The sequence below is a fragment of the Ipomoea nil genome, unplaced genomic scaffold (assembly GCF_001879475.1).
Source record: "Ipomoea nil cultivar Tokyo-kokei standard unplaced genomic scaffold, Asagao_1.1 scaffold0317, whole genome shotgun sequence".
NCBI classification, from domain to species: domain Eukaryota; kingdom Viridiplantae; phylum Streptophyta; class Magnoliopsida; order Solanales; family Convolvulaceae; genus Ipomoea; species Ipomoea nil.
In genome coordinates this window covers 2,233,198-2,376,499 of record NW_017616745.1, presented here as the reverse complement: position 1 = coordinate 2,376,499, position 143,302 = coordinate 2,233,198, and the positions used below count along the sequence as shown (strand labels likewise).

Genomic DNA, 143,302 nt, shown 5'->3' with positions numbered 1-143,302 from the left:
CCTATAATGGGTAGAAAAAATGGCGGTCAAATTTTTTAATCAAATTAATGACTCAGATGGATCAGATTTTAATTTTTCCTTGAGATTTTCTTAATTTATCCTTAATGAATATGATTATTCGTTAACTTTTCCGTTAAATATTATCTTTTCCGTTAATTTTGTTAGTTCACCGTTAACTTATTCATTGATTTCAATAAGAAAGGTCTTAGGTTCGAACCATATCCCAATCAAAGGTGGCATAATTAGTACTCTATTTTAATCTTATTAAATTAAATAATAATTTAGTAGCTACAACAAAAAATAATACATATGCATTTCTTTAATTTAGAATTATGTGTCTACAATGTCTTTATTCAAAACAATTATTCATTATCAATAAATTAAATAAGAGAAATAATTTCATTAGTTATATTGTCTTTATTTTTCTCCAATATAAAAATTCTTTAATTTACATTAAAATTCATCAATTGATTATATTCGCTACACTGTCCCTACAATGTCTTTATTATAAAAAAAATTTATTCATTATCAATAAATTAATTAAGAGAAATAATTGTATTAGTTATATTGTCTTTATTTTTCTCCAATGTAAAAATTTTTTACATTCAAATTCATCAATTGATTATATTCACTACATTGTCTATTATTTTTTTTGTGCACTATTTTTTAATTAAATATCAAATCAAATTTATAATACAAAATAATGCTATATATTTATTTACCAAGTATTTTATTAATAACATGGAAAAATTAAAAAAATATATATATATATATATATATATATATATATATATATATATATATATATAAAATTAATAAAGCCAATAATATTAAGTACTTGAGGGATTTGTTGACAAAGAGAGTATTCAAATCACACAACAAATTGAAGTGAGAACTACCTCGCAATGTTATTGTTTGACAATCAGCAGTTAGCAGATTATATTAGCGGATTTGACCAGCGAATTATATCAACGGTTGGTAAAAAGATATTTGAAAAAATTAGTTGTTTAGATTAACATGTAAAATGACTTAAGGGTATACATATATTTAATAATAATAATAATAATAATAATAATAATAATAATAATAATAATAATAATAATAATAATAATAATTGTTTTAAAAAATAAAAAAAATAAAATATATAATTAAGACAATCATATTAACTGCTTGGGGGATTTATTGACAAAAAGAGTATTCAAATCACACAACAAATTGAAATGAAAAACTACCTCGCAATGTCCTTGTTTGGCAATCAGCAGTCAGCTCTTCAATATTAGTATATACGGAGTATTTAATATTGCATATCCTAATTTTTATTTGGTCTCCCTTATGTCCCATATTTGGTTTCGACCATACCTATACAATTATTTTATTTACAATTATAATCAATCTTGACTATATTATCTTGCATTTGTAAACTTAGAATTATCTATTTAAATACGTAAATTCAACATTCAATTATTTATGCATAAACAATTCCAATATAATCTTGTCTTGATATACTTTAAAGTACTTATTTTTTTTAAAAAAATATTGGGCATTATCCCCATCGCACAATGCTCGTAAACAAACTAGTATATTATATATATATATATATATATATATATATATATATATATATATATATATATATATATATATATACACTAATAAGAGCCCAAGAGAGTTAGGCCTATAATGGGTAGAAAAAATGGCGGTCAAATTTTTAAATCAAATGAATGGCTCAGATTGATCCAATTTTAATTTTTCCTTGAGATTTCCTAATTTATCCTTAATGAATATGATTTTCCGTTAACTTTTCCGTTAAATATTATTTTTTCCGTTAGTTTCTGTCAATTCACCGTTAACTTACTCATTGATTTTAATAAGAAAGGTCTCAGGTTCGAACCCCATCCCAATCAAATTAAAGTTAACATAATTAGTACTCTATTTTACTCTTATTAAATTAATTAATTAATAATTTAGTAGCTACAACAAAAAACAATGCATATGCATTTCTTTAATTTAGAATTATGTGTGTACAATGTCTTTATTCAAAAAAAAATTATTCATTATCAATGAATTAAATAAGAGAAATGATTTCATTAGTTATATTGTCTTTATTTTTCTCCAATGTAAAAATTCTTTACATTCAAATTAATCAATTAATTATATTCACTACATTGTCTATTATCTTTTTTATGCCCTATTTTTAAATTAAATATCAAAGTGATAATACAAAATAATGCTATATATTTATTTACCAAGTATTTTATTAATACCATGACAAAATTAAAAATTTAAAAAACATAATTAATAAAGCAAGTCATCATATCAACTATTTGAGGGATTTGTTGACAAAGAGAGTATTCAAATCACACAACAAATTGAAGTGAGAACTACATCGCAATGTTCTTGTTTGATAATAAGCAGTTAGCGGTTAGCGTTGGTGGATTTGACCAACGAATTATATCAACGGTTGGTAAAAAGATGTTTGACAAAATTAGCCGTTTAGATTAACATGTAAAATGACATAAGGGTATAGATAGATTTAATAATAATAATAATAATAATAATAATAATAATAATAATAATAATAATAATAATAATAATTGTTATAAAAAAATAAAAAATATATAATTAAGCCAATCATATTAACTACTTGGGGGATTTATTGACAAAAAGAGTATTCAAATCACACAACAAATTGAAGTGGGAAACTATCTCGCAATATCCTTGTTTGGCAATCAACAGTTAGCTCTTCAATATTAGTATATATTTAATATTTATGCCCTAATTTTTATTTGCTCTCCCTTATTTCCCGTATTTGGTTTCAATCATACCCATATAATTATTTTATTGACAATTATAATCAATCTTGACTATATTATCTTGCATTTGTAAACTTAGAATTGCCTATTTAAATACGCAAATTCAACATTCAATTATCTATGCATGAACAATTCCAATATAATCTTGCATTGATATATTTTATAGTACTTATTTAAAAAAAAACATTGGGCATTATCTCAATCGCGCAATGCGCGTAAAAAAAACTAGTATATTAATAATTACAAATCAAATCAACATAATTATGAAATTAAAAATTATATATATAAATGAATAAAGCTCATATCATATTTTTATATATATAATATAAAATTTAATATCAATCTATAATTTAATATTTTATTTTTTTAGTATGTATGTTAACAAATGTCGTACTTATATATATATATATATATATATATATATATATATATATATATATATATATATATATATATAGATTTTGGATCAGGTGAGGTACCTAATTAAAATGAGATCCGGTGAGGTTCGATCATGAGCATCCATTTCTATATTTGAAGGGTTTAGATTTCTAGGATATTTGTTTTGTAAATGGCTGTTATTCAATATAATTAGGGGTAACAAGGTAATTTTATAATTTCATTAATTGTTTCTCCGTGTCTAAATATGTTAGGTTTTCTTTTCCTTATTCATTATGTGTTATTGTATACGCAAAGGTCGCATCTTCTATCGGTTTTCACGGTGAATTCGCAGAGATACGAAGTCGTTGCCTAGTATACTGCAACACTTCCTCCTGTGGGCTGTCTAAGCGTTGAAGGAGTGCTGCTTCAAGTGTTGTTGAAGGTATTTTTCTGCTTTTTTGTTGCTGTTCGGGTCTTGGGGTTTGCATGATCGACGATGGGGTGGTTTCGCATGATCTCACGATGGGTTTAGTGTGGCGGGTAGGCTTGGTTTCCGGTGGGCACTCGCCGTTCGCCAGAGTTTTGTGGAGGCCGCCGGAGGTCGTTGTATGGCGTCAGCGGTGGGCGGCAGTGCTCCATTGTTTGAGAACCACGGTAGGGTTTGTCTCCAAGGTTCTTAGGTTTTTTTTTTTTTTTTTTTTTTTTTTTAATTTTAATATACTGGGTTTTATTAGGAGTCTGTTTTTATTAGGCGGGTGTGTGCGCGTTTTGTGATTAGTGTGTTTTGAATTATGGGTGTGCATATGAACACAGTTCTGTTGATTTTTGGTTTGTGCTAGGCATATTCATGTTTTCTTAAATTCGTAGCTCACTGCATTTTCATATTAATCATATTAGTATTGTAGGTTAATGTATCCTTTCACTACCATTCTTTATGTTGAAATTTGTTCTTCCATAACCATGTTTGAAATTCTTTGGTGATTTTGAATTTAGTACAATTTTAGTTTTTCACATTTTATATTATATCATTTCTATGTTCAGGCTAATTGCTTTTAAGGGAAATGATGATCTGCCATTCATTATTGTGGGTGATGTTCTTCAACCGTAACTAAAGGTCCATATTTTGAGGAAAAGAAATCCCCATCAAATTACAATTTTAGTATTGCACATTTTGTTGTCTATGTTCATTCTAATTGCTTTAAGTAGAAAATGCTCGCTGCATTTGTTTTTCTTTGCTTTAAGTAGAATATGTTATTAGTCAGTACTAGTAATTACATCCTTGTGAAATTCGTTCAATGGAAGGTTATCAATCCTTGATGTAATGGGCAACAGAATATCATAGATATTGGCGAATAATTCTCGGAAGCCCTATCTGTGGAGCATAAGCACATAGATAATTGAAAATGTAAAACGTAAAAGTATGAACTATAAGCAAAATCATTTTTCTATTTTAATTTTAAGTATATTATGTCAAATTTGGTTTAATTCGGGGTGTGCGACTGCGTGTAGCGGCGTGTGCGAGTCGCCCGACGGGGTTAGGGTTTCGTTCTTGTTTTTTTTTTTTTTTTTTTTTTTTTTGGGATTTCTGGGATTTCAAGCTTTGGTAATGTTGGAAGCTCTAGTTTTGGGATTTCAGGATTTGGGAATGTTGGTAACTCTGGTTTTGGAATTTCTGGCAGCTCAGGCTTTGGCAATGTCATCTCCAGAAGGTCTCTGGACTTTGGCAATGTCATCTCCAGAAGGTCTCTGGACTCGAGCGCCGGTGACAGAGAGATCAAGAAAAGCAAGAGAAAGGATGGGTTGAGATGATGAGCCATTCTTGGTGGTGAAGATGTTTTGTTTCTATTTCAGCTTGGATTATGGTCTGGGTTGTATCTGGGCAAGCTTATATAGAAGTGGGATGTGGAGAGCAGGAAGAAACATTGAGATTAGTTGGTAGGAAAAACAATGTGTTGGTTCCACTTCTCAACAACACTCATCTGAAATAGACAAATAGTCCAGGTAGCTTTGAAGCCAGTGGATTTTCTTGAATAGCTTTCAAGCTTCTTTATCAAAGACCACAAATATTTTTCAGTCATTTCCATTCTTGTTTTTGCTGTTAGGAAAACATATTATTTATTAATTACAACTAATACATCTCATACTTGATGAACATGGAGGATATTACACACTGAGATTCTGCATTACATGAAATGACAACACAGTTATTTGCAGAGTAATTATTGTCCAAACAAGAGTTATTATTCTCACGTTCAAGAATCCATTCCTCAAAGTCATAGTAGTCTTTCCAACATCCTATCAAGTATACATGGGTAACCAATAATTAAGGACCACACTACTATGAAGATGAACAGATTAAAAACCCAATTAAGGACCACACTACTTAGTTGTTGCACACACCTTATCTTACAAATGCACAAACTATGAAGATAAACAGATTAAAAACCCAATTAAGGACCACACTACTCAGTTGTTGCACACGCGCATAACTTACAAATGCACAAACTATGAAGATAAATAGATTAAAAACCCAAATAAGGACCACACTACTCAGTTGTTGCACACGCCATAACTTACAAATGCACAAACTATGAAGATAAATAGATTAAAAACCCAATTAAGGACCACACTACTCAGTTGTTGCACACGCCATAACTTACAAATGCACAAACTATGAAGATAAATAGATTAAAACCCCAAATAAGGACCACACTACTCAGTTGTTGCACACGCCATAACTTACAAATGCACAAACTATGAAGATAAACAGATTAAAAAACCAATTAAGGACCACATTACGCAGTTATTGCACACGCCATAACTTACATATGCACAAACTATGTAAATAAACAACTTAAAAACCCAATTAAGGACCACATACCCAATGTTGCACACGCAATGCACAAGCCACCACGCCGTCTTCTACACCCTTTCAGCTCGGCATGCACAGTCCCTCACCGGCGTTTCCTTCCCCGGTCACTACATTAATTGGAATTGCTGTAGCTATGTAATCACATGGCAGTAATAGTTATTACCATTCTTAGGTTGGCTATTACTATGCACAATAATTCATTAATATTCTACCCAAAAATAAATACACATTCAAAATTACGTGAAACTCCCTATCCTTATAATCTGACCAAAATTATTTCCTAAATCTCTTTTAATCTAAGCCATCAAATTTAAATGAGTGAATGCTAGTGATGGGATCTCATGATCTCATTTTAATTAGGTACCTCATGGGAACCAAAGCCTATATATATATATATATATATATATATATATATATATATATATATATATATATATATATATATATATAATTTATATTTATTGGTTAAGTTTTTTCTAAATTGAAAAATAATATGAATGAAATTAATATATTTTAATACTGTATTTAGTATTATTTTACAAACTTTCTTGAATTTAATGCATATAATATTTATACTATATTTAGCATTTTTCTATATCGCACGTGGGTTTACAAAGAAATTTTCAATAATGTGTAAAACACTTGCAATGTTCTTCATTTTTCAATAATTAATTCATATGTGAATGTTATGCAGGATTCTGTATCTCAAGTTGATCCTTTACAGAGTAACTTTGATTGGGGATTGTGAATGTTATGCAACCTTCAAAATTGAAATTGTGACAAATAACTAAAATTTAAATTCATGTGTTGATGTTGTACAGTACATTATGCAACTGTTAAAGACATACTCTTGGACCTGATAGATTAAAGAAGGCATGAAGCCCTTGGACCCTCAAGCTTCTGGAATTAAAAAGTTGGATTTTGTTAAATGGAAATTTGGAAATTTTGTTTTCATAGTGTTGTTTTTTTGTTTGTTAAATGAATACTTACAGCTACAAAAGCAATACCAATTTTCCTACACAAATACCTCATTTTTTTTGAACTAAAGTATTGAACTGGAAAGGAGTAATGACCTAAAAAAGTTTCTATACTTATATTTCCAGTTCAGTATGAATGATTAAAAAACATGTATATTGAGCATTGAAATGCGCCAGTCTAATTTGGGAAATAGTTTGGGGAATAAACACTTATCTTACATACTATCAGGGAGTACTTGTATTACATCAAAAATAGCAAGTAGACAGTAGCTCAGGGTGAAGATCTTTTTATGTTAGTCTGTTATCCTTTCTGTTGTTCTGTTGTAATTAGTTAGCTAGATTAGTTAGTTAGCTAAGTCAATTGTCTTCCATATTTTCCTACTGTATATGTATTGTTGCATTGCCTTTTGGCTCAATTCAATACAAACACTTTACCTTCCTACAACACCTTAGATCCCCAGTTTCAGTTTTATTTCAGCTCCATAACATGGTATCAGAGCTTCACTAGAAGGAGCTCTCCAAAAATCTCATGGAGACGTGGCCAACGATTGGTTCAAGGACGTTTCCGGTAGTCAATATGGCAACCGTTCCGGCAAGAAGTCCGGCGTCTGCTTCACTTGCGCATTCTATTCCGGTGACTGAATCAGCCACCATAGAGGTAACCTTCGATCCTGATTCACATTCAAATCCCTACTTTCTACATCCGAATGAAAGCCCAGCCCTAATGTTTGTCTCGACACCATTGGATGGATCCAACTACCACCCATGGGCGAGAGCTATGACAATGGCACTTTCGTGCAAAAACAAACTCAAATTCGTCGACGGATCCATTCTCAAGCCCCCCAAAGACGATCGGAAATTCGAAACTTGGGGACGATGCAATGATATGGTCGTTACGTGGATTGTACGATCGCTATCTCCTACGATTGGGCGTAGCGTTCTCTAGATCGATACTGCATACGGAATATGGAGAGACCTGAAACGCAGGTTCAGTCAACAGGATCTATTTCGAATTACAGAAATTAAATGCGAAATCTACCAAGCAAAGCAGGGTGATAGCACTCTGAACGAGTACTTTACTCAACAGAAGCTCCTGTGGGATGAACTTCAAATACTTAGGCCCTCTATAGCATGTGAATGCACCAAGAAGTGTGATTGTGGCAAGAAGATTGATGAGTTTAATGAGCAAGTCGAGAAGGACAAACTCTCTATTTTTTTAATTGGCCTAAGATTTTCGGTCATCTTACCAATTTTAAGATCTCAAAACATTACCGACTACCTATCAATACCAAATACTTTTATCCGTGGTCATGAGAAGCCCGACTTAAACTTACTTCCAGTGGTAGGCACGTAGGTAGGGTAGGGTTTAAGTTTTGGGTTGAACTCTTTGTGCACAGAAGCGTACAATCTAATATTGAATCTCAAATTTCGAAATTATATTGACTCGATTTACCTTCTCATGGGTGTGAAGGACAAGTCCGGTGAAGTTAGGAAAACCTAAGTTATCTATCAAAGGTCGTAAAATGTGAAAGTTATGTCCGGTGAAGCCAGGAAAACCTGGGTTATCCATCGAAGGTTGTAAAATATGGTTGGTTATGTTGTCCACATGTTAAAATAATATCTGACCACTATTTTTAGGGATTGGAAATTAGGTTTTCTACGTGATGACAAATTTTCGTATCACCTTTATCTGATGGTCAGAATGTCCAACCACTTTCCAGGAACCACCGTCAGTGGTCAGAAAAGTTTTTAAAATCATAAATTTTCTCTTTCTCTTTTTGAATAATAAAAAATGTTGACAGAAAATTAAGATTCTTTTTTCTATTGCTGCTGTTACTGATATAGACACCAGTTGCATCCATGCCTTTGAAGATTTGTACATGTCTCTTCAAAAGATAGATGTTTAGGCAAGCAAATTTCTCAATGTTCTGAGCTTCTGGTGAACACAGAAATTTATGTATTTTTTTTCCTGCATGTGAACAGCTTGTTCTGGCAAATCCAAGGCCAACTGTGATGGCAAAACTCCATGCATCTAATCTTGCAAGCATAATCGGAGAAGATAGGATTTTCCTCAGAATTTCCGATGCCGTTTTAACATTTGAGCCCAAGATGGAGCCCTGAGAATGGCCAATCTTGAAATTTCAGTGGCAGGAAAAAAGTGAAAGAAGACAACACTATTATATATACTAGTATAGCACAGGTGCGATGCGCGAATACAAACATATATTCAATAATTATATTATTTATCAAATTTAAATAATGTAAAAAATAAAAAAATAAATACTCAAAATATTATATAATATTCAAACTATATCTTATTATAATAAAGTATGTATAGTACCTAATATCAAATTTCGCTTTATAATGACTTAGTGTTAAAATTAAATTTTTAAAAAAAGGATCATATACCCCTCACTTGTCAAACTACAAAAATACCATAGGCATATAAAGAGAACTACACCAAAAAAAAAAAAAAAAAAAAAAAAACACAAAAACAAAAACAAAAAAAAACAAACAAAAAAAAAAAACACAAAGACTGAACCTAATTTGTGGGTATCTATAAGCAAGCTAAGGTAAGAGAAAATTTCAATTTTGGTCCTATGACTATAGTGGCTTTGTTAATTTCAGCACCTGACTTTTAAAGGTGTTAATTTAGTATCTTGACTATGCAATTTTTATCAATTTTGGTTACTCCAGTCAAATTGTCGGTCAAATTTCGTTGAAAAATTTTAACAGTTAAAATAATGAAGGTATTTTAGTCATTTCACATCTCTTTCCTTCTTCTCCGACGAATCCGAGGATGAGGTGCGCTGCGATGCTTTCAACATTATCCAAAAAGAGAAGTATTTATTCAACACTATCAAAAAAGAGAAGTATTTATTCAACATCAGTTTTAGCATAATGTTGATATAGAGAAATTTTAGAATAAATAGGCACCAACATCAATTTTAGAATTTCGCTTTCTTCTTCGAGCAAGCTTTTTTTTGGCCGGAAAAGCTTTCAACCGGAATTTTGGCAGGAGGTGCGCTGGACGAGCACAAAGAGAAGTGCAGTTCAGAGATTTCTAGGTCCGCTGATATCTTAAGCTCCCCTTACACAAATGGCCATATGTTTTCAACCGGAATTTTGGTCATCTGAACCCTAATAAATCGCCGGCGGCAGCTTGGATGAATGAGTTTAAGTATGCTTTGGAAGGTGTGCTGCTGCGACGGATTCGTCGGAGAAGAAGGAAGAGATGTGAAATGACTAAATTAAAATACCCTCATTATTTTAACTGTTAAAATTTTCCAGCGAAATTTGGCCGGTAATTTGACCGGAGTGACCAAAATTGATAAAAATTGCATAGTCAAGGTACTAAATTGACACTTTTGAAAGTCAGGTGTTGAAATTAATAAAGCCCCTATAGTCATATGACCAAAATTGAAATTTTCTCGACATTTAAAAGTTAGAGTGCAAAGTGACTTTGCTAGACACAAATTTTGAATTTGAAAATTGTAATTAAATGTAGTCAGCACAACAAATAATGTATTTGGCTACCCAAAAGTATTAGAATTTGCATATACTAAACAACTATACTAAATATAATGTAATATTAGTAAGTGTAGGCTATGTGTATTGTTTAAGGTTTCGAAGATAATATATTTCTTTAGTAAATGCAGGTCATGCGTGTTGCTCCCCGTCTGTTATATCATGCACCGCGCGTCAGACACTACAGTGTGTCTAAAACGACACTGTCTCACGTATTATTTTTATATTATCAAATGAAACTACAGTTATATCAAAATGATACTATAGTTGTGGTGAAATGAAACTACAGTATCTATAAAATGAAACTGGATAACATTTCACATATTTGAGTGTATATTGTACAATGAAGCTGTAATTATGTTGAAATGATCATGCAGTTGTGTTTTAATGAAATTATAGTGTATATAAAATAAAATTAAATAACATTTCACATATTTGAGTGTATAAATATTGAATGAAACTGTAGTTATATCGAAATGAAATTGTAGTTGTGTTGAACTGAAACTGCAGTGTATACAAAATGCAACTGAAGAACAGAGTTATCTTTTGCGAAGATTATGTTTCTTTTCATTAAATAAAACGACGTCTTTTTGACAGTGTCGGTTTAGACACACTGTAGTGTCTGACGCGCGTTGCATGATTGATCATGCACAATGGTACAGCCTCCCATGGTGGACCAGGGTCACCTTCCATAGTGGATCCTGGTCCAGAAGTGCTGCAGTTACTTCGTTTGGAAGGAGCACTGCATGCATTTAGTCATTCCAAAATGAGCACTTTCAACAATAGTTGGTCGAAAATTGGGTGGCAGGACCAAATGTACGTGATACAAATTATATAGGCATGCACCTTATTAAACAAATTTAATAGTTAAGGACCAAATGTGATTCATGTATACTAGTCAGTGGACTAAAAGTGAAATTTATTCTAATACGTATTCTATATGTTTATAAACATAAGTTGTAATGTCCAAAAATCCTAAACTAAATGTACATCATATGTATTTCCATTCATTTTACCATAGGTTCATAATGTTATTTCTATATGTTAATAAAAACAAAGCTTAATGTATATAAATATTACACTAAAGTAATGACTTTATGTACCTATAAATTTATTTTTAAAAAATAAAAACAAATCAATATGTCATTCAAAAGATCTTAATCAGAGTTTTTTAATGATATATTTTTTATACATTAATTTTATTTTTACAAAAAGAAAAAGAGAAAAATAAAGAAAAATATAATTATTCATATCTCTATCTCTATCTCTATTTATCAAAAAAAAAATGAAAGGAAAATAAAATTACTATATGAAAAGAAAATCTCTATCTCTATCTATCAAAAAAATACGTTTACACTAAAATGCTAAGCTGTAATTGGCCAAAGCTCTATGACTTTATTATATAGAAAGATAGCTGCTGGCATGACATATGTATATCATATACCAATCAATTTATTTCTATATCTTCAAATCAATGCCTTAATTTGAAGTTGTTTAATAACCAACTTCATAAGAGTTTGGTTTTAATTTTGTTGATGTGAGAGATTCAGGCTACAATATATAAAAAAATATCTCTTTTACAAATAATTTCTCATGAATTTATTGGTGCTGCACTTTTTTTCTTGGCGGGAACGACTTATGATAGAATACGGCTTGTTTATCTTGACGAAATGGGGGAATAGCTATTCAAATGTCAAAAATATTCACGATGTTCAGTAGCTTTTCAATGGCTTCCCTTGCATTACCAGGTATGAGCGGTTTTGTTACCAAATTACTAGTATTTTTTAAAATAATTAGCGCCAAAAAAATCTTTTCATGTCCTAAATACTAATTTCTTTTGTAATAGCAATTGGAATTATATTAACTCCTATTTATTCATTATCTATTTATTCACTATCTATGTTACGCCAGATGTTTTATGGATACAAGCTAGTTAATGCCCCAACTCTTCTATTGAATTTCTGCAAAACTTGTGGACCATTCTGAGAAAAATCGCCCATTAAAACCTTTGTAAACAAATAGAAACAAGAAAAGTGAAGCTAGCAGACAAAGAAACTAAAACAAAGCTATGCAATGTGATTGGGATTAGGTATATCAGATGTTACTCAACTCAATTAAGCTAAACCCCAGTTTAGTAAGCTCGAGAAACATCTAAGAAATGATGAAAATTTTAACAGCGCACCGAAACATATTAACCTACAGTGAAGACACCAAGAAAAGCTCATTAGAGCTCTTCCACCACCATAAAACATGTGACTTCTAGGTTCTTGCATGAGTAAAGCGTGAAACGATATAACTGGTCATGACGTATGTGAATCTCATCCTGGATAACAAACATGCATGACAATGAAAAAGAGACTCCTATGAACTATGATATGCAGTTCAGCCCGATGGAGATATTGTCAATGGATAGAAGAATGGAAATAGATACTCAGGTGGTGTGCAAAACTATTTAACCACTACCAGTTTTGGGTACGTTTGACCAAATCATTAAAGATCCGTTAAATTCCACGGCTGGGAATTATGGAATTTTCGACCACCTGAAAATGATCTTAAATCAAGTCGAAAGTCTTGTTCGACCACTTTTGGTATCCGGAAAAACCTTTGTTGCTATTTCCGACCACTTTTAGCTTTCGACATGATATAAGATCACTTTCAGGTGGTCGGAAATTCCATAATTTTCAGTAGTGTTCTTCCAAAGAATCCAGCTTCAAATTTGTGAAACAGTCTGCCAATCAAGTTTTCTTTAGCATTGCTACTTCATTGCTACGGAAGTTGTTTCTATATTTGACTGTAAGGAATGTTTAACCATTCTAACGATTTTTATTGTAAACATTTCAACCTATAATTAATATAATGAATTAGCTTTTTTTTTTTTATTTTTTATTTTTTTTTTTTTAAGTAGTATATAAGTTGTTGGAAATTTATATAGTAATGAAGATTAATGTTTCAGATGGACTACACTGAAAACTTAAATAATATCTGGAGTTGTGGAGTTATAAATATTATTTTAGTTTGGTAGTAAGAATACAAAGTATGGAGAGATGTTATTTCGAAAGGTCGGAAAAAGTTCGAAAAGGAGAATTGCGGACGATAAACTTTCGAAAATTTTTAAAACATGTCTTCCGGAAGGATCGTAATTCACCGTTCTTCAATTTAGCTTCCGATTGGAATTTTACGGCTTATATGATGAGAGTGATGTTTGCCGAATTGGTTTTGGCTGATTATTGCCGAGTTGGTATCGACTAATTATCGGCGAATTGGTTTCGGCTAATTATTTGCCAAATTGATTTCTTCACTCTAATTCATAAGCTGTTAATTCCAAAGTCCCAAACATCCATGCAAATTTATGCTTAGCAAAATTAATATATATATATATATATATATATATATATATATATATATATATATATATATATATATATATATATATATATATATATTACTAAGTTATTTTGCATGCGTAATTACGTATATATTCATGTTGAACATAATTTACGTAATTAATTTTCTTTCAGGATAAATATATCATTTTAGATTGGTTATTTTCATCATGTGAGTCTCCACGACATGACAAATAAAGATTGGCTATTTTCATCTTGTGAGTCTCAGAGGGAATATGTTTACATCAAGAATTTGTGAAGAGAGTACAATTTGGGAATAAGAAATGAGAGTGCATGTAGTATTTTCCCTCTCAAAATAACTAAAACTTACAAATAAACAAGCACAACATAAAGTGAAAAGATAAAATGGGAGTGTTGGATACACATAGTAAAGATGGAATATATTTTGTCTGGGCAAAAGTCAAAAGAGCGAATTCATGCAGAAAAAAAAACTGAGAGAAAGAGCAGAGTGCAGTTTGGTGCTTCCCCCTTTGCATTTCATGTGTTTTGGATGCATGAGAGAGAGCAGGTAGGTCTTGTCTGTACACACATGTTTGGTGCGTCAGCTTTGATGCTTTCGTGCTTCTACGTACAACTCAGTTGATTCTTATGTGATCAATTGTGAGTAAAAATTTAAGACCGAGACCTAACAGTTACATTTAAGACCGAGACCTAACAGCTCCTTGTGGACACTCACATTTGTCATCTCATATAAGAAGTCACTGAATTACTCTGATTTATATTTCCACCATCACTCAGTCGAGTCGAGATGTGAAAACTCTTTAGGCTAGGCTAGGGAATTTTGCCTAGTTGCCTTTCTTTTTTTTGTTAGACCATGGGAGAGGCACCTTTAAGCCCTACCATACTCAGACTAATCTTCTTTTTTTTGTTAGACCATGGGAGAGGCACCTTTAAGCCCTACCATACTCAGACTAATCTTCATTCACACTGGGCCAGGCCGATCCAATTTTGTCTATTGTGATAGCCGTTGTAAGGTGTATTTTTTTTTTTCACATCTCCAATAGTTTTAGGGATCCAATTTTAAAAGACTTAACTTTTTTTTTTTTTTTTGAAAACTAGAAGATATCAGATTGCATTAGCCATATCAGGCTCAATAAAAGGAGGAGGAATATCACTCCAAACAGAACGTGCAAATGTCGCACTTACATGTTTAGCTAAAGTGTGAGCCGCCCAATTAGCGTCTCTGCTAACATAACCAATTATAGTACCAGGCATGGATGAAATTAACTACAAATATGAGACTAAAATAAAACCAACATACGAGCGAAAAGAATTAGCATAACTAAGACTTGAAATCAAAACCGAGCTATCCGTGTAAAGTCTGACCGCAGTTTAAAAGACTTAACTTAAACTGCACTAAAATCTATAACGCCAATACTAAACCAACAACTATAAAAGAACTAGAACCAGCTAACATCGTGGCATAACACAAATGTTTGAATCTCTCACATCAATAAAGGCATTGATTTCTTCTTCCGCCAAATGCCAGCTGCATAATAGTGTGTTGTCTTCTTTAACTTTTCTCCGGTGACCGGAATTTCAAGATTGGCCATTCTCAGGGCTCCATATTGGGCGCAAACGTTAAAACGGCGTCGGAAACTCTGAGGAAAATCCTGCCTTCTCCAATCATGCTTGCAAGATTAGATGCATGGAGTTTTGCCATCACAGCTGGGCCTGGATTTGCTAGAACAAGCTGTTCAAATGCAGAAAAAAAAAAACACATAAATTTCTCTATTCAGAATTGAAGCTCAGAGATTACTGAGAAAATTTGCTTGCCTGAACATCTCTCTTTTGAAGAGACTTGTACAGATCTTCAAAGGCATGGATGCCACTGGTGTCTATATCAGTAACAGCTGCAATAGAAAAAAGATTCTTAATTTCTGTCAAATTTTTTTATTATTCCAAAAAAAGAAGAGAAAATTTATGATTTTTTTAAAACTTTCCCGACCACCGGTGGTGGTTGACAAAGGTGATAGGAAAATTTGTCATCATGTAGAAAACCTAATTTCCAACTACTGAAATTAGTGGTCGGAAATTAGTTTAACATGTGGACAACTTAATTGATCATATTTTACGACCTTCGGTGGATAACCCAGGTTTTCATGACTTCACCAAACCTGCTCTTCACACCCATGAGAAGGTAAATCCAATCAATCTAATTTTAAAATTTGAGACTCAATATTAGAATGTACACTTCTGTGCACAAAGAACTCAACCCAAATTCAAACCCTAGCCTACCTACTAAAATTTGAGACTCAATATTAGAATGTACACTTCTGTGCACAAAGAACTCAACCCAAATTCAAACCCTAGCCTACCTACCTCCCTACCGCTGGAAGTAAGTTTAAGCCGGGCTTCACATGACCACCGAGAAAAGTGTTTGGTAATGACCGAAAATCATAAATTTCTGACTACTTTTGAATGGTCAAAGTAGGATCTATATTTTCTTCCTAGGAATCCTTCTGAGAACATTATCTTGGAAAAAAAAGAATCAAGTGGGTGCTACTTACGTGACATTTCAACTATCAAATATTGGACTCTTAATCCACTGTTGCTTTCTTTCAGCTTCTCTTCTTCATCAGACAACCATCTTAGTATCCTGCCAAAAAAAAAACCCAGAATTGAACTGCTAATCCTAATAGAAACAGTAGTTATAGTGCAACTCCAACTAAATAAATTAAACTGTTTGACTTGATAACACCAAGGTTACAAGTTCGACTTACAGTGAAAGCGGCCTATAGGCCTTCGGGGCAACCTAAGTTCGTTTACCTCGGTGTGGTCCTTTGCCAAATAGGGTCACAAAACGAAATTTACTCAATGCATACTCTCAGATGGTGGCTACAGGTTTCCCTTGTCACTAAAAGAAACAGTAGTCACTGATAATTTAGGTACCTGTCCCTTGTATAATTGGAATTGGAGAAGTATATTGCAGAATCTACTCTAACAATCAGAATCCCAGGAAACTTTGTTGCCTCAGGATACTGCTGTATGTTCCTGTAAACATTAGTCCTAGGAATCTTTCCAAGGACAGCAATTCGCGGCCTTGTAACTTGGAGAAGGATTTTCGCAAAGGAAATGACTACCTGTTGTGCAAATCACCATTCACAAGTCCAGTGGACAAAGAATAAGTCACAACAGAATGATTTGTTTCGTCACAGCTAAAAGTTTGAGCATAGTAAAACGGGAAATCCAGAAAAGGCGTCGTTTATTGTCCTTACTGCAATCAAGAGGCCTATTTCGACTGAGTGGAAGAGGACGCCCAGAAAGGCGCCCATACAAGCGACGAAATCAAACTTATCAATCTTCCATATGAGCAACATTGCGGGAATGTCAATAATCCCAACAACTGCAGATATGATGATGGACGCCAAGATGGCATTTGGGGTGTATTTGAACAGTGGGGTGATCAATACCAGTGTCAAGAGCACGACAAGCGACATCACAATGTTAGACACCGCGGTGTGGCATCCCGCCATATAGTTCACTGCAGACCGCGAAAATGATCCTAGAAAAGTTCCGAAACATTTCACAAACCATTGACGGGTTAATTCCATTTTTTGTTATGGATTTATAGGTATGTTTCATTCCACTTTTAGTCATTTTTTTTTTTTTTCAGAACATCCCATGTTGGTCCTATTATTTCACAATAATACTAGGACCGACAGGGGATGTTCTGAGGGAAAAAAAAAAGAGACTAAAAGTGGAATGAGACAGTAAAGTTTTGGTACCTGTGGCTATATAGCAAGATGTTAACGAGCCTACAACGTTCATCGTCCCTAACGCTACCATTTCTTTGTTCCCGTCTATCTGGTAATCCTTCATCGCTGCAAACGATCTTCCAATGGCTGTCGCTTCCTGGAAACCGAGAACTTGTTAGTGACAATGACTGGCCACAAATGCGAAATACGATTAAGATTACCAGACAAGATTTTAACTTACTGTTAATGCAATTATGCCAGCAATGGCTCCAATCCTGAACCCTTTGACGAGGTAATCACCGGATAAATACAATTTATTGACAGACAAGGGATTGATGCCCTTCTCAATATGATTAACCTTTTTTTTTTAAGGTTAAAAAACACAAAATGGTTAACACAAAAAAACAACATTGTTGTATCGAACTTATGTTGATGGGCACTTACAATCTTGACACCATGCTTTTCAGCATGTGTTATGTAGACGCAGAACGTTGAGATGATAACCGAGATTAATGGAGCAATCGCAGGCACCCAGAAACACTTCTTGCTCTTCTTCCCCTGCAACGGGTAAGAAAAATATTTGCAGAATTTGTTTTTTAAAAGTTATAAATAAGAAGCGCTATAATCTACAAATTCTTACAATGTACTTGGCAACGAGAAGGAAAGCCAAGAAAGTGACTCCTATTAGTATAGTCTGCCAGTTCCACTGCATTTTTTCAAGAGAAAAACGTAAATTACCCATGGATTCATTCAAGAAAAAAAAAAGAGGAACTTTTCTCACCCCGTCGTGATGAACTGAACTCCACACTGATTCCATCACAGATATAAGATCGGTTTTCTTGGTAAACTTCTTTAAGCCAAGAAGGCCTTTGAGCTGATGAATGGCTATGGTTATGGCCGCACCCGCCATGAAGCCAACGATAGCAGCATGAGACAGAAAATCGATCAAGAAACCCAATCTGCAACAAGTTATGAAGGTAAAAAAAATAGTTAAATTAACTTGATCATATATATGCATCGTGTCAATTTATGTATTATCTAGGAGGACGTTAAACAACCTGAAGAAACCGAGCACGAATTGAGTAATCCCAGCAAAGAATGTAGCAGTGAAGGCGAGGCGTTGATACTCCAATTTATGTTTAATTGGATCAATTTCGTCTTGTAACATGGTTCCAAGCAACAGAGACACCACCGCTACTGGCCCGATGGCAATATCTCTTGAACTACCCATGAACGCATATATCAATGGCGGAACGAAGCTACTATCTGTAACACGAAAAAAAGAAGAAAATAAATCAACACAATTATAGAAAGGAAGACTAAAAATACGAGATTCAGAACAGGTTTAGCATACAAAGCCCGAACTGAGGATCCAAATTCGCGAGTTTCGCATACCCAATGTCCTGCACATATGACAAAGTTAACAAAACCATGGCAAAAACAATCCTAGTAAAACCTACATTGTTGCATCCTCCACTACTGGAAATTTCAATTTCCGACCACCTGAAAGTGATCTTAAATGTGGAAAGCCTTGTTCCGACCACTTTTGGTATCCGGAAAAACCTTTATTGCTATTTCCGACCACTTTTTGGTATCAACTTGATTTAAGATCACTTTCAGGTGGTCGGAAATTCCATAATTTCCAGTAGTGCTCGACTAACCTGCGGAATGCACATGCTAGCAATGGTGAGTCCGGCAATGAGATCGCCTTTTAACTTCGAAAGATTGTAGCATCTCCCCCATTCAAAAATGGGAAAAACCGCTTGGATTCCTAGGAACAACTTCTTCAGACAGGACTTATCCTTAAATTTTCGCAGAGGATCGTCATGGAAGAAGGTCTCCTTAATAGTCGCTTTGAATTCATGGAACCAGCTCTGCTTAGGAGGCACTCCCACCTTGTGAACATATGTCAAGCTATCCGAATGCCTGCCCGAATTAACACTAATGTCTGTACTATGAGCTGAACTCACACCGGCCCCCTCGTCATCATCTATCTTAGTCATTGTAAAAAGACACAACAAAACAACCTTGTACCAGGAACACAAAACAACAGATTGTCACAAAGGAAATCAAGTAGTAATTACAAGAAACAAGAACACAAATACAGTCATACATGGCAGGGAGTGAACAAGAAGCTATTGCTTATATAAAGTGAGAAAAATTGAAGACAACTAACACTGTCTAGATGTAGAAATCCCATACAGCCACTAGGGCTGTAAACGAACCAAACACGAACAAACAGAGCTTGTTCATGTTCATTTGTTATGGTTTTTGAAAATTATGTTTATGTTTATGTTCATGTTTGTTTGTTAATCATTCGTAGTGTCCATTGAACATTAAACAAACAAACACATGTACATGTTCATGATTATAATTTGTAAGTGAACAAGAAGCAATTTATGATCATAAACAAACAGACTATAAAAATAATACAAATAAGTCCAAAAGTAACATCTGATATCAAAGTAAAAAAAAAATAAAAAATGAACATGTTTGTAAACATTAGTAAACGAACACTAAACGAACATAAATACTTACAGAACGCGAACACAAGTAATTTACGAAAAGTTCTGTTTGCCACACACCAAAACAATCTAATCCGGCCCATAGGTACGTGGAGTGGTATAGGGATGAATGCGAATGAATATAGTGTCAAAATACATACAGAACTTGGGAATCAGAAACATGTAAAACACAGTAATGGTGAAAATTCCCCAGAAAATTGATTCAACAAAAGTCAAACCCTCCCCCTACTTCTACTAGTCAACCCAGAGATTTCCATGCAAAACATCCAGAGTGGCTAATAAGATAAAATCATCATCATCATCATCATTATAGCTAACCTACCCACTTAAATCACTGCTGGAAATCAATTAAGTAAGAATTTTGAAGCATTCATATGACTCTTCGCGGCGGAAAACTTCTGGGTAACATTCAGAAACCAAAAAAAAGGTGGGAAAAAATGCTTACTTGCTTACTTTGACGGACGGCTTAGATGAACTAAGGTCTTCCGAAACTGAAATGGAATATGGCCACCATGAACAAGGTTAATATTGTTGATCTTCCCGTCCAGGTTCAATGCATCCAAAACCAAACAGTTTTCTAGTTTTAAGGTTTCTTGTTAATATCCTTCTCCCAGTTTTAAGGTTTCTTGTTAATATCCTTCTCCCAGTTTTAAGGTTTCTTGTTAATATACTGTATGTATATGTGCGTATATATATAACTGTACATAAGTTATTGGATAACGGCATAACAACTGGTTTCCCAATTACATTATTGTTATAATAATAATAATTATTATTAATATCTTTTGATAACCCAGGTTTCGGAATATAACCTGATACAATGTTATCATTTATTATTAAATTATTAAATTCAAAAAAAAATTATTAAATTAAATGGCAGCAATATGAAATGGCTAGAATTAATGATATTGTTTCGAATCCCGGCAACGTTGGGAACTCCATTGCTATTCCTACCGATTGTGTTGCGGTGTTCGTGAATGTCGCTGTCTTCCCCGATACTCAGCAAGCAAGTTTTGGGGTGGTCATTCAAGATAGCACGGGGAGCTACATGGCAGCAAAAAATGGTCCTCTACGATGCCTCAATGATGCACACTTAGCGGAGGCCCTCGCTATCAAGGAAGCACTATTGTGGGTTATGGCGTGTGGCTATCATAAAGTGTCCATATATACAGACTGTTAGGTGGTGTGTAATTTGCTAAACCATTCTTCTACAAATTTTTCATTTGCGGGATGTGTTATTAAAGATTGCTGCAATCTCAAACGACACTTCGATTCAGTGCATATTCTCTTGGTTCCAAGATCAGTGAATAAGTTTGCTCATGTTAGGGCTATAAGCTTGCTCATGTTATGGCTAGGGCAGCTCGTTCTAGTACTGGTTCTTCTATTTGGTTGCATAGTGTTCCTTCTTGTATTGCTTCTATGATTTAATAATTTATTGAATTTTATTTTCAAAAAAAAAAATCAATAGAAGTGTGTTTGGTTTACACATGGAATTATAATCGGAATAAGAATTAAATACTTGGTGATAGAGTGTATGGAGTCAGGCGAATATATTTAAAAAAAAAAAAATAAGTACTTTAAAGTATATTAAGGCAAGATTATATTGGAATTGTGTATTTAAATAGGGTATTTAAATAGGTCTAAGTTTACAAATGCAAGATAATATAGTCAAGATTGATTATAATTATCAATAAAATAATTGTATAGGTATGGTTGAAACCAAATATGGGACATAAAGGAGAACAAATAAAAATTAGGGCATAAAATATTAAATATATACTAATATTGAAGAGCTAACTGCTGATTGCAAAACAAGGACATTGCGAGGTAGTTTTCCACTTCAATTTTGTTGTGTGTATTCACCTTTATATTAATATATAAATCTCCTAAGTAGTTAATATGATTGGCTTAATTTTATTTTATTTATTTTTTTTAAACAATTATTATTATTATTATTATTATTATTATTATTATTATTATTATTATTATTATTATTATTATTATTATTAAATATATGTACACCCTTAGGTTATTTTACATGTTAATCTAAACAACTAATTTTTTTCAAATATCTTTTTACCAACCATTGATATAATTCACTGGTCAAATCCGCTAACTGCTGATTGTCAAATAAGGACATCGCGAGGTAGTTCTCACTTCAATTTGTTGTGTGATTTGAATACTCTCTTTGTCAACAAATTAAATCCCTCAAGTAGTTAATATGATTGGCTTTATTAATTATATTTTTTTTAATTTTTTCGTGGTATTAATAAAATACTTGATAAATAAATGTATAGCATTATTTTGTATTATAACTTTGATATTTAATTAAAAAATAGTGCACAAAAGGGATAATAGACAATGTAGTGAATATAATCAATTGATGAATTTGAATGTAAAGAATTTTTACATGGGAGAAAAATAAAGACAATATAACTAATAAAATTATTTCTCTTAATTAATTTATTGATAATGAATTTTTTTTTTTAATAAAGACATTGTAGGAACAATGTAGCGAATATAATCAATTGATGAATTTGAATATAAAGAATTTTTATATTGGAAAAAAATAAAGACAATATAACTAATAAATTATTTCTCTTATTTAATTTATTGATAATGAATAATTATTTTTGAATAAAGACATTGTAGACACATAATTCTAAATTAAAGAAATGCATATGTATTATTTTTTGTTGTAGCTACTAAATTATTATTTAATTCAATAAGAGTAAAATAGAGTACTAATTATGCCAATTTTAATTGGGATGAGGTTCGAACTTAAGACATTTCTTATTGAAATCAATGAGTAAGTTAACGGTGAACTAACAGAAATTAACGGAAAAGATAATATTTAACGGAAAAGTTAACGGATAATCATATTCATTAAGAAAAAATTAGAAAATCTGATCAATCTGAGCCATTCATTTGATTAAAAAATTTGACCGCCATTTTTTCTACCCATTATAGACCTATGTCTCTTGGGCTCTTATTAGTATATACTAGTTTTTTACGCGCATTGCGCGATTGGGATAATGCCCAATGCTTTTTTTAAAATAAGTACTTTAAAATATATTAAGACAAGATTATATTGAAATTGTTCATGCATAGATAATTGAAGGTTGAATTTGCGTATTTAAATAGGTAATTCTTCTCCCAAAGGTTGAGTCCCCAACCCCAAGGGCCCCCTCACACTCCGACCCGACAGGGCATTGTGGGAAGTTGTAAATCACGGTGGCTCAATGATTCAGCAGACAGGGCCAAATGCTGATACGCACAAGGAATCTGCCCACTTTGGACATAATTCCCGCATTGCCGCCGCCAAGGTTCAAACCTTAGTCTCTTCTCCCAAATACTACCCATTAAACCATTAAGCTAAGCCCGTGCGGGTTAAATAAGTAATTCTAAGTTTACAAATGCAAGATAATATAGTCAATATTGATTATAATTGTCAATAAAATAATTGTATAGGTATAATTGAAACCAAATAGGGACATAAGGGAGAACAAATAAAAATTAGGGCATAAAATATTAAATATATACTAATATTGTTTGAGGAGATTTTGACATTAGGATTTGTGGTTAAGTTCTATTAAGACTTTAATATTAGAATTAGATTAATGGTGTAGTTATAATTCTATATTAGACTTTAATATTAGAATTATACTAACGGTGAATTAACGGAAAAGTTAAATGGATAATCATATAATTAAGGATAAATTAGAAAATCTTAAAAGAAAAAAATTAAAACCTGAACAATATGAACCATTCATTTGATTTAATAATTTGGCGGTCATTTTTTCTACCCAATGTTAATAATTAAATAAATTCGCTGGTCAAATCCGCTAACGCTAACCGCTAACTGCTGATTGTCAAACAAGGACATTGCGAGGTAGTTCTCACTTTAATTTGTTGTGTGATTTGAATACTCTCTTTGTCACAAAATCTCTCAAGTAGTTAATATGGTTGGCATTATTAATTATATTTTTTTAATTTTGTCATGGTATTAATAAAATACTTGGTAAATAAATACATAGCATTATTTTATGTTATAACTTTGATATTTAATTAGAAAAATAGTGCACAAAAAAGATAATAGATAATGTAGTGAATATAATCAATTGATGAATTTGAATGTAAAAGTTTTTACATTTGAGAAAAATAAAGACAATATAACTAATGAAAATATTTCTTTTAATTAATTTATTGATAATTAATAATTTGTTTTTCACGGAATAAAGACATTGTAAGGACAATGTAGCGAATATAATCAATTAATAAATTTGAATATAAAGAATTTTTATATTGAAAAAAAATAAAAATAATATAACTAATAAAATTATTTATCTTATTTAATTTATTGATAATGAATATTTTTTTTTTTGAATAAAGACATTGTGGACACGTAATTCTAAATTAAAGAAATGCATATGTATTATTTTTTGTTGTAATTACTAAATTATTATTTCTATAATTTAATAAGAGTAAAATAAAGTACTAATTATGCCAACTTTAATTGGGATGAGGTACGAACCTAAGACCTTTTTTTTATAACGGTGAACTAACGGCAATTCTCACGTCAATTTGTTGTGTGATTTGAATACTCTATTTGTCACAAAATCTCTCAAGTAGTTAATATGGTTGGCTTTATTAATTATATTTTTTTTAAATATTTTCATGGTATTAATAAAATACTTGGTAAATAAATACATAGCATTATTTTATGTTATAACTTTGATATTTAATTAGAAAAATAGTGCACAAAAAAGATAATAGATAATGTAGTGAATATAATCAATTGATGAATTTGAATGTAAAAATTTTTAAATTTGAGAAAAATAAAGACAATATAACTAATGAAAATATTTCTTTTAATTAATTTATTGATAATTAATAATTTATTTTTCACTGAATAAAGACATTGTAAGGACAATGTAGCGAATATAATCAATTAATAAATTTGAATATAAAGAATTTTTATATTGAAAAAATAAAGACAATATAACTAATAAAATTATTTATCTTATTTAATTTATTGATAATGAATAATTTTTTTTTGGAATAAAGACATTGTGGACACATAATTCTAAATTAAAGAAATGCATATGTATTATTTTTTGTTGTAACTACTAAATTATTATTTATATAATTTAATAAGAGTAAAATAGAGTACTAATTATGCCAACTTTGATTGGGATGAGGTTCGAACCTAAGACATTTTTTTATTGAAATCAATGAGTAAGTTAACGGTGAACTAACGGCAATTCTTAAAATTTTAACGGAATTAGTAACGGTGTGTGGGTATTTTAGGAAATTTTAGTGTAAAATTCAAATCTGATCAATCTTTTAATCAATCTAAGCCATTCATTTGATTAAAATCTGTGACCGCCATTTTTTCTACCCATTATAGGCCTAACTCTCTTGGAATCTTATTAGTATAGTAAATAGTAAATATATATATATATATATATATATATATATATATATATATATATATATATATATATATATATATATATATTAGATAGATAGATAAAAGTGTGTTTGGTTTACACATGAAATTATAATTAGAATAAGAATTAAATACTGGGTGATAGAGTGTATGGAGTTAGGCGAATATATTAAAATATTTATCAATAAAATTTTATTTTCATAGAATAAAGGATTAGAAAGGTAAGGTTTAGCTGGTATTGCTCACACTTTAGTCAAAGAATTGAATTATTGTTGTATACTTAATAGATAATTAAATTTGGGGTGGGGGTGGGGGTGGGGGTGGGGGGTGTGTTGAATACATATATAGGCCGTGTTTGGTAAATAACTTTTAACTGATAGCTGTTAGTTTTTAGCTGTTAGCTGATTGAGTTAATTAAAGGGATAAGGGTCAAATAAGCCCTTAAACTATACTCATTTGTGCAATTAGGCCCTTCAACTCCAAAAAGCTCCAATTAGAACCTTGAACTTACTAAAAAAGTGCAATTAGCATTATTTGCAGGTTACTTTCAAGTTAAAAGGTCAACTCTTGATGATTGGATTTTCAAGTTGATTTGGCGAGCTGACGAGGCTTTCACATTTTTTTAAAAATAATATATTATATTAAATTTAATTTTTAATAAATATTAATAATCATATATTAAAAATTTAAAAAAAAAAAAAAAGAAGTTATGCTAGCCCAAACCGTCGGAGGCCACAGCCATCCTACTGACATCATCACTTCACCATCGTCGTCGTCGCTGCCGTCACGCACCATCGCCAACTTTCAGTCCATACCCTCCATATCTATTACATCCCCTGATGCTGGGTAGTCTCGTCCCTTGGACTTCATCTTTGTGCCTCTGCCATCAAGAACGGAGCTCGAAAAAGACATATCCGATCTCCAGTGGTAATATTATTATAGCTTTAAATCAATTGAAATTTTGTCGGATTTCAATACATCAAAGTAAGCTCTTTGTAATACCACGCGGTGTCTGTTTGCTTAATTCAGTTGCTGTAAATGAAGTATATAAACCAAATTGGATCGAATCCTAAGTTGCAGAAACCTCAAACTAATCTGTTAATTTCAATTCCATGGTTGGGTTCCTTCTGATTTTCATTTTTAATTTATTATTATTATTATTAATTAAAAATTAAAAATTTAATTTAATATATATTTTTTTGGAAATAAAATTACATTTAATATAATATATTATTTTTTTTAAAAAAAAAAGTGAAAGCCACGTCAGCTCGCCAAATCAGCTTGAAAAATCCAATCATCAAGAGTTGACCTTTTAACTTGAAAGTAACCTGCAAATAATGTTAATTGCACTTTTTTGGTAAGTTTGAGGTTCTAATTGGAGCTTTTTGGAGTTGAAGGGCCTAATTGCACAAATAAGTATAGTTTAAGGGCTTATTTGACCCTTATCCCTTAATTAAATGGTATAATTAGTTGATAATATTAGCTGATTGTAAAAAGGTGTTTGGTAAATTAGTTGTTAGCTGATAGCTGTTTGGTATAATTTCTTTTCTCAAAAAGCTAATTAAAAAAGTTGCTTTGATTAACTTTTTGAATTTTAGCATTTTTCCTTATCTTTCTTAGTGGTGGTGGCGGCAGCTTCATGAACGAATGAAGAAACGATCGCCGGAAACTGGAGAATAGAGATGGATCTGTGGGAGAAGAAAGAAAAAATGAGTAAAATGACTAAAATACCCTCATTATTTCATCTATTAATATTTTTCGGTCACATTTGGCCAGCGTGACCAAAGTTTATAAAAACTGCATAGTTAAGATACTAAATTAACACTTTTGAAAGTCGTGACCGGGGTTACAATTAACAAGACTTCAATAGCATCTTAGTAGCGGGAGCTAGTAATATCTGTTTCCAATAGGTCGAAGATCCTTCATTGACTCAGGGTTGATTTTCTTCGGGATTAAAACAATGAGGATATTGTTCGCTTTACCTGGTAGCCTATTACACTCTAAGAAACGGCGACAGAACAAGTAATGTCCCCTCTAAGCATGCTCCAAAAAGGCTGAAAAAACCATGGACCAAAACCATCCGAACCTGGTGATTTGTCAAGATGTATTTGGAAAAGGGCAATCGGAACTTCTTCCAAACCGACAGGCCTTGTTAGCATGTTGTTATCTTCTGGAGTAATATGAGAGTCAATACATGCAATCTCGTCCTACATATCCCCATCCTCAGAGGTGAACAAATTCTGAAAATAATCAACCATGACTCCCCCAATTTGCTCATCTCCCTCGACCCATATTCCATGAAATCTGACTTAATAGTTTGTGAATCACACATGAGATGTACTCCATAAATTGTATTAGAAAGGCTGTGCGACAAGTTCGATTGGGTCTTGGCAATAATTAATTAAACTCGTGACTTTTAGATATGAGAGTTATGCTACACCCAATAATATCATGTATTATTTTTTGTTAAATATGTGTATATATTTAATTTAATATGATTTTGTTATGTTTTATGTAGTAGCTCATGTGCCAAGCACCTTGTGCTCAAATGGCACTCTGTTCCTCCCCTTGAGGGAAGGTCACAAGAGCAAACCCCAGTGGTGGGGTCTTGATTCTTTGGGCTGCAATAGATTGAGAAAGTTTAGAACAGATACTACCTTGTAATAAAGTCAATAGTATTAAGGGTTGCAATAGATTGAGAAAGTTTAGAACAGATACTACCTTGTAATAGAGTCAATAGTATTTAAAAAATGAAAAAAAAAATGGAAACAGATACTACCAGCTCCCATTAATAAGATCACTATTGAAGTCTTGTTAATTGCAACCCCGGCCACGACTTTCAAAAGTATTAATTTAGTATCTTAACTATGCAATTTTTATCAACTTTGGTCACGCTGGCCAAATGTAACCGAAAAATATTAATAGATGAAATAATAGGGTATTTTAGTCATTTTACTCTTTTTTTCTTTCTTCACCCACGGATCCATCTCTTCTCTCCAGTTTCCGGCGATCGCTTCTTCCTTCGTTCATGAAGCTGCCACCACCACCAGTAAGAAAGATAAAGGAAAAAGTGAATAAATATTTAAGTCATTTTCATAATTCAGTAAGAAAGATAAGGAAAAATGCTAAAATTCAAAAAGTTAGTCAAAGTAACTTTTTTAATTAGCTTTTTGAGAAAAAGAAAAGAAAAAAAAGAAATTATACTAAACAGCTATCAACTAACATCTAATTTAGCAAACACTTTTCTACAATCAGCTAATGTTATCAACTAATTATACCTTTTAATTAACTCAATCAGTTAACAGCTAACAACTATCAGTTAAAAGTCATTTACCAAACAAGGCTTATCTGTATTAAACACACCCCGACCCCAAATTTAATTATCTATAATTATACAACAATAATTCAATTCTTTGACTAAAGTGTGAGCAATACAGCTAAAACTTACCTTTCTAATCCTTTATTCTATGAAAATAAAATTTGATTAGAAATGTATTAATGGATGGGATGAGATCTCATGATCTCATTTAAGATGGGGGTCTCATGGAATCCGCACCCTAGGGTGTGGATCCCATGAGACCCCCATATTAAATGAGATCATGAGATCACATCCCATCCCTTAATACATTTCTAATGGAAGGATGAGATTGAATGAGAAATATAGTGTAAATAAGGTCATATTTTAATTAGAAGGGTTAAAAAACAATTCTATTATTGTGTTAATTTTGGTTAGAATTAGATTGTAATCTTTGACATAATAACAGACAACAAAATTAATGAAAATAAGTAGTAATTCATTATTGTTAGTAGTTGTACCACTCAAACCGTGAACACAGTGTAGTAATTCATTCTTGTTGGATTTCTTTTATTTTTTATACACGCTGGTGTGTGCGTGTATGTGTGAAGGTGTGTGCAACGTGTCTACTCCATAAGGTATGAGAAAGTTTTTTTTTTTTTTTTTTTTTTTTTTTTTTTTTTTTTTTTTTTTTTGCTTGGGCGGTGTTTTCTTGTAGAAAATTATTATTAGATGTGTGCGTAATGTATTGTGTTTTCCGTTGTTTTTTTTTTTTTTTTAAATAGAAAAGAAGGTAAGAGGTGTATACCGTTTATTTTTTGTTGAACATATTTGAATAGTTAAGGTGGTGTGTTCGTACATGTAATTCAATGTGATCATGATACTAGGTTCGAGATCGGCATGGGGGGGGGGGGGGGGGGGGTGAATATAGATGTTTTTTATGTTGGTATGTCTTTTATAACATTTGAATTGTGTGCGTTAACGTGGTATGGTGAGTGCAAATAGTGGGGTAAAGGGGTTTGCAACTTCCGATAATTCATTCTTGTACACAGATTTATTATTAGGGGTGTGCGTGGAATGAAATTTTTAGTTTGTTTTGAATGACGTAGATGGAGAGGGTATTATTCGGATGTGTTGATATGACTCTTTTTTTTTTTTTTTTTTTTTTGGCGCTGGTGTGTGCGTGTATGTGTGCAGTGTGTGCATTTGTGTGCGCGAATTGGTGGTGGCGTGTGCGTTAGCCTGGCAATTGAATTTTTGCTTAATTTTTTTTGTTTTATTTTTATTTTTTACGGTGGTGTGTGCATTTGTGTGGTATGGCGTATGCAAATGTTTGACAATTGAACTTTTGCATCATGTCGTTTTTTTATTACGATGGTGTGTGCACGAATTGGTGGTGGTGGCGTGTGCGTTAGCCTGGCAATGGAATTTTGTATATTTTTTTACGGTGGTGTGTGCATTTGTGTGGTATGGCGTGTGATCTCTTTAAAACTTTTTAAATTTAAGGATTCAATTTTATTTTACTAACAAGTTTGAAAGCTTATATGACCCGTATTTCATAATTAAAACTGATTGTGATTTTATAGGCTCACTTATGAATACTTCACTACTTCATTTGTTCATGTTGGGCGTCAGCCGAGTTCAATCCCTGCTCTATTTGATACGTGGTCTTGTGACTTACCATTGAAGAATGTGGTTATATGGTTAATGTCCACTTAATTACGTATCATCAATTCATTTTAAATAGTATATGACAACCAGATAACCAAAGAACTTGCGTGTAAAAGCTTAATTGTATTCCCAATGGGCTAATTAAATAGCCGCCACCCATTGCATTAACCAAGGGCGGTGAGGTGCACCTTTCCGGGCCACCGTATTCTGTTTCATGACGCCGGCAACAAGACGATCGCACCACCCAAGACGCCGGGGATGGTAAGCAGAGTACACCGGAAGGCTTGGAACACCAACTAGCTTAGCTTAGCTTGTACACTCGCTGGGAAAGTTAGAACACCATATTATATTAGAGCATAATATAATGCATCCACATCGGAAATGGAGAGACCTCAGCCGGAGTAGCTTTTAATTTGTTTAAAAAGATGGCCAAATAGCAGAAAAGATCAGAGTAACTTCAATTCTCGTGAACTTTAATTTGTTCGGACACGCATTACGCATGTATAAAACGGACACTCTCATCACACTCTTAAACCCTTCAACTCTTTTTTTTTTTTTTTTTTTTTTTTTTTTTTTTTTTTTTTTTTTTTTTCAAATAACTTCAGCTCTCTTTCTTAAATTCTCAATTTCTCCAAACTTTAAACACTCAGCTCTCATTATTTCTTTCCACACTCCATCTACGGCTCTCAAACTCTCTAGTCTTTGAACTTATCAAATGCCACTAAAAATTGGTAAGATTTTACCTTATATCTTCTCCATCTCTAGATTTTCTCTTGCCGTTAGTTTTTCTTCATTTTCATCTTTTTTTTTTGTGGATATCTAAAATTTGGGGTGGTTTGCATTTTGATTTGGGTTTTGCTTTTCTTGTTCGTATTTTTAATGTTTGGTTTTCTTTGAATTCAGGTTCTTGTAAATATTTCTTCAATTTTAAGGATGTGGTTAAGCTTAAAAATTTTGGAAACTACGAATCAATATTCACAATCGCGATTTCTCCGTATAATTTAAGGTAATTTATATATTTATATAATTTATATTTGGTTTTTATGAGTTATATGTAAACATACCAATAATTTTTTTTCTTAAGCTCATTACGTTATAAAAATATTTTTGTGCATCAGTGTTATTTAGTGCAAAAACACTTTACCACAATAATTATGATCTTGGACACTCTTGTGAAACTATGAGAAATTGATTGAAATGGAATACTTTGCATATTGTAGATAAAAACGTGTAACTGTTCAAACTCTAACATTCATAGGAAAAATATATTTCCCAAATGTATTTGATGTGTTAACTAAATTAAAAACACATTTGGTATATGTGATACGTCATTGATGGGCATTGATCTTGTAGCAAGAATAATATATATTACCTTATATATGTAATTAGGAAAATAATTAGCATTTATGTTTAATTGGTAATTAGGAGAATAGTTAGTCATTCCATTATTATAATTACATTATTTTAGGAAGTGAGATAGTATATATAGAGTATTCTATGTAATGTTAAAGGTATGCACAAATGAATTATACTGAAGAGTTCTTCATCATTTTCTTCCATTATATTGTTTTTCTTTTGGAGTTACCGTAACTCGAATACGGATTGGAGCCAGAAGCCTGCTCGAAAGGTTTCTTCCGTTACGTACTAAATTTCTGTATGTAACATTGGTGTTTTCATTGAGAGTATTGCTTTCATTGAGTCTATTGGTGAGAGTATTCTCTATCTTTTTATTTTTATTTTATTTTTGTTCTTGTTTTCAGTTTTTGGCAGCATCCCTTAGAAAATTCAAAAAAAAAAAAAAGTTCTCAACCAAATCAGGAAAAAAAAAATACCACAAATTTTTTCCCTATTCGTATTTTTTCTTTATCATTATCTTTTTTTTTTTTCATCACAATTCTTGAAATCAACTTATTGATTTTTTACATACCGTCATGACAAATCGGTTAGTAACAAATCTCTCGATTTTCGTCCATAATCAAATTATCCACACCAATAATTTGAATCTCCAACTCCAAACCATTAATCAAACATTGCAAAGTTTGATTGTATCAATTGAGGAGATTAACCATGTCACTAGCAATTATTCGTCTCACAACAGTCTTCATAAATTGAAAAAAGATCAAAGTCAACTAGATGGTCCAAGAAAGCATGTAGATATCCTCAAGGAAACAATGCCAAAAGATCAACTACAATTTGAGGTGTCAATGAATGTGGTTGAAAATGAAAGTGTTCATGATCTCAAGGAGAAAAATTTACACATATTAGACAAGCCACCACCACCCCTTCCTAATATCCCATTGACATTTGAAGAACCAATGCCGATTATGAAGAATTGTACAAGTTTGAGTTCTACTAAGGAGGATGAAAGTGCGCCAGAAAAGATTTATGTAGTACTAGTTTCTCCTACAAAAGAAATCTACCTCATGAAAAACCCAGTTTATATCCAAGAGAACACACTGCAAGAGAAAATGAATTTTGTTACCGGGTTACACAAGGAGGAATTCTCATTTGTCTCTATATTGCAATGGTATTGGTTCGGTCGAGCCTTGTACCTGATGTACAATCTTCATAACATTTTTCAACCAAAAATTTGAGTTGAATATTTGTGTTGGGTAGAACTCAAGAGACGAACCACTTATACTTCCACCTTGAGGACAAGGTGATTTTCGAAGAGGCAAGGAGTGATACGCCATTGATGGGCATTGATCTTGTAGCAAGAATAATATATATTACCTTATATATGTAATTAGGAAAATAATTAGCATTTATGTTTAATTGGTAATTAGGAGAATAGTTAGTCATTCCATTATTATAATTACATTATTTTAGGAAGTGAGATAGTATATATAGAGTATTCTATGTAATGTTAAAGGTATGCACAAATGAATTATACTGAAGAGTTCTTCATCATTTTCTTCCATTATATTATTTTTCTTTTGGAGTTACCGTAACTCGAATACGGATTGGAGCCAGAAGCCTGCTCGAAAGATTTCTTCCGTTACGTACTAAATTTCTGTACGTAACAATATGCTTTTCATATTTTTTTCTAATTAAACTTATTTATGAAATTGGAAAATATCATCAAACTCATGTGATTGATAAAAATTTTCCCATCTCAAAAATTTCGGTACAATTGGTCACGTATGACGGGACAGTACGGATATATGTGTTTGTAGAGGTGGTCACGAGCTGGTTTAATATATTCGCCTGACTCCATACACTCTATCGCCAAGTATTTAATTCTTCTTCCAAGTATTTAATTCTTATTCCGATTATAATTCCATGTGTAAACCAAGCACACTTTTATTGAATTTTATTTTTTTTGAAAGGAAAATTCTGTAAGACTTTCCCGTATAATATATATTATATATTATGGGTCTTACTTATGTGGTGCAAGTAGACTAGGCCCATTAAGTAATTGGTTGGGTTGGACCTTTAGGTTTAAGTCTATATTCCACCAATGTGCCTATATAAAGCTTGTATTGATGGGATACAAGATATATGAATATTATATGGTACTCATACTACTTAGAAAATACCATTACACCATCTAGGTTCTGAGTTAAGTATGAGACAAAACAACCATTTCAAGAGGCAACACAATAAGATATCAACCATAGTTGGAGATCTACAGTGCTTCCGCTTTCGCTACTACGAGTTAAGTTTTAGTTAGATCATATTAGATCTCACATTTGGTATCAAAGCCTTTTATAATCTTTGCCTGGTTGATTGTTTTGCCTTAATCAACATTAATTTTTATATATACATGGAGTTTGTATATATTTGTATGCTGGATTCAAATCTAATCTTGTACAAAATTAGATTGAAATATATTATTGCATATGTCTACTCTGTCGTGTATATATATTTCCCTTTGAATCTTTAGCCTTAAGAATTATTTTGAAATTTGTTTGGATTATTTGGATGGCTAAGAATTCATTAATTACAAGCATTAAGAATAATTGCATGCCTACTGCCACAAGTCGTCGTTCACCATTTATTTTTTGGTAGCTTTTTGTTCGCCGGTTTCCATGGACAGAGCTGGTTGCCATGGAGAACGACGGGCTGCGGTGTTAGCCGTGGGGCACTCTGCGGTTGTGATCGGCGCTTCATCATGAACATGCGGGCTGGGACGGCAGATAACTTTCGAATTTTTGTTGCTGGATTCGGTGCTGGGGTGAGGAGAGAAGATCAGACGGAAGCAGGCTGGGTTTAGACGAAGGTGCTTCTCCTCCGTGCGGGTTGACTCCAGTGGTGTCGCTGCTGCCCTCTCTCTTCCTTCAGGCAGCGCCGACTAGATGGCTATCTCTCCATTTGTTATATGAAGGTGGTTACCGATTACAGTGAACGAAAAGACGCATGAAGCTAGTTGGAAGGACGGTGATCTCATTTCCTTATTTGCCTTTATTAAAAATGCAATTTTCATTTATTTACCATATTTTAGTTGCCTTATTAATTATTATACATATTAATTTTGGTAAATGGTGATTCATTAGTTTAAAATTACCATATTAATATTACATTAATTAATATTATAATTAAATTGTTTTGGTAAATGGTAAATATATAGTAATTGCTTAATTTGGAAATTAATGTCCTTTAGTTTTCTCTTATTTTTGGCATTAAATTCATAATTAAATTATTATTCAACTTTAAGCAAATATTAAGTTTTAAATTTGCTATTTGAATTTTAATTTTAATTTGCCTGAAGTATTGCAATTTATTTAGTATATATTGGTTAATATTATATTAATATGCATAATCCAAGCATGCTCTGTATATTCATAAATTATTTTATTAGAATTGTATATTCATAAAAGCATGCATTAAAGTTGGATTAACATATTATATATTAATTAACTCATAGAATCATTATTAAATGTCATTCAATTTTAGGATCCTTAGGCCAATATTTGACATTATGGTCTATTAAGACAACTTGTTTGGTTTCTCATTTAATTTTGAGCATATTTTAGTCCTATGTCTGACTTAGGACTTTAAAACTTTTTTTTTTTTGAACAAGTTATTTGGGACCTATCTTGAGTCAAGTTTGGATCCCACCATTATTGAGTGATATTTAATAATTATTATAGCTATTTTATTTGGACTTATAACATGTTTATTATGATAATAATATTGATTATTATGCATAACATGTTCACTAAGTCTTAATTATTACTCACTACCATATTTTGTTAATGGTATTCATGGTTGGTAATAATATTAAGTTTGGATATATTTCAGTACTAGACCATTTTATATCCATGTCATAAGTCACTTGGACCATTGAATTTATGTGTCTAATTTGATGAGTGATTAAATGCTATAATTATTATTTTGGGTCTATTTATGAGCCATTAAAAATTTAAGGATTATAATTGTTATTTTGGCCATTAAGAATTACAACTATTGTTTAAGTTGATTATATATATATATATATATATATATATATATATATATATATATATATATATATATATATATATATATTAATCTATCAATAGTTTTCAGGGCCTTAATAATAATATTAATACCTTTAATAATATAGTAAGCAATATAGTTGGTATATTGGCTTAACAATGGTAATTTGATTATTACCATAACTTCAGCCTCCCTAGAAGACATTATAGTCTTGATTAATTATTATGTGGTAATATGAGATTAATATTAGATGTCCCCTTAATTACAATTTTGTCATTTATTAAGTTAAAATTGGCAATATTAATAAATGTTATTAAGTTTAGGGGCTAATCTCGTTTATTACCTTTCATAATAATAATTATTTCTTGGTAATCTATTATGTTTGGAAAGATTACCTATTTGGTGGTTATTGTTACGTACAATTGGACGTTGCATTTAGGTTACTGACGGTGAAGATGGGAGAATTTTAGCACTATGGGAGATGCGGTTTGCATCATTAAGGTTAGTCATTAAGTTTTTTTATCATTATTTATTGGTAATTAGTGCTATAGTTATAGTTTGATTGCTATAATTTTGAAATTGCCACATTTTATTTCCTTAAGAAAAATGGAAATATTAAAGAAGGTATATTACCATAATTTGGTTGTTATTACCAAATATTAATGGTGATTATAAGGTTATTTATTACCATTAATATTTTAATGATAACATTATTATTATGGTTTATTTAGTAATCCTGAATTTGTTTCCAATTATGTTTATGTGGCAATGCTTCAGATAAGAATTTTTTTTTTTTAGGCAACTAACTATTGTCATTACTGTACATTTATTCCATAATTCATTCAGTCTTTGAATTATGATTAATGTTTTTGCCCATATTTGATTAAGTATGAATAAATTAATATTTGGTGTGATTTCATACTATTTATATTCTTTTATGCATTTGATCACATTAAGTGCATAATATTGAGTTTAATTATGCAATTACGTTTTGTGAGATTTTGATTTACAAATGACAACATATCATTTTGGTTTGATATTGTTATAATTTGTGAATTCAGTTATTTCTCATAAATTTGATCTTTATGCATTAAAACATAGTGTCATGGGCTTAGAGTTTAAAATTTCAAAATTATTGAAATCTCATATTGTAAATTGCTTTAGGTTATGCAATTTGTGTGGAATATATGAGTTTAATGTTTATTTTTATGCATTTTTATCCTAAGCATAATATTCTGTTTTAAATTATGCAATTTTGTCTTATTATGCCTTTAGAAATGCATAAATTTGGGATGAAATTATATTAGTTCCTATTTAAGTTGAACTAATGCATAAACTTTAGTTGCGATAGTGCCTGAATTTAAGCACGTTTAGTCCGTTAATTTAGTTCATCAATTTAAAGCCTTATCCGTAGGTAAATCTACAATCTCATAAATCTCCCAAACGATTTTACTTCAAATATGAGAACACATGACTTAGGGAAGTTTCTTGGGGAGGAATACTAGTTCTATGGCCTTGGCTTAAAAGCCTTGTTGCTACTAGTCCCCTTGCGACGCTACTCTGTCTAAGGAGTTGGTATTTAACCGAGCTTCGTCTCGACCAACTTTTCTAGGAGTATACCTAATAATTGTTTATCATGTGTTGGTTTAATTTGTTTGTTAGGCTTTAAATTCTCCTTTTGCCAAGTGATTACAATTTTAGATTAATTAAAGAGTAGTCACATCCAGCATCTTTAATTTACTTTAAATTCTCCTTTTGCCAAGTGATTACAATTTTAGATTAATTAAAGAGCAGCCACATCCAGCATCTTTAATTTACTAAAATTGTCTAAGGTTTAAATTACATAAAGATGGGCAATGATAATTGTCTAGTGATCTTATAATTTTAATGAGTTGGGGAGTAGCCCAGCATCCTTAATCAGTTAAAATTATATATTAAGCAGTTTATATTGATCACATACAGTTTTGGACATATCATTTGTGATTAATTGTATGTAATATGATGGAATTTAGCCCACAGACAATTTCGTTATATTTGTATAGTTAATCAGGATGAAATACTGGACTACGGTCATAATTTAGCCCACAGGCAATTATGTATCGGAATGAAGTTTAGTAGTTTTATCAGTGATGATAGAAATAAATCAATTTTATTTACTTTATAGTTATTTGCAAATAATTCTCATCTCTATCATAAAGTTTAATTTTATGATGTAAATTTTAAATCATATTTCTTAATTTACCCACAGGGATTAGGGAAAGGAACATGATTTCTTAAATTTTTATCATAATAGTTGTAATGAATCTTATTGAGTAAAACTTTAGCCTACAGACAAGTTTTATGTCACTTGATTCTTCAACTTATTTGATAATTGTTTCATCATAAAATTTCAGTTGGGTCTAATTGAGTAAAACTTTAGCCCACAAACAAGTTTTTTGTCACTAGATTCTTCTGTCTATTTAGTAATTGAGATAAAATATTATCATAAGGGTTTAGTTGGATTTAATAGAATTAAAACTTTAGCCCACAGGCAAGTTTTATGTCAATAAATCCCTCAACCCACTAGATAATAATTTTATTACAATTTCTTAGAATTTATAAATTTAGTCCAATTATAATTCTAAGTTTCATGATTTGCGTTGGCAAAACATGTATTTAGTTACTTCCCAACATTTAGCCACTTTTATTAATTGATCCACGATTTTTGCTCGGTTCTTCGGACTAACTGTAGTAAGTGATGTGATTTGATATAACTCTATTGGATTCCAACAATAAAATGTACCTTTTTTGAGCCAAATTCTAAATTGGTTTTGGAAAGTATATTTTATTATTTTAGAATGTCCAACTATGGTGGGGAGTCATGTCCTCATTAGTTATTCCTTTAGTTGAACTATAATTGGAATCATATATTGATTATTTAGTATGTCCAACTAATGGTGGGGAATTATATCCTCATTAATTAGTTGGTCAAATCAATTATGAGTACGTATATCATTAATTTTGCTAAAGAATATCTTAATCAGTGGGAGTGATCTTTAAAAAAAAAAAAGGATCATTAAGATACTCCATAATCAGTGGGAGTGATCATTTAGAAAAAGATCATTAAGATACTCCATTAAAGATTTTGGATTTAATAGGCTTTATACATCCTAAATTGGATTGTATGTCAAACAATAAGTTCAAAAGATTCCACAAGTATTAATATTGTATTTGTTTATATAAATTCATATTGGTTTAGCAACATATTTATGAAAATGTTGTAACAATATTGAGGAGTTTATTAGAACAAAACATATAACTTGTGGTGCACTGTTAAGTAATAAATTCTTTAGCAATTAATAGAGTCTTTAGTTTCTTCAAAATTGATCCTGGGCCATTTTGGTTTGTAAGGCTAAGACAATTTTGAGAAACATAAAAGTAAGACTCATAATGTCCAGTTCATTTTAAGGTGGACCTTGAGATTATTTGGGAGGTTATGGTGTATGTTTAACATTCCAAATTTATGGACTTAGAGTTTTAGTTTGTTGTCTAAGTTGTTGGAATGCTTCTATGACTAAACTATCTTTTGGCTATTTTGATGAGTGGGAGTGACAGACGTGTCAACTCCAAGCTCTTAGCCGTTAGAGGTAGTGCTTAAAGTTAACTTATAAAGAAGTCATGGAATATAGTTAGCATTATGCTAACATTAAGAGATCTCTACTTAAGGCACGCTTTTAAGAATCTTAGAGATCATATAGTGTACTCTTTTGTACAATTTGGATGATTTTCTCTCTTAAGTTGCGCATATATATTTTATTTTGAGAAACATCCCTTAAGGTACCAAGAATAAACATTGGGTTTGGGGAATAAAAATGCATGTCATCATAGGAGATATTACTCACTTATTCAGTAGAGGACATATTACTATGGTTAATGTGTTTTGTTCTTTGATGAGAGTTTGCTAGTACTCGCACCAAGTGGGAGACTGTAAGACTTTCCCGTATAATATATATTTATATTATGGGTCTTACTTATGTGGTGCAAGTAGACTAGTCCCATTAAGTAATTGGTTGGGTTGGACCTTTAGGTTTAAGTCTATATTCCACCAATGTGCCTATATAAAGCTTGTATTGATGGGATACAAGATATATGAATATTATATGGTACTCATACTACTCAGAAAATACCAGTACACCATCTAGGTTCTGAGTCAGAGACAAAACGGCCCTTTCAAGAGGCAACACAACAAGATATCAACCAGGAGATCTACTGTGCTTCCGCTTCCGCTACTACACAAGTTAAGTTTCTCGTAGATTATTCTCTATATAGTTAGATCATATTAGATCTCACAAATTCAATAAATTATTAAATCATAGAAGCAATACAAGAAAGAACACTATATATCCAACCAAATAGGAGAATCAGTACTAGAACGAGCTGCCCTAGCCATAACATGAACAAGCTTGTTCAATGATCTTGGAACAAAGAGAATAGACACTGAATCGAAGTGTCGTTTGAGATTGCAGCAATCCTTAATAACACATCCCGCAAATGAAAAATCCGTAGAAGAATGGTTTAGCAAATTACACACCACCGGACACTCTGTATATATGGACACTTTATGATAGCCACAGGCCATAGCCCACGATAGTGCTTCCTTGATAGCAAGGGCCTCCGCTAAGTGTGCATCATTGAGGCATCGTAGAGGACCATTTTTTGCTGCCATGTAGCTCCTTGTGCTATCTTGAATGACAACACCAAAACTTGCTTGCTGAGTATCAGGGAAGTCAGCGGCATCCACGAAGATATTAATAATAATAATTATTATTATAACAATAATGTAATTGGAAAACCAGTTGTTATGCCGTTATCCAATAACTTATGTACAGTTATATATATACGCACATATACATACAGTATATGTATGTATATTAACAAGAAACCTTAAAACTAGAAAACTGTTTGGTTTTGGATGCATTGAACCCGGACGGGAAGATCAACAATACTAACCTTCATGGCGGCGATATTCCATTTCAGTTTCTTGAAGACCTTAGTTCATCTCAGCCGTCCGTCAAAGTAAGCATTTTTTTCCTTTTTTTTTTTTGGTTTTTGAATGTTACCCAGAAGTTTTCCGCCGCGAAGAGTCATATGAATGGTTCAAAATTCTTACTTAATTGATTTCCAGCAGTGATTTAAGTGGGTAGGTTAGCTATAACTCCAAAAAATGACTTCACCTTTTTAAAAGTTGTAAAAAAAATTAGAATTTAACAATCAAAGCAGGCATCATATAATTTAACAAGTCAAAAAATTAACATAACTAACTATAGTATAATATATATCAGATTATGAATGAAGTTATGAAAAGAAAAATGTTTGCTCAGAAAAAAGCTTCTGTTACAAAGTTCTGTTACCAAACAATATCAGAAAAAAAAAAATGTTTAAGTCCAAAATAGCATTCAAAAACTTAGAGAATCATTTGTAAGGTTATAGCCACAATCAGTTCAAAATGGCATTCACTTTGGTTGGAAGAATTGCTCATATATGTAAAAGATGACTCAACTGATACTTCATTTACTTTAAAAAGTTACTTAAAGTCATGAAAGTTTATAAATATTGCATCAGATTATATTATAATCTGATGCATGCTTTGAACTTGAACTAAGAAATGGTTTTAAATTAATAAGAGGTGACAAGTGTTAAAGAGGAGTAAATTATAAAAAAAAAAATATAGAAAACCATTAACCTGATGGAATTAATTGAGTTTTTAGAAATTGTAAAACATAAATTAGACGGTGTATTAGCAGGACTTTTTTATAGACTTCGTTATAAGCACTATAAACTTATATTAGACTGTATTAGAAATTGTAAAATACCTCCTTTTTTTTTTGAACTAAAGTATTGAAGTAGAATGGAACTTAATGAACCAAAAAAGTTTCTATACTTATATGTCCAGTTCATCATGAATGTTTAAAAAGTTGGCTTTTGTTACATGGAAGTTTGGCGACATATATAAAAATGAGTTTTTAGAATTTGTAAAACTTAGAATTTGTGCTTTAATTTGTAGTGTTGGAATTTTTGTTTTCATAGTGTTATTAGGTGCTGTATTTTGTGAAATGAACACTTATAGCTGCAAAAGACATAGCAGGATGTTCTTTTACATGATTAATAAGAATTCTTTTTTGTTTTTGTTTGAATTAAACTATTCAACTATAATGGAACTTAATGAACCAAAAAAGTTTCTATACTTATATTTCCAGTTAAATATGAATGTTTAAAATTAATGTATATTGAGCATTGAAATGCGCCATTCTAATGGGGAAAAAGTTTGGGAAATAAACACCTTAAAGATGACTAAATTAGAATAAGATACTACAAAGTGCATCCAAACAGCATTTTTACAATGTAATAAGTCTATTAATATAATACACCAAATATGCTGTTGAACTTAAAAAGATGTACAAATAGAAATTAAAGAACTGAAAAAAAAATGGGCATCAGAATTCTTTTTCATCATGAGCCATCATGAGCCAGATACTGGGTAATTTGCTCAGAAATAATCAATAAAGAATCTACAGTTTTTGACAACTATAATTAATGAACATCTAATAAATAAGATATATATATATATATATATATATATATATATATATATATATATATATATAGGGTCCGGATCAGGTGAGGACCTAATCTTACGTGAGGACGTAAGGACTAATCTAGACTGTTAAATCAGAATGATGTATGGCTGAGATTAAAAGGAACAAATCACACGGATTAAGAAAATAAATCCCTTTAAAATATTAAAATATATAAATTTAGGGTAAATCAGTCTTATTAAAAGATGTGCATTCCTATACAAAATGTTGTGCATTCTTATACTGAGTGTTGTGCATCGATAACTTTATTGTTGTGCATTCAAACCCCGCCAAAAAATCATACAGTGGACATCCCAATGTCCTACGATGCACTGAACTATGTGCTATAATGCACAACTCTCTAGCCTATAGTGCACAACTTACAACACTAGGTTGCACAATCAACACACACGAATGCACAATCGTACTACCCAAGCATTTATACATATACATGACAATCCAAATATAGACAATATTATACTCAAAACAACGAGCGAAAAAAAATAAAGAAATACTGATTAGTTTGCATGGGCGAACATTCAATCAATGATGAAGAAATCGCGGCTCCAAATTGCAACGGTGATGATCCAAGAAAATATGAAACCAATTTGGTCAAGGATTACACATGCGTTCACACTTTAAAAAAATAGAAAAAGACACTACTACCCCACTTTAACAAAAAAGATCAATCCATGTCATCTCAAGAACTCAAATCTGGATCATCCAAATAAAAAAACAAACGCACAAGATTAGTCCTCACCTAAGATTAGGTCCTTACCTGATCCGGATCCTATATATATATATATATATATATATATATATATATATATATATATATATATATATATATATATATAGGTGATTTAAAATTCATATATCTCAGTTACATTGGGTTCAAATAATAAATTCATATATGATAACTTAACTTAATGAGTACTTTATGCTATAAACATATGCAGATTTATTGTTGAATGATTCTCAGAAGATGAACTTTGCTTTAGTTGAGATTGAAAAGATGTTATCAATCATGAGAAAGAGTTTGAGGAACTTTCTAGACATGCCAACTGCAAATTTTGAGACCTACAATGTAATATCAAATAGGTTGATACAAGAAGAATTGACATATGATTGTGTTGCTCAGGAGAAAGAGAATCAAGAATTGATAAGTCAATTAACATAAGAGCAAAATGTCATATACGATGAGGTGTTAACAGATATTGAAGGCAAAGCTGGAGGGTTATTATTCGTCTATGGTTATGGAGGTACTGGTAAGACGTTTTTGTGGAGAGCATTGTCGTCCGCTATAAGGTCTAAGGGTGATATAGTTTTAAATGTTGCATCTATCAGCATAGCTTCTCTTTTGTTACCAGGTGGAAGGACTACACATTCTTGGTTCGCCATACCTATATCTGTTAATGAAAATTCCACTTGCAACATAAGTCAAGGCACCCCATTGGCTGAGCTTATTAGGGTTGTGCAAACCCGATCCAACCCGACGCATCCGTCCGATCCGAAGTCCGAAACCAAGGCATCCGACCCGACCGCCATCCGAAATTCCATATCCGATCCGCAGCCCTATACGACGTCGGATAAAGGAGTTCGGATAGGGTTTGGTTTTTTCACATCCGACCCGTCCGATTATCCGAAGATTGCTAGGGTTAGGATTTATGTGTATGCTAGACGACATCGTATGAGGTTAGTATATATGTATGTTGAACCCTCTTGTGAGCCAGATGCGCAACTCTCTAGTCTCTTCTCTTCTCTGAGACTCTCAGCTCTCTTCTCTCGTTCTCTGTTCTCTGACTTCTCTCTACTCCTCTCAAATCTCATCCTCTGAGTCTCTCATAGTCTCACCTCTCTCTAGTTTATACTCTCTGAGAATCTGACTGTCTGAGACTCTGAGTCTCTACTCTCTACTTTCTCTATCTGAGACTCTGTGGAGTCTTCGATTGTCCGATTGTCCGGTGGTGGACTGGTGGAAGCCCTTCTCGAGTTGGTGGTGGACCGTGGACTGGTGATTAGAGGCCCTTGTTCTCCGGGGAATATTAAGGGGAAACCAAGTAAAGCACAAACCCTAGTCTTTGTTTTTGTGATCTGTTGATTATTTTCTCTCTACATGTTCAGATGTTCGTATATTTGTGTTAGTCTGTTAGATTATGCTATGTTTTGTTCTATTTTGTGATCTATTATGGTGGAAGCACAAACCCTAGTTTTTATTTTTGTGATCTGTTGATTCTTTTTTTCTCTGCATGTTCAGATGTTCGTATATTTGTGTTAGATTATGCTGTGTTTTGTTCTATTTTGTGATCTATTATGGTGGAAGCACAAACCCTAGTTTTTGTTTTTGTGATCTGTTGATTCTTTTCTCTCTGCATGTTCAGATGTTCGTATATTTGTGTTAGATTATGCTATGTTCTGTTCTATTTTGTGATTTATTATGGTGGAAGCACAAACCCTAGTTTTGTAATTGTGATTTGTGTGGACTGTGATATTGTAATCTGTTGAGAAGTTCCAGATTGCATGTCACTTGTCTCTAATTTGTGATACTTTTGATAGTTTGATTACGGTTTATGTGATTGTGATTTATGTGGACTATGATAAATTGGTAATGTGATATTGTGATCTGTTGAGAAGTTCCAGATTGCATGTCACTTGTGTATAATTTGTGATACTTTGATAGTTTGATTGTGTGGACTGAGATAATGTTTTATTGTTGATACTTGAGAAGTTCCAGATTGCATTTATTGAATTATTGGTGGAAGCCATTAAATATTTAAATGATAATATTTGCATAAAAGTAAAGGCTTGAATGTGAAATTATCAAGTTTCAAACTTGAAATTTCCATTTATTGGTGGAAGCCATTAACTGAAATCCAGATAATGATGAATTGGATACAATTCCTGAATCTGGATTTCTTTCATTCTTTGAGTATGTTTATGGATGTATTACCCTTAATTGAATGTAAATATGTAAATATGAAAATGTGAAATCTTGATACATGATGACACAAAAAGTGTTTGAATCTTGATTTCTTTGTATGTTTATGTGATTGTTGGCTTGTTGTCTTTGCTGAGTACTTGAAGTACTTGTATTTGTTGGACCTTTAATTGATGCCCATCATTTTAGATGGATAGCATCAATCTTCCTGACTCTGGACCTCAACCCTCAACTCAAGAGGGACATGGAGGACAAGCACAAGGCACTGAGAATCCTACTCAACAGCCTCAGGTTGCTCCTGCTGTTCCTGCAAAAAAAAAGAGGAAGGTGGTTGAGTCTAGATCTCCAGTTTGGGATCACTTTGAAAAGATCAAAAACACTGAAAATGTAGTGGTTAAAGGCAAGTGCCTTTACTGCCTGAAAGTGTTTGTCTGTGAGTCTAAGAAACATGGCACATCATCTTTGAGAAATCATATGGTGACATGCCTTAAAAATCTTCATGCAAAGGATACTAGGCAGTCCCTTCTCACTTTCAATACTGTTTCAACTTCTGCTACAGAGGCTCCTGTGGGGGCTTTGGGGACATGGGTCTTTAATCAAGAGGCCATTAGGAGGGCATTGTGTGAGATGATCATCATAGATGAACTCCCTTTTAGGTTTGTTGAGGGTCAGGGGTTCAAGAAGTTTATTCTTGTAGCTTGTCCTAGGTTTCAGATTCCTTCTAGGTGGACTATTTCTAAGGATATCTACCAAATTTTCCTAGATGAGAGGTTGAGTCTTAAGAAGTTGTTTAGGGTGGGCACCCAAAGGGTCAGTTTAACCACTGATACATGGACTTCTGTCCAAAGGATTAATTATATGTGCATTACTGCACATTTTATTGATGACCAGAGGAGGCTTCAGAAAAAAATAATTTCCTTTGTCCTTGTTTCTTCTCATAGGGGGGAGTATATTGCCAAGCCTTAGAGTTGTTTGTTGGAGTGGTGGATTAAAAATGTGTTCATTGTGACAATGGACAATGCTTCTTCTAATGATACAGCTATGGGATTTTTTTAAAAGCAAGCTGTTGCATGTCTTGGGGTTCTTCTTCTGTTAGGGTGCAGTATATGCACATGAGGTGTATAGCCCATACCTTAAACTTAGTGGTTCAAGATGGCTTGAGGTTTGCAGATGAGTCAGTTAAAAGGGTGAGGGATGCAGTGAGATGGGTTAGGAACTCACCTGCTAGGTTGAATAAGTTCAGAGAGCTTGCTGAACTCATTGGGGTGGAAGCCAAATCAGCTTTGCAGCTTGATGTCCCTAGAAGGTGGAACAGCACCTACATTATGCTCAACACTGCAATTCAATATCAAAGTGTCTTTGACTCATATCATCAAAATGATCCTTCTTTTTCTGCTGACTTGGGTTCTGCACCTTCTTTCCTTGATTGAGAGACTGTTGAAAGCTTAATGAAGCTTTTGAAAACTTTTTATGAAATGACAGTGAGAATATCTGGTTCTCTTTATGTCACTTCTAGCACATTCTTCTCTGAGATCTCTGATCTAAGTTGCATGCTGGAAGATATGACTAAAGCTGAGAATACTGAAAAGGTAAAACAGTTGTGTTTATTTGTGTAATTGTGTATAACTTGTAAGTTGTATGTGTTTTTAAATGTTTATGCTTTCTGAGTTTCTGTATTTATTAGGCAATGGGGACAAAAATGAAAGACAAGTTTGATAAGTACTGGGGAGATCCAGAAAAAATGAACCATCTCATTTTCTTTGCCAATATTCTGGACCCCAGAGATAAGGAGGAGTACATGCCTCACCAGTTTGTCCAGTTGTATGGAGATGTCAAAGGCAAAGAATGTTTTGCCAAGGTCCAAACTGCAATGGTTGCATTGTATAATGACTATGCAGCTACATACTCTGACAGTTCATCCTCTAACCAACCTGTCCAGTCTCAGCCTACTACTTGTACAATTGGTAGGCCTGTCTCAAGGATGAAGAGTGAACTTAAAAAAAAAAAAGATATTGGAGAGTGGTGATGGAAGCAGTAAGCAGACAGAGCTACAAATATACTTGAGTGAAAATCTGGTTGAGGATGATGAATCTGTGAGTTTTGATGTTCTAAAGTGGTGGAAGAGTCATAGTGAGAGATTTCCTATTCTCTCCAAAATGGCTAGAGATGTGCTTGCAGTTCCTATTTCCACAGTTGCATCTGAGAGTGCATTTAGTACAAGTGGAATGGTGCTTGATGCATTTAGGAGTTCCTTGACTCCTAAAATTGTGGAAGCCCTATTGTGTACCCAAGATTGGTTGAGGTTACATAATCAGCCAATCACACTTGAGGAAAATTTAGATGAGGTTGAAAGATTGGAGAAAGGTAAATATATTTTTTTAAATTATTTCTTTTTTTACTTTTGTAACTTGTAAGTCTAGAACTAATTACTTATACTTAACTGTTTTGCAGAGTTACCCACTGGAGCTGCAACTACTCTACCATCAATGCTGCCATCCATTCCTGTAATGTTTTCAATAATTATTATTTGTTTAACTAATTATTTATCTTTATATGTTATGGTGTTGTACTGTTGTTTGCTGTTGGCCTTCACAAGATGAAACTCCAAGAGTCTTAACAGTCTAAGTGGCTTGGCAACTTTCTATAATTATATTATAGAAATGTTGCCCCACTTAGAGTTGAGCAGTATTCACTATTCAGTACTGATGTCCCATTACATCCATTCTGGATCTCTAGTATTCCTCTCATCCTCTGAATTGATCTCTGTTCAGTTTTAATGCATTATTATTTATTACTTATTTTTTTGACAATGATGATGCTTCCACCACTGTCTGAACAAATGGTATAGTGTTGCTATGTTGCTCATGTGCTATTATAACACATTTGAGCAATTTGCCACTATCCTTACTTGAAATGGAAAATTGCAAACTGAGCCTATAAGGCTATTAGCCTAATGTCCCTACAGCATCATATTGTTACTTAGTTAGCTGTTTACTACATATGTTGTCTAATAATATAATATTGTGTTAAGTTTTCATATTAACAGGAAGAAGTGTAGAAATGGTGATTGATGTCAGCAGATTTGCTGAAAATGCCTAGACTGGAATGATTGCTGAAGTTTAAGTGATTAACTTCGAATTTTTGATGTTTTGGAAGTTAAACACTTAAACTTAGATTAATTTTGTATTTTTGGTTTACTTTTTGCAATTTTGTTTGTAAACTTAAATTATTTAGCTCTGCAAACTGTCCATTAAAAAGTTGTTGCATGTTTTATTTTGTTAACTTATTAGTTATTACTTATTTTGTTAATAGAGACTTGGTAGATTAGATATTATCATATTAAATTAATAATATTATGTTTTTTCAGTTTTTAATTTTCAATTATTAATGATCTTTTCCAAATCTGAATTAAGTCTGACATCCGATCCGTATAATCCGAAATCCGACATAGCATATCCGATAGGGTTTTAGTTACAAAAAAAAAAAAAAAAAAAAAAAAAAAAAAAAAAAAAAAAAAAAAAAAAAACGGATAGGAGTTCAAAATTGCAATCCGCAATCCGATCGGATGAACGGAATAGCCATCCGATCTGATTCGATCCGTCCGATGCACATGCCTAGAGCTTATTGTGCAAAGCAAGTTGATCATATGTGATAAAGCACCAATGATGCACAAATTTTGTTTTGAAGCCCTCGATCGAACAATGAGGGATTTGTTGTGCTCCAGAAATCCAAGTAGTTATGAAATGACATTTGGTGGTAATTAAAACAGTGGTTTTTGGTGGTGATTTCAGGCAAATTCTACCAGTAATCCCAAAGGGCACAAGACAAGATATTGTTGGGGCGAGCATAAATTTCTCATATCTTTGGAGATCCTGTAAAGTATTTAGGCTAACTAAGAATCTACGCCTAAGAAGTGTATAATCAGAGGTTGAGGCTAAAGGGATTGAAGAGTTTGCAAAATGGATAGCTAATATAAGTGACCGAACAGTTGATAATTCGAGTGATGGCGAAGCAGATATTACAATTCCAGATGAGTTATTGCTCAAGTGTGATGATGATCCTATTTCTACAATTGTTGATAGCACCTTCCCTCTGTTTAGAAGTGGTAATGAGGATTTCTCATATCTTAAGGATAGTGTTATTTTGGCTCCAACATTGGATGTTGTCAATAGCATTAACCAATACATGAATGATCATAATCTGGCTGAGGGTAGGACTTACTTGAGTTGTGATTTTGTTTGTAAGTCAGATTCAAATGTAGATATGTTATCAGATTTGCACACTCCAGAATTCTTGAATGGTCTACGATGCTCTGGATTACCCAATCATGCTTTGACTTTGAAAGTTGGGTCACCTGTAATGCTCTTGCGAAATATTGATCGCACACTTGGGTTATGTAACGGTACAAGGTTAGCTGATCACATGTTGGAAGTCCAGATCATGTGCGGTCCAAATGCAGGTACAAGAGTATTAATTCCCGGAATGTCACTGACACCGTCAGATCCAAGATTGTCTTTCAAATTCCAACGAAAGCAATTTCATTTGATGCCATCATATGCCATGACAATAAACAAAAGCCAAGGACAAACACTTTCAAAAGTGGGATTGTTTTTTAAAAGACCGGTCTTTAACCATGGCCAAATGTACGTAGCTACGCTGTTTCAAGAGTTAGTAATCCAAAGGGTTTAAAATTTTTGATTTGTGACGAAAATGTAACATGTGTAAGTACGACAAAAAATATTGTGTACAAAGAAGTCTTTAACAATGTGTAATAAAATTATAAACTTTATCATTTGAAATTTATAACATTTTCAATAACTATATTTTATATTGTATATTCCATATACTATAGCCGTAAGCCGTGCATCGCACGGGTGCAACTACTAGTTTGTGTTATGCCACGATATTATTAGCTGGTTCTGGTTCTTTTATAGTTGTTGGTTTAGGATTGGCGTTATAGATTTTAGTGCGATTTAAGTTAGCCTTTTAAAATTGGATTCGTAAAACTATTGGAGATGTGAGGGAAAAAAAAAACAAAACAAAAAACAAAAAAAAAAATCAAACAAACAAACAAACTTCATAACAGCTATCACAAAAGTCAAAATTCTCTAACTAGTTTGGTTGGTGTGATTGGTTGTACTGTGCACTTTCATCGCTTAAGAGAGGTTGGGAGTTCAAACCTGCTCTCATATGGAAAAATCAATCTGACCAGCATTTTGTCACTTAATTGGATCGGCCCGGTGTGAATGAAGATTAGTCTGAGTATGGTAGGGCTTAAAGGTGCCTCCCCCATGGTCTAACAAAAAAAAAAAAATTTAAGGCAAAATTAATTCCCTAGCCTAGCCTAAAGAGTTTTCACATCTCGACTCGACCGACTGATAGTGGAAATGTAAATCGCAGTAATTCAGTAACTTCTTATATGAGATGAAAAATGTGAGTGACAAATGTGAGTGTCCACAAGGAGCTAATCACATTAGGTGTAACTCTTACAATGCAACTGTTAGATCTCGATCTTAAATTTTTACTCACAATTTATCACATAAGAATCAACTGAGCTGTATGTAGAAGCACAAAAGCATCAAAGCTGACGCACCAAACATGTGTGTACAGACAAGACCTACCTGCTCTCTCTCATGCATCCAAAACACATGAAATGCAAAGGGGGAAGCACCAAACTGCACTCTGCTCTTTCTCTCAGGTTTTTTTCTGCATGAATTCCCTCTTTTGCCCAGACAAAATATATTCCATCTTTACTATGTGTATCCAACACCCATTTTATTTTTCACTTTATGTTGTGCTTGTTTATTTATAAGTTTTAGTTATTTTGACAGCGTATCAAAATTAAGCTTTTTTTTTTTTTTCCAATAAAGATTGATAGAATGGGGTTAAACACTCCGATCCTTACAGTCAAACATAGAAACAACTTCCGTAGCAATGCTAAGAAAATATGATTCGCAGACTGTTTCATAAATTTGAAGCTAGATGTTTTGGAAGAACTTAAAGCTTCTTTAATGATTTGGTCAAACGTACCAAAGACTGACAGTGATTGAATAGTCTTGCACACCACCTGAGTATCTATTTTCATTCTTCTATCCATTGACAATATCTCCATCGGGCTGAACTGCATATCATAGTTCATAGGAGTCTCTTTTTCATTGTCATGTTTGTCACCCAGGATGAAATTCACATATGTCATGACCAGTTATATCGTTTCACGCTTTATGAAAAAAGAACTCGCCAAGTAAACGAGAAAGTAACTCGTCAAAACAACGAGAGAGAGAAAAATACAGAAACGGCAAACAAAATTAAACCAATAAAACAAAGTAAAGGGAAATAACCGTGCGAAGACAGATAATGAAAGAAAAAATGGTGAAGGCAGAGAAGACAATGAAGGCGGTCGTTGGGTCTGCAGTGGAGATGGCGGCAGGGAAAAAACGATTAGTCGCCGCCTCCGATCCGCTTGCTTCACAAAGACGGAGACTGTGTAGGAAGTTGAGTAATCAAAAAGTAGAGACCAGAGAGAATTAGGGTTGGCCTAAAATGTCTCTTGGGGTACTTATATACTACTCCCTCTGTCCCATTTTGCATGTCTTACTTTCCTTTTTAGTTTGTCCCAAAATGTTGTCCTCTTTCTAAAATTGAACATCACCATCATTCTACTTTTTCCCAAATTACCCTTATGACTTTTGCTTTTATTCCCAAAAGTGAAAAAGTGAAGGGCATAATTGGAAAATACATAACATTTACTTTAATTCCTTAAAAAGCGTGCAAAAAGCAAATGAGACAACCAATTCGGGACGGAGGGAGTACTTGATTACATACATACTGAAAAAAAAAGGTATAATTATTATATCGCATGACGTGATTTAGTGACATAGTATTTGAGTATTTACATTTTACCTTAAAATTGTGATTCTCCTTCACTGAGGGTTTGAATATCTAGATATTTATTAGGTCAGTATACTTACACTCAACCTTTCGATCATTGAGGTATACCCTGGGGACATTATAGTGCATCTATATATGTATATATATGCGTGGGCTTCGTACGGACTGCATGCATGCATGCTTGCATCCACTGCACTGAATTATTTCTGATGAAATCTCAACGTCTTCTGCATTGTTTTTTCCATCAAAGTTGTAAAATGATTGATGATGGACCCCTGTGCAAAAGGTGGTCTCAATTTTTTTTTCCCTAAATATTGTTTCATTATTTTTGGGGAAAAAAATAGGTGGGGAGGGGGAAATTAGGAAAAAAGACTGAAATATGAAGGTAGAGGTATGTATTTTTCAAAATGTGAATGTCTATTTTTGTGGACAAAAATATGAAAAATAAATTTGGGATATGCGTTTGATGCCAAAAGTAGTCAAACCACAAACGCAAGTCCCACTTGCGTTTGTGGTTTGACTACTTTTGGCATCAAACGCATATCCCAAATTTATTTTTCATATTTTTGTCCACAAAAATAGACATTCACATTTTGAGAAATATATGTCTCTACCTTCACATTTCAGTCTTTAGTTCGGCAAATTATACCATGCATGGCCGACCGAATTGAATGGTGAAAGGGCAAATCACTGTGACTCGTCCTCTTGCGCAGAGTTAGCGATAGGGATTATATTGACTGAAAAACTACTTGAGTTACTCATGATTTACCTCCTCCCACTCTTGAGCTGTACCTAGGCTTAGAATAAATCTAACATAAATTGTGAAATCTAATGTATTAAAATATTCATGATAACTCAATAGCTTATTAAGTAAGAAGACTACTGCTTGGAGATGTGATCTCCCAAAAGCATCAAAGCTGACGCACTAAACATGTGTGTAGAGACAAGACCTACCTTCTCTCTCTCTCATCCAAAACACATGAAATGCAAAGGGGAAAGCACCATCATGCACTCTCAGCTCTCTCTGATCTCTCAGATCAGTTCTTTTCTGCCCTCTTTTGCCCAGACATTATACATTCCATCTTTACTATATGTACTCAACCCCCCCCCCCCCCCCCACTCTGTGTTGTGCTTTAATTTGTGTTATTAATTATTCTAAGTTTTAGTTACTCCTATATCCCAGAATTACATTGTTTCAATCTAAACTTAAAAGGACCCTTGCCCCTACCGTGGGGATTGTAAGAGGCAGGAGTAAAGCACGAAATGTGCCTCAATGAGACATGGTCTAATTACCTTTTTTTTTTTTTTTTTTTTTTTTTTTTTTTTCAGATTGAGATCTTTTTTTCACTGAAAATTTAAATTTGGATAATTGCTTAATACACCTAGAATAAATCTTTTGATCATACTACATCTATGATCTATATGTAGTAGGGGGAGCTACCGTAGGAGCAGCTGCCCCCACTCACCCTACCCCCACCTCATATATAACCCTTATATATATATATATATATATATATATATATATATATATATATATATATAGGGAAGGGATTAGGTGCGAGGAGGGCTTCCCATGCGGTTGTGTGCGCACATTAAGCATTAAACTGATGCACTTTAAGTACAAAACCCACGCATATTAAGCACACAAACAAAACACCTTAACAGCATAAACCTACGCACCTTAAAGCACAAAATTCATGCACCTTAAGCACAAAACTCACGCACCTTAAGTACAAAACTCACGCACCTTAAAACCGCACAACCGCACGGGAAACATTCACCCGCACTGGAACTTAATTTTATATATATATATATATATATATATATATATATATATATATATATATATATATATATATATATATATATATATATATATATATATATATATATATAAAATGTTTAATCCCTAATGGAATTTTGTTCTTCGAGTGGATTTAGGGATTAAGCAATTAAGTGAATCTGATGTCCGGAGTCGGGAACACAATGGAGAAATACGAATAATTATATATTAGGTAGATGAAATGACTACTTTACCCTTTCATTTAAAGTCTAATTTACCGTAATCTGACGAAAGGACCTCAATTGGAAAGAAATTGAAAGTCAAGGGACGTAAAGTGTCCAAATTAAAAGTCGATGACTTATTTTGAAAAATCAATATAGTCGGAGGACTATTGCTGGAATTAACTCTGTAATTTATAATGTGTTTTCTATTAGAATTATTTTATCAAATTAATTATATATGTTTCATATTTTGTTATAAATATTTTTATAAATTTTTAATGTGTTTTTTTTATGCTTATATCTAACAATATTTATGACTAACTTTTGAAGTGTTTTGTTCTTTTAAACTATTCATTTTGTTTTAATGCTTCGCCCCACTTAACAAAATTTCTGGATCCGTCTCTGTATATATGTGTTGTGTTCGTACCTATACGGACTTCATGCATCATGCATGATTGCATGCATTCACTGCACTGAATTATTTCTGATGAAATCTCAACATCTTTGCATTATTTTTTCCATCAAAGTTGTAAAATTATTGATGATGGAGCCCCGTGCAAAAGATGGCCCTCTGTTTTTATTTTTTTAAAAAAAATATTTTAATTTTTTATTTTGAATAATGCATTTAGAAAATGATGTAATGTTTTTTTCCTTTTATAGTTTAGCCATGAGTTGTCCACTGTATAAAAGAGAAGAGTATGGTTTGGAAGCATCTCAATTCTCAGAGGCATATATACATATCCATCAATTAGGTGTAACTACCAAATGTATGTGGTCCCCTATATATATTACTTTGATTAATGAAAAAAAATCTATTCTCATTATCTGGATGTATATTTTTTTTTATGAAACCTAGCTTAATAGTTTGAGAATCACATATGAGATGTGAATTATATTAGAAAGGCTATGCGACGAACTCGATTGAGGGGGTCTTGACAATAATTAAACTCGTGACTTTTAGATATGAGAGTTATACTCCACCCACTAATATCATGTATTATTTTTGTTAAATATATATATAGGTTTAATTTGATTTTGTTATGTTTCATGTAACAACTCCAATTAATAAGATCTTAGTCGAGACTTGAATAGTCTAAATGACTAAAAAGTGATCCAAGAATTTAATAACTCAACTCAAAATTGATCGATATCAATTTTTATTAGGTATATGTTTTATGTGATTTTGTTATTATTATGCATTGTTTTTTAATTTGAGTATTGCGAATGAAATAAAGTGTAATTTCTTGACTTTGGATTAATCCAAATCTATTATGAGTATTGAACACCAGGTCATTCTAAAATCAAATACATACAAAGAAAAGAAAATTACATTATTTTCATTTTAGAGTAGTCAGAAAACTCTATCTCCAATAATAGAAGACACACTTTTTTGAATACTTATGTAATCTCAACTTTGTCAGAGTAATGTTACGAGGGCCTCTACAGCTACTAGCATGGTTGCAGTAGACGCTAATCGAGTGTCTGGGCAGCGCCTAGCGCCTAGGCGGACTAGGTGGAATCTAGGCGGGCGCCAAAAAAATAGTGGGAGACTTACAGTTTGACAATTTTAATGAAGCTGTTTTCAACATTCAATCAAATAACACATCCAAATAAATGAAATAATGATAATTCATATGTCATAACATCAAAATAATATTAAAAAATAAAATACTCAAATACTTCAATCATCCAAAGATTCAAAGTATCAAACTAGTCTACGAACGGCTGGACCAGACGAAATCAGTCAAAATCAGAAGAAATTGACTGACTCGATCGAGTCGGACGACTAGGCCGATTTTGACCGATTTCGCCGCCTAGCTGGCCACCTAGGCACCCGACCGATTTTAGGGCGCCTAATAGTGAAAACGGAACGGCAAATCGTGAGTCGCTTAATCAGTCTAGTCTTAGAGATCAAATTTGCATCTTCCAAGATTTTTTTTTCCATTCATGTTTTCATGTGAAGTTTAAATTCACTCCTTCAATCATGACATCAAATCCTAAATGCTCTATTTAACTGAAAGATGAATAAGGCTAACCACATCCATGCAAAGAACCCATTGGCAAAGTGATGTGGTAAAATGAGGTGGAATAATATGCTATTTATATTTTATTTTTATTGCTTACTTGGATTGCCAATTTGCAAATAATGCAAATTGGCAAACCATTTGCATCGTACAAAGCTGCTGCCGTGGCGGCAGCAGCTTTATACCCTTTTTTTTAATTTTTTATTTTATATATGTACTTTTTGTTTGTTTTCTTTATTTATTTTATTGTTTGGGGTCCACTTTTCAAAATAGATTAGATTTACAGAGGTGTGGTGTGAATAATAGATGATTTGCAAATGAGATGATGTGAAAGTGGGACCCATTTTTGAGAGTGGGAGATATTTGCAGGGATAAGAACAGCCTAATCCTTGAGATTGGATATTCAACATTTTTCAAACAATGATCAAATCACAAATTTTCTTTCTTTTTTTTTTTTTTTTTTTTAAACCTAAAAAGACAGAATCGATTTGGAGATCTTTTATCGTGGTACTACAAAATTGAAGGATTTGCTTTCTGCTGTTACTGATCCATTCAACCAGATTCCATATTTACATGCCCTAGAGGCTAAAGCTACAACCCCTTTGGTCCCCCTAAACCAACCTCCCATTAACACTTAACAGGGACCTCTACCACTCTCACCATACTCTACACCTCCGATCTTTCTCTTTCTTTCTTTCTTTCTTTCTTTCTTTCTGTATCAGATGATGGGCGATAAAGAAATTCCCAAGAAATCATCACCTGGCAACGCCTCTAATAACAAGAAGAAGAAGAAGAAAAGAGGGGGCAGCAAGAGGAAGATGACCTCTGAGCAGTCCTTAGCTTACAATTCTGTGAGTGAATGGGTTTTCTTGGACCAGAGGTCTGGGAAGCTTCTTGATGATGATTTCCTGGTGCCATGGAATCAGCCCAAGGAGAAGTTGGTGTTTGAATTGCACTGCCATTCTCTTCACAGTGATGGGTTCTTGTCCGCTTCCAAAGTTGTCGAGAGAGCACATCAAAATGGGGTGAGTTTTCTTGGTTATTTGATAAAGTTTCAATCTTCTTTTCCTGTTGTGGAATTGGGGTTTCTTTTTCCTTGGATTGTTTAGCTGATATCCTTTGTGCAGAGTAATTTTCATTGGCAGTGCTATACTGCCTGTTATGTGTTCACTTATTTTCCTGAGAGAAAATAGAACCGAGTTAATCAAGCAGGGAACATAAACTAATTTGAATGTAAGGTAATTGTATGGAAATATGGAATACCATTGGTCAAACTATGTTCTACTAATTGAATCTTAATGGTTGTGTTCAATGTTCATGGATTAAATCTCTCTGGATAATATATACAGCTGAAATCTTGGTTAGTTGATTGACTACTTTGATGCCCAGTAACACTCTCATAGTCCCATGTTGAAAATTTAGAGCAGTGGTTTTTCATTTACTCATGCTAGAACCTAGAAGTTACATGTTTTAGTCGCCGCTATGGTGGTGGAAGAGCTCTAATGAGCTTTTCTTGGTGTCTTCACTGTAGGTTAATATGTTTCGGTGCACTGTGAAAATTTTCATCATTTCTTAGATTTTTCTCGGGAGTAGTTAGGGAAGATTGTAGGCACTGCAGCTTGTATAGAAAGTGGACTTCAATCTGGTCCCTTTTAGATGCAGGCTCGTGATTTTATTTTCCTCTTCTTGTTCTCTTCAGAGCTGCAAGGGGTTGGGACATAGGGAGCTAGGAACATAGTCAACCGGTATATACTATACATACTAACAAGTATATATATTATAGATGCTGGTTCGATGTTCTAATTTCTATGTTTGTTCCTATGCCATCCTTAACAAAACATGTTTTTTTTTTGTCTAGTGCACTGCTTACAAGAGAGTGCAAATGTGTGTGTTTGTGTGTGTGTTTTTGTTTTGTTTTGGGAGGAGGGTTATGTCACCTGAATTTGATGTCACATTCTCTTCATAATTGATTACCTGTTCTGCGGTTAATTAGTTCTAACACGTTCAGAGCAGGTGAAAGTTCTATCTTTGACTGATCATGATACCATGTCTGGAATACCTGAAGCCCTGGAAGCTGCCCGCAGATTTGGCATCAAAATCATTCCAGGCGTTGAAATTAGTACAATTTTCTCCCAGGGGTCTGTATTTTTTATTTTATTTTTTTAATTTTTTGATTAATTATGCTAACCGCTGAGATGGTGACTTGTTGTATTGTTCTCTCTTACTATTTCATATTACATATTGCAGTAAATGCTTCTTTCCTTAATCCATATAACCGAGCCTACTAAACTCAGGTTTAGCTTAATTGAGTTGAGTAACATCTGATATACCTAATCCCAATCACATTGCATAGCTTTGTTTTAGTTTCTTTGTCTGCTTCACTTTTCTTGTTTCTATCTGTTGACAAAGGTTTTAATGGGCGATTTTTCTCAGAATGGTCCATAAGTTTTGCAGAAATTCAATATCTTTTTGTATATATTGTAGCCCTGAAATTTGAATACTTTACAGAGGGGAGTCTGGATCAGAAGAACCAGTTCACATCCTCGCATATTACAGCAGTTGTGGGCCAACAAAGGTTGACAAACTGGAAAAGTTGTTGCATGATATAAGGGAAGGCCGTTTTCTACGTGCAAAAAGCATGGTTTCAAAACTCAACAAACTCAAACTGCCACTTAAGTGGGAACAGGTAATGAGAATTACGGGCAAAGATGTAGCTCCCGGGAGGTTGCATGTTGCTCGTGCCATGGTTGAAGCAGGATATGTTGAGAATCTAAGACAGGCTTTCGCCCGATACCTTTATGATGGTGGACCTGCATATGCTACGTAATCTTCACAACTTACATAGTTCTTGTATTCATGCTTATTCTTATATATATATATATATATATATATATATAGGGTTGCATTCACATGCAAACACCCTTAAAATACAAACATATGGACATATACCGTGCACACACCTAAATGTGGGTGTTGGACTAGTGTGCACACGTCCATGAACGACAGTGTACACGTCCATGAACGACAGTGCACACAAAAATATAAAAACTAATCACAACCATAGATATCCAAAATCCAACGATCCCGAAATGTCCACACGTTTGTATTTTAAGTCCTGTTTTTACATGAATGTAATTCTATATATATATATATATATATATATATATATATATATATGAACGAGATATTGACTGAGAGGTATATCCCGATTCTGTTGTTCAGCGGAAGCGAGCCAGTTGCAGAGGAAGCTGTGAAATTAATATGTGAAACAGGGGGAGTTGCGGTATTGGCTCATCCATGGGCGTTAAAAAATCCAGTCACCATCATAAGAAGATTGAAAGAAGCAGGCCTTCACGGGATAGAGGCATACAGAAGCGATGGAAAAGTGGCATGTATGGCCTGGTGACCTTTACTTGCAAACTCATCTTATGCATTTGCAATTTTGGCTTAATTCCTTCCTCCCCGTCAAAACTAAGATTGTATCGGAAACATCACCGTTTCCCCCAGGTCTTTTGCCAGAAAGCATTCGGGGATTGTCCCATTTTAGCAAATAAGTCCATGCTTTGTTGTATTACATTGTTTGTGTTTCCGATACTGATTGATTAACTTTTCTAAATAAACAGCGTACAGTGACTTGGCAGACACGCACGATCTACTGAAGCTCGGGGGGTCAGATTTCCATGGAAGAGCTGGGCAGCACGAGTCCGAGCTAGGGAGCGTGAGCCTCCCGATGTTGGCTGTGCATGAATTCCTGAAGGTGGCCCGCCCAATCTGGTGCAGAGCCATTGCAGATATCTTGGGAAATTACGTCGAACATCCTACCGAGTCGAACTTACAGCTTATAATGAACTTCGGGAAGCCCAGGCTTCCCAAGAGCGTTACGCCAATAACTTCTGCCTGTGATTTTATCAGCCATTGCTTGTCTTCCTGGCTGACAAATGAGGAACGACAGAACCCAGAGTTCGAGGCCATCAAGTCGAAGCTTTCTAGCTTGTCTATGGATCTACCAAGCTTAACGGTTAGCGCTGCAAACACATAACGCATAGTGAAATTATTTTAATTTTATGAGCTCATGAGAACATCCAATTTTCCATTGTTCTTAAACTGATCATCATAGGCTTCTCTAGCTTTCTTGTCCCTTTATTTTATTTCATCCCGAGCTGCCGATAGACCTTATAGGGAGAGGCTTTTCGACACTTGTTACTTCATTTACAAGACTCGAACTCGAAACCTTGTTTAAGGTGGAATTAAGCATTTACTTTGGTGATTTTGATCATGATGATCATACATTTGTTCACACAGGTTTATGAAACCAGTTTGTGCTTCTTTTTGATTGTTTAGAAGTTGTAGTTACAGTTGCACTCTGCAGATTATGTTATTTAGGATCATTGGAGCTCTTGAATATCAACTTGTCGTTTTTATTGCGTGTGCACAATTTGGTGAAAAATTAGTTAACTCACTTGATAAAATTCGGTTAACTGTTTTTTAACTCAAATATTTAGGTTGGGTTGATGGTTAAAGATTTTAACGAATTTCAGTTAACGGTTAATTCGGTTTAAAAAGGGTGGTATACCTTTGTCATTTCATCTAATTTTTCCTTTCTCACAACCATTGTCTACCAAACAACCCATTAGGGCATCCTCAATAGTGGAAATTTTGGTGTAGTTTTTTAGGTGCCAAGTAGGAGAGATGAGGAGGAAAGAGAAAAAGAAAAAAAGTAAAAAAATAAAATGAAAAGAGGTTTTTAATGCAAGAAAAAAAGAACAACCAATTGTTATCTTTATTTTGCATTGGGACTACAAAAATCTTATTCTTTGGAGGAGGACCTCTAGCATTCTCACTTGCTTCTCTTACATCCATGATGGCAATTTTTTATTAAAAACTGTGAACAATCCCCCTAATGGGGATGCTGAGTCTTTAAAATACAACCATCCATATAAATATGATGAGTATGTGTTCTTTTCTCAAATGCTACTTACTAGATCATTGAGCTAAACTCATTCGAGCAACCAATCTATGCAAGTGTTAGCTTCCTGTATTTGACGTACTCACAATAACGTAAAGCACGCATTGTCGTCTACATTTCTTTACTCTTCACAGTGAAATCTCACTTGACATGTCAAGCACCTTGTGTTCAGATGATATGTAGTGACTCTCCCATATGGGAGGTCATGAGATCGACCTCAGTGGAGGTGGTGTTGACTCTTTGTACTTCAAACAGGTTGAGAAAGTATAAATGAACAGATACTACAATGTAATATCAGTAGACAAACAAGTTTATCCTGTGTGATGTGGACCATGTGGTAAATTTCACCGAATATACGTATTCGTAGGTGTTATTATGCAATGAGTATTGGAGGATATAATGGCTCGGGTTATTACCCGTCGGGGGTTCCCGAGCAAGTCAGTATTCTAGAGAGAGACCCAAAAGTTCCTTCGACAAGCGTCTAGCGTGGTATTTATAGCAGATTGAAAGGGACACATGCCGAGAGCTCGGCATACATGCCAGATGTCCTACATGCACTCGGTTATCGGTATATACCTTTTAAAGGCTTATCTCACGTGCTCGGGGCCCAGCAGAACAGCTAGATCGAAACCAAGCATAAAGGTTAAGAGAAGAAGCTCATTAAACCAATCAGATACCTAACTCTCAGGTCGGGTCGGTGTCAAGTCGGATATGATGGGGAATAGACCCTTGCTTTGCGAGGAGTTGTAACCGACCAGGTGCCTGGTACAAAAGGGTTAGTAGCTCGAGACATATTCCCTATCACATTGCACACTCTCGAGTAGTGATTACGAGCTTTTTCCCATCTTAAAAAAAAAAAAAAAAAAAAAAAAAAAAAAAAAAAAGACTAAAGTTATGGCCTTATGAGCAATCGTTATGCCATGGAACCGTGTTCACCATCCATGGTGAACACGGTCCCAACGGTGTTAGTACACCGTTATCTTTTTCTTTTTCTTTTTTTTTTTTCCTTAATTAATCGCGTGACTTTTCTTCTTCATTTTCACATTTCGCAGTTTCACTTTAATTTGAGGTGAGCAATGATTTCGGACATTCATAAATTATGAATCCATGCCTGCACATTCTCTTTGGAACCATGCCTACACATTCCCGTCCGAAACCATGACTGCTCCTCTGTAGCGCAAGCTTCTTCAACATTCATAAATTATGAATTTTTTGTTATGAGATTATGAATTTACAGTAAATGCATAATCTCATAAGAGAAAATTCATAATTTAATAGATGTTTTTCTTTTATGCGATTATGAATTTTCTGTTATGAGATTATGAATTTACAGTAAATTGATAATCTTATAACAGAAAATTCATAATCTGACCAAATGCGCGCCGTTAACACCACATTAACAAAAAAATTTTTTTTACATAAAAACGACATCGTTTGAACCCGTGTTCACCATTCACGATGAACACGTTGCGCGGGCATAATTTGCCCCTTATGAGCCATCGGGCCCAGAATGGATTACAATTGGGCAGTGAAAAATCCCTAAGCTCAAAGTTGTCGGGTTGAAAATCGGAGCAGCTGAAATCGGATCTCCGTATACTGTGTCGGAATGAGCTTGACACTCTTGCAGGGCTACTCCTCCGCCGAGGAAGAAGAAGACGACGCCGGAGAAGGAGAAGAGCAGCTCGGCTACGACAAGCCGGAGGACGACGACGACGACGGCGCCGTTCCCCAGAATCGATACAAACCTCTTTTCAACCCTAACCCTTCTTCGTCTTCCTCCCTCCCCTCTGCTCTCGACGCCTTTTCCGAAGTAAGATTTGTGTTATTCTCTTGAAGCTGAAATATTATTATTATTTTTGTGGCCACTTGTGCTTAATCCAAATTAAGTTTTGATTTTGTGTTTGGAAACTATTTCAGGTTTTGGCACCGCCGGAGTTTCTAAACAACAGTGTTCAGGAAGCTGCTAATGACGCCGACAACCAGCGCTGGCGGCACGGCCGCCGTAAGAACAACAGAGATAAGAAAGATTTACCTTCTGGTAATTGCTTTTCTCTTAAATTACAACTTAGTTTTTAGCTATAATTTGAGTTTAAGCCAGTATAGTTTAATTTAGCTGTAATTTATACTTCTTCAAAAGTTACACTCTTTATAAGCTAATCATTCAAATGGAGAAACTAGCTCCTAATTTTTCAGTTTACTATGTTGCTTGTTGTTGGATTAGGAAATGAGTTCACACAAATATACTATGTTGCTTGTTGCTGATTTCTGGTTGTTCTTCACATACCCTAGCTAGATTCGGTTTAGCTAAACTTGCCATAAATGTGTTGTTTAAAGCTTGCACTTAAGTTTCATAATAGCTGCCTAACCTAGAAGAACTTAATCTGTTTAATTACTATCATCTGATAAGTGATAAGTTGCCTTTCTTTCCTATTAATATATTTTATTTGTCACTTCCGATTGTTTATGTTGTGCTTTATTCTCTCCGATTTGTTGCCTCACTTTTATGGACAGATATATATGCAATGCAAAACTGCTGTTTATATTTCTGTTTCGATTCTTAGGCAAAAAGTTTAGTAGTCATGTTCTGAAACTGCCACGCTTCTTACAGATGCTTGAATTCCAATTTGGGTTTTAATCTTTTGCAGTTGATTTAATGCCTTGTAGATGATGTTGTATTGTTGTCAATTTTTGTTGTTGTTCACTTATCTCTAGATTTCGAGTTTAAATGGTTGTTTTATTTTCTCTTCTCTGAAGGTGCTGTAGTTGAGGCTAAGCCTCAGTTAGTTGGGATCCATGAAAGAGTTAGAAGTGATGTAGAGGGTACCATGCCCAAGACATCCACAGGGCAAAGGAGTGTTTCTTTGGCGGGTTCGGCGACTTCGGCCACTGCACAAGGAGGCAAAAGTTCAGAAGATGCTGCAGATCTTATGAGGTATTTTTTCTTTGTGCTTTGATGCGACAAAAATGCATTATTTGTGCCCATCATGCCCGTTATTTCTATCTCTTAAGTTCTTATGTAATGGAAAGTGGAAATTCTCAAAATACACTTTCCTGCATAAACAGAACTGTGCAGGGCAATCAACAGTTAAAAAATATCAGTATTTTTTACTCAACTCTTACATTCTTGACCAAAATTTTCAAGGGGGTTTCCCGTATTTTGAACCCAACATCCAGAAACAGTAGTTCTCTTTCCAAATTGTTGCTCTTATCCAACAACATTTTCAAAAGGCTTCATGAATGACGGTTGAACATTCACTAGCCGTTGTGCTGCCCCTTAGTGTTTACATTTCTATTATTTGATCCAACACATTGTTTACACAGGATATGCTTGACTTGTGGGATTCCTAAGACATACTCACATTCGAGAGGAATAGTTTGCCCCATGTGCGGTGATCGCCCTGCTTCAGATGCAAATACAGAGGCGGGGAAGAAAAAAGGGTCAACCATAAAAGACAAGGAGAAGAGTAAGAGGATGAAGGGTCAGTCATCGCATGCTTCATGGAAGAGCGAGACAGAGATGGCCCTGCGCCAGCAGTTTGATTAGGCTTACGTTTTGCAGTTTGATGTAGATTCCCGAGGTGGCGCCTACAAGAACTTAGTTAAGCAATCAAGCCACATGTACAGATCAAATTTGATGATTTGGAACATTGTCTTATGATCCTATGGGGTACTATTTTTTTCATTTGTGAGTTAACATCCTCAGAACTGAACTGGGGTCTTGTGATCCTATGTGTAACATTGTCTTATGATCCTATGGCTCCATTGTTATATTTACCTTTTCTTTTTTTCTTTTTTTTTTTTTTTTTCTTTTTCAATTTATTACTTATTTTAGGATAGTATTGTGATTTTGGTAATGAGAATTGTTCTGACATTATTACAAGGACATATGTAGCCCTATGTTTAAATTTCACCAATACCGACTACTGAGAGTAAGAGTAGAAGTGGCAATTTGGATGAGGGCTATTAAGCACCTTTAAATTCCGAGTATGCTGGATAGAAACATTATTTAGTCAATTCGTAATTCTATTATGTTCTCGATAAATATGCTTTACTTGAATCTCCCACTGATGCACCAGTTTGCGTTTGGTTCAAACATTAGAAGTATGTCTCTACATAATAAAGTTCAATATGGATCATAATTGGATTCAAAAGGTATATTTAAATATAATAAAGTTCCATATTTTGAGTGACGAGGAAAATTTGATGTGCATTGGGTAAACTTCGGTTTGTGATCATAATTAACAAAAGATCACATTCACATGAAGAATGACATTTTGAACACACTTGAGTCAATAGCCCAACCAACTTAACTGGAATTGCCTCTATAAAGTTCCATATTGAACACATGGAGAATTGACATTTTACTTTATTTTTTTCTTTTCTCATTTTTTGTTCTCATGATTAGTTGATTACTAAGAGCATCACCATCAGCAATTTTTGTTTAATTTTTGCAAGTTTGTTTGCCATGTGGAAAAGAGGAAAGGCATGAGAGAGAAGCTCAAGGTCTTCTTGCAAGTGCATGGTTTTTTGTGGGACCCGTCGAGAGAGAAATTGTTTGTCATGTGAAAGAGAGAGAAGGCAATAGAGAAAAGGTCAAGGTCTCCTTGCAAGTGCATGGTTTTTTGTAGAACTCGCCGAGAGAGGAACACTAAGAGCATCCACATCAGTGGATATTATGGAGATAATGTCAGATGAATTATCTTGGATGGGGATAATAACAAATGTGGGGTGGGGTTATTTGTGAAAATAATTGTTCTGCAAATTCAAGCATAATGTCAGAAAAAAGGAAAAAAGAAAGAACACTGGCTGTGCGCGTTTGCGCACAGCCAATGTCAGGCGCGCTGTCGGTTTTTTATTTTATTTTTTTCAATTTTTGTTTTGTTATTTTTTTTTCTTTCTTTTTCTCTCCCCTCCCACCTTCTCTTTCCTAATCACTCTTACATTATCTCCCAAATCTCCCCAACTAATGTGGATGCTCTAAAGCTAAGCAAAAAAGTGCGCGTCACGCGCCGGCTAGCATGTTAACTGCATAGCTTTTTTTTTTGCATGTCAAATTCCTTTTTTTTTTCTTTCTTTTTCTTCCTCTTTTACATCCCTCTACTCTCACCTAATTGGATAATAAAAAATCGTGAAAAACTAAAACTGATGAGGATGCTCTAAAGAATTTGAAATTTTGTATCCAATACTGGGTAACAAAAGTAGGCCAACAGACCTAATAATTGGTATCAAATCTGATAGTACGATGATACAAAATCGCGAAACCAAACATAACCATAGTATTGTTATATTGCCATTATTATAAATAAATCCAATGGCACCCGACAATGACAAAAACAGTACCACAAATGAATCTATATATATTTCAAGCAACGTAAATGGCGATTCCATGTTCTTTACAGTCACCCATTCTTGGAAAGAAAAAGCAGGCGAGTGGGATAAATATTACAGAGCAAAATTGACAACAGATCATTTATTTGCTACTACTTCTCATGATCAGTAAAGAGTGGAATGATAAAAGAAGAGCAGAGCTTCTAACAAACCTTCTTTTGCCCCAAACGAGCGAATGATTTTGCATCACTTCTTCCACAGCTTGTTAGAGAAAATCCGCTTCGAATAGGGACTGTTGCGCGAGATTGACTTGTGGGACTCGATTGCATCCACCAATAGCTTGTGAAGACAGTCCTAAACGCCAAAAATATGTTTTATTGTGTTTAGTACAGTCTATGAATCATTTGATAGTTTTTGCAGCAGAGAGATAGAGATGAGTAATTGCAGGAGCAAAAGATTAAAACAAAAGAGATAGTTTGAAAAATTCAACCCTTTCACCTTTCCTACATTAAAGGCATAACTTACCATCTTATCTAGCTCACATTTTGATTACTTGTATTTGTATATTTTATTTATATCTAAACATGTACTATATATATATATATATATATATATATATATATCCATAATCAGGTGCGAACTTCTATAGGATTGCACCGCAAGATCCTCCAGGCATGTCTAGGAGCTACAGCAGTGCAATCATGTAGTAGTTGTGGTGCAATCCTTCAGAAGTTCGCAGGTTAAGGTTGGTTCTCACCTAATTATGATTATGATTATGATTATATATATATATATATATATATATATATATATATATATGCTACTATTTATGGTGATGGGGTGGGGGGAGGGGGGTCAACTGCCCTCACTGTGGATCCGACCCTGAGTAAATGGTGCTGCGTTAAGGAGAAGTATCGAAGAGAGTGCGTAAATCGTAATGTTACCTCAGAAACACGAAGCGCTGTTTGGATAACATAGTTTGCGTGGGGGTCCTGGAGCAGCTGCTCGAAGTGCGTTGCAGAGACGAGCTCGCGGATGATCTTTGACTGGACTTCAACGTCGCATGTAATCAGGCATTTTTCAACGACGTGGCTGCTGAACTTCTGGGTTGAGAGATGCACAAAGTTGCCCTCGAACTGCGATATCAGCTTGGACGTGGCGGATGGGATCTTCAACTCCAATATAAACTGAACAACATAGTTTCTGCATGCAAAAAAAATGTTTTAAAATAAAATAAACAGTAACAACATAAGTAACAAGTTTCTAAGGTGTATATATATATATATATATATATATATATATATATATATGCTGAATGAGTAATTTTGAACTCAAAATTGGCGTTAGTGAGTCTAATTCACGGTGAGTTAATACCCGAATGCATCTTGAGCGAGAAGAAGTCCATTGGCAGAAATTTCTGCAACTAAGTTTTCTTGATACTCCCCCGTTGCATGAGTAATGCACCTTTGCAGAACACAACAGCCGTGTTGGTGTGTTGCAATATCAACGCAGTACTTAGCAGCAGTAACGAAAATGAACTGCCCAAAGTGGAAGAAATTAGATAAGAGAGAGCCCTCGATTCTAATAACGTAAGGCATCAAAGGTAGTCTAGACATTATTGCGACAAAAAAACACAAAATGCACTGCTCTATTATCATGCTATTCTTCAGTTGGTTGGATTTTCTAAAGGCAACCTTTTCGGGTTTATTCGAAATATCATTCTTGATGGCTAAGCTTGATCTTGTATATTTCAATTCCTCTGAATTACTCAGATGTTTACGAGGATAGCATTCAATTCCTTTCCTTCCTTCAATACCGGAAGGATATGAATGAAAAGGAAAATCACGTTGAGTAATGAACTTTTTCTAGCACGATGAGTTTCACTTCAAAGATCAAAAGCCTCATTTTTATGAGTAGTATCGGTTAATTATTATTGGCCAAATGATGTTATTAAACCATAAGCTTATCTACATAATAACTATGAGAAAATATATACCAAAAGAGATACAGAAACAGAGAAGACATGATTTTGAAGTGATCTCATTCCTATGGCAACTATTTATTCGACGCATGATATTAAGGAAACACTAAACGAATGCTTGTCAACAGGGAAAAAGACAATTTTTAGAAAGTTGCAAATACCAAAAACCTTATCACGTCAACAACTATAGTAAAGAAAAAAAAAACAATACCTTACTGTCTTCATTACTAAAGCATTGCAAGCACCTCTGAACAACATGGTTACCGTTCAAGTCCTTGATAAGATCAAGAAATCCTGGTTCGAGCGATGAAATGAGTATCAAAATTTGCTGCCTGGTCTTCAGCGTTTCGATCAGCTTCTGCACTACTCTAGTCCTGACGCAAAAGAAAAAGCAGAAAAACACTGAGTAAATCAACAAGGAAAGGATAATCTTGTTGTATCTATAGTCGTATCTATAGTACAAGGACATACCCATGGGTATTTAAAGAGATGCTGACAAGTTGACCGGGATCCTCAGTAACCCTTAGTAGTATTTGCGTTCTTTGTTCTTCATTGCACACTTCCAACAGTTTTTGCATAAGGTAATTCCCGAATGGGTTCATCATAAGTTCAACGGCATGATCAATTATCTCATCATATATTATTTGAACATCTCGGGGAGTTCCCTCGTCAAAAATCCTTTGCAAGAATCGGCAACCATATTGATCCTTTGCCATGTGAGAAATATATCCTTGAACTTCTCTCAACGAGCTAAGCTTGAGTGGCAGAGAGAAAGGGAGATAAAGCCCACTGCTTCGCCCGCTTTCCTGAATGCCTTTGCTCTTGGGACTACCGTATAGTTGTTGTGACCTCTTTTCTTGAGGCCTGGCCTTGTCGTGTCCAATTGAAAGTGGACGGGCGTTTTTTTCAGTGCAACTTAAGCTTTCCCCTTGCACGATCAAGCTATCATCCCTAGCAAAAGCCTCGATATTCCCTTGAGGCATTCTAGCACTCTGGGTCACGTTCCCCCTTCCATTTGACAAATGTTGATGCGAGTAAAAGGCATTCTCTGCATCAATGTGAGACTTTCTGTGAGGCACAAACGGGAACTCTCCAGCTATAGACCTTCCATTTTGCGGAGCATGTGAGACATTCCACATTACAGAACCAGGCAAATCCGACAATGGAATTCCCACGTGATAGAGATGACCGGCCAGCACTTTAGTTTGGTAGAGCTGGGAATCCATAGCACTACTATTCGGATTCAATTGCGAAACCAATCCGTTCGATAGACCAGAAAGATATTGCGTTGCATATAAATTACCAAACCCACAATCATACGACAATCCAACGGGCATTGGAGAACCCACCTGACTATTAACACCTATTGGATTTTGCGGTACAGGAGCAGATGATACAAATCCTCTATAATCAGAAACGCCCATCTTCTGATCACCGATTCCCCTAAACTTTTCAGGCACCATTCTAACACCCCGATCAGAAAAGCTGGTTTTCGACCCACTCTCTTGCTCCCCACTAATATACAATCTACTACTAAAATTCTTCCCCAAATTCAGATCACTGAAAGTATTCCCATTCCCATTCCCATTCCCATCCGCCCTCATACCACCAATTCCATGATTGATCTGCAACCCCTTGAAATGATCAGAAACCACACTGGGTTTTAGCTCTTCCATGGGAGGTGGAGCTGGTGATCCACCACCAGAGCCATCAGATTTCACTAAAACCCCTCTGAGAGGGGAAACACTGCAGGTATGATCATACAATTTTCGCCTCACATATGACCCATCACACCCATTGCTATGAAGATGATTCAGATTGAAAGATGTTGCATGAGGGATCTCATCCAACAACATCTCCAGCTCCTCCTCATCATCCTTCATCTTCACTCCAACCCCATCTCTCTCAACCATCGCACCACAAACACAATCAACACAAAAACAAATCCCGCGCAGTAATGTAACAACAAAAATTACACTGATATATATTTCACAACAAAGGAAAAAAAAAAAAAAAAAAAAACGCGATCAAAGCAACAATGGAGACCAACTGATCAGATAAAACACGGAACAGAAAATTACCCACGAGAAATTACCCGCTTTTATCATCTGGGTCGGTCCCGGATTCCCCAAAGCCCGGATGAAGGTGCTTTAATTCTCCTTTTTTCTCATGTACACTCTCCTGTGTAGGGTGGTGTATCATTGGCGTTTTAGCGATTTGGGTTTTGGGTTTTCTTTAGAATGAGTTGGTGAAGCATGCAAAGACGAGTGTAGAGATATGGTATCGCCACCGTCTAGAATACATACATACATACATACACACACACTCTCTCAGTCACTCCGGTTGGTACAGTCTCACGCCATTCTCCCTGGAGAGAAGGAACGGCCTCTCACTCTCTCTCCGCCCCCTCTTTATACCCGCGCACAAATTTAGCTCTTAATTCTATATATTATTTTTTAAAATTTTCTATTTTTGCGTGCATTTTGCATTTTTCTTTGCTTTTAATTAATTATTATTACTCCCATAATCCCATTTCTACTAGAGTTTTTTTTTTTTGTTAGTACTACTAACTAGCTCTGTTACCGTATTTGTTCATAACTACTTGCTCTATTATAATGTATTACTACTCTGGAGTTAATTATAAGAATTGCTAACTTAGGTTATCCCAACTTGTCCTACTAATCTTTAAGTATATAACACTCCACTCTTAAAGTCATTGTGAAGGTAAATTGTGAGTCACGCAATTACGAACACCCACACTGTCACCTCCAACCTCTAGCCAGGACAGTCAGGATCTTTAAGTCAGACGATGAACTAACTATGCTAAGCCCGGGACTACTGTAATTTATTTGTCGAGTAAATACCGGCGGAGGTCCTTCGACTTTGGTGGTACTACCACTTTTAGTCCTCAACTTTTAAATTAACAACTTTTAGTCCTTTTACTTTTTGTTTCTAGTCATCTATGGTCCTTTCGTTAATCTTGACCATCTAATGCCGTTTTCTAAAAGATAATTCAATCATTTCATAATTAAGTTAGTAATTATTATGTTTAATTTCCTCATCAGAATAGTCAAACAATGGTTTCCCCAGCTATGAACGTGTACAAAACCAACTCGTGAATCAAAATGGCGTACAAAAGCTGGTACGAAGGTTGTGCCAAAACGACATCGGGATATTTCGGTATGACTTGACAAACATAATAATTAATAAATTAATTATGAAAGGATTGAATTATCCTTGAGAAAACGGCATTAGATGGTCAAGTTTAATGGAAGGACCATAGATGGCTAGAAACAAAAAGTAAGAGGACTAAGAGTGGTTGATTTAAAAGTTAAGGACTAAAAGTGACAGTGCCACCAAAGTCAGAGAACCTCCGCTGGTATTTACTCTTTATTTGTCTTATATGTTTTGCAAGCTATCATACAAAATTAACGGAATTTATCTTCTGTATACTCTAGTTGTAAGTTTCCATCATAACAAATTAGTTATAAAGATTTTAACGTGTCTACATTTAATTGAAATGATAATTATAAAATTAAAATTAAGCTACTAATAAATATAATATTTAAATTAAAATTCTATACTACATGTCTACATTTATATTATATAAACAAAAACAAATTAACATCAAAGTTAAATAAAAATAATTTCATAAAAAATAAATAAAATTTGTGGCACTTGTTGTGCAAGCACCTGCTAAAACAAAAAAAAAAAAAACAAAAAACAAAAAAACAAAGTTGCATCTATTGACGGTCACTCTAAAACACCCCAGCGGGATGCAACCGCGTCTCACTGATGTATATTAAAAAAAAATCTGACAAAAACTTTTTTTTTTTTTTTTGCATGAAGACCCAAGCATCAAAAACCTCACCTCCGCATTAGTTAAAAACATATCCTTCTAGTTTTTAGTGTTTAAAAAAATCAAGAACAAACTCCTATTGTGGATGCTCTGATACTTTTACGATTAAAAATGGTATAGGAAAGACATTAGAAAAATAGCTGATGAATTTCATATTATTAATTTTATGTTTGCTAAACGGTCCACGAACAAGATTGTCCACTTGTTAACTATGGAAGCCTGTTCATAGTCGATAGTAGGGACTGGAGGACTTCCCTTAATGTTTTACTGGTTGATATACTTCTTGATGATCTTAATTAGATGTTATGTTTTTTTTTTTTTTTTTTTTAAGTGTAGAAAAAAAAAACAATTAAGGATAAGAACAACTGATAACCACTATAAACTCTACTCGTGTGAATTTAGGGTGTGTTTGGTTCATGGGATTACACTCGGAAAATGAGAATCAAATCATAATTATTGTTTGGTTGATAACTTTTTAAAACACAAATATGATATTTGATTACTCATTCAATTAAACATTTCATTCCCTAATTAAAGACGGTATCATTCCATTTTATTCCTCCTCATATATCACCTCCTCACTATATCATTTAGATTTTTGTTTTGACTTGTTGTTCATATTAGTACTGTGTATGTCATTATATTATGATTAATTGTCTTGATTTTTTTTTTGTATTTTTTAAACAATCATTATAGGGTCATACATAACCATGGTTGTACTAGACGCTAGGGCAGCGCCTAGCGCCTAGGTGGAATTAGGCGAGCGCAAAAAAAAAAATAGTGGCAGATTTGCAGTTTAACAATTTTAATGAGGCTGTTTTTAACATTCAATCAAATAACACATCAAAATAAATGAAATAATGATAATTCATAAGTCATAACAATATTAAAATCAATAATTGTGTTATTTGTATTAACTAATTAAGAATGTATATTTGTATGAGTCAATTCCCAAAACGATCCTCCGATTATGACCTTTTCTCAAATTTATTCCTTGATTTTTAATTGCACCAAAAGTGATCCTCCGACTATTGAATTTTAAGTCAAAATGGTCCTACGTTAATTTTGGTGTTAAGTGGGTGTTAAAATGGGGGGTAAAACTGGTAATTTAAAGTTTTCACTATAGTCAAAGGACTACTTTGGGTGCAATTAAATGTCAAAGGACCAATTTGAGAAAATGCCATAGTTGGAGGACCATTTTAGGAATTTTCTCTTTGTAGTTAAAACATGATTTGTACTCATTTTGATTAAAAGGGGTTGATCTTGTACTTATTTTCATTTTCTAAATAAACAGTCTTTTTATTTTAATTGTTAGCTAGATTTTTTTTTTTTTAAATAACTTAGAATAATAATTTTGATTGTTAGCCTAGTATTTATATATAGCTGTACAAACTAACATTAATTTTGGAGTTTGGATTAACTCTGTATTATTCAGGAATGCTTGACATTATGTATTTAGATTTTGATTTTCTATGATCATAAATAGGCATACATATAATGGCAAAACTATTGTGAAAAATTATAACCAAATGGACAACAGACATAAACCATTGCTTATTATAAAAAAAAAAAAAAGAAAGAAAAAAAAGACAACAATTAAATACAAACGGATAAAAAAGATTAAAAAAATCACTGTCTATTACAAAAATGCAACATTGGTTAATAGGGGTAGAACAAAAAATGTTGGTCAGTGGATGCGAAAAAAAAAAAAAAAAAAAAACCTTCAAAACGTGATACAAGAATATTTATAATAAAATATAAAATGGTTGGAATAAATTGTATATCATCACTATTAATATTATATTCATAAATACTTTTTAATTTAATTACATCAACTCTAAGTATGATACACAATTGAAACTTTTAGATTATATTATAGTTCATAAAAATGAAATTTTCTTTTAAAATATTAACTAGATAGTTGAAATTGGTCCTTTGACTTTTAATTGCACTCAAAGTAGTCCTCTGACAATAGTGAAAACTCTGAATTACCAGTTTTACTCATAATTTTAACACCCACTTAACACCAAAACTAACGGTTGACCATTTTAGTTTAAAATTTAATAGTCAAAGGACCACTTTGGGTGCAATTAAAAGTCAATGAACTAATTTGAGAAAAGATCATAGTAGAATGATCATTTTGGGAATTAACTCCATTTGTATGAAAGAATCAAAGAAACCAATAATTAATGAAAGAAATTAAAACATTAAAATGCAAAGCAGCAGAATAGACTTCGAATAAATCAAGATTCAAGAATTAATGAAAGAAACAAAAGCTTTAAAATAATAAAGTGTATAGCCAACTCGGACGAAATTGGTTAAAATCAGATGAAATTGATCGATTACTGACTCGGCTGATTTTGGCCAATTTGGCCACTTAGGCGGTTGGTCGATTAATGGGCGACTCTAGACAAAAACGGCACGACATGGTACCGCCTAAGCCCTAGGCCGAGTTTTACAATCATGTATATAACCAAACATTAATATTAGTAATCATTCCAAGTCGACTCTACTACTAAACATGCAAAATATTTTTGTCAAAATTCATTATCATTACCAAGTATTTGATTCCCATTATGATTTCAATTTTCGTGTGCGAACCAAACACAACATTATATTTGAGGTTCAAACTTATGTGTAAAAATTTACAAATTACAATCGGATCTTTAGATTTGGGATTCAAACTTATGTGTAAAAATTTATCCCCAAACATAACTCAGTGGTAAAAGCATTAGTGTGGCCGTAGTGGCCAACAAATGTCGGTGTTAGTAAGAATTAAGTTTATTACCGTCAAATAATAATATATAGGATAAATTGTATTTTCGTATTTTTTTTGAAGGTCAATCTTGCGATTGTATTAATGAATCAAAGCCGAAATAGTGTCAGGTGGGATAGCATCCCAGTACATAGCTTGATCCTGAGTAAATGCTAACGTAGCTAAAGTATGCGCATGTAAATTAACCTGCCTAGAAATATAATCCAAAGTAATACGATTAAATAACGACATAAACGTCCTGCACTGGTCAACTGTGACCCCAACGTACGAATGTATTGGCGCATGATGGTGCCTGAATATCGCTGCCAATTCCATGCAATCCGTGAGTAAACTTACTGATGTGGTGTCCCGTTCAAGTAGCCAGGACAAAGCCTCCTTGTATGCCTGAGCCTCCGCCATAAGTGGTGAAAAACAAATTGGTAACTTGCCATTCCTTGCTGCCACAAACGAGCCATCTGGAGCTATAATTACCATGCCGTAAGTAGCCTCGCCCGTGTCGTGCCGGAAACCCGCGTCCACATAACATCGTAGACCACCCCCTCCTGGACCATTCACGTGGTCCGTCGCCGGTGTCGGGTTGGTTCGGCCAACATGAGCAGTGCCGTACGCCTGCAGTGCTACGGTGGCTGCTCTGGCCAACTGGGTAGGCCGCATCATTGATCCCTTCCAGACAGCTGAATTCCGGGTTCTCCAAATATAATATAATACTGCTACCATTAACCGGATCTGGTCCTCCGTCAAGACTGCCATAACCCCTTTTAGCCATGTTGTAAACGAGTCTGCAACAATATTAATAATAGGTAATTGTGTTATATTCCAAACAAGTCTAGAATATTCACAGAGCACTAAAGCATGCAACACATCTTCATGATCTAAACCACACATAGGGCAAGTTGGGTCCACCTCCACCCTTTTAAATATCAAGTTAAGGGTTGTTGGCAAAATATCACATATGGCTCTCCACAAAAAAGTTTTCCATTTCGGGGGTACTTTTATTTTCCACATTGCGATCCACTTATCAAAATTCGCTGGATTATTCTCATAATCTCCCACAATATGCCTATAGGCATTCTTTACTGTATATGTCCCCTTTGGGTCACTCATCCAATACCATGAGTCCTCATACTCAGGACTAACAGGGATCATATTTATTCGCTCCACATCTTCAGGAATAAATAAATCAGACAGAATATGCGGATCCCAGGTATGAGTCTGTAAATCAATTAGTCCTGCAACTCGCGCCTCTCTCAATTGTTGTGGCATTTCTGTTTGAATCAATGGGCTAGGATTGTCTCGTAACCACGGGTGTCCCCATATTAGGGTTGTCTGTCCATTCCCAATCCTCCTTCGCACCCCTGAGACTACCATTGCATGGGCCGCCATTATACTTCTCCAACAATAACTCGGGCAATTACCAATAGTTGCATCTGTAAAACTAGTTGTGGGATAATACCTTGCCTTATAGATTTTGGCTACGAGTGTTTCTGGGTCTGTTAAAAACCGCCATGCCTGTTTACCTAGCATTGCTATATTAAAAGCCCTCAGCTCTTTAAAACCCATACCGCCATACTTTTTTGGTATGCATAACCTGTCCCATGCCTTCCAATGTATTCCCCTTTCTCTTCCACTGCCCCACCAATATTTATTCATAGTTTGCTCAATTGACTGACAAACTGTCTCAGGTAACAAAAAAACACTCATCGAAAAGGTAGGCATAGATTGTGCTACACTTTTCAATAATACTTCCTTACCAGCCTGAGAGAGTAGCTTTTTACTCCACGAACCAATTCGTTGCCTGATTTTTTCCTCCACATACGAAAAAACAGCTCTCTTGTTTCTCCCTACAAAAGATGGTAGGCCCAGATATTTCCCAAAATTGGGTGCTTGCACCACCCCCAGGCAATTCGCCACCTGTGCCCTGTCAGCCTCCTGGGTATTTCTGCTAAAACATATATTTGATTTATTATAATTCACTGCCTGGCCTGACAATTTCTCATACCTTGCAAGGCACTGCCTTATAACTCCTGCCTCCTGGATATTTGCTTTAAAAAATAGGAGACTATCATCCGCAAAAAATAGGTGTGATACAGGCGGTGCCCCCCTTGCTACTCTGCACCCATGTATTGAACCTGCCAACTGTTCATACTGCAATATCATCGAGAGAGCCTCTGCACAAATAATAAATAAATATGGAGAGAGCGGGTCTCCCTGCCTGAGTCCCCTGGTTGGTTTTACGTGCCCCCCTTCTATACCATTAATCATTACAGTATAATTAACAGTCGTTACACACATCATAATGAGCTTTACCAATTTCTCACTAAAACCCATAACATTCAGCATCCTTTCCAGAAAGTTCCACTCCATTCTATCATAGGCCTTTGACATATCTAGCTTTAATGCACTCCATCCCACTATACCACATTGCTTTCTATTCAGATAATGCCCCACCTCCGCTGCCACCAGGATATTATCCGTGATTAGCCTTCCCGGGATAAAAGCACTCTGGGATTCTGAGATCAATCCTCCTATCAATGTTTTCATCCTATTTGCTATCATTTTGGCCATAATTCTGTAAATGACATTACTCAGTGCGATCGGCCTTAAATCTGCTACTGTCTCAGGCATCTCCTTCTTCGGTATCAAGACAATGTTAGTATCATTTAATCCTTCAGGGAATACACAGGAATTCAAGGCATTAATTATAAAACCAGATACATCTCCTCCCACTATCCCCCAAAACTGCTGGTAGAAACCCGGGTTCAACCCATCCGGCCCCGGTGCCTTATCCGGATACATTGAAAAAAGAGCCTCTTTAACCTCATTAGTTTCAAAAGGGCGGTCTAGCATCATATTCTGCTCCAACGTTACTCGTGTGGTTAGGACTCCAAAAAGTGGATCATTACAACTCAGTCCATTTGAGGCAAAAATATTTTCAAAATAATTCTGTATAACAGCATGCATATCATCCCCCTCCACCTAGTTACCAGCATCACATTTAATAGTAGAAATAAAATTCTTTTTCCGGCGTGTAGAAGCATACCTGTGATAAAATTTTGTATTCGCATCAGCCCCGCGTAGCCAGTGTTGCTTGGCCCGCTGCCTCCAAAACACATCCTCCTGGGCCTCTACTCGTTTCATGGTATTCTCAATCTGTTGGTACTCAGCAAGAGCTACCAAATCTCGTCTATTCCGTATGGCATCTTGCCTCCGCTGCAGGTGGTTAATTCGCTTTCCAAATTTATGGAACTGATCTCCACCCCACCGCATCAACTTTTCTCCACACAACTGTTGGCAGTGCAGCAATCCCTCCGCTCTCCCCTCTTGCCAGGCCGTTTCTACTATTCCTTTGCACCCCTCATCTAATAGCCAAGCCATTTCAAATCTAAACTTCCGCGGTCCCCTTCTCCTTGTCATGCAAATCGCATTAATACTGAGGAATAGGATCGAATGATCCGATGCCCGAGTTCGAATATTTTCCAGCATTGCATTCTCATTGAGCAGACCCCAATCATTCGTTATTAAAGCCTTATCCAATCTTTCCTCTATCCAATTCGGCGTCCCCTTCCCCTTCTGCCACGTATATTGATGGCCCCTCATTGGCATTTGCATCAAACCACAGTCATCCACAGCATCTCCGAAACCCCGTAACAGACTATTAGGATACGGATTTCCCCCCTTCTTCTCATGCTGATATAGTAGATGATTAAAATCCCCTATCACCACCCAGGGCAATAAGGATCTAGTCTTGAGAGCACCAAGTAAATCCCATGTCTCCTCCCGCCTACCACGCTCGGGGATACCATAAATGCATGTCATGCGCCATAACTTATTAAACAAGCTTACCTCCACATCAATATGACTCTGCGAATAGCTTAAAAATCTCACCGTATTATTCTTCTTCCACAAAAGCGCCATTCCTCCACTCAAACCATCGTTATCAACATAAAACAAACCTTCATAGCCAAGCGTAACCCGGATCCGTTCCGCATGTACCCGTGGTACCTTGGTCTCCATCAAGAACACAAAATCAGGCTTCTTACTGGCCGCTAGGCCCACAATCTGTCGAACTGTGCGTGGATTGCCCAAGCCACGACAGTTCCAGCTCAAAGTACTCATGATGATGGGCGGGGCTGGACACCAGCTCCCGCCATGGACAAGTTTTTTGAACCAGCTGCAACTGTTACCTCATCATTTCCACTATCCCCCCCCCCCCCCCCCCCCCCTCCGTCCCATGCCTACGACGCTTTGTCGTAGCCACCACCACCTCATCTTCAGACATACTCGTGGGCGTTACTCCCTCAGTTCTCCTCTCCCCTTCTACTGCCCCAATCATCCGTGGCTTCACCAATGGATGTGGTTTCCCACCGACCGGCACGAGCCAGCTATCCCCAACCGCTCTAGGAGCGCTCCGGGATCCACCAGCCCGCATATCCGGACCGTACAAATACCTATCCATTGGCACCCCCGCCTCCCTAGCTTGTAGGCAAAACGTATGCAAGTGACCCATAAAACCACAAAAATAGCAAAATTTATGCAGCCGCTCATACCTGAAATTAACCCAAGTTGTAGTCCTGTCCCTTTTCATCAATCTCATTCTCCTCCTCAGTGGCCTATCAACCGGTATTGACACCCGTATACGATGAAAAGTCAACCATGGTGCCCCCTCAAACCGCTCATCATGCTTAACAAAAGAGCCCAAAAAGTTCCCTGCCTGTTCCAGAATTGCATGAGATGTGTACCCCTTAGGCATGTCATGCAGCTGTACCCACATATCAATCATGTCCAGCTTCACATCCATAGGATTCACCCCGTCCACCACCTCCCGACACACCAGAGCATTGTTCTCAAAAGCCCAGGGTCCCCCATTCAGAACGTAGTCCATATCCGTTTTGTGGAAAAAAACAAATAAGAACAAACCCCTCTGAATCTCCGTTACCTGCACCCCACGCACTGGCTGCCATACTGACGCTAACACCTGTCTCATAAAATCCAGTTTGATTTGCTTTTGCGTCAAGAACCGCCCGACCACCCTCCATGTCTCCTCCTCATCCTCCCTGTCACCCTCATCCCCGTCGTTCTCTCCTCCCGGCATAAACACCGCACCCTCCTCTTCCAGCAGTGCCCAATCCGCCCACCTATCCGACAACTCCGCCACGTCCTCCACCCCTCCCGGCTGCCTAACCGCCCCCCCTTCCTCTCCCTCACGCCGCCCCCTACTGCCAACACCCCTCCCATCTAAATTGCCCTCCTTAATCCCCCCAAATCTGCCCACACCCCTCCCATCTAAACTACCCTCCTTAATCCCCCCAAATCTGCCCACCTTTCCAGCTAAGCTTTCCCCTCCATGCCACATGCCACTGCCACTCCCTAGCCCATCCTCTCTTCGCATAGCATCCAAATTTCCTTCGCCCATTCCAACCGCCCTCCCTTCTAAATTTCCTTTCGCCAACCGCCTCCCCTCATTCGACCGACGCAAACCCGCACCGTCCGGCAACTCCCCATTCATCCGTTCATCATCCGCATCCATCTCCCTCTCCCTTCCCAGCCCTTCGACATCCATGTTATCACCACCGGCCATCGTCCGGACAAAAGGAACCAATCGGTGTTGAAAACCTAGGAAAACCCTAGTAGGAACCGCAAAAACCCTAGAGAGAAACTAGAGAGAAAAAAATAATAAGGTTAATAATTAACGTGACACAACTTAAATCACTATAAATCACCCATGAATCTATAATTTATTAACCGTATTTTCGTATTTAAGTTATAAGATAATTGTAGAATTTATCTCTGAGTATTGGTCATGCTCACTTTCTGTCCTTAAATTATCATTGTCCTTGCATTTTTTGTCATTTCGTGCTCGCTTTTCGTCTCTGAATTATACTAAAATTACAAATTTTATTCTTAATATTTTATTAATAAATGAACGAAAAATAAAAGTGAGTATGGTACTTAAGAGACAAAATCTACAATTACTTTATAATTTATAGACGAAAAATACAACTTTTCCTCGTATATATCTTAGAAGAATGCTGAGTCATGTGTTGAGCCCGAATTGATATTTGAAATTGCATTTTTGGAAAGGAAAAACAGTGACCGGCAATCGCCTTAGCTGTATAGAATCACGGTTTATTGCCGAACCAACTGCTCGGAGCTACGCCGACGATAGGCCATGGAGGAAGGAGGACCACAGCGATCTCGCAAGCGTCCTTTCGTGGATTCCGTCGACGACGACTCCCAAAAACCCTCCGCGTAACCATCAACTCACTTCTCCTGCGTGCACACCAACACACACACGCACAATTATGTTATATATGCATAGCAAATGCTATTATGCGGTAGTTCTGTTGTTTGTTTTAATTTGTCTGAACCCTAATTTGAATGAGCTAGTACGTGGTTTGCATAATTTTATTTTGATTTCCGAGCTGTATTTAGGGTTTCAACAGTATTTGTATGCATTCATGTTTCTGTAAATGGAAATAACGAGGTAATATGGATATAACGTTGAGTTTCAATCAGCTCGAGCTGGAGCTAGGTGTTTCCTAAGGAGATTTTGCATGGTTGAATCTTGTCTTCTGATATCCAGTTAGAGCTAACAGTGTTTATACAAGGATCTGTTCAATGCATTTTGATGTGATTTTTGACTTTCAGAGTTTCAGTTAGGACTGAATAAACTTTCCTGTTATTTATTTAATATATATTGTTTCATTAACAATGGCTTAGGGAAAAGAGGGTAAGGTTCCCAAAAGGTAAGAAGTTAAAGCGTGGTGATTATGTGGTGGATGGAAGTGAGGAATTACCAAGTGGATGGAAGAATCCTCGTCTTGCAGCCAAAGAGCGGGCAATGCGCCGAAGTCAAATCACAGCTGACCTCCTTGATGAAGGAAATAGAGGAATGGTTCACAACATAGCACTGGCCGAAGAGGCATATGAGGTTTATTTCTTCATATACTTCTTCTGATGTTGTTGAATAAATGTTCTAGCTTGCTATAGCTTTGGCTTTCTCAACTTGAATACAGTCACTTCATTTCTATCAAAATTTTATAAGCAACTACGTCTTCATGATAGTTTAATTTAGGTGACCTTATGTTCATGAGCCAGTTGAAGATAGAAAGTCACTGGGGGTTACTTTTGGCAGGATAATGAAACATTTGTTGAGGATGGGATTCAGATAGAACCCTTCAATCTGAACAAAGAGAGGGAAGAAGGTTATTTTGATGCCAATGGAAATTATGTTGAGTATGTCAATGAAAATGATATCAAGGTAATTCAACTTTCCAATGATCACTTCCACCCCCCCCACTCCTCCCTTCTCTCTTTCTCTCTCCTGGTGCACAAGAAAAAGAAAACTTACCTGGAATTTTCTCAGGATGCATGGCTTGATAGCATTGATGTTCATCCAAAAGCTGCTGTGAAAACAAGAGTCATAACAGCCAATGAAGATGAGGCTCGTGATCTTACATCAGAAGAACTTGGGAAGATGAAGAGGCGAATTGCTGATGTTCTTGAGCCTGGAGAAACAGTAAATATTCTACTCACCATGTCTCTTATTGTTTGCCTGGGATATTAGTGTTATCATAATGCTTCCCATCTCACTATTGCTTTACCAAGAAAGGTCTCCTTATCAATGCTTATAGTTTGTATTGCTGCTCTAATTTGGCTTGCATCTAGTTATTGCAGCACTTCTTTTGTCTTTACTAAAAGAAAAATGGTATTGTTGAATATTGTTTATGGTATAGTTGCATATTGGTTCTCTCATTACTCTTGATGTAATGCCATCAAATTAGACTAATAGAGAGAGGGGGTTGGGGAGGTGGTGGTTCTACATGTTATAGTAGCTTTATTGTAATCACCATGAGTTGGAAGCACTGGCTAAAAAAATTTAAAATGACCAAATATAGAAACAAGTTCTTTGTTACTTACAACAAATTTTGTTGTTGTTAGTGACAGCATTTTTTATATTCTTCTATCAGGTTTTACAGGCACTAAGAAGGTTAAAAGGTACTTCAAATAACAAGGAGAAAATGTCTACAGAAAACAAACATCTCTTTGATCAGTTAACAGAGGATGCCATGAAGCTGTTGGAGAACGGGGATTACAGTTGAGTGCTTGTTTTGTCCACACACATATATCTCTAAGGGGCAATGAAATAACAAACCATAACTAGGACCAATATTTGTTTACAGATGTCTATGATGAAAGACAAGAGAGTTTCCAGCGTGAAGCAGGTATTTGCCATTGTATTATCTCTATTATAAATAGATTTTCCCTCTGTTTCCTCGCTCCTGTGGCTGAATAAGGCACATATATTTCTTTCGTTTTTGGGGGTGGGTTGGGGGGAGTGACTACTAAAAAATTAGGTTTACTTTAAGAAGAAAGAAACAGGAAAGACCTTAAATACTTGCATATTTCTCTCTCTCCCCTTCTTTTTAAATCACCAGTTGCATTTTCTATTACTTATTTTGGTTATATATACCTGAGATTTGAATCTTTTCCATTCTCTCTCTCTTTTGGGATTTCTGATTGGATCCAGAGGGATATGAGAGGTTAGCTCAAGCCAAGACACTGGGCACCTCCATGGAGTTCAAGAAGAATAATTCTGATAGTGTCCTTGATGAAGATTTCATTCCTAGTGTGGCAGTGGAGGGGCCTTCATCACTCTCTAGTGTTAATGCAGGTCCTTCAAATCCAAATGCCTCTGCTGCTATGAGCAATGGTGATGATTCCTTTGACATGTTCGCAGAAGATGATGAAAACCCTCCTACCAATCCTACCTCAAGTGAGGGTATGTTTCAAAATGCTGAATTACACCTAAACTGCTTTGCTCTCCATCCTCCTTCTCCATACATAACCTGTTTATTTGGGATGCAGGTACTCTGCAAAATGACTATGTATATGATGAGTCATCTGGGTATGTTCCTTTCTAAATTCTATGCAAGACTGAGTAATTAGATAGTGGAGTTTTCATATCATCATTAACTCATTATACTATGCCTTCTGTCTATCTTGGTTCCTCACTCCCTTATTATTGTTATTTTCTTGTAGCTATTACTATAGCAGCAGTTTGGGCTACTATTACGATCCATCATCGGGACTGTACTGCAACGCGGCTTCAGGACAATGGTAATGAATAACTGATTCACTTTTATTATTTCATAGAAGAGGAAAATACTTGACAGTTCCATTCTGATTTGGTTTTCTCATGTATCCTTTTCCTGCTTCATTTGCTCATCTAATGTGGTTCATGCATGTTTATTTATAACTCATTTTCAGTTATCCATTATCTTTGGACCTTATGGTACAAATTTGACTTTTGAAAAGTTGTTTTGAGCTCGTTTTCAGCTTATCAGAATACGCTCATTGAAAAACGCTTCATTAAAAGCTGTTTATCTAAACTGTGCCCCCGACTTTGTTGGTTGAATAAGTTGTTTAGTGAGCGTGATACAAACTCTTACTCTTGTCACTCGTACATATCAAATGTAGGTATTCATATAAAGAAGATTCTGGCACATACGAAGAGGTTCCGCAAGCCCAACCAGAAGCAAGCTGAGCCGAAAGCGAGTACAGTAAAAGTACAGGCAAGAAAGCATGTGATGGATGCAATTGCAACCACCACATCACAGGCAGAGATTTCCCGAGTTTCCTCATAGCGTCTTGTTTAAAAAGATTTTTGTGGTAGATGTTTGAGTTTTGAGTCTGGTACTTTATCGACTTAAGCTGCTGACTAGAAAACTGGGTAGACGGTAGAACGACGAGAGAGACACTTGAATGACATACACATACTAGATTACATAGTTACACATCCCCTGTTGTAGGACTTGAGGTGGTTCATTTGTCTCCTTGTCAGAGTAGTGGTGTTGTATCCTATGTTATCTAGCCGTGTGATTTTTGTGAATCATAATCAAAGTTTGCAAGCACACACCATGTTTTAGGATCTCAAAATAAACTAAAACAAGAGCCTTTATTTAGGTTCCTTTGCATTTATCAAACAAAGTTATCTAAGTTAAGGGTTTGATCTTTGACTTTGAAATGGGACAGTCTTAAACTTTTATGCTAGTTGTTGTACCTATTAGAAGTGTTTACAATTCAGTGAGGAGATTAATCATGGTGTCCAATAGTGAAAACTTGTTTAATACTTTGGAGCAATTCGTAAGTAAAACTGTTAATGTACTATGAATTTTGTAAAGAATGCATCATGTTAAAGAATTTATTTTTGGGGTTAGTAGGTGTAATTCAAATTAATTTTATAATAGTGGAGATATTCAATGTTGTACGCAAAACAAAATAAAAATAAAAATTGTCACATAGAATTATAACTTTTTATTTTTAAAAAAAAAATTCAATATATATATATATATATATATATATATATATATATATATTTAGAAAGAGTTAATCAACGATTTGGTCCCTCAATTATTAGCGAACTGTCAATATAGTCCCTCAATCGCTTATTCATCAATTTGGTCCCTCGAAACAATTATTTTTAGTCGATTTAGTCCCTCCGAATTGTTGACGAAAGACGACCGGAGGGACTAAATCGACTAAAAATAATTGTTTTCGGGGACCAAATCGATAAATAAGCGATTGAGGAACTACATTGGCAGTTCGCTAATAATTGAGGGACCAAATCGTTGATTAACTCTATATTGAAATAAGCATGATTCTTTACAAAGTAATATGTGTCACGGAGTATATATTTTCTCAAATATTTTCAGTTTAAAAAGTTTAAACTTCCATCATCGTGATTTGAACCTATGACCATTTACCTAAAAAATCTAAACCTCCATCACCGTGATTTAAACATGTGACTATCTACCTAAAAAATCTAAACCTTTTGATTTGAACCTATAACCATCTATCTGAAGTGATAACCAAGATACCATTACATTACATGGTAATTGAGATTTTACTTGTTTAATTGCATAAAATGTAAGTTCCACTAAAGAAAAACTAGTGAATGAATGATTGATTTGGGAATAATTTTAGTTTAAAAAAAGACTTGATTTATTATTATTATTATTATTAATTGTGCATTCCAAACTAATCCTAAGATGGCAATTAATAATTGAAGTATCACAGAATCGGATAAACACACAGACGAGTAGACGACATATACTTTTCTTACTTTTATTACTCATCCGTGAAACTAAAAAATTGAGCGATTTAAAGCGGAGGGAGCAGTAGAGGCGCTAATGCTTCACTGTCTGTTATAACGACAGTTAACGCTTGAAATCATTTCCATCTTTCAGTCTTTCCCTTCCAACTCTCATGACCTTCTGAGCTAACACACACACACAGAAATCTCACTCGAAAAATTCTTCTCAATTTCTAGGGTTTCACCTCGCAATCACTCTGCTGTGCTTTTTCCGCGTGTAATGTAATGGTTACTACGGACGTGAGTTAGGTTTGGAGATGGCGGACGAGGGATCGGAGAGGGAGTACGGCGGATTAGGCTCTCTCGACTCGATCGAGTCGCGCTGGGTGTTCCAGGACGAGGAGGATGAGTCGGAGATCTATAATGACGGCACGGATGCGGGCGAGAGCGGGGACGAGTCGCTGCCGCGGAATGGGATGTACTCCGAAGACGACGAGGATAATGCTGAGCAGAGGCTGATTAGGACTGGTCCGAGGATTGATTCCTTCGATGTTGAGGCTCTTGAGGTCCCTGGCGCTCAGAGGAGTGACTTTGAGGTGCTTTATCATTTACTGTTGCTTCAACGCTTTAACCTTCTACTACTCTTGCTAACATAAATCATACACTAAATCTTACTTCACTATGACTCCTGCATTACGAGATAATTTACCTGAGGATGATTGGTTTGAAATGAAAGGAGGTGACTAAATCTCATTTTATCTATTCTACTTAGTATTCATTGGTCAAACTAACTATTTCTTCTTTGTTTATTTTTTTTTTTAGTATTTTTTACTCATTTTTTAATTTGATTTTTTAAAAAAATGTTTAATAGTACTTTTAGTGTAGTTTCTAGATATATAAATTTTGTATACTAATACTAAACTTAATATTATGAAAAATTGAATTAAAAATAATTTCACTCAAGCTTCGTTAACCGAACCAGACACATAAAATGGGACAGAGGGAGTAATAACTTGGTGTCCTTGTTTGGTTTTGTAATTGCAGGATGCTACTTTAGTGAGGAAAATTGCATTGGCCTTCCAGACGCTTGGAGTTGTGTTTGGTGATGTGGGGACGAGTCCGTTGTATACTTTTAGTGTGATGTTTAGTAAAGCCCCTATTACTGGGGATGAAGATGTTCTTGGGGCGCTTTCAATGGTCCTGTATACGTTGTTTCTGTTTCCATTGGTTAAGTATGTCTTTATTGTTCTTTGGGCCAACGATGACGGAGAAGGTGAGCAGAGGAGGTTCTTGAACATTATTATTATTATGGATGCTGTAGCAATATGGTTCATAAATGAACTTGGTTTCTCATTGATTCATAACTGCAGGTGGTACATTTGCTTTGTACTCATTGCTTTGTAGGCATGCTAATGTTAGTCTTCTCCCCAATCAACTGCCATCAGACAGTCGCATATCTAGCTTCAGACTCAAGGTTCCATCCCCAGAACTTGAGAGGTCTTTAAAAATAAAAGAAAGACTTGAGTCTTCACTTACATTGAAAAGGCTTCTTCTGATGTTGGTTCTTGCTGGCACCTCCATGGTGATAGCTGTCGGTGTAGTAACTCCTGCTATGTCAGGTTTCTTTTTGTACTTAAACCATTTTCTTTCTTACTGGTTTGTCTTTTTGTGTTAACATATTCAATATTTATTTTATTCATCACTTTTATCACTTGAGACTCATCTTGTTCTACTATTTTTAATACAGTGATGTCTGCCATGGGTGGTTTAAAAGTTGGAGTTGCTGCAATTCAGCAAGGTTATTTCTAGTGAGAACAAAATCACATCATTCCTTGGTTTTCATTTTTATAATTTAATTCCTGCTACATTTTCATGCTCAAAATCATCATACTTGAGTTAGAAGAATGATTTGAGAAAGTTGCTGTTAGTACATTCTTTATCAGGATATTAGGGATAAAACTCATTTGTGTTTTCCTTGTTCAATTATCAATGCAATATGTGATTGTGTTTCATTATGTACATTTGCAAGTAAGTACAGATTAATTGCTTTGTAAAGTATGTTGCAACTCAAGTGAGCTCGTGAAATTTTGCTTTGTAAGGTCACATCTATTTCATTACTACTTTTGATGCGTGGGCCTTTCTACTGTTCTATAATGTCAACACTTTTTTTTTTTCCTTTCAATTATTGGCTTGGATCCAGGCATCTGACAGCCCAATGTCAAACTTCAAGAAGATACTAGTCTTGCATTATCACTGAAAGACCCTAAATACAGAGTAGATTTGTGGATTGGAGTGCATCTATATGAACTTGATAAATTTGATTTTTGCATTGTGAGCCAGTGAATTGTCTTTATTTTATTTACATTCTTTGTGGGAATAGCTCCTATTGTTGCATTGTTTTGGTAAATGAAGACATCCAAATATCCAATACTGAGTTGAAATTAATGCTATTCTAAATCATCAACATCTAGACTCTCTCACTTGACTAAAGTTATAATTTTATCATTATGTTAAGAAATTAACATGCTGTCACTGGTAGTTTTTTGGATTACCTTGCCTATCAACTTGGGAACTACATCATAGAATGTATTTGCATTTCATTTAAAATTGCACATATTTATTTCTTCCACATTTCAACTTTTGCAGATGAAGTGAAGATAATTTCAGTGGCATTTCTTGTAATTTTGTTCAGTTTACAGAAGTATGGCACAAGTAAAATGGGGATTGTAGTTGGTCCGGCCTTATTTATTTGGTTTTGTTCTCTTGGGGGCATTGGCCTTTATAACCTTACGAAGTATGATAACCGTGTATGGAGAGCATTTAATCCAGTTCACATCTACTACTATTTCAAGCGTGATTCTACTAAGGCCTGGCGTGCACTTGGCGGCTGTCTTTTGTGTGCAACAGGTACATATTGTAGGTTTGGAATTTGAAATTCTTGAAATAGATACTTCTATGTTTTTGTGGGCTGTATGTAAACTGTAAAGTGAACAGCCACTTATATTTCGTTTCTTCCCCCTTTTTTCTCATATAGCTTCTGTGGTTTGTGTTACCTCCCTATGGTTCCAAAGTATACCACGATTCTCCATAAGGTTGAAACAAACCCTTCAAACTGCCTGAGTTCACACCTGGAAACTGTGTGCTCTGCAGTTTGATGTTGTTATTTACTCTCTCTCTCTCTCTCTCTCTCAATTCTTGGTAAAAAAGAAAGTCTTATAGATGGTGAAAGATGTGCATTACAAGTTTCAGTGAACCCCTAGAATGAAGAAACAGTTTGCTACTTATTTTCATTTTCAATAATTACTTTCTGGGGTATAGTGCTGAAGTTTATTACTTTATTTCAGGTTCTGAAGCAATGTTTGCAGATCTTTGCTACTTTTCTGTGCGATCGATTCAGGTAAAGTATAATTGCTATGGGTGCAGAACAAGTTATTTATTTATTTTGTAACAAGTAACCCTTTTCCAGTGTGCCACATATATTAAGTGTAAACTTGTCTTCTTTTCAGCTTACTTTTTTGCTTCTTGTTCTGCCATGCCTTCTGCTGGGTTACCTTGGTCAAGCTGCTTACCTGATGGAGTATCATGCTGATCCAACAGAAGCTTTTTTTTCTTCTTTGCCAAGTAAACTTCTGAGCCTAAGAGAAATCTCTTGCATCTTTTGTATAAAAATATTCTAGTAAATGTTTAAAACTAAAATAAATATTAGTATTAATTTTAATACTTTTAGTCTTTTACAACTCCACATTATATTTACATTTCATTTGTGCAAAAAAAAAAAAAAAACAAACAAATATCTATAGAAATATAGGGGTCGTTTACCAAAGTGGAGAAATGGAGGATTTTTTGGAAAAAAGAAAAATTGGAGAGGTAGAAAAAAGGAAAAATGGAAAACTTGTTTACTAAATTTACTCTTCCAAATCTCTATTCCATCTCCATTCTCCACTCTTCTTAAGGATTTTGGAGAATTGAAAAACCAACTTCTCCAAATGGAGAAATGGGAAGACACGGATGAACAGTGCTGCTGAAGCTGAAGTTCCGGGTTCGACTCCTGCTGTCGCCATTTCTTCAGTTTGTCTTTTTGGCGTCTCCCACTTCTTTTATTCTGATTGCTATTATTATTATTATTATTATTATTATTATTATTATTATTATTATTATTATTATTATTATTACTATTATTATTATTATTATTATTATTATTATTATTATTATTCTGATTGCTATTCTTATTATTATTATTGTTGTTGTTATTCTTATTGCTATTATTATTATTATTATTATTATTATTATTATTATTATTATTATTATTATTATTATTATTATTGTTTTGATTGCTATTCTTCTTATTATTATTATTATTCATATTATTATTATTATTATTATTATTATTATTATTATTCTGATTGCTATTATTATTATTATTATTATTGTTGTTGTTGTTGTTGTTGTTGTTCTTGTTATTATGATGATTATTATTATTATTACAAATGCTATATGGGATGATTGTATTTACTAAAATAAAAAATTAGAGAAATGAAAAACTAGAGGAATGGAGAAATGGAAAACTGGAGGAATAGAGAAATGGAAAACTGGAGGAATGGAGAAGGAGAACTGGAGAAATGGAAAAACAGAGAAATGAAGTAAACGACCCCATAGGTTTTGACAACTTCATTCTGCATTGTGATTAATTTTCTATGAGGCTAAGTATCTAACTGAAAACAATGTCAAATATTGAAGAAGTTTCTCATTTATAATACAGGTGGAGCTTTTTGGCCGGTCCTTTTAATTGCTAATGTAGCAGCATTGATTGCCAGCAGAGCAATGACAACAGCAACTTTTTCTTGTATTAAACAATCAATAGCTCTAGGATGCTTCCCTCGCCTTAAAATTATTCACACATCAAGGATATTCATGGGGCAGATTTATATCCCAGTTATGAACTGGTTTCTGCTGGCATTGTCGTTGGTGTTGATTTGCTCTATCTCAAACATTTATGAGATAGGAAATGCTTATGGTAATGCTTGAAGTCCTTGTTTCTATGATATTCCTCTTTTTTATTATGCTTTGGCCAGCCATTATATGGTAATTTATATTCATGCCAAGACTATAGAAGTAATAGGAGTGTGGTTATCAAATGCAATCTGGTGGTTGATTGGTAAATGAGTCAATTGAGAGAAGTGGCTGTACCAAAAAGTTGTTTGTGAATAAACAAGTTAATTTTATAGGTTGGCAAAATGAAAAGCAAGCAGTTACTAAATGCTTTCAATCTTTCCTAGTTAATTCTGCATTGGTTTGTATCTATCTGATTCATATCTTGTATGACAGGTATTGCCGAGCTTGGCGTGATGATGATGAGTACAGCCCTTGTAACTATTGTTATGCTTCTCATCTGGCAGATAAACATTCTTATTGTGCTGAGCTTTGTTTTTATTTTCTTGGGTTTGGAGTTGGCATCCTTTTCTTCGGTGTTATGGTGTGTGGGAGATGGAAGTTGGATCATATTAGTCTTTGCTGTTGTCTTGTTTCTAATAATGTATATATGGAATTATGGAAGCAAGCTGAAGTATGAAACTGAAGTCAAGAATAAAATGTCCGTGGATTTGTTGCGGGAATTGGGCCCCAACCTAGGAACAACCAGAGCTCCTGGAATTGGATTGCTTTACAATGAACTGGCGAAGGGAATACCAGCAATTTTTGGGCATTTCCTTACCTCCCTTCCGGCTGTACATTCAATGATAATTTTTGTGTGTATAAAATATGTTCCTGTTCCTGTTGTGTCTCAAAAAGAAAGATTCTTGTTCCGACGCGTCTGCCTGAAAAGCTACCACATATTCCGTTGCATTGCCCGGTAAGCATGTTAATTGTTAACTCCTGTTTATCTGCCTATTAGCTTTTAAAAATCAAATAATCATGTTTCCTAATTGGCCCATGACACAAAGATTTGAATCGGTTTGAGAAACATTGTTTTGTATACTTGGGATTCCACATCTCTTGTAGATTATGGGCATAGGTTTGGTTTCTTTTGCAAACAGATCATGGAAACACTGCTATTTCCTCTTCTTTTTTTTGGTTATGTTTTGCATCAATATTAATTCTTTGGAGATCATAGCGTGCATGACCTTGTGTATCTTTTCGGGCCTCTTGGGGGTAATAACCTGTCTTCTAACAAGTCTTCCAACTTTGTGGACCAACAGATATGGTTACAAGGATGCCCGCAAAGAAAATCACCAGGTTTTTGAGCAGCTGCTGATTGAGAGTCTTGAGAAGTTCATTCGTAAAGAAGCTCAGGAAAGGGAACTCGAAAGTGATGAAGATGATGACTCGAATAATGAAAACAAGTGCACCTTTTCAAGGGTCCTTGTAGCTCCGAATGGGAGCAGGTCTACACTAGGTATTCCTCTCTTGGCTGATATCACCGGGAAAACAGGTGTTAAAGAAAGCACCTCTTATGGGCACGAGCCGGGGCCTTCAGATAACTCAAACTTGTCTGAAGCAGAGCAGAGTCTCGAGACGGAGCTGTCTTTTCTACACAAGGCCAAAGAATCTGGTGTTGTTTACCTTCTGGGTCATGGAAATATCAGGGCAAGGAAGGATTCTTGGTTCATTAAGAAGCTCATCATAAATTATTTCTACGCCTTCCTGAGAAAAAACAGCAGGAGGGGAATCACAAATCTGAGCGTGCCACATTCGCACTTAATGCAGGTTGGTATGACTTACATGGTGTGAAAATTTCACCGCTTCAATGCAGTCAAAGCAGCAGGGCGTCTCTAATGGCACTTCCTATCCCAACACAAATCACATTCATACCAAATCCTTCTCATTCTGAAGCAAGATTTTGGAGCTCCCCGTCGTCTCCCACCAGGGAGGTTTTTGATTTCCTTTCTTACTTGGGTTTCATGGATTCACAAGACTCTGAGGTTGTAGGTTAAAGATGTTTCAATCCTCCAAGCTGATCATCATCATGCTTGCAAATTCTTTTGTTTATCTTTCTTTTTTCCTCATACATTTTGTTGTTACTCAGTATATAACCTCTTGTAGAATGTTGGGATCTGTTATATGAAATACTTAACAGTGTGTAAACGTGTAAAAATGCATTACACTCTTACTTTCATTACTTCATACAAAAATACTTAAATGTACTCTAAACTTTTACTCTTACTTGTTGTCAAATTTGATTAAAGTAAGAGAAAAATAAATGGATAAACATCATGACCCCTATTAAATTAAGCGCGGGAGAAAAATGGGAATAGAATTTGGCTACTTCATATAGTCATATGTCTATATATAATTCTGTATTGTCTTTCAAGGATTGCATTCTGTTTACAGATTGGGTGCTGGAACCATACACAGGGAGTTGCAACTTGCAACGCCTTTGCTGCTGTTCTTGGAAGCCGAGGTTTTTTACCATCATCTGCTCTCCGTATAAGGTTGCCTCAATGTTTCTTTATGACTATTATTATCGCTATCATCACTGTTGGAAGGGATCTGAATTGTTACCGACGGTCCCTGAATTTCTTTCTGTTTTGATGCAAACTTTAGCCGTAGGAGCAATGAGTTTGTCATCACACCGATGGAGCTCAACCCCATGAGAGCTCCGGCGATGGATGGAGTGAGCATGGTCCCGGTGAATGGTAACAGGATTCCGGCTGCTACCGGAAGTCCAACCTGCCAAGATCAAAAGAATGAAGTTTGCGATTTATAGTAATTCAAACAATAATTTGATCCGGGCACACAAACTTGTGTGAGATTGTTTCACGCGAGAGATCTCAGATATGTAATACTTAATGACTTTGTAAATAAAATTACATATTTGAGATCTATTTTATGTGAGACAGTCTCATATAAAACCTGCCAGTTTAGAGATGTCAATTGGTTTATATAGTAAAGTTGAAAGATTGAATAAAGAACTCACTATGTTGTATCCGAATGCCCACCAGAGGTTTTGTTTCACGGTCTTCATGGTAAGCCTACTTAGCTCCAGCGCGTCGAGCAACTGCACAAGAAAGTGGGTCAATGGTTTTACAGGTATGGAATCGGGAGTTGTAGATAACCTCAGATTGTATAAAGTTCAAAAGTTGAGACAAGTTTAGTCATGAAGAGCAATAATTAGAGCAAAGTTCAAACTACAAACCTGAGACAGCCGGTTCTGCATCAGCACAACAGAAGACACGTCGCTTGCAGCCCCAACCCCCCCACCGATAGCAACTCCTACATGTGACGATGCCAAGGCAGCAGCATCGTTAATTCCATCACCAACCATAGCTACAACTTTCTGATCCTTCTGAAGTCCGCTCACAAACTTGCTTTTTTCATCAGGCTTGACTCCATAAAATACCTGCACAAAACGCCATTTCCAGTAATTGGGATTTGGGAGGGGAAGTATTCTTGATCTCCAAGTTATCGGTTCCATTTTGCCGTTTAGAAAGATAAAATAAGAAGCATAAAGTGCAATACTTACATTTTCCCTGGGAATACCGACAACTGATGCTACATACTCAGCAGCGTTTTTCTTGTCTCCTGATAGCAAATAAGTGGTTATCCCTTGCTTAGACAAGGATTCAACAACATGCCGGGCATCTTCTCGGAGCTGATCTTCAACATAAATAAGGCCAGCAAGAACACCATCTACTCCTACATATACAACTGATTGGTTCTTAAAGTCGTCGAATTCTTGGACTCGTGTCTCACCAACTCCATGCCTGCACGTGTCGGAAAACATAAAATCTGAATGAATCAAACAGCCTGAGTGGAGATGCCGCCAAGCATGTATGCATGCCCCCAAGTGATTACGATAATGCACCAACATCAGAAAATTTGCAGCTTTCAAAGTATTTTCACGGCAAAAAGGAAAAATGGCAAACTAAGTGCAAAGAATGAGTACCTTCTAACCCAGTCTAATGTACCAACGGAAACCTTTTTCTCTTCAATAACTGCCATTGCACCTGATCCAGGTTCCTCTATGAATGTTCCGTCTTCTGCCTGCACCAAAGTGATGTATAAAACAAAACAAACTACATCCCTGCAAGCCATGCGTAGCTACAAGAGGTCGTGAATCATTACCAAGCAAGAGAGATACCTTTACAATCCGGCAGTTCCTAGACTTAGCAGCCTCTACAATTGCTTTTCCAATGGGATGGTTGGTGTTCGATTCCACCCCAGAAGCAAGCGTCAGAACGTCAACTTCTGACCATTCGCAAGTCGAAGTTGAATCTCGTCTGTTCCAAAAACAGTGCTTATTATTACCTTTTAAAAGCATAATGAGTAATCCAAACTGGTATAACTTCCATTTTCAGCAGTGAAGATAGCTCTGAACTTTGAAAATCTTTTTCATGATAGATTTTACTAACTTTGCATTTGTCTCGTCATTGTGACCTTGGGGAACAACTTCTGTGACGGTGGGTCTACCAATAGTCAACGTTCCTGTTTTGTCAAATACAATTGTATTCACCATAGAAAAGCTTTCTAAGACACTTCCACCACGCAAAAGCAATCCCCGTGTGGCACCAAGTGAAGTTCCAACCTTTATATCAAAAGCTTCTTGTCAGTCAATTATAAAAACGTACATCAAACTATTTCAATTGTCACGGATGGATCTATATTCCGTTCACAAATCTTACCATCACAGCGGTCGGGGTAGCCAAACCAAGTGCACACGGACAGGCAACAACCTATACCCAGAAACCATACTCTAGTCACATCGAAGACAAAACAAGAATGGCTATGCAGATAAATGGCAATAGGAATAATAGCACATAACATTTACAGAATGAAAAATATTAAGATGATAAGATCAAGTCGTTGAATGAGTAAAGAGACAAATGAAATAAAGGAACACCATATTAAAATGCTGCAGGAGTAATAGAATACGAGAGTCCTTGAAGTTATAACCCAATGTGAAGGATGATGTCATGAATTTACAACCAACATACCAAGACACTACATGAGAGCTGCAATGCCAGAGAAGCTAGACTTCCTTGATGAAGAGTGGCAGGCAAAACACGTGTTCCAAAGAGGTTCCAGAACATAAATGTGGCGGCAGAAAGTGCCATTACTCCATAAGTAAAATGTCCTGAAACCTAGTTTTGCATAGAAACAGTAGGGTTTACTGTTGGGGCATACAGAAAAGATCAATTATTAAAAGGACACCTAGAAAGTAAAGGAAGGATAGGGAGAGAGGAGAAGCTAACGGTATATTGTTCATTCAATTGAAAAAAATAACATAAATGATGGAAATAACAACCTTATCAGCCAATCGTTGTACAGGAGCCTCTCTACTCTGTGCTTCTTCAACCAATCGAACAATGTCCCCAATAGCAGTCTCACCCCCCGGTCTTTGCACTTCAACAGTAAGCATCCCATTTAGATTGATACTCCCAGCAGCAACTTGAGCCTAGTACAGAAGCAGAATGAACTATAATGCAATTCAAATAAAGAGAACTATTTTAAGCAACATGATAACTGATAATGCTTAAGGGGGGGGGGGGGGGGGGGGGGGGGAAGGAAGAAGTTGACTACCCCGGGCAATTTGGTGACAGGTAAAGGCTCCCCTGTGAAACTTGATTCATCAACTGTGCTTCTACCAGCTCTGACAATTCCATCAGCAGGGATACGATCCTGTTATATTCGAAGCATGGGTGTTAAAGAATTAAATAGCTCATTATTAGAATATTGAAGTATAGCTACTAATGATGGTTGGCATATGAACCCTTCCATTTTAAGCAAAGGGTCAAGGAGCTTCTGGCATGAAAGCAGAAAAACAACAGAGCCTATTTATTGTATTGCCAGACCTATACAAGACACCGTTCCTGGTACAACAAAATATACAAAAGTAAAGCACAGTACACTTTACCCCGGGTAGTACAATGATCTGATCTCCAACAGACAGATTGCTACATGGAACTTCGACAGTTGAGGTCTGTTCCCCCATGTCACTATTAACTACAAGACGAGCTTTAGATGGCAGAACATTAAGAAGGCCTGTCATGTCACTTGTGGCTTTAATTTTAGCTCTCTGTTCAAGATTCCTTCCCAGCAAAACAAATGCAATCAACATAACAGGTTCCTCAAAGAATGCTTTCCAGCCCTACATGTGAGGAAGTTCCATAAAAGGATGCAATATAGAATTCTGTATATGATCCAAGGATAAATTAGCACAGGTTAGGTGGAATGCAATAGAGTAAAGCAGAGAGCAAATGCACCCACTAAATTTTTTGAAATGAGATACTGATTTACTGCTTGTAAAACAAACTGAAATAAGTAACAAAAAAGAAAAAGAGAGAAACACATTCATGAGATCAATACAACAAATTACCAGTTTTGGTATAAATGCTGCCATCGAGCTCACAGCAAAAGATGATAAGGCCCCAAGACCAACTAGAGTATTCATGTTGGGTGCCCCCTTAAGAAGACTTTTCAAACCATCAATTATAAGTTGTCGACCAGGAACAAGCAATGTAAATAAACACATAGACATATGAAATCCTGTTGAATGGAGTAAATGGATCCATGAAGCCTTAGCTCCAAAGAAATGAGAAAGATGGCCTACAAGACAGACAGCACATAAAGCCCAAGAGACAGCAAGCCCACGACCTGTTGGAAGGTAAGTTGTTACTTTCATGGTTTAATGTGATAAATATATCAAATATGAAGACAATTTTCCCAAGCCCTAAACTTTATATGAGGCAAGTACCACTTGCTTGTAATTGAGCACGCTTTGCATTCATCTTCTTTTCAAATGTTTCAAACAAGTTCTCTCTTCTGGAATCTGCATTCAAGGAGGTATTCAAGTTGCAGATATTAAGTTCAATATCATGGTATGACTTTATAATCACAAGGAGATATGAAATTTATCTCAATATGAAATGCATCCAGATCAACCATTAACTATAGGTGTTTGTTAGTTTTTAATCTCTGCTTAGCAAGACAGAAATTTGCCCAACCAGACAAAGACATGTCAACTATGGAGTATAAAGAGATTGGTTTATCATTTTTTGACACATTACATGGGTCTGACAATAATTACTTTCTTTATTCCAGCAGAAGAAAACGGAATGGAATTTAAAAATCCAAAATCAAACTTTGGATTTACATCAGAGGATAAATAACGCAAACAAAAAGGGCACGTAGAGTACCAAGATATTTTTCAATTAAACATTATTAAGGTTTCACATAGAACAAAAACTTCCCAACATTGCACATACAACAAGACAACTATAGAAACGCATAGCTAGAGAACATCAGAAGCATTGCTCAGCCACTATACTAGAAAACCATATAAGAAAGGTGAAGGGCATGACAGCATGTCCATCATTTGATGGCAAATCTATGTCTAACATTTCAAAACAGAACTACTTTCAGCGGGACTAAGGGTTTCTATTGACTAAGGTTAGTAAAAAGTTCTCTAATTATCCATAATGCATAGGCTTCCTCAGGACATCAATGGCTTCCTTCAACAAATTCACCACTACTAGCTGCCAGGTCACCTATTGATGAAAAAAAAATCCTTTTGTTAAAAACAATGTGAAGTTGTGAACCTAGGTTTTGTAACTAAAGAGAAAAAGATACCCTTAAGTAGGTTTGAACTATATGCCAGTATACGGGGACATACCATGAAGGACAATGGTTGCTCATTACGGTAAACCTTTTGCATTTCAAGATAGGGTTTCTCCTTCAATAGCTCCCTGACCTGTCAATTACCCACCAAGCTTCATATAAGTTATATGGGAGCCCAAGCCTGACACATTTTAATTTTGTCACAATTTAAAGGACACACTAACTGACTAGAATTGACGTCGTTGCTCCTTTAATTTAGTGAAACCAGATAGACACAGATAGATCAGAACAATGTTGCAGAATCCACAAATCAGATCCCACTAAAGGGAAAATGGATTTGGTTTGTTTAGAAGAGGAACCCTCAAAAACATACATTACACTTCAAGACTACGGCACTACGCTCTACTTTATCAAATTGTATAAAGAGTATGAGATTTCAACCTGATTAAACTAGTTTGTATGATCTAATCCTTGAATTCTTCTATCATTATGGGTTTATATATACTTGAGAAAGAAAGCTTGAACTTTTCCATTAATTGGTCTTTGATGCTCACTAAAGGTCATTTGCATGTACAAATAATATGGTAGAAGAGCATGATATGCAAAGGTTCTTTTAAGTCATCAGTCAAGAACCATAATCTAGAATCTAGATAAGTACGGAGTAATATAAAAAAAAACAGTAATCCCTTGGCCCCCCAAAAAATATGAGTGAGGGGCAAACCCTGAAGTATGTATACTGTCTGCAAGTTTTTAAAAGATTCTTTTTCCAGCTTATCACACATCTTAGATATATTACACCAAAAACCTACACCATCAGAACACTTGCACCCTAGCAATCTTCTAATTGTAGAAGTTATTAACATTCAACTGTTTGGTTACAGGATGAACAAAGTTGAATAGTTGACCACTGAAATATTTCCAAAGATGAAGATAATGACAATGGTGTTTAACACAGTCACTTCAGTTGCACAGGTATGAAGATGCATGATAAAGCAGTGCTAACCTCGGACATTAGCTTTAAATCCGCAACTTGTCAAGTGTTTTGCAAGTTCCTCTCCCAATTGTTGTTGCCAATTTGGAACAACTTTGGCTTCAGATACTGGCCATACAACAGCCGTCTCTGTTGTAAGATTAACACTAGCTGAAGAAACCCGTGGCTGTTCATAAACACATAATTATTGATTAATAATCACCTCCAACAATAAGAACAATTTTTTAAGGCACAATAGAATGAGACGGGGGATTGAACTCCAGAACTTCAACTTTCTAAATTCAATCCAGAACAGAAATACTTGAATTTCTAATTCAAAACAGAAAAGCAAAAGATAAAATCAATCAATCATCATAAGTTCGCCGAAATACTTACTTGACTTTCTAAAATCCTTTTCACGCTTGCTGCGCATCCTCCGCATGTCATTCCCTATATAAGTTGATAAGAAAATTTTAAGTTTCTTTTTCTTTTTAAGATAATATAAAATGAACTAATTTTCAGTGAACTTACACCAACGTCTAGAATGATGACATCAGAAGATACAACAGACGCATCTTCTCCGGCTGCCGCAATCACACTAGGATTCTCCTTCCCGCCCTCCGGCGCACCACCACCGCCGCCGCCGCCGCCATTTCCACTTAATCCATCATTTCCTCCACCTCCGGCTGCAAAGGAAGCTGCAGAGCCAGAGACACTCCGCACCTCCCGTCGAACAGGCTGTAAGTCCCCCGATTTCAAGCTATTTCTCAGCGAAACCGATCCGAACCGGCTCGGATCCCCTCCGCTTCTGAGCTGCGCGCGAGCAAGCCGACTCAGCAGCACAATCTGACTTGCCCGATTCGTAGCGAAACAGCGCCGGAAGTGACAAACCGACAGCACAGAGTTCGAGTTCACGGATTTGGATAGCGCTACCAGAGACATTGTTGCCGGCGCCGCGAGCAATGTTGACTCCATTGTCGAGCGAGTGATGAGCTCAGAGAAGAAGAGACTCGCTATATGAGCGTGGTAGGTGCGCATTTGTGGCTGATGGCTGCGCGTGCGTATGAATACATATGTATACGGCGTATCTACGATCGTATATACGCGTATATATACAGTGCGTGTGATTGCGTGAATCTGTGGACCAAGGACGATACCGTATGGCCTCTATCTTCTTCTACCATTTAATATGGCGGTCCGTTGCAGTCTCGTGCTTCATAAGGGCCAAACAAATTGACAAACAAAGCCTTTGCAAAATATTAAAATATCAATTTAGCCTTTGTAAAATAAATAAATGTAATTTTAACCCGTGCAATTATTTAACTTTTTGATTTTTTTCAATCAAGTAAAAAAAACAACAAAAATAAAGATGTTTGGTAAATTAATTGTAAATTGATGACTGATTACATGCAAAATGACATTGACGGTAAATATGTTACCGGAAATAAAGCACCTCGGTCGGGGGCCTGAGGCGCACGCCTCGGCCAGGTCGAGGCCCGCGTCTCGGCCACTGGCCGGGGCGACGCCTCAGCCTGTCCGTAAAAAAAAAAAAAAAAAAAAAAAACGGCAGAGCTTGCCTCGGCCACGATCGGTCGAGGCGACGCTTCGACCACGATAGGCCAAGGCGCACGCCTCGGCCACGGTCGGTCGAGGCGACGCCTCAACCGCGATCGGCTAAGGCGATGCCTCGGCCACGGTCGACCGAGGCGCACGCCTCGGCCACGAGCGATCGAGCCACGAGCGATCGGCCAGGGTGCACGCCTCGGCCACGATCGGTCGAGGCTACGCCTCGGCCGTGATCGACCGGAGGCACGCACCTCGGCCAGCCTAAGCCGCAGCCCGTCTCGGCCAGCATAAAAAATAAATAAATAAATAAAAATTCATGTGTGATTTGGAAAATAAAAATCACATACTCGGGATCAACCGGGATTCTGCACGATATCAAGCAAATTCGGCCTTACTCCCAAGTCAACTCAAACACATCCGTAGACTCAGGAGTAGGGGGGACTGGTGACAGGATAATGGTGCTAGCACCCGACCCGGATCATAAGCAGCACCTGACCCGACACCATATTTAACCCGACATCGTGTGGAATTCCAACAGGCAGAACTCTAACGGGTAGAACACCAACGGGTGGAAACATTATGGCCATTCATTGCATTGAAGGGAGAGATTAAAGCTGAGCGCCCCATTCATGATTCTTCATGCTATTACCGTTAGCCTCAGCTCCCCAATTATGACTCTTCATGTTGTTACCGTTAGGACTTAGCATAAATAGAACTCCCCTCAGCTAGCAATGGGGGAGGAGTACACACTGTACTTTCCATACTGAAACTAAGGCAATACAACTATTGTCACTTTCTTATTCGTTACTTTACAATATATTTCCGGTAACATATTTATCATTAGACATTTTTAAGGATGTGAGTGTATTATGATGTTTTAACTTATAATAAAAAAATAATAAAATCTTTAATAATAATAATAATAATAACAACAACAACAACGATAATAGTATTATTATTATGATAGAATTTATATTTTTTTTTTAAAAAAACATATTTTCTTGGGCTTGGAAGCGTGAAAACACTAATCAATAATCACATATTTCGTTGCTAATAACCTTCACGATACTAGGCAACGTGCTTATGAGCCCATCGACGGGCTCAAGCACCTCGTTGCCTAGTACCGTGAAGAGACAATGTGAGTAATAAGACTAGTAGAAGGGATTGATGAACATGTCTACACATTCTTTTTTTTTTTTAAATAAAATTTATTGGGGTTGTTTTGGAGAAAATAATTTATTTTCTCAAAAAAAATTGATTGGAAAAAAAAAATCTTTGAATTTTAATTTTTTAGAGTAATAAGCTGTTACAAAAAGTTGATTAATCAAGCACTCATTTTTTTTTTATAGGAAAGCACTCATATTGACTATTTCACAAAGTCAAATAACTAATAGTGGTCAAACAAGTCAAAGTTGGTTGATAAACTATGTTACTAAAGATGATAAAAATAATTGGTTTGATAAATTTTTAGTTAATTTGGTGAAAATAAAGTTTAAAACTAAATTAATTGATAATTAAAATTTTAAAAGCAATTGATTAACTAAATTATTTAGTCACTAACCACAATACAAGTAATTTTGGGTGAAAAATACTACATAAATTTCCACTTTTTAGAGCAACTCCAATAGGGGGGTTGTTCACGTATTTTAGGCAAAAGGTGTGAAGTGAAGGAGAGAGGAGAGAGTTGCTTGCAAGAGGTTGGGGATTTTGTCCCCTTGTGTGGATCCCACAAAGGAAAGAAGCAAGCAGGGAAGGGGAGAGTGGGATGCACATTCGGGCCCAGTAGGGCACTGATATTTTGTTTTTTGTTTTTTTTTTTTAACCTCATTCTCTCATTTTCTCTTTCATAATTACACCTACAAAAACTTATAAAATACCGCATCAAAACTCCCCACTATTGAAGATGTCCTTATTCTTTCAACTTTTATTCTTTTCTTACAAATTCTTGATATAGATATTTTTATTGAGATCTAAAGAATAAAAACATCACATTATGAGGTAAAAGTGATGGAGTATAATTTGGTATACATGTAATAGAGTCATATGTAAAATCACAAATATAAATAAAAGTAGGGACCTAATTATGTACAAAGTGTAAAAGGGAACCAAAAGGGCAAGAAGTAGGTGGCTCAAAACCATCAGATTAATCACGATTTGGGCCCCACTATTTCTCTTTTTAATTCATGCAGTAAGCACGTGACAATCGTGAATTCATGATTCTCATAATTTTATTTTATTTTTTTTTAAAAGAAAGAGATACCCTACATACACACTACTTATACCTCAAATAAGATTCGAACCTTTCACCTCCCATTTAAGAAAGCAATCAAATACCAGTGGACTACAAAACACTTGGTATGATTCTTATAAATTATTACTCCGTATTTACTTAGATATCATCAAGACTAACGGTTGGAAATGAGTTTTAAATGTAAATTGTCACATAACATATTTGAGTTAATTCCATAAATAGTCCTCTGACTATGTTGATTTTCCACAATTGGTCCTCGACTTTTAATTTAGACAATTTAGACACTTGACTTTCGAATTCTTTCCAATGTTAGTCCTTTCGTTAGATGAAGGTTAAGTCAATGTTAATTTCAGGGGTAAAAGTGTCTTTTCAAGTACTAAGGGTATATTTCCTCTTCATCGTTTCAAGACGGATGATGAAAGAGAGCACATTATTAGATTGTATCCAGGTCACGAAGCGTCGTGGTTAGCAGACAAATCCTGCATATGTGGCTATGCGCAGGGTTGTGCAAGAACAGAAGCACTGCACAGAAAGCTTGTGGAGGGAAATAGGTGACAGTTCCGGGGCTTTTACCTTTCAACCAAAAACCCAACAATTTATTTATTGGAGATGCAAAAATGCAAGTGTATTTGCTTTTTTGAAAACAATACAAGTGTATTCATATACTAATATTGTAGTATGGATGCCCTCGATTTACACATCTTCAGATTGGCAGTACTCAATAGAATATGGAGTTCACATGGTGAAGGGGTACCAATGGAGAAAGAATTTGGAGTTCACCGCATGAAATACAAAACTCAATTTACGGCGTCCATTAAGGTTTCTACAAGGGCCATGATGTTGAAAATTACGGTGCCACTCGCGCTATAGTTGCTTCAGTTATGAAGTTAGTTGGCCTCATTCCAAGACAAGAATGAAATGTCCTATCAAATTCCTCAAGGTTCAACGCTTCCGCGAATCCATCCAAGCTTGGGTACCATAGAGGCTCCCCGATTTAGCAAGCTTCAGCAGCTCATTCATGGCAGTAAACGCAAGCTCCATAAACACTGATTTATCATAAGACGCTTCTACCCCAGCCATATTTGGAGTAGCCCTCGAGGACATCATAGGCAAACTACTCGAAATCCCACCGGGTTCAACTCGCCAAAGCTGTGTTCCTTCCCACTGCCAGTTCCAACCCAGAATTCGCCATTGCACTGGGGAAAGAAGAAAACGGCTTTCTCAGAAACTTATTTCTGCTCCGCCGGCGCCTTCTCTTCCGCAGACTTCTTCTCCGCCTTTAGAGCCATCTTACAAGATTTTTGGATCTAGAGAGAGATGAGAAACTGGAAAATCAGAGGGATTTAGAAACTTATTTGCAAGAACAGATCTTGTTCAGCTCATCCCTCAGAGAGAAAGAAGACGAAATATTCACTCAATACTTGAAATGACTTGTTTACCCCTCAAGTTGACGTTCATTTAACATTCATTTGACGGAAGGACTAACATTGGAAAGAATTCGAAAGTCAAGTGTTTAAATTGTCCAAATTAAAAGTTGAGGACCAATTGTGGAAAATCAACATAGTCGGAGGACCATGGCTGGAATTTACTCTAACATATTTGCTCCCTCAATTTTATCCAAGGTATAGTATATATATATATATATATATATATATATATATATATATATATATATATATATATATATATATATATATTCAAACCAACAATTGATAAATAGATAATGAAATAAAGAGTACATTACTAACCCAACGGGATAGCTCAAGTGGTAAATGAGTTCTCTTTGTGGGAAGAGAATTTTTGGATAATCTGGAATCAATTTTCACAAGTGACGATTTCTCTTGGGTTAGCTTCTTTGCCTCCCGGAGCGAACAATACGTAATTAGTTGGGTGTCTTTGGACCGTTAAACGGACTTCTTCTCCCAAAGGTTGAATCCCAACCCCAAGATCCCTAATATATTTACTCACCTTCTCCCAAATGTCGAATACCAACCCCAAGAATCCCTCACACTACAGGCCCGATATAGCATTTGGCCATTTGGGAGAATGTAAATCACGATAATTCAATGGCTCAGCACAAGAGATCTGGCAACTTTTGGCATAATTCCAACACTGTTGAGGTTCGAATCTTAATTGATTTCTTCTCCAGTTCTCCCAAATATTACTTACTAAACTAATGAGTTAAGTTCGTGCTAGCAACATATTCTCTCACATGGTTTTACTCAAGGTATAGATTCAAATCATCATTCTTTCTATTGTAATGAAAAATTAACGGACCAAATTAATGAACAACAATTTTTAATTAATTCTCCATTTTTCCATAGGGAGGAAACAATTATTACGTTTATTTGTATACTAGTTTTTTACGTGCATTGCGCAATTGGGATAATGCCCAATATTTTTTTTTAAATAAGTACTTTAAAGTATATTAAGGCAAGATTATATTGAAATTGTTCATGCATAGATAATTGAAGGTTAAATTTGCGTATTTAAATAGGTAATTCTTCTCCCAAAGGTTGAGTCCCCAACCCCAAGGGCCCCCCACACTCCGACCCGACAGAGCATTGTGGGAAGTTGTAAATCACGGTGACTCAATGGTTCAGCAGACAGGGCCAAATGCTGATACGCACAAGGAATCTGCCCACTTTGGACATAATTCCCGCATTGCCGCCGCGGAGGTTCAAACCTTAGGATTTGTGGAGATTCCGACATTAGGATTTGTGGTTAAGTTCTATTAAGACTTTAATATTAGAATTAGATTAATGGTGTAGTTATAATTCTATATTAGACTTTAATATTAGAATTAGACTAACGGTGAATGAACGGAAAAGTTAAATGGATAATCATATAATTAAGGATAAATTAAAAAATCTTAAAAGAAAAAAATTAAAACCTGAACAATATGAACCATTCATTTGATTTAATAATTTGGCGGTCATTTTTCTACCCAATGTTAATAATTAAATAAATTCGCTGGTCAAATCCGCTAGTATAATCTGCTAACGCTAACCGCTAACTGCTGATTGTCAAACAAAGACATTGTGAGGTAGTTCTCACTTCAATTTATTGTGTGATTTGAATACTCTCTTTGTCACAAAATCTTTCTCACTTCAATTTATTGTGTGATTTGAATACTCTCTTTGTCACAAAATCTCTCAAGTAGTTAATATGGTTGGCTTTATTAATTATATATTTTTTTTAATTTTTTCATGGTATTAATAAAATACTTGGTAAATAAATATATAGCATTATTTTATGTTATAACTTTGATATTTAATTAGAAAAATAGTGCACAAAAAAGATAATAGATAATGTAGTGAATATAATCAAATTGATGAATTTGAATGTAAAAATTTTTACATTTGAGAAAAATAAAGACAATATAACTAATGAAAATATTTATTTTAATTAATTTATTGATAATTAATAATTTTTTTTTTCAATGAATAAAGACATTGTAAGGACAATGTAGCGAATATAATCAATTAATAAATTTGAATATAAAGAATTTTTATATTGAAGAAAAATAAAGACAATATAACTAATAAAATTATTTATCTTATTTAATTTATTGATAATAAATATTTTTTTTTTTTGAATAAAGACATTGTGGACACATAATTCTAAATTAAAGAAATGCATATGTATTATTTTTTGTTGTAACTACTAAATTATTATTTATATATTTATATAATTTAATAAGAGTAAAATAGAGTACTAATTATGCCAACTTTGATTGGGATGAGGTTCGAACCTAAGACCTTTTTTTTTTTTTATTGAAATCAATGAGTAAGTTAACGGTGAACTAACGGCAATTCTTAAAATTTTAACGGAATTAGTAACGGTGTGTGGGTATTTTAGGAAATTTTAGTGTATAAACAATATATGAACAATCGATGAACTACAATTCCAGAATGAATGAACAATATAATGTTGTTGCTGGGAATCGAACCTGATTTTTTTATTTTAAGGGGAGACGCGCGTTTTATTAAAACGACGTCATTTTTGCATCCGTATGCACCATGCATGGTGCATACGGATGCACAGCATAATTTGCGGATAGAAGTTAGCTTCACATTTTTATATTTATAGCATAAAGTTAGACTGGACTCTTTGAGTTGTTACCCAACATATAGAGATCAATCTATACTACTATACTTACTATATATAAAAACAAAATCTTGAACTTTAACTTCCACCCAATTCCTAGAAAATCTCTCTTTCTAATAAAATATATTGTTTTCTACTTTCCTATTCATACCATAATTCTAGGTTAAAATTTCTATTCTAATATTATAAAATCTATCTAACAAAATTTTGAACTTTAACTTCCCGCTCAATTCCTATAAAATCTCTCTTTCTAATAAAATATATTGTTTTCTTATTTCCTATTCGTACTATAGTTCTAGGTTAAAATTCATATTCTTATATTATAAAATAGTGTAATACAATTCCTATTCTAATCTATACTATACTATACTATATATAAAAACAAAATCCTGAACTTTAACTTCCCGCCCAATTCAAACTTTCTCTGTCTGATAAAAATATATTGTTTTCTACTTTCCTATTCATACTATAATTCTATGTTAAAATTCCTATTCTAATATTATAAAATAGTGTAATACAATTCTTAATAGAATATATTGTTTCATACTTTCATATTCTATAATTCTACGTTAAAATTCCTATTCGTAATACAATAGGACAATCTATATCTATCTATCTATATAATCTATATGTATCTATGTATATAATCTATATCTATATAATCTATACTATATAAAAACAAACAATAATACTAGTTTAAATAATAATAACATTGATGAAAAATAATACTTTTTTAATGTGATGTGAAATATGAAATCACTTTTAAAAGTGCGCTGAAATTACATGATGTAGAAAAAATAATAAAAGAATTACTAATTTGATGATTTGGAAGTAGAAGTCACATATGAAAGTATTACATGGATAATGATAGCCTTACGCATATTTGGATAAGATTTTCTCTTTTATGTATATTATCTTACTTAGATCGAATAGTTAGTTCCCTAACTTAATTCAAACAAGAAATCGTTTATCCCGCAAATTATCAGCAGATCAGAAGGATAATTTTGAAAGGACTAAAATACCTTTATCCATTAATTAATTCACATAATATAAACATATCACCTTATAAATACCTGCGCTCTTTACACCGTCCACTACTTCAATTCAATCTTCTTCTCCATCAAATCTCTGTGAGAAATTAAGCAATCAATTTGGTGAGAATGGGAAAGGGCGCTAATGGAGCACCCACAGAAAACAACATGGCTGCTTGGCTTCTCGGCGTTGGCAACCTCAAGATTCAGCCCTTCAACCTCCCTCCTCTTGGTATATATATATCATCACCTTCGATTTTCGATTTTGACTATATATATATATATATATATATATATATATATAATAATAATAATAATAATAATAATGTTAATCGTATGATACGATTACTGTATTTAATGTGATAGGTCCTCATGATGTTAGAGTGAATATGAAAGCAATTGGTATCTGTGGGAGTGATGTTCACTACCTCAAGGTGATCATCGTTTTGTTTATGGTTTTTAGGGTTTTATTTTAATTTTCAGTTAATTGATATAGAATTTGATTATATATATATTCAGCATGGGAGGTGTGGAGATTACATTGTGAAAGAGCCAATGGTGATCGGCCACGAATGCGCAGGAATAATTGAAGAAGTCGGGAGCGAGGTGAAGAGTCTGGTCGCCGGCGACCGCGTGGCGTTGGAGCCCGGCGTTAGCTGTTGGCGGTGCAGCCATTGCAAGGAAGGCAGTTACAATCTGTGCGACGAGATGAAGTTCTTCGCCACGCCGCCGATCCACGGCTCTCTCGCTAACCGGATCGTGCATCCGGCGGATCTGTGCTTCAAGCTCCCGGAGAACGTGAGCTTGGAGGAAGGCGCGATGTGCGAGCCGTTGAGTGTGGGCGTGTACGCTTGTCGCCGGGCGAACATCGGGCCGGAGACCAACGTGTTGGTGCTCGGGGCCGGCCCTATTGGCCTCGTCTCCATGCTCTCCGCTCGCGCCTTCGGTGCTCCGAGAGTTGCTGTTGTGGACGTCGACGATCAGCGTTTGGCGTTCGCTAAGAAATTGGGAGCGGATATGATTATCAAGGTTTCACACAAGATGGAAGATGTGGAATCTGAGGTGGAGAACATCAAAGCTGCCATGGGAGTCGGAATCGACGTCAGCTTGGACTGCGCTGGTTTTAATAAGACAATGTCCACCGCCCTTCGTGCAACCCGCTCCGGTGGCAAGGTTTGCCTTGTCGGCATGGGCCATTGTGAAATGACAGTCCCCCTCACTCCTGCAGCAGCAAGGTAATTTTTTAATTTTTTAATTAATTATCTGACTTTATAATTGTATTATTAGTAGAATCTCCAGATATTTTTATTGTGTTTTAATTTGTTAAAGATGATGGTTGTGTTGTTGTGTAGGGAGGTGGATATAGTGGGGATATTCAGGTACAAGAATACATGGCCACAGTGCATAGAGTTTTTGAGGAGTGGGAAGATTGATGTGAAGCCACTGATCACACACAGGTTTGGGTTCACACAGAAGGAGGTTGAAGAGGCATTTGAAACCAGTGCTCGTGGTGGCAATGCTATCAAAGTCATGTTCAATCTTTAGAGTTTATATTGATTAATGTAGTAGTTAGACTTGACTAGTCTCCTTTTTCCCTTTCTTTTACTTAGGGTAAGGCTACTTATATCTATGTCAATGAATGCGTATAAAAGCTCAGTTATTTTCGCCCAACATTTTCGGGCAAAGTTTTTTGTACCTTATGCATTGAGAGTTATTTTGCCTTCGGATTGAAGATGTTAGATATATGCTCCATGCTTTTCAAGCTCTCTCTCAGGGTTGCATTCTCGATTTTCATCCTAGAGAAAGGTAGAGAAAATGGGATAACTAAAAGCGGAATTCAAGCTTCATAGGAGCATTCGACATGAATAGAGCCACTTATCTCCGCATACAAAAGGCCATCAGTGAAAACTCACAATAGGTATATGAGGTACGCAGAAAGACAATATATATAGATTTGTACCAACCTTGCAAACCCTATGTTGTTGGCTTCAGAATTCAGGTAAGATTCAGCTAATAAGTGTAGTGCATTTTAATTGGAACATCTATTCTCATCTACTGAACTTCTGGTTGTGGGTCAGTTTGAAGTCTTTGTTTGGTAATGCCTAATGGTATGTCGTGCTTAAACCTTCATAAAAGGCTGTCGTTCTTCTTCTTGTGATAGAAGCAATAAAGCTGCAACCTGAAGAAGAATGCTAATATATATAAGTGAAAACACAGCATTACCCTGACATTTAACGCCCATTTAACACCAAATTTACTACGGATAGTTATTTTTTAAAAGATAGATGACGTCTCGTGATCGTTTATAAGTTGGATGACCACAACTGGTATATGGCTAATACTCAGAGGACCATTGGAGGTATTAACTCATAATCAAACTATTTAGGTGGGTCCAGTTTGTTTGATGTTTTATTGTGCGGCATTTATCATTTCATGTCCATTCCTTTGCAGGCTTGTTCTAATTTTTTTTATCATTTCATGTCTATTTCTTCGCGGGCTTTACTATTTATTTTATTAGATTTAGCAGATAAGTATGGATTTCATGCAACTACTTTACTTCTATTTTTAGATGTCCTTTTTATCTAACTAGTATTTTCACCCGTGCGTTGCACAAATGGATTTGTTATAATATTTTAAGAATATTTGGATCGATATACAATTATATAAATTATAACAACTAATATTATATTGTGCAATTGATGAAATGAGTTGGGTAGATTATCTTTTCTAATGTTATCCTTGCTTGATTTCGATTTATACAATTTATACAATTGAAATTTATAAACTTAGTTGATAAAAATAGGTCTAACATTTCTCATCTGGACGACTTAAACAATACAAATATCCAATGGTTTGTCTCAACATTTTCATGAATATATTATTAATATTATTGAACACCATGAACTGTTCAATGGTTACTGTATTGAACACCATGAGCGGTTCTTATAAATGCATAACATTAACTCCACAAATTAAGCTAAACAAATATCTCAAATTATACACTTCACAAACATAATTATTATATTGTGTGTGTGTGTGTGTGTGTGTGTGTGTGTGTATATATATATTGGTTTCACTTAGAGATATTCACTTTGACAGTTCCAAAAATATAAAATTAGAATAAATGTGTAGTCTGGTAAGTCATTACTTCAATTCACTGGAAGTAAAAGATAGTAACTTCATGTTGGCAATCTTTTTATAAGTCTGTGATTATCTATCAAACTAATAACAACATACAATGTAATAACTTATACCAAAGACTTGGAGGAGGTATGGATACCATTGAATACCAATGTAATATACAAATTGGGAACATGCATAAAAATTCAATTCTAAAAATAAATCATTGAGCTTGTGATATATGGTTCTAAAATAAGTTTATAAATGTCATATGTAGATCACCTACGTTAATTAACATCAATTATTTAATATTCTTGGATCTATTTATATTATCATTCTTCCAAAAGGTTGAACCCCAACCCCTATTTATGGCTTCTCAAATGACATCCATTTTTCCCTTTTTACTACTAACCTTATTATTATTAAGTGTTTGAGCGAGAAGTTAAAAAAGAGGATTTTATTTTTAATAATAATATAGAGGATGGACAATATTCTGTTACTACTATCAATGTCGTCTACAAAGAGGTTTTCAATAATGTGTAATTCGAACATGTGATATTATATATTTGTTTTTTCAAATAGCACATTTGCTCAAGTTATACAAATCCTAAACACTGGTATATAAAATCTCCAAAGTTTCAGCACCTATGCTTACATCTTGACATTAGCTATTAATTCAACAATTATTTAGTCGAACTCAAACAATGATAACAACACAAAATATAATTGATCCAAACCATCTTTTCAATTGCACTTTATAATATTTGATGTTATAATTTATATTATTATATATCGATCCAAATATTCTTAAAATATAGCAAATCCATTTCGTGCATCGCACTGGTGAAAATACTAGTAAAGATAATTAAAACTTGGAGGGTGTGATTCAGTGGAAGGAGCTCATCCATCCTTATCCAAAGGTCAAAAGTTCGATCCTTGGCTTTGGAAATGGAGCATCCTTAAATCTCCAGGCCAGCTATTCCACCCAAAAGAGGTGCCTACAACTCAGTCAGGGAATTAGTCTAGTCACAATAAAGAGGAAAAATTAAAATAAATGAGAAAACACAGGATTGTACGTTTCACATAGCTAATATTTTATCTTTACTTCTGAAAATTAAAAATTTTTGAAATTGTGCATCTCTAATAGATATCAACTATCAACTATTAAAAACTATAAAATCACAGTTGAATTTTATTTTATCTTTTATAAATTACAAATTATAGAGTATTCTATTAGTGTCATTGAATATACTTTCTGTGATAATGCACAATCATCAACCTGTTTTCTCAAACCATGTTTCTTGTTTCGCAGTCTCTGCAGGGCTGGTATTTAGATTTTTGTGGTCCTGTAATCAGATAAATAAATAAGGCCATACCAAAATTAAAATTTATAAAATTAATACCGTAATTTTATTATCTAAATATATAATAAAAAAAATTATCCGTGCATCACACGCACATTGCACGGATAATTAAGCAATTATTTGCTCGAATTCAAGCAAGGATAACATAAAAAAAAACATAATCGATACAACCCATTTCATCAATTGCACTATATAATATTCGTTGTTGTTATAATCTTAATCTTTTCCGTGCAACGCACAGGTAAAAATAGACATATTATGAAATAATAATAGTGTGCACAAGTTTTGAACATTAGACCTCAAAGTTAAAATACAATAAATACATATTCCTACCATTTCTTTATAAAGCCTTTTAAATTTAATTAAAAACTTTTAATTTTTATTTCTAAACTAACTAGGTAAAAATAAAATATTGAGCTTCTAAAATTTGGGACCCCTCTAAAATTTGGGCCCTGTGCGGTAGCCCAGCTTGCACAGCCCAAAATACGGGCCTGAGTCCCTGTTGAGGTTGGTTTAATTTGAGGCAATCTTCTCCAAAAAGTTCCAAAAATAAGGTTGTTTTACACTGGTACATGGAATAATAAAACCATATTCTAGGATCTGAAGTAGAGTAGGCAGAAAAAATGGTGTGGTTAGAGAGAATTACCTTGGAAAAGAAAGATCCACATAACTCAGGAGCCCTATTCCATCTTGTAGCAACATAATCCCGGACAATGCAACAGAAAGGAGAGAAGAACAACAATACTTCAGTTTAGTGCAGTTCAATAGAAGACAACCTGAGATTCTAATTCAAGAGGTTAAAAAACAATAAACACACTATCCCAAGAAAATAAATATGGAGTGAAAAAACAAATAAAAATAAATAAAACCACAAAACAATGAGCAAAATAAAGAAAGTGGCATACCGTCCAAAATATGGTTGTAGGTGTGACACTGAATGCAACCCTTGCTAATCCAAAATTGCATATTTTTAGTTTGCAGTTTGCATTTGCCAATATATTGTGTCCAACCATCAATTGTAGTGAGGATGGATATGTAAGTTCATTAAATTACTATTACAATTTTATTAAGTTGCGAGGATAGGGTTATAATTAAAAGTTTATTACGGGGTATAATACAGGCCCATCAACTTATACTATAAATTCAACAGGTTATCATCACAACTAGATTAAGTCAAGACATCTTTACGCAACTGGATGAGTGATGATTTGTTAAATAATTGTTTCATGTCATATGTTGAAAGACATATTTTTGATCAAGTTTCAAATGAAGCAATTTTACAATGTTTTCAAAATATGAGAGAGGAGTTAATGCAATCTGGGGTTCTCCAAGTATAGTAATTTTGCCATGTTTAATTCTAAACTTTTAAATTGACCACATGTGGTCTTTCTACTTTCAAATTATTACCATTCGTGGTCCAAGTTAACCACCCATGGTCCTTAACTTTCAAAATTTGACCAGCCACGATCCTCTTGGAAGGACCACCTGTGGATAAAATTTGATAGGTGAAGGACTATGGGTGGTTAACTTCGACATGGTAACAATTCGAAAGTCGAAGGACCACAGATGGTAACAATTTGAAAGTCTAGGAGTAAATGTAACAAAACCATACTCGGAGTCGGAGGACCCTAGAAGGTATTAGCATAGAGAAGTACTATTATCCCGTAATTCATCATAAAAGATACTTAATAATTACACAACACAACGAGCTCGGATTTATTGCATGTTTATTCTTACACGTACGTACAACGTTGTCAAAGTTGCAACGTTACTTATTTAGCATAGCTACGTACCATGCATACAACCTCAACTAACACCGGTGCTCATTACATATCACCACTAGGTTTGATCACAAACACGAAGGGAGTATTACTGAGAGCCAAACGCGTAGCCCTAAACGACGGGTCATAGTATCTGCCAACGTTGAAGCATTTCTCGGTGCCGAACTGACAATAAGTGATTTTGTAAGCGTTAAGGTTCTCGTTGACCACCTCAATCTTGAACTGGTTGCTATTGTCGGAGACCATCTCGCCGGCTTTCACCAAATATTGCCCAGATTCACTGTCGTACTGGATCCCCCAGTTTACGTTGTTCACGCACAGTTTGTTCGTCGCGATGTGGAATCTGAAGGTCTGGTACGTCGACGGCATGACGACGGTGGCTTCCGGGTCCGCCGCCGGCGTGATGGAAATGGGGTCGCCGTTGTCGAAGTCGCTCCGGGATACGATCACGTCGCTGGCGCATTTGTTAAACGAGTCCAACCGGACGAGTCTCAGGCCTCCGCCGCCGGCTCCCCGGATGGCGGAGACCAAGTAGTAATCTCCGCCGGCCCGGACTTCGTCTCCGTTGATGTCCATCACCGGAGTCTCGGACGACGCCGTTTCATGGGTGGTGCGGAGGCGGATGGGATTGAACCTGGAATGAGCTGGGTTGGCGAGGAGATAGAGGGAAAGTACGAAGAAGAGTGCGAGGGCTTTCATGTTGGCAAATGACCACTTGGGAGAAAGAGGTTAATTATGAACTTATGATGTTTGTTGGTGTGTTGTGTTGTGTTGAGCTATCGGCTCATGCCTGCAATTTATAGAGGACATGAGATAAGGTTGAATGATTATGGCACGGCCAATATTACCTCAAATAGGTACTCAAAAATGGATTAATGGCATGCTATCACAAGTCAGGTTCCAACAATCCATTAGCGAGATTGACGAAATTGCAGACAACAACAAACGGTCACGGGTTACGAAAAAGGCGATCGACCATTTGGTTGCCTTCTCCGGCGAGAAGGCGACCTTGGTCTCCTTATTCTGATCTCCATGATTGGTGATCGTTTATCGATCGCCGATCTCTTTGTCGCTTGAAACTTTATTGGAATCTTGATGGTGGGTTGGTGTTTGAAATAGAGTTCTACTACATAAACTTCTAAAATTTTATTCCCTCATTTATACTTTCTGAGGTGACAAATCAGGATTAGTTATTTTCATCAGGTTCATAAAAAAATATCTACATAAAAAATATGTGAAAGAGAGTATAAATTAGGAGTTTAAAATAAGAATACATTAAGTATTTTCCCTTCGAATACAATATGATGTGACAATTTGTTCTAAAATTTTTAAAACACATGCAAAAATTTATAAATTATTGGTCCTACGACCAAACATTATATTGATTGATTGATGATACATATTTGGAATATAATGATCACATGCGGACAAGAGGATTTGGTATTTAAAAAAAAAAAATTGAAAAGATAGATTTGTGGCGCCTCGGGAGTCGGGACAATAGTGAACGAAGTGATTACCATGATCAACAATAGTTATATCATGGTCCAAAGATTAGACACATTTACCAATAAAAGAATATTGTAATATTATCTGGCTAAATTGGTTGTTCGTTCTACTATCAGGATCCAGAGACCGAGCCAAAGGGGTAGGGGGTAGGGGTAGGGGTAGCTGCCTCTCATTCCATATATAATCTTTGTATATATATATGTATATATAGTACGAGTACAGTTTTAGTATTAGTATAAAAATTTTATTAAAATTAACAAGAAATAAGTTAGATTAATTGGTAGAGTATATGTTTGGCAAAAGTAAGGGTTAAGAGTTTGAATCCTTTGATATCAATATAATTTTACAATTTTTTTGACTCCTTCTCCTACGACTTCAACACGCTCACGTTTTTAATAACTTTTTTAATATTTAATATATGTTGGGCGTCGGCCGGGTTGGCCGAGTTCAGCCCCTGCTCGATTCGGGACGTGGCGCTGTGGCTTACCATGGAGAGATGTGGTTAAATGGTTAATGTCCACCTACCTATCACCAATTGGTTTTAAGTAGGATATGGCAACTAGGTACCATAGAACTCTGTGGTTAAGCGTGCTTGACTTTCGGCAATCCCGGGATGGGTGACCTCCTGGGAAGTAAGCATAGTGCAGCGCTGAGATCCAACAATTGGTATCAGAGCTGTGGTCACGGGTCCGGATCGATGGCGAGGCGAAAATCGAGTCCAGTCCCAGGTGGGATGTGGGCGTGTAGGCTAAGGACCGAGTCAAGCATGCTGCGTAACTGGGGGAACGGGTCCGGATCGATGGCGAGGCGAAAATCGAGTCCAGTCCCAGGTGGGATGTGGGCGTGTAGGCTAAGGACCGAGTCAAGCATGCTGCGTAACTGGGGGATTGTTGGGCGTCGGCCGGGCTGGCCGAGTTCAGGGGCCCGAGTTCAGCCCCTGCTCGATTCGGGACGTGGCGCTGTGGGCGTGTAGGCTAAGGACCGAGTCAAGCATGCTGCGTAACTGGGGGATTGTTGGGCGTCGGCCGGGTTGGCCGAGTTCAGCCCCTGCTCGATTCGGGACGTGGCGCTGTGGCTTACCATGGAGAGATGTGGTTAATGTCCACCTACCTATCACCAATTGGTTTTAAGTAGGATATGGCAACCATGTACCATAGAACTCTGTGGGCTCGATTCGGGACGTGGCGCTGTGGCTTACCATGGAGAGATGTGGTTAATGTCCACCTACCTATCACCAATTGGTTTTAAGTAGGATATGGCAACCATGTACCATAGAACTTTGTGGTTAAGCGTGCTTGCTTGACTTCCGGCAATCCCGGGATGGGTGAGCCCCTGGGAAGTAAGCATAGTGCAGCGTTGAGATCCAACAATATATAACATTCTTTTATATTTATAATGTGTTTTCTATTCAAATTATTTTATCAAATTAATTATGTTTCATATTTTGTTATGAATATTTTTATAAAGTTTCGATGTTTTTATTTTTCGCCCATATTCAACAATATTTACAACTATATTTCTTAGGTAATTTATTTATTTATTTTTAAAATTATCTCCTTTGTTTTAATATTTCGCCTTTACTGATTTTTTTTTTTGAATCTGTCCGTACTTTTTTACACTCTCAACCGAATTTCTGGCTCTGTCCCGACTACTATAGATGTGTTACATGCACTTATTGAGGATTAAATGAGTGTGCTAAGGCCACGAAGGATCTAGCAAAGGGGCGTGTTATTAGCTAGGCTCAAGTTTCCTCGTTCCTTTTATCTTTAGAAAAATAATATATACTTAAATAATAACTAAAATATATCAAATAATTTATCACTTCTCGCTCTAGATAATAATACTTTTATTTTCACATGTCAAATATATTTTAGTTTTCTTTATGTATAAATAAAATTGATATATAAAAAAACGTAACAATAGAAAGTTTTAATTGTAATATTTTAAATAACACTAATATTGATATATTTTATATTTTTTTAATAAACATAAAAATCTATTAAGTCACTACGGTAAAGAAACAAATACATGAATTTATAGACAACTTATTGTATGCATGAGTGAATGAAAAAGTATATACTTAAGTATTAATATTTGATCTTACCCCTCTGTCGCATTTTATGTGTCTAGTTTGGTTAATAAAATTTGACTGAAATTAAATATAAAAATACAAAAAATTTAGTAAAATAAATATTTTTAATTACATAATAATTTGCTTTTAATTTAGTAATAATAATAAAACAAACAATAGTTGATAAATATAATTGAACACATGGCAAAAATTTTATAAATTGTTCTTACCAAATTAAACATTATATTGAATATTGATTGACCGACGGTACTTTTTGGAAGAATATAATGATCACATGCTGACAAGAGGATGTGGCGATTCGGGAAAATAATAAAAAATTAGACACGTTTGGAATAAAAATAAAATAAATTCAAAAGATTTTTGGCCTCAGGGACAATAATACAAAATTTGACTGTAGATGTGTTACATACACATATACTTATTGAGGATTGAATATATGGGTGTGAATGATCAGGGATCGAGTCTCATCAGAGGTAGTGTAGGAGCAACCTCTCAAAGTGAGGGGGGCTTCTTGCGCGCAGTAAGCAAAGATCTAGCCTCTGTGGTTTATGTTCAGTTGAGTTACCATGATTTACATCCTCCCAGATGCTCTGTCGGGCGGGGGTGTAGGGGACCCTTAGGGTTGGGGTTCAATCTTTGGAATGAATATATGGGTGTGATAAGGTCACGACAGAGTAGTTGTTATAAAATCGACCAGGGTTTACCTGGTAAAATTGACTTAGGTTCAAAATACATGATTTACATATTGAAAGTTCACAATTTACATATTTAATATTCATAATTTATATACTAAATGTTCACAATTTACCTTTTACAAAATTATAAACATTTAGTATGTAAATTGTGAACCTTGCAAGGTGGACTTCCTTACACAGAATAATTTGCCACGACGGAGGTGTTGTTTTTCTTCTTCTTTTTTTTTTTTTTTTTTTGTATAAATAAATTTGATATAAAAAAACAAAATTTTAATTATGATATTTTAAATAACACTATATTGATATATTTTTGTGTGTGTAAATTTATAGATCTATTAAGTCATCACTACGATTGAGAATCAAATACAAGAATTTCTAGACAATTTCTTGCATGTGTGCATGAGTAAATGAAAAGTATACACTTAAGAATTAATATCTTACTTCATATATTCATTTATTTTTTAAAAAATTAAAATTATCAAAAATTAAACATATATGTAATTATTTATTTAAGTTAAATATAAAAATACAAAATATAAAATTTTAAGTAAAATAAATGTCTTTGTAATTACATAATAATTTCCTTTTAATTTATTAATAATAATAAAACAAACATAAGTAATTTTTTCAAAAATGAGACATTGATTTCATAGGTGTTAATAGGCTTAGTAGTAGCTAAAACTCTGAATACATTGCACAATTTATAAATTGGTTCCACCAACCAGTACAGACTGACTGATTGTTACATTTTAGGCATGTAATGGGACAATATATTGTGACTACTTTGTAATTTACCAACTTGAATTCTACACCGTCAATATAATTTGTGGTTTTAATTACCCAATATTGTATGGTTTATAAATAATGTTGTAATTTTAATGATGAGGATATATCAATTAACCCAAAGGTGTAGTTCAAAAAGTGGTAAAGGAGATTCTTTGTAGGGACGATTTGGGAAAAAAATGGATTCAATTGGACTTAATTACTTGAATTCCTTTTTTATATTCAATAATAATAGATTAATGGAATAATTCGGGTTCGATTCAATTCCCACAAGTGACAATTTCCATTGGACCAATTCTCATGCCTTTCGAAGCGGGCAAATTATGCTATACATGGTGCATACGGATGCAAAAATGACGTCGTTTTGCATCAAAACGCGCGTTCTACTTAAAAAAAAAAACCAGTTTCAATTTCCAGCAACAACATTATGTTATTCATTTTTTTAGTTTATTCATTCTGAATTTTTAGTTATGAATTCTGGATGTATAGTTATGCAATTCTGGATGTATAGTTATGAAATTATGGATATGTAGTTATGCAATTATGGATTTATAGTTATGAAGTTATGGATGTGTAGTTATGCAATTATGGGTGTATAGTTATGAAGTTATGCAATTCTTGATTTATAGTTATGAAATTATGGATGTGTAGTTATGTAATTCTGGATATATAGTTATGAAATTATGGATGTGTAGTTATGCAATCCTCTTTTTTTTTTTTTTTTTTTTTTTTTTTTTTTTTTTTTTTTTTTTTTTAAGTTAGACGTCAAAATGACGTCGTTTTTGCATCCGGGTGCACCATGCATAGTGCATACGGATGCACAACATAACGATCCCTCGGAGCGAACGTGGATTAGTCGGGTGGACTCAGCGCATAAGACGGATGGAGAAATACCTGGAACACCTCATGGTTTACACAAAAAAGAGCATATATTGATTGTCTTTTTATTTTCAGATGAAGGAAAAAGAAAATTAATAGACATGACTCTCCATGAGACGGGTCTATTGGCCTTATTGGTCTAACTCAAAAATCCAAACCAATAGTGAATTGGAATTTGATTTGTACTCCCACTCTTATGCATGACAAAGTTTTTATTTTATACAATTCGATTTTTTTTTTCTGAATAAAATTATATATATATAATAGTGCAATCCACACCACTTTTTCCGTGTACATACTACATATATATAATTTATTTATCAAATTAAACAACTCACTTAAACATATATAGAAGAACTTTAATTTATTTTAACCCTATCCAAATTAAAAGTGGACTCCATTGAAAACTATACCACAAAATGATCATTTTAAACGTTTTTTTAAACAAATTTTTTGATATTATCTTATTTTAATCTTCTGCTGATTAGAATTATAAGACGAATTTCACTCATAACATAAATTTGAGGAAGGGTGATTGTGAATTTTCACGTAAATTAATAAAAAAAATTATTGTTCCTAAGAGCATGCACATCAGCAGATAATGAGGAGAACTTTCACGCATATTTTAATCAATAAAAATAATGCTTCTGAAAGGACTGCGTGCTTGGAACAATGTTGATCAGAGAATGCACGCGCCCGTTGGCGCCTGACTGTTATATGTATATATATATATATATATATATATATATATATATATATATATTTTAAAAACTTTAAAATAGGTTTTGTTTTATTTAATTTTTCTTTTTTCTCTCTCCTCCCATATTCTCTTTCATAATCATCCTTACAATAATCTCTTAATAATCTCAACTGATATTGATGCTCTAGATCCTAGACTTCATGTATTAAAAAAATAAAAAAATAAAAAAATCCTAGACTTCATTCATAGTGAAACCATTGGACACTTGGACGGCCACAAATCATTTATCCCATCCCATTACACACCATAAGTGTACCATCCATCGATCAATCACTGTCTCGTAGGACCGATCCATAAATTTTGCCATGCATTTTTTTGTTTTTGTTTTGTTTTGTTTTATTTGTTTGTTTTTTTTTTTTGTTTTGTTTTGTTTTGTTTTGTTTTTTTTTTTTTTTTTTTAATTGAAGACAGCTTTTTTGTTTTTGTTTTGTTTTTTTTTTTAATAACTCAATTCTCCCAACATGATCGAACGTAATATAATCTACTAGATCATTGATGTGCATGTAATGAATTACCATATTATTTTTGTTGTGATTGAAAAAACTTACAATCATTATTTAAAAATGATCATATCATTTTTTGTGACTGAAAAAACTCTCAATCATTACTCGATAATATGCACTAAGACACGGACTCAACTGAAAAATATTGATAATGATCAAACTCATAATTTTAAGATACGAAAATTATACTATACCTATTCAACCAACCATAAGCAAAACACTAAAATCGTCTCTTAGAAAAAAATATGTAAATATTATGCATCACTAATAAAAGTTTTGTTTGAAAAATATTTTTAAAAAATTCCTATTAGTAATGGTATGTATTTCCGTTATGTATTTACCTCACTTATCTCTCTAAATAATAATTACTTTTATTTTCACTAATCAAATATATTTTAGTTATTTTTTTTGTATAAATAAAATTGATATATAAAAAAGTAACAATAGAAAGTTTTAATTGTAATACTTTAAATAACCCTAATATTGATATATTTTATATTTTGTAATAAACATAAAAATCTATTAAGTCACTACGGTAGAGAAACAAATACAATAATTTATAGACAATTTATTGTAGTATGCATGAGTGAATGAAAAAGTATACACTTAAGTATTAATATATGAACTTATCCTTCTGTCGCATTTTATTTGTCTAGTTTGGTTAACAAAATTTGACTGGAGTTAGTAATACTATATAACATTTATGTATTTAGAAACTACATTAAATGACTACTAAGTACAAAAATTATATTTAAAAATAACACAAAATATTAAAGAAAATAATAGTAAAAAAATAATTAGTTTAATCAATAAATAGTATACATGACAGATAAAATGCGACAGAATGAATGTATTATTATTTTAAAAAAATTTCAAAATGATCAAAAATAAGGATTATATATATATATATATATATATATATATATATATATATATATATATATATATATATATATATATAAATATATATATATATATATATATATATATATTAAATATAAAAATACAAAGAAATTAAGTAAAATAAATATTTTAATTACATAATAATTTGCTTTTAATTTAGTAATAATAATAATAAAACAAACAAAAGTTGATAAATATAATTGAACACATGGCAAAAATTTGATAAATTGGTCCTACCAAACATTATATTGAATATTGATTGAACGACGGTACATTTTTGGAATATAATGATCACATGCTGATAATAGGATTTGGGATAAAACTTTTTTTTTTTTTTTTGAAAAGATTATATTTGTGGCGACTCGGGACAATAATAAAAAATTAGACACGTTTGGAATAAAAATAAATTCAAAAGATTTTTGGCCTCAGGGACAATAATACAAAATTTGACTGTAGATGTGTTACATATACATATACTTATTGAAGATTGAATATATGCGTGTCAATGATCAGGGATCAAGTCTTATCAGCGGCAGGTAGGAACAACATCTCAAAGTGAGGGGGATTCTTTGTGCGCAGTAAGCAAAGATCTAGCCTATGTAGTTCATGTTCAGTTGAGTTACCATGATTTATATCCTCCAGATGCTCTGTCGTCGGGCCTATTTTAACCCTATTCAACTTAAAAGTGGACTCCACTGAAAATTATATCACAAAATGATCATTTTAAACATTCTAAACGTTTTTTTTAACCAAAATTCTTGACATTATCTTATTTTAATCTTCTGCTGATTAGAATTATATATAAGACGAATTTCACTCATAACATATATTTGAGGATGAGTGATTTTGAATTTTTACGTAAATCAATAAAAAAACTTCTTGTTTAAAAAAAAAAAGAAAGATCTTAGACTTCATGATCGGCGACTGTTTGCCGGTCGCCATCACTTTGTTGCTTGAAATTTTATCGAAATCTTGATGGTGGGTTGTTGGAACCCTAATGACTTATGATAGCAGGTCATTAACTGATTTTTGAGTTTCATTGCATCAAAATAAATTGGTGATGGTTGTAATTGCACTTTTAAAAAGTTTAAGAGGCTATTGACTTTTCAGTTAAAGTTCGATATGATGAACTATTTAACTATTTTTCCTTTAATAAATGCACCACAATGTTATACAAATCAATTATGAAAGTTCTATTTAAAAAAGATATACTTTTATGACACAACCTTACCAACATACCACTATTGATCGTCACGTTTAATTGCATAATGGGATTGCTTCAGTGTTTTATCAAATACAATATGATATGACAATTTGTTCTAAAATTTTTAGAATACATGTCCGGCCCTAAATTTTTGCACCCGTGCGATGCACGGCCCTAAATAATAATAATAATAATAATAATAATAATAATAATAATAATAATAATTAAACAATATAATATAATAATAAAGATTAAGAAAATATGTCCAGTGAAAAATTATTAAATAATAATTAATATTGAAATTGTATTACACATTATTGAATATTTCTATACGGAATTTTTAGTCATACTCATAAATTTCATTATCTCCACAAATAAAAAAATTTTATTTTATTTTTGTTTTGTTTTTTGAAAACGAACACAAATTAAAATTTCTAATCCCCTTAGATTACTTATTCTAAAAAGTGTTGCGTACATTTGACCATGATTAAAGACAAACTTTTTCAAAAACAAATTCACATGCGATATAGAAAAATTGTTGTATATAGTATAAAAACTATATCAATTTAATTCAAAAAAGTTTATACAATAATGCTAAATATAGTATAAAAATATATGAACTTAATTCATATTATTTTTCAATTTAGAAAACACTTAACATGGCGTTTGGTTGGAGGGCGGGAATTATGTGGGAAAGGAATTGTAATTCCATGGGAGTTGAATTACTGGGAATAAAGTGGGAATTTAAATTCCAGTGTTTGGTTGACAGGAATAGAATTACTGGGAATTTCAATTCCAATGTTTGGTATACATGGGAATAAGTAGTATAAAGTCAAAAATGTCCATTATTGTTGTTAGACATTAATTTTAAGTTAAAAAAGGAAGGGGTAATTTTGACTCATCACTATTTTTTTTTCCGAGGAATTAAAATACCAGGGGGGAACATGGGATTTTAATTCCATGAAAATGGGGGAATTGCAATTCCATGGAATTGCAATTCCCTCCAACCAAACTACGGAATTTAATGGCCTTTGGAATTAGGTGGGAATTAAGTGGGAAGGGAATTTAAAATCCCTCCAACCAAACGCCCTGTAAGAGTTAATGAGTGATTTGGAACCCCAGAACACCGTAATCCATTTAAAAATTCCGGAGTGTGCAGATCAGCAAGCATGTCAACATTATAATTAGATTTACATACCAAATCACACACACACACACACACACATATATATATATATATATATATATATATATATATATATATATATATATATATATATATATATATATATATATATATATATATATATATATATATATATATATATATATGTAGTACATAGAATATTCAATATAATATAATAAATGAAAAAATATACAGTTTAAAAACCTAATAAATTTGAAGTGTTCAACTTTGAAATTTTATTACACATTGTTGAAGACTTCTTTGTACACAACACTTTTAGCCGTATTTAGATATGGTACATTTTCTCCACAAATCAAAATTTTTAAACTCATTGGCTTACTAATTCTTGAAACAGCTATGTACATTTGCCCATGATTAAAGATCGACTTTTTTAAAAACAATCTCATTTTTTATAGTGTTTGCCCTTGAATTTTGTTTATTATCATGGCATAAGATATCATAAAAAGGATTTTGCATTATTTTTGGCCTTAAAGTATATTTTTTTTATAAGTACATTATTGAAATAATAAAAGTACCTTATTGTATATATACTATCAAATAATATAGCTTCAGTAAAAAAAAGTACTTTTAGTATATTTAAAATGTACATGATATTCATGATCCACACAGCTAGTTGGACCATGATCAAACAATAATTTGCATTTAAATAATCAGACTTTATTAATATAATATTAATATAATATAATACATTAATTAGGCCTTAATATATGTTAACATTATAATTTAAGGCCTAGAACATCAACCTAACCCAGACCGCTGACCTGGCCTAATAGCTCGGAGTATATAATCAGTTTTTGCTCTCATTTTTTACCCTAGCACCGACCGTTCGTCTTCTTTCTCATCTCTATCCCGCCTTTGCCGATCTCATTATCTTGGTCCGAATCTCTACACTCCTATCTCAAATCAAATGTCTCCGACCAATTTTTGGTTGTAGACTACTGGCAATTTGTTTGTCGAGGTTTTATTTGGCAGCAAGAACAATTCAATTAAATGTATACTATTCGTGTTAAAATTGATTTGGATTAAGTGTTGATGAACAATTCTACACATGTACTTCATTTTGATTTTTCTTTCTTTTTATGATTTCTTAGCTACAAATAATGTTTCTTAAGTAGCATTTATACTTATATATATTGAAATCCCATATTTCCTTATGGTATCCTAAGTCTTTAGATTTAGCAATCTGGAGAATACATACCAAAATTGAAAAAAATTCCTTGTGTACATAAGGTCAAAGAAAATATGGGACATTCATCTTTACATTTTCAATTTATGGCAGAGCAATAGAACATTCATCCGATGCCCTATAGTTGTTTTTATGGCAAAACAATAGAAAACTAAATCGAACAGTGAAGTTTGTTTTTTTTTTGGATTTTTTAATAGAGCTAAAGGGGTACAAATTAGTGTTTTTCAACCACTGTTTGATTGATCATGTATGTATGATTTAAACATTGTTTTGTTTAAAATATCAACTCTTCAACTTTCAATTTCTTTTTAAAAATTGCCCTAATATTTTGGCAGAGTTTTCAAAACAGTAGACAATCAATGCTTGTTTTGCAGTAATTTCTGTTTAAGTTAAATATTTATAATTTTAATATTTCAAGTAGGGAAAAACAAAAACAAAAACAAAAAAAGTAAGCTATTTATGCAAATGAATTAATTATTGTCTAGATTCTTTTTTGTCTGAAAAATATACTGTTTTTTTAGACAAAAAATAAAATTAGGCAAAAAAACAACCTAGACAAAAATTAATTCATTTGCAGATAATTTTTTGGTCTAAAGAGTAGTAACTTAGTTTTTTGTCTAGATTATTTTAGGCAAATTTGTAATACTGATTTTCTTGTTTCACCAAACAATATATCAAAGGTGATATAGTTTCAGTCTCTAAATCCCAATAATAAGTTAAATTTTTCTTGTTTAATGGTTTCCAATTTTGACATTTTATGCCCTTGGATGAAGAAAACTAATCCATCATGCATTTTTTCACAACACCAGATTCTTGAGTCTCAATTTCATTCCTTTTTAAGTGATCTGCAGTGATTGGACTGTTGAACTCATCAACTTTAGATGCTTCCTGAAAATAAAATTCAAATATACATTACAAAATAATGTAAAAATTTGTGTTATAGGAGGACTTGAATAGGTGGTAATATTATTACCAGATAGAGTTTTCTTCATCTTCCTCATCCTCTTCTATCATCTTAGAAATTAGGTCCTTGTCTTGTTGGTCCTTCAACTTGGACCATTAGGTGGCAACTAACACTTCATTCCTCAACACTCTCAACAGACCCTCATTTGAAATATTACAGTGTATATATTCTCCCTGGAAATAGCAGGAAAAATAAGAATTCATATGAATACTGTATTTCAAAAGTTGCATTTTATGTAAGTATAAATACAACCATTTCATAAAAAATTAACCTTAGTTTAATCATATAGCCTGAAACAGTTTACATAAAAGAACAATGAGATGAATGAAATGTTTACCTCCTGATCATGAACAGAAATAAATGACCTCAAGTTATCATATTGACTGCATCACAGCTTCAATGTTGTTTGTTGTCAAGATTTTATTTATAAAATTGAGTTCCAAGAAATTCAATTTGTATATGTTAAAGACCCAATTTTCTACCACATTCAAAGCATTGATTAGTGTAAAATAATGATTACTACTTGAGATTTGTATTCTCATTGAATATGTTTTGAAGTCTTAAGGTTTTTTTTGAATGTACTGCAGAAGATAGTCACATGGAAAGCACATCACAAAATCATTAAAAAAATGACTGAAGCCAATGCATTATAAGTTTAAGCCATCACTAACAGGTATTATTTCATGGTACCTTTAGATTCTTTTTCTTGCCCCCAAAAGCAATAATTTACTGCAATATTAGAAGAGTAAGCAAGTTAGAAGATGTCATGTCAATGTCTGTAATAGTAGTATAATATGGGATAAAAAAGATTCATCAACACATTGCTGACCCAATTTGTCAACCGGACACTGTGAAAGATGGTTTTCAGGTATGAAACCAAGCTCAAATTGTTTTAGTTGTTTTTGCCGGAATTTTGCTCTATGTTACTTGAAATTAGCAGGAAACAGAACACAAAAAATATTATGGAAAACAAATGCTGTTAAGAATACATTCTGATCAGGGGTAAAAAAAAATGATTTACCTCTGGATCTCGGAACAAAGATTCCTTACTCTTACTAATTTGGCCTCTTCTCAGTTCCTCCGGGAATGCATGAGTTGTTACTAATCTAACTCAGATTGACCTCTTAGTGTGGAGATGAATGATTTCTTGGCAAAGAGATTTCTGTACTAACAGGTGCTTCAGAAGTGGATAGATGCAGATATTGGCCAGATTCTTCTTGACAAAGGATTTATAGAGGATGAAGATATTGTGGTCTCTTCGAAAAAAAACAAAGTGTCTTGGAAGTATGAAAATCCACCAAAACGTTTCAGAATCCAAGAGCAGATTCATTATTGTTATGTTCAATTAAATTTAAAAGAAATTTAAATTAGATCTGATTTATTAGTAGTGTTGCAGGTTTGTTTCTCGATGCAATAGGACATTGGAAACCGAAAGGTTATGTAAATACAATAAATTCTACACAGATATTTACTTACCTAAAGTGACCCCTTTTGTGTGGGCGGGAAAGTGTTTGAGGCAGAAAGTTACTGCTTTATTATAATGATAGATGACAAAAATTTATAAATTATTGGTCCTACGACCAAACATTATATTGATTGACTGATGATACATTTTTGGAATATAATAATGATCACATGCTGACAAGAGAATTTGGTATTAAAAAAAATTATTATTATTTTTTTTTTGAAAAGATCGATTTGTGACGCCTCGGGACAATAGTTAACGAAGTGATTACCATGAACAATAGTTATATCATGGGCCAAAGATTAGACACATTTATAAAATATATTTTAGTTTTCTTTTTGTATAAATAAAATTGTTATATAAAAGAAGTAACAATAGAAAGTTTTAACTATAATAATTTTTAAATAACACTAATATTGATATATTTTATATTTTGTAATAAACATAAAAATCTATTAATAAGTCACTACGGAAACAAATACAAAAATTTATAGACAATTTATTGTACGTATGTATGAGTGAACGAAAAAGTATACACTTAAGTACAATATTAATATATGATCTTACTTCTCTGTCGCATTTTATGTGTCTAGTTTGGTTAACAAAACATGACTTATAAAAATACAAAAAAATTAAGTAAAATAATCGGGTTGGGCTTTCCTCCTATGTGGTAAATAGTGTTGGAAAAATTAACTTAAAATGGCATATTAAGTGGCTATTTTGTGGTACAATTATCAGTGGGGTCCACTTCCGATTTGGGTCGGGTCAAAGTGGATTCGGATTCTTCGTAGTAAGACGAAGAGATTGATATATTGTACGCTCAAAACGGATAATGGGTGAATGAGATATTGATTCCCAAAGTAGATCCATTTAAGTTGGAAAATGAAGGGAAAATGTAGGACTTTGTCCCACATTGGTTTGGAAACAAGATTTGCCCCCCTTATATACATGAGCTCTTTTCAAGCTTGTAGAATTATATAGCATAGAGGCTCTCTCGCGCTAGCACTTGTGGGAGGTAGCAAATAAGGTTTTAAGGAAAAGAACCTTGTGTTCGAACTCGTGCTAAACCTATACCCAAACACTCAACCTTTTCCTTCCCTGTCTTTCTGTTTTCCCATATAATATTAATCTTTCCGTAGGATTATTATTATTTTGGGATTTTACAACCATATTACCCAACAATCTTAAAACCTTATATCCGTCTCCCGTTGGTTGTTTATCTCTAATTTCCTAGAAGAAATGGAGAATCCAGTTTTGCCAACTCTCGGGGAGGAGAATGTTGTTGAGAACAACAATGGTGGGAATGGCAATAATGTTGCTAATTCCCAAGCTACACCAGTGAACATTGGTTCACAAGATGGTGGGAGCACCGAGGGATATATTCCCATGACTCGGGTACCTACGGTACTGAGTGGTTCGGCCGAAAGACCGGAGAAATTCACCGGTATTGGATCGAATTTCAAAAGGTGGCAACAAAAGTTGTTGTTCTACCTAGCAACTCTCGGCTTGGCGAGATTTTTGACCGAGAAGGTTCCCGAACTAAGGGAACATGATGCCCAATCCGTGATGGCAGTTGGCTACTGGAAGGATTCGGACTTCCTATGCCGAAACTACATCCTAAATGGATTGTGTGATGCGTTATACGACGTATATCGCAAGATTGGCACAGCGAAAGCGCTGTGGGAAGCTTTGGATCATAAATACCGAAGTGAGGATGCCGGTGCAAAGAAATTTGTGGTTGGCCGATTCCTTGACTTCAAAATGGTTGATTCCAAAACCGTGCTAAGTCAGGTTGAAGATTTACAACTAATCTTTGATGAAATCCGTGACGAAGGCATGACGTTGAGTGAAGCCTTCCTAGTGGGATCTGTTATCCACTTGCTGCCTCCAGGGTGGAAGGACTTCAAGAATTACCTTAAGCATAAGCGAAAGGAAATGAACCTGGAGAACCTGATCCAGCGACTCCGAATTGAGGAGGGGAACAGGACGAATGATGGAAGAAATTCTGTCACTATTGGTGTTAAAGCCAATGTTGTGGAGCATGCTAAAAACTCCAAGAAGAACAAGAAGGACAAGCAAAAGCTAGGTCCGAAAGGAGGCATTAACAAGAAGAAATTTCATGGAAAATGCTTCAATTGTGGCAAGACTGGCCACAAGTCCTCTGAGTGCAAAGTTCCAAAGAAGAAGAACAAGAGTTCTGAAGCCAACATGGTTGAGGAAAGCAATTAGAAGGAGGTCGAGATTAGCCTTTCGGCTATGGTGACCGAGGTGAACCTCGTGGACTCTAACCCACGAGAGTGGTTCATCGACACTGGTGCAACAAGGCATTTGTGTTGCAACCGAGAGATGTTCAATACCTTTGAGACCGTTGAGGGCGAGAAGGTTTGGATGGGAAACTCTGCTCAGTCTGCTGTGGAAGGCGTGGGCAAGGTGGTTCTGAAGATGACTTCCGGGAAGGAACTGACGTTGAACAACGTGCTGTATGTTCCAGAGCTGAGGAAGAATCTGGTGTCTGGCTCACTGTTGAACAAGCATGGCTTTCGCATGGTGTTCGAGTCAGACAAGGTTGTTTTTTCTAAGTTAGGAATGTTTGTAGGCAAAGGTTATGTAACTGATGGGCTTTTTAAGCTCAATGTAACGCCTATTACTTGAGTCTTCCAATTTGTGGCATGGTAGACTAGGTCACGTTAATTATAATTCTATACGTAGATTAATTAACATGGACCATATTCATAATTTTCAAATTAACACAAATAACAAATGTGAAATTTGTGTTGAGGCAAAATTAACGAAAGTACCTTTCAAATCGGTTGAAAGGGAAACTGAACCACTAGAATTAATCCATAGTGATTTGTGCGATTTTAGATTGATACAAACGAGAGGTGGTAATAAATATTTTATCACATTTATCGACGATAGCACACGTTATTGCTATGTGTATTTGCTTAAAAGCAAAGACGAAGCCTTGGAAAAATTCATTCTTTATAAGAATGAAGTTGAAAACCAACTTAATCGTAAGATTAAGAAAGTTAGAAGCGATCGAGGTGGTGAGTACGAAGCACCTATTGGTGACTTCTGTGCGAGTGTAGGTATAATACACGAGCGTACTGCACCTTACTCACCTCAATTGAACGGTGTTGCCGAACGAAGAATCGTACATTGAAAGATATGATGAATGCGATGCTTATAAGTTCAGGCCTACCTCAAGACGCGTGGGGTGAGGCTATTTTGACAAGTAATTACCTTTTAAATAAGGTACCCCACAAGAAGCTTGATAAGACTCCTTATGAGCTGTGGAACGGTAGGAAACCTTCCTACCAGTACCTGAAAGTGTGGGGGTGTCTTGCCAAAGTTTTGGTGCCAACACCTAAGAAAGTAAAGATAGGTCCTAAGACGGTGGACTGTATCTTTATTGGCTATGCACATAATAGTAGTGCTTATCGGTTCTTAGTACACGAGTCCCATAATCCGGACGTACACGAGAACACGATAATAGAATCAAGGAATGCATCTTTCTTTGAAAATGTATTTCCTTGTAGGTCCAATGAGGGACCGAGTTCGTCAAAACGAACATTTGACGAAGCTATGGATAATGATAGTGGGGAATCCGAGAGAGAACCCGAGCTCGAGCCAAGACGCAGTAAGCGGGCGAGAGTTGGAAAATCATTTGGTCCTGATTTTCTAACTTACTTGTTGGAGTACGATTCGAGTACTCTAACTTGTTTATTAGAAAATGAACCCGATTTTCTATCTTATTTGATAGAAAACGAGCCTCGAACGTACGGAGAAGCCGTGACTTCTACAGAAGGACCAATGTGGAAAGAGGCTATTAAAAGTGAAGTGGATTCTATTTTACAGAATCACACTTGGGAACTTGTTGATCTTCCTCCGGGTAGTAAACCCTTAGGATCCAAGTGGGTCTTTAAAAGGAAGATGAAACCCGATGGTTCCATCGAGAAGTATAAGGCTAGGCTTGTAATCAAGGGTTACAGGCAACGCGAGGGCCTTGATTACTTCGACACGTATTCTCCCGTGACGAGAATAAATTCCATTAGAGTGATACTTGCTATAGCCGCGCTGCGAAATTTGGAAATTCATCAAATGGACGTTAAAACCGCTTTCCTAAATGGCGAACTAGATGAGGAAATCTATATGGAACAACCCGAAGGGTTCGTGGTTCCGGGCCAAGAAAGGAAAGTGTGTAAGTTGGTTAAATCGCTATATGGTTTAAAACAAACGCCTAAGCAATGGCACGAGAAGTTTGACCATGGGATGTTGACCAATGGATTTAAAATAAACGAAAGTGACAAATGTGTCTACGTTAAGGAAATGATAGACGGCTATGTCATTCTTTGTTTATACGTAGATGACATGCTCATCGTTGGTAGTAACGATCGGATGATCAAGTCTACCAAAGAGATGTTAAATGCAAGATTTGACATGAAGGATATGGGTTTGGCTGATTTAATCCTCGGGATTAGAATCATTAGAAGACCTGATGGTCTGGTGTTAAGCCAATCACATTATATTGATAAAATCCTTGAAAAATTTAACAAGGATAATCATCAAGGGACTAGGACGCAATTAGATCGAAGCGTTCATCTAACCAAGAACCACGGGGAGTGTATTTCTCAAGTAGAATATGCTCGGGTTATTGGTAGTTTGATGTATCTAATGAGCTGTACTAGGCCGTATATTGCCTTTGCGGTTAGTAAACTCAGTAGATATACGAGTAACCCCGGTGCCATGCACTGGACGGCAATAGTGAAAGTTCTGAAATACTTAAGGTATACTCGAGACCTTGGACTGCACTATGGGAGATATCCTGCTGTACTTGAAGGGTATAGCGACGCTAGCTGGATATCCGATATTAAGGACTCCAAGTCCACGAGTGGCTACGTGTTTACACTACCCGGTGCAGCCGTTGCATGGAAATCCTCTAAACAGACCGTGATAGCTAGATCCACGATGGAATCTGAGCTGATAGCCTTGGACAAATGTTGTGAAGAGGCTGAATGGCTACGCCATTTTTTAGAGGATATTCCTAATTGGGAAAGACCTGTACCTCCAATGTGTGTGCATTGCGATAGTCAAGCTGCAATTGGACGAGTACAGAATCATATGTATAATGGTAAGTCTAGACATGTGCGTCGTAGACATAATACCATTAGACAACTTCTCACAACTGGTGTTGTCTCGATTGACTACGTAAAGTCAGAAGACAATATAGCGGATCCGCTAACCAAAGGGTTATGTAGAGTAGCTGTGAAGAAGTTGAGACGAGGAATGGGTCTAAAGCCCTTGGTATAAAGTTCTATAGTGGACACCCAACCTAGCTGGCACCTAGGTTCAATGGGACAACTAAATTATGGAACGGAGCGTGTCACTTTGGGGGTCTCGGATTCCCTACCACTCCTCGTTAGAAACAGTGGCTCCCGCACAAGGTTAGCATGTTAAATGCTTTAGTGATTCGAATGTCGGTTGACATATGTGAGTATGCGGGATACTCGGGAAAGAATCACCTATGTGAGAGAGAAGTGAGGGTCGCTTCAAAGGAGAATTGACGGGCACAATTCTTCACAAACTCTTGCAGAACCAGGAATGGTGACCCACGACCAAAATGGGCACAATCATGAGAACAAAGCATGGTTGGGAGGTTCCTGTGTGAGATATGTCATCGTCTACACAAACGACAGTCGGTTCAAAGACATCGCGTTCTGCCGTACAGTCAGTAGAGTAAATGTATCTTCACGAGGGAAGGTTCAAAGGGTGTGACCCTACCTATCCTATGCAGGGATCGACCGTTGAACACAGTTGTTTCCGTTTTAAAACTACCCCCGAAAATCAATTTTCATTCATGTGGGGGATTGTTGGAAAAATTAGCTTAAAATGGCATATTAAGTGGCTATTTTGTGGTACAATTATCATTGGGGTCCACTTCCGATTTGGGTCGGGTCAAAGTGGATTCGGATTCTTCGTAGTAAGACGAAGAGATTGATATATTGTACGCTCAAAACGGATAATGGGTGAATGAGATATTGATTCTCAAAGTAGACCCATTTAAGTTGGGAAATGAAGGCAAAATGTAGGACTTTGTCCCACATTGGTTTGGAAACAAGATTTGCCCCCCTTATATACATGAGCTCTTTTCAAACTTGTAGAATTGTATAGCATAGAGGCTCTCTCGCGCAGGGGGGGGGGGGGGGGGTGCAAATCAAAATCCAACTAGAGGACATCAAAAAGGCTTGAAATCAAGCCCGAGCTCACGTGCGCCGGCACCTGCGGGCACGAATGTCGTCCGGAAATGGTCTGGCCTGGCCTTACGGGCTAAGTTATGCCTAACTTCGGTAGATGTACTCTCGTGTGAACCTGCACCCCAACGGTCTTAATACTGTTTTAATTTCAATTTTTAAATTCTGAGTTTAATCTTACTTAGTGGTGACCGTTACAGGTGTTACACAATTGGTTTTAACACCAATTTAATGGCCATGTTGAATGCTATCACTCCAACATCCCTATATAAAGAGAGGTAGAAACAGTAGCATTTTACACAGTGAGAAACAAAGGAATTCCAGTAGCTTTTCATCTCAAAACTCTGCTTTTACTCTCTTCTTTTAGCCAACCAGTGTTCTAAGCTTTGCTTTGTTTGCCGGGTTCCTTGTTTAGGTGCTTAAACAAGGAATCGTAGCACGTTTTATCCTGGGAAACCTAGGCTACAACGCTCCTAGCACTTGTGGGAGGTAGCAAATAAGGTTTTATGGAAAAGAACCTTGTGTTCGAACTCGTGCTAAACCTATACCTAAACACTCAACCTTTTCCTTCCCTGTCTTTCTGTTTTCCCATATAATATTAATCTTTCCGTAGGACTATTATTATTTTGGGATTTTACAACCATATTACCCAACAAATAGCTCATTTGGGACCAAGCCTATTCCACTGCAATATTTGTTAGCCTGATGGAAAAGTTTGCTGACAATTATTTGGGTTGGAGAATGAGTTATTGGGTAGAAGTTAAAGAGTGGATGTTGGGATGAAGTTGTTGGGCAGAAGTTTGCTTGGGATGAACTTGAGAAGAGATTTCCTAAGGGAACTTGGGAAGAGGTTTCCTAAGGTTTATGGGAGGAGATTTCCTAAGGATTGTGGGAAGAGGTTTCATAAGGTTTATGGGAGGAGATTTCCTAAGGATTATGGGAAGAGGTTTCCTAAGGTTTATGGGAGGAGATTTCCTAAGGTTTATGGGAGGAAGTTGAGGAATTAATTAACTTTCTTTATTTCCAAGGTGGTTGCCTGCATCTATAAAGGAGGGAAAATTCATTGTTTCCTCACCACTACACCAGACACTTCTACATACTACACATATTCTTTTGTATTTTTTGGCAGAAGCAGTAGGCCAAAAAGAAAGAAAAATTCAATTTTCTTTCTTTCTCTTTGCACGGCCGTATGCAGCAGTTGAAGGAGCAACATCTATTTCTTCTTCTTTTTGTGCTACTTTGTCGTGGGTTTGCCTAGCTTCTTTGGTGGCACGGCGGCAACGTGTGTCGGCAGGTTTTGTCGCACGTCTGATGGATTTGTCGTGAGGTTTGCCGAAGATCTTTGGGGTACTTTTCTTCATCAAATATTTGTAGAGGTCAGTGTTTGTTCCAGGCACCATCGTTTTGGGTAAGCTCGTAATATTTGTATTCTTTTCACCTTGTTCGTGGTGGTTGAATATTTTGAGTACGAGTTGGTATCCCTTTTTAGGCCTGTGAACGTGATAGAATGTATTTGGCCTAGAATTATTACATTTGATGATTTTTAGGGTGTTTGGCTCGGGTGGTAGCCAGCAACTTTGTACCCAAGATTTGTTATAGTGGAATATTGTATTGGTGGTGGTCCGTGGATTTTCCCCGTGGTTTTGGAGTTTTCCACGTAAATCTTGTGTCCCTTGTATCTGTTATTTATTTTGGCTGGTTTGTACCATCTCGTATTTGCGCTCTTGTCGGTCCTGTGATTTTATTTGTCACAGGTGGTGGGATTTTTCTCAACATATATATATATATTGAAATGAAATATAAAAATACAAAAAATTAAGTAAAATAAATACTTTTAATTACATAATGATTTGCTTTTAATTTAGTAATAATAATAAAACAAACAAAAGTTGATAAATATAATTGAACACATGGCAAAAATTTTATAAATTGGTCCTACCAAACATTATATTGAATATTGATTGACCGACGGCACCTTTTTGGAATATAATGATCATATGCTGACAAGAGGATTTGGGATAATTTTTTTTATTTTTTTTTGAAAAGATTATATATGTGGCGACTCGGGACAATAACAAAAAATTAGACACGTTTGGAATAAAAATAAAATAAATTCAAAAGATTTTTGGCCTCAGGGACAATAATACAAAATTTGACTATAGATGTGTTACATATAGATATACGGATTGAATATATGGTTGTGATAAGGTCACGGTAGAGTAGTTGTTATAACATCGACTAGGGTTTACCTGGTAAAATTGACTTGGTCCAAAATACATAATTTACATATTAAAAGTTTACAATTTACATATTTAATATTCATAATTTATATACTAAATATTCACAATTTACTTTTTACAAAATTATAAACATTTATTAGTATGTAAATTGTGAACCTTGCAAGGTGGACTTCCTTACACAGAATAATTTGTCAAGACGTAGGTGTTGTTTTTCTTTTTGTATAATGATGAATTTGATATAAAAAACAAAATTTTAATTATGATATTTTAAATAACACTAATATTGATATATATATATATATATATATATATATATATATTGTGTAAATTTATAGGTCTATTGAGTCATCATTACGATTGAGAATCAAATACAAGAATTTCTAGACAATTTCTTGTGTGCATGAGTAAATGAAAAGTATACACTTAAGAATTAATATCTTACTTCATATATTCAATTATTTTTTAAAAAAATTAAAATTATCAAAAATTAAACATATATATAATTATTTATTTAAGTTAAATATAAAAATACAAAATATAAAATTTTAAGTAAAATAAATGTCTTTGTAATTTATTAATAATAATAAAACAAACATAAGTAATTTTTTCAAAAATGAGACATTGATGTGACATTTAAGAAACAAAAACTTGCCAAGAACGGCAAGAAGGATTGCAATTATAGGACTTTCATTGGTGTTAATGGGATTAGTAGTAGCTAAAACTCTGAATAGATTGCACAATTTATAAATTGGTTCCACCAACCAGTACGGACTGACTGATTGTTACATTTTAGGCATGTAATGGGACAATATATTGTGACTACTTTGTAATTTACCAACTTGAATTCTACACCGTCAATATAATTTGTGATTTTAATTACCCAATATTGTATGGTTTATAAATAATGTTGTAAATTTAATGATGAGGATATATCAATTAACCCAAAGGGGTAATTCAAGAAGTGACAAAGGAACTTCTTTGTGGGGACGATCTTAGGAATAATTCGGGTTCAATTTTCACAAGTGACAATTTCCATTTGGCCAACTCTCATGTCTCTCGGAGTGAACGTGGATTAGTCGGGTGAACTCAGACCGTAAGACGAATGAAGAAATGCCTGGAACACCTCGTGGTTTACACACAAAAGAGCATATATCGATTGTTTTTTTATTTTTAGATGAAGGAAAAAGAGAATTAATAGACAGGACTCTCCATGAGACGGGTCTATTGGTCTAACTAAAAAATCCAAACCAATAGTGAATTGGAATTTGATTTGAACTCCCACCCTTATGCATGACCAAGTTTTTATGTTATGCAATTTAATTTTTTTTAAATAAAATTATATATATAATACTGCAATCCACATTACTTTTTCAATGTGGGACAAAAGCAATCAATTTCTCAATCACCATTATCCATCTCGGTGTACATACTACATATATATAATTTATCAAATTAAACATCTCAATTAAACATATTTAGAAGAACTTTAATTTATTTTAACCCTATCCAAATTAAAAGCGGACTCCACTGAAAATTATACCACAAAATGATCATTTTAAACGTTTTTTAACCAAATTTTTTGTACATTATCTTATTTTAATCTTCTGCTGATTATAATTATAAGACGAATTTCACTCATAACTTATATTTGAGGAGGGGTGATTGTGAATTTTCACGTAAATCAATAAAAAAACTTCTTGTTCCTAAGGACATCCCCAATAAGGAAATTTTACCTAGATTTTGAAATAGTAAAAACTTGAGGTTGAGTTTTAAACAAATGTGGTGGTTAGAATTTTAGTGATTTTTTTCTCCTACAAAAATGTGTTCTTTGTGGGCCCCATCAATTATTAAACAAAGAGAAACAATGAGAAAACAAGCGCGTATTGCACAATTTTCGCGCCCAGTAAGGCGCGTGCATAGCACGTGCCTTCTGGGCGCGTTTGAATTGGCACAGCTTTTTATGTATTTCTTTTATTTTCTTTTTTCAAATTTCTTTTTCTTCTCTTTTTTCCTTCATCCTCTCTCTCCTAGTAAGCACCTTAAAAACCGCGAAAAACTCATTACTATTGAGGATGCCCTAAGAGCATGCACATCAACAGATAATGATGAGAGCTTTCACGCATATTAAGGTTTTGCATCCTTGGTGAAGGAGAGAGAATCAGGTGAGAGAAAAAAAGAAATGCTTATGCAAGGATCGGGTGCTTGGAACGGTGCTGGTCAGAGGAAGCCTGAATAGCTGTGCGCGAAACTGAAGCCACACGGGCGCGCCTGACTGTTACTTTATTATTTTTTTTAAAATTTTTTTTTAAAAAATTTGTTTTATTTATTTTTTCTTTATTCTCTCCCCACCCACATTCTCTTTTCTAACACTCTTACAATAACCCCTTAATAACCCTAACTGATATTGATGCTCATCCTAGACTGGAAAATACTTGGTGTACTCCCATTTTAAACTCCCAACTTGTACTCCCTCTCACATGTTCTTGATGTAAACATTTTTTTGTGGACCCATATGATGAAAATAACCAATCCTAATTGACCACCTCAGGAAGTATAAATGAGAGAGTAAAATTTTGGGAGTTTGTGTAGTAGAACTCTCCTAGACTTTATGTTTTCAAAAAAAAAAAAAAGAAGATCCTAGACTTCATCCATGGTAAAACCATTGGACACTTGGACGGCCACAAATCATTTCTATTTTTTCTCCCAACTCCTGTCAGCATGAGATCGTTATCAATTTTGTCCCATCCCATTACACACCATAAAAGCATCCATCGGTCAATCACTGTCTCGTATTGGACACTTGGACGGTTCAAATCATTTCTATTTTTTCTCCCAACTCCTATCAGCATGAGATCGTTATCAACTTTGTCCCATCCCATTACACACCGTAAGTGTCTCGTAGGACCGATCCATAAATTTTGCCATGAGTTTTTTATGTTTTTGTTTTTGGTTTTGTTTTGTTTTGTTTTTTATTTTATTTTTATTTAAGACAGCTTTATTGTTTTTTTGTCTTTTATAACTCAATTCTCCCAACATGATCGAACGTAATCTACTAGATCATTGATGTGCATGTAATGAATTACCATATTATTGTTGTTGTGATTGAAAAAACTTACAATCATTACTTAAAAATGATCATATCATTTTTTGTGACTGAAAAAATTCACAATTATTACTGGATAATATGCACTAGGACACAGACTCGACTGAAGAATATTAATAATGATCAAATTTATAATTTTTAGGTACGAGAATTATACTAGTCTATACCTATTCAACCAACCATATCATCTTTTAACAATACATTTGATGGATTTAATTAACCCGGGGTGGGCCCGAATCAATAAATCCGGATAAGAATGTAATGTAAATAATAAATAAATAACACGAAGCGATGTTGTAAAAGCCGCAGGGACCGTATATTGTATTAAATGTCGTAAATGGGCTATTACAATGGTTTTTAGGACAAAGTGTATAGAACAAGATCAGATGAGGTGGGGGGGGGGGGGGGGGTTATATGCAACAAACTCCCAACCGCGCCCCTAAACCAGGGGGCGGTTAGATCACCCCGTTGACGGGAGACCCGGGTGGGCCGGGTCGGGTTGGGTCGGATCCCCAAGCTCGGGTAGTGCCGAGCTCCCTTACCCGAGCTCATTATGGTCCGAGCTCGGCTAAGGCCGAGCTACCCGACCCGAACCCAACACCCCACATGACTCGGGTCGGGACACCTCCAAGATGCTTTGGGCTCCATCGTGGTGCTCCGAGTTTGCGTTGCTATTCCGGTTCGGGTTGTGTGTATAATATATTCGTCAACATTGTATGTAGCAAAACACTAATATAAAACCGTCTCTTAGAAAAAAATATGTAAAGATTATGCATCACTAATAAAAGTTTTGTTTGAAAAATATTTTTTAAAAATTCCTATTAGTAATGCTATAATGTATTTCCGTTATTTATTTACCTCACAATGTTTACCTCCCCACTCCATAATATTTGATTAGTTGATTTTATTTATTTTTTAACATTGATTGTGGTAAACTAATTACCGTTAATCATTAAAAAAATATTAGGGTGTGTTTGGTTCGCACATAGGAATCAGAATTAGAATGGGTATCAAATACTTGGTAATGGTAGTGGGTTTTGGTGAAAGTATTTAACATGTTTGGTAGTAGGGTGGAATGAGAATGTTTACTAATAGTAGTTCTTGAAAATGAATAAGGGAATGAAACCCTTATTGTATTTGGGTATGGGTTTTAATTTTCAGTTGAATGGGTATTCGAAACCCATAGTAGTGTCCTAAAAACCTATCAACCAAACAACAACAATCACTTTCATACCCATTCCTATGGGCAAAACCCACAAACCAAACACACCCTTACTTTGCCCATAGATGAATATTAGAAGATGTTGAGTATAGCAGCTTGGAGAGTGGAGTTCAGCATTCTGTTATCGAAATAAAGTTAGGCATTCGCTACTAACAATTGATATATAAGCAGGTCATCATCACAAAGTCATATGTTGTGCAGTTTTACTATTAGGCGCGCTATTAGTTATATATAGCTTTTGGCGTAATTAAGTTTGAAAAGTAGTTTTACCATTAGGCTATATAGCTTTTGGCATAATTAAGGGTGTGTTTGGTTCGCACATAAGAATCGGAATCGGAATGGGTATCAAATACTTGGTAATGGTAATGGGTTTTGGTGAAAGTATTTAACATGTTTGATAGTAGGGTGGAATGAGAATGGTTACTAATAGTAGTGCTTGAGAATGAATAAGGGAATAAAATCCTTATTTTATTTGGGTATGAGTTTTACAATTGATGGGGTACGATATTCAAAACTCATAATAGTGTTCTAAAAACCCATCAACCAAACACCAACAATCACTTTCATACCCATTCCTATGGGCAAAACCCACCAACTAAACACACTCTAAGTTTGGAAGGTATGAAAATGGGATTGCTGGGCTTGATCTTGAGAGAATGACAAATAAAAGTCTTTTACTCTATTACGGAGTACATTATAAAGGCTTGAACTTATGACTTTTCATTTAGGAGGGTCACTTCTTGTCACTTGACGACAAGTTGATTGACACTACCTATTTATTTAATTTGTAACAAGTGATAAGTTGGCAAAATAATCTAAGAACTTTAACAAAAACAATAATTCAACCTTATCTCTTGTTGTCTATAAATTGCATGCATGAGAGCTCAACACAGCACAACACACCAACAAATTAAATTAAACATCATTACCTCTTAGCTTTCTCCCAATTAAGTCATGATGAAAGCCCTCTTACTCTTCTTCGCTCTTTCCCTCTATCTCCTCCCCAACCCAGCTCATTCCACCTTCAATCCCATCCGCCTCCCCACCACACACGAAGCCGCCGCCTCGTCTGAAACTCCGGTGCTAG

The 143,302-nt window shown here is 34.8% G+C and overlaps 10 protein-coding genes across 10 annotated transcripts in view; 6 read left to right on the top strand and 4 right to left on the bottom strand.

The window, feature by feature from the left end:
- Positions 1–15,159: 15,159 nt before the first annotated feature.
- LOC109171345 (sulfate transporter 1.3-like) lies at positions 15,160–20,696 on the bottom strand. Its single transcript, XM_019320424.1, has 14 exons — positions 20,641–20,696; positions 19,332–19,697; positions 19,025–19,073; positions 18,729–18,936; positions 18,452–18,629; positions 18,311–18,376; positions 18,115–18,228; positions 17,912–18,028; positions 17,701–17,827; positions 17,191–17,477; positions 16,865–17,055; positions 16,483–16,571; positions 15,749–15,825; positions 15,160–15,665 (listed from the first exon to the last, which is right to left on the bottom strand). The coding sequence occupies exons 2-14, from the start codon at positions 19,671–19,673 to the stop codon at positions 15,528–15,530; spliced, it is 1,983 nt and encodes a 660-aa protein (XP_019175969.1). The 5' UTR covers positions 19,674–19,697; positions 20,641–20,696; the 3' UTR covers positions 15,160–15,527.
- A 36,300-nt stretch (positions 20,697–56,996) lies between these two features.
- On the top strand, positions 56,997–60,838 carry LOC109171398 (3',5'-nucleoside bisphosphate phosphatase). The gene is made up of 5 exons (XM_019320488.1): positions 56,997–57,527; positions 58,516–58,640; positions 59,011–59,325; positions 59,725–59,894; positions 60,126–60,838. Exons 1-5 carry the CDS (start codon positions 57,225–57,227, stop codon positions 60,539–60,541), a joined length of 1,329 nt encoding a protein of 442 aa, XP_019176033.1. The 5' UTR covers positions 56,997–57,224; the 3' UTR covers positions 60,542–60,838.
- A 2,140-nt stretch (positions 60,839–62,978) lies between these two features.
- LOC109164599 lies at positions 62,979–65,342 on the top strand. The gene is made up of 4 exons (XM_019313120.1): positions 62,979–63,278; positions 63,386–63,506; positions 64,223–64,400; positions 64,790–65,342. The coding sequence occupies exons 1-4, from the start codon at positions 63,075–63,077 to the stop codon at positions 65,010–65,012; spliced, it is 726 nt and encodes a 241-aa protein (XP_019168665.1). The 5' UTR covers positions 62,979–63,074; the 3' UTR covers positions 65,013–65,342.
- A 1,467-nt stretch (positions 65,343–66,809) lies between these two features.
- On the bottom strand, positions 66,810–71,156 carry LOC109165223 (putative pumilio homolog 7, chloroplastic). The gene is made up of 5 exons (XM_019313900.1): positions 69,249–71,156; positions 68,989–69,151; positions 68,171–68,334; positions 67,741–67,999; positions 66,810–67,150 (listed from the first exon to the last, which is right to left on the bottom strand). Exons 1-5 carry the CDS (start codon positions 70,688–70,690, stop codon positions 67,043–67,045), a joined length of 2,136 nt encoding a protein of 711 aa, XP_019169445.1. The 5' UTR covers positions 70,691–71,156; the 3' UTR covers positions 66,810–67,042.
- A 10,280-nt stretch (positions 71,157–81,436) lies between these two features.
- Positions 81,437–85,344, top strand: LOC109169013 (CD2 antigen cytoplasmic tail-binding protein 2). The gene is made up of 10 exons (XM_019317907.1): positions 81,437–81,661; positions 82,133–82,343; positions 82,548–82,673; positions 82,779–82,931; positions 83,383–83,509; positions 83,596–83,637; positions 83,943–84,194; positions 84,281–84,320; positions 84,455–84,532; positions 84,893–85,344. The coding sequence occupies exons 1-10, from the start codon at positions 81,582–81,584 to the stop codon at positions 84,957–84,959; spliced, it is 1,176 nt and encodes a 391-aa protein (XP_019173452.1). The 5' UTR covers positions 81,437–81,581; the 3' UTR covers positions 84,960–85,344.
- Positions 85,345–86,610: 1,266 nt separating this feature from the next.
- Positions 86,611–93,618, top strand: LOC109169007 (potassium transporter 7-like). Its single transcript, XM_019317892.1, has 10 exons — positions 86,611–87,103; positions 87,552–87,780; positions 87,878–88,126; positions 88,255–88,305; positions 89,154–89,414; positions 89,852–89,904; positions 90,014–90,128; positions 91,267–91,521; positions 91,833–92,355; positions 92,702–93,618. Exons 1-10 carry the CDS (start codon positions 86,825–86,827, stop codon positions 93,231–93,233), a joined length of 2,547 nt encoding a protein of 848 aa, XP_019173437.1. The 5' UTR covers positions 86,611–86,824; the 3' UTR covers positions 93,234–93,618.
- A 120-nt stretch (positions 93,619–93,738) lies between these two features.
- Positions 93,739–101,217, bottom strand: LOC109169000 (copper-transporting ATPase PAA1, chloroplastic). The gene is made up of 17 exons (XM_019317880.1): positions 100,561–101,217; positions 100,426–100,479; positions 100,063–100,216; positions 98,197–98,271; positions 97,819–98,096; positions 97,357–97,590; positions 97,023–97,121; positions 96,748–96,897; positions 96,437–96,583; positions 96,125–96,175; positions 95,855–96,027; positions 95,584–95,722; positions 95,389–95,486; positions 94,966–95,206; positions 94,639–94,842; positions 94,420–94,500; positions 93,739–94,172 (listed from the first exon to the last, which is right to left on the bottom strand). Exons 1-17 carry the CDS (start codon positions 101,065–101,067, stop codon positions 93,915–93,917), a joined length of 2,943 nt encoding a protein of 980 aa, XP_019173425.1. The 5' UTR covers positions 101,068–101,217; the 3' UTR covers positions 93,739–93,914.
- Positions 101,218–109,116: 7,899 nt separating this feature from the next.
- LOC109167287 (sorbitol dehydrogenase-like) lies at positions 109,117–110,648 on the top strand. The gene is made up of 4 exons (XM_019316308.1): positions 109,117–109,219; positions 109,354–109,421; positions 109,507–110,222; positions 110,340–110,648. The coding sequence occupies exons 1-4, from the start codon at positions 109,117–109,119 to the stop codon at positions 110,530–110,532; spliced, it is 1,080 nt and encodes a 359-aa protein (XP_019171853.1). The 3' UTR covers positions 110,533–110,648.
- A 4,500-nt stretch (positions 110,649–115,148) lies between these two features.
- LOC109164627 (sporamin B) lies at positions 115,149–116,044 on the bottom strand. The gene has a single exon (XM_019313148.1). The coding sequence runs from the start codon at positions 115,949–115,951 to the stop codon at positions 115,298–115,300; it is 654 nt and encodes a 217-aa protein (XP_019168693.1). The 5' UTR covers positions 115,952–116,044; the 3' UTR covers positions 115,149–115,297.
- Positions 116,045–143,113: 27,069 nt separating this feature from the next.
- LOC109171412 (sporamin A) overlaps positions 143,114–143,302 on the top strand; it is a 728-nt gene continuing 539 nt past the window's right edge. Inside the window, exon 1 of the mRNA XM_019320504.1 lies at positions 143,114–143,302. This exon is cut by the window's right edge and continues 539 nt beyond it. Coding sequence (XP_019176049.1) covers positions 143,170–143,302 — 133 coding nt within the window. The 5' untranslated portion in view covers positions 143,114–143,169.

Bases quoted from the DNA above. Each gene is read 5' to 3' on its own strand.
- LOC109169007 (XM_019317892.1), top strand. From the start codon at position 86,825: ATGGCGGACGAGGGATCGGAGAGGGAGTACGGCGGATTAGGCTCTCTC. The intron at 88,306-89,153 runs GTTATTTCTAGT...CAACTTTTGCAG, and splicing joins AGTTGCTGCAATTCAGCAAG to ATGAAGTGAAGATAATTTCA. The intron at 91,522-91,832 runs GTAATGCTTGAA...CTTGTATGACAG, and splicing joins TGAGATAGGAAATGCTTATG to GTATTGCCGAGCTTGGCGTG.
- LOC109169000 (XM_019317880.1), bottom strand. From the start codon at position 101,067: ATGCGCACCTACCACGCTCATATAGCGAGTCTCTTCTTCTCTGAGCTC. The intron at 98,097-98,196 runs GTACTTGCCTCA...ACCTTCCAACAG, and splicing joins TGCTCAATTACAAGCAAGTG to GTCGTGGGCTTGCTGTCTCT. The intron at 96,176-96,436 runs GTATGTTGGTTG...TTCTGGGTATAG, and splicing joins AGCTCTCATGTAGTGTCTTG to GTTGTTGCCTGTCCGTGTGC.
- LOC109167287 (XM_019316308.1), top strand. From the start codon at position 109,117: ATGGGAAAGGGCGCTAATGGAGCACCCACAGAAAACAACATGGCTGCT. The intron at 109,422-109,506 runs GTGATCATCGTT...ATATATATTCAG, and splicing joins GTGATGTTCACTACCTCAAG to CATGGGAGGTGTGGAGATTA. The intron at 110,223-110,339 runs GTAATTTTTTAA...GTTGTTGTGTAG, and splicing joins CTCACTCCTGCAGCAGCAAG to GGAGGTGGATATAGTGGGGA.
- LOC109165223 (XM_019313900.1), bottom strand. From the start codon at position 70,690: ATGGTTGAGAGAGATGGGGTTGGAGTGAAGATGAAGGATGATGAGGAG. The intron at 69,152-69,248 runs GTATGTCCTTGT...CTTTTGCGTCAG, and splicing joins ATCTCTTTAAATACCCATGG to GACTAGAGTAGTGCAGAAGC. The intron at 68,335-68,988 runs GTATTGTTTTTT...CACTTTGGGCAG, and splicing joins TTAGTAATGAAGACAGTAAG to TTCATTTTCGTTACTGCTGC.
- LOC109164627 (XM_019313148.1), bottom strand. From the start codon at position 115,951: ATGAAAGCCCTCGCACTCTTCTTCGTACTTTCCCTCTATCTCCTCGCC.
- LOC109171398 (XM_019320488.1), top strand. From the start codon at position 57,225: ATGATGGGCGATAAAGAAATTCCCAAGAAATCATCACCTGGCAACGCC. The intron at 57,528-58,515 runs GTGAGTTTTCTT...CGTTCAGAGCAG, and splicing joins AGAGAGCACATCAAAATGGG to GTGAAAGTTCTATCTTTGAC. The intron at 59,326-59,724 runs GTAATCTTCACA...TCTGTTGTTCAG, and splicing joins GGTGGACCTGCATATGCTAC to CGGAAGCGAGCCAGTTGCAG.
- LOC109164599 (XM_019313120.1), top strand. From the start codon at position 63,075: ATGAGCTTGACACTCTTGCAGGGCTACTCCTCCGCCGAGGAAGAAGAA. The intron at 63,507-64,222 runs GTAATTGCTTTT...TCTTCTCTGAAG, and splicing joins TAAGAAAGATTTACCTTCTG to GTGCTGTAGTTGAGGCTAAG. The intron at 64,401-64,789 runs GTATTTTTTCTT...TTGTTTACACAG, and splicing joins GATGCTGCAGATCTTATGAG to GATATGCTTGACTTGTGGGA.
- LOC109171345 (XM_019320424.1), bottom strand. From the start codon at position 19,673: ATGACTAAGATAGATGATGACGAGGGGGCCGGTGTGAGTTCAGCTCAT. The intron at 17,056-17,190 runs GTAAGGACAATA...TTTGCACAACAG, and splicing joins AAATAGGCCTCTTGATTGCA to GTAGTCATTTCCTTTGCGAA. The intron at 15,826-16,482 runs GTAAGTAGCACC...TTTCTATTGCAG, and splicing joins TTTGATAGTTGAAATGTCAC to CTGTTACTGATATAGACACC.
- LOC109169013 (XM_019317907.1), top strand. From the start codon at position 81,582: ATGGAGGAAGGAGGACCACAGCGATCTCGCAAGCGTCCTTTCGTGGAT. The intron at 81,662-82,132 runs GTAACCATCAAC...ACAATGGCTTAG, and splicing joins GACTCCCAAAAACCCTCCGC to GGAAAAGAGGGTAAGGTTCC. The intron at 83,638-83,942 runs GTATTTGCCATT...GATTGGATCCAG, and splicing joins GAGTTTCCAGCGTGAAGCAG to AGGGATATGAGAGGTTAGCT.